This window comes from Ipomoea triloba, chromosome 6, assembly GCF_003576645.1.
Source record: "Ipomoea triloba cultivar NCNSP0323 chromosome 6, ASM357664v1".
NCBI lineage: Eukaryota > Viridiplantae > Streptophyta > Magnoliopsida > Solanales > Convolvulaceae > Ipomoea > Ipomoea triloba.
In genome coordinates this window covers 681,681-825,859 of record NC_044921.1, presented here as the reverse complement: position 1 = coordinate 825,859, position 144,179 = coordinate 681,681, and the positions used below count along the sequence as shown (strand labels likewise).

The following is a 144,179-nucleotide window of genomic DNA, read 5'->3' as shown; positions in this document are numbered from 1 at the left end:
AGCACTCGAGAGTTTCACTATTGTATCTGGGTGATTGAAGATAGTGGAAATCTTCCTTGAAGAAGGAAGAAGTGGAGTAGGAGAATTACACCATCTCCGAACCATTATAAATCTCTGCCTCTCATTTACTTTACTACACTTTACATATTTGCATGTTTTAACATACTAACCCTTTACATACTGTGTAGAGCATATCATCTGGGTTTGTGTGTTCCCACGTTTGCATGCAGCTCAAACTTTGCATACATATTCCTTGAGCTATTTTAAGAGTTTCTATCGTATTGCATGTCAAGTGTCTCTTCAGTTTTACGCAGTTTTATTTTATAGCACTTTACCGTACGATATTCCGCTGCACATTTCAAGTTGGATTTATTCACTTGAAATCTCTGTTGTTGAAGTGTTATAAAGTTTTTAATTGTTAGAAAAGTCTATTCACCCCCCTCTAGAGTTTTCACCACCCTATCGGGACCAACAAGTGGTATCAGAGCGGTTGTCTATTGAGTTAATATTTGACTGCTAGACAGATCTCATAAAACTTCAAAGATGAAGAGAGACTTAGCTCCGAACCAATTTGTAACCCCTCGCCTATTCCTATAAGACTAAGGTTCGAAAAATATGTCTTTAGGCTATGAAATTCATAAGATGATCTCCCGATGCTTCAAAGGAATTTTTATAAGGGAGTATAGTTGTTATTAAGCTGCGATCATACGTACCGGTCGCGAACCGTAAAATTTTTAAGGAACGAATTTTCAGCTCGGATTTCCTAGGAAATGGATGATTATGCATATTATGACTAAGTATGAACTTCCTGCTTAGTTAAGTTGAAATTGGACGGGCTATAAGAGTGAAAATTTATTTTGATCGTAGCATCGCTAAATTTCGCGGTGTACCGAACCTGGCCCAATTTTGAGGTTTAGTCTGAGATAAATTTTTGATTTCAAAATTATCCCTATTTAAATTATTTTCCACCGAAACTTTATCTGTTTAGACCACAACTGATAAGTTGGAAGATTTTTTATTTTTGGAACCACAAGATTTTGACAAGTGTCACTTTCTCTACCACATCTCTTCATCCATATTTTATTATTATTATTAACATTATTATTATATATATGAATGGATAATCATCCATATATTTTATTATTATTATTATTATTATTATATATATATATATATAATATCACGTATATATATATATATATGTGTGATAAGAATGTTGAAGTTTCATTCTTATCATTCCCATTTCCCATTTCGTGAGAGAGAGAGAGAGAGAGAGAGAGAGAGAGAGAGAGAGAGAGAGAGAGAGAGAGAGAGAGAGAGAGAGAGAGAGAGAGAGAGAGAGAGAGAGAGAGAGAGAGAGAGAGAGAGAGAGAGAGAGAGAGAGAGAGAGAGAGAGAGAGAGAGAGAGAGAGAGAGAGAGAGAGAGAGAGAGAGAGAGAGAGAGAGAGAGAGAGAGAGAGAGAGAGAGAGAGAGAGAGAGAGAGAGAGAGAGAGAGAGAGAGAGAGAGAGAGAGAGAGAGAGAGAGAGAGAGAGAGAGAGAGAGAGAGAGAGAGAGAGAGAGAGAGAGAGAGAGAGAGAGAGAGAGAGAGAGAGAGAGAGAGAGAGAGAGAGAGAGAGAGAGAGAGAGAGAGAGAGAGAGAGAGAGAGAGAGAGAGAGAGAGAGAGAGAGAGAGAGAGAGAGAGAGAGAGAGAGAGAGAGAGAGAGAGAGAGAGAGAGAGAGAGAGAGAGAGAGAGAGAGAGAGAGAGAGAGAGAGAGAGAGAGAGAGAGAGAGAGAGAGAGAGAGAGAGAGAGAGAGAGAGAGAGAGAGAGAGAGAGAGAGAGAGAGAGAGAGAGAGAGAGAGAGAGAGAGAGAGAGAGAGAGAGAGAGAGAGAGAGAGAGAGAGAGAGAGAGAGAGAGAGAGAGAGAGAGAGAGAGAGAGAGAGAGAGAGAGAGAGAGAGAGAGAGAGAGAGAGAGAGAGAGAGAGAGAGAGAGAGAGAGAGAGAGAGAGAGAGAGAGAGAGAGAGAGAGAGAGAGAGAGAGAGAGAGAGAGAGAGAGAGAGAGAGAGAGAGAGAGAGAGAGAGAGAGAGAGAGAGAGAGAGAGAGAGAGAGAGAGAGAGAGAGAGAGAGAGAGAGAGAAGCAAGTTTCAAGCTCCAATCGCAATTTGTTCGGTAAATTTCTATTTTAATCGGTTCAAAAGCTTTGTTTTCCTTCCTAGATCATGAATCTAAGTTAATATTTCTGTAATTATGTGTTATGTTGTTGGTGGAATCCTAGGGTTTTAAGGTGAAATTGCGGAAATCAACTCCAAGAGTCTTCTACAAGACTAGTAACCCGGTTGAAGTAAGGAATCCCTTAAGTCGGTTTAGTCACTTGAAATTAGATAATTAATTGTTTGGTTGAAATATGATGAGATCTAAGTAAAATTGTTATGTACATGTGGTATGTATAATATATATGTAATTGTATTTTACATAATATATATGTACAAAATGTTGTGTTGGTGAGTTCTCATTAATGGTATTGTTAAAGTTGTTATGAATATGGATGTTGGCAAATGGAATGTGAGATGGTGGTTCTTGGATGATTAATAGCTTATGAGTATATTAACGATGGATTTAAGGGGTACTTAAAGTTTAATGGTGATTATGGGCAATAATGAATTTTGTTAATTAATGATGGTGGATTAAGGTGATGATTAAGAGTACTTAGTGATTAATTATGGTGATTTGGTTCACGTTGAAGCCTAGTGATGAGGATAATGTTGGACTAAGGACTAAAGATTTATGTTAAGTATAGATGGGTAAGTTGTTGAAGGTGAGAAATTGTGGACTAAATATGAGTTATGGGCATCATAAATAAGTAAGGATTACAATATTGATGAGTTAAGACTAATGAGGGTAATTATGCATATGGGTTATGGTTTATTGATTTAAGGTGGAAATTAATTATGAATTATGGTTAAGGGTGGTGATTAGTGATTAAAATGGTGATTAGGAACTATTATTCTTATTAATAAATAAGGAAAGTTATGAAGATTATGAGCTTATAAGGATTATGATTAAAGATTGGATTAATGATGGAATTAAATGAGGACGATGGAATGATGGATAACGTTATTGATGATGGTAATGTCATTATGTTGTTGAGCTAAGATGTTGAATTATAGTTATGGTGGTGATATATAATGCTATAATTATGGTACATGAGTTATGAATTGGTGATTATGAATTAATAGGTTTAGATTAATGGATAATTATGGATTATGGTTAATAATGGTGTTAATGCTTTCGAGAACTTGGTAATGATGTTATAATGTTGTTGACTTGTCGTCGATGATGGATTACAAGGTTAGTAGTCACTAATGACAATAATTAATGCTTAGGAGTGATTAAGGTTAATTGTTGGATTATGAGTGACTAAGTATCAATTATAGATGTGTGATTTCCTTAAGTTATAATGGTGTTGATGATAGTGGAAGTTGTTGATGACGATAGTGACAAGGACAACTATCTATTATTAATTAATGGTGGAACCATGATTATGGATCACCGATGATGATTGGATTGTAAGATGAACTGAGATTCATGATAAGGAATAAGTATTGGGAATGGATATATGTAGTGTTAGTAGAAAATATATAAGTATCCGATGAGTGACCAGCTTGTGTTCAGTATTTTCTCAACTGTGTTTTCTTCCAAATTTTGCTCGTACTTGAGCTATGCTTGAAAAGCCCTTGGCTACTAAAAATGTTTATAAAAACTTACGTTGAAAAACGTATGCTATTTTGGTATGCAGGTTGTCAAAACCTTATTTTAAAAAGGAAAATACCATTTTTAGTGAGCGTGTACCTTACTGGAATGATGAGAAAATGATGTTAAAATGAATAAAACCTTAGTTTCAAGGAGTTACGAGGACCTTGTTGTCTTTTTACCTCGGGCTATAATTACCGAAGGTTGTCATTGAAATATGTACGGTTGTATTCGTACTTAGGCGAAGTTTATTCGCTGAGTCTCTACGTCACTCATGTATGGCTAGACTGTGGGGGTGTGCACACTTAAGCGTATTGACTCCGTCGTCTCCGGGTTGGTGTCATTTTAATGGACCTAGGCGGGGGCCACACTAGGGGCCATTCTAATGAACCATCGTCCAAGGGACCGAGAAGAGAACTTGGGTAATGACCGCAAGCCCATGTTCCAGGTTCAATCGGTCAACGACAAGGAATATTCAACATTTCCTATAAGGCCTCGTACTTTGAAATGAAACTAAGTCGAGTATTCACAAGTAATGGTTGAATCAATGACTATGATGAGATATGTGATACTAGTTCCTAGAAACTAGTCGAGTGATGTCTGAGAAATGGGATATTGTGAAGATGTCAAGTATGGTTGTGAAAATTCACGCGTGTATCGTGAAAATGATGAAATTCCTAGAAATGAGAAGGTTTGCAAATTCGTCTGAAAGACATGAAAATGATTTTGAGCGGCAGTTATGCCATTATTCTTATTTGAGAAAAGCTTTACATGATTTAACTTATATACGCTACTATACTATCTATGAATCATTTGGTTGCAAGTAGATTTTCAAATCATGGGTAAAAACTTTACGAACTTCCAAATTATTTATGTTTTCAAACCTTTGTTTACTTTTAAGTGACAACGGATTCCCTTACTTAGCCGTCGTGCTAACTACACTTCGATGTGTTTTCCTTATCAGATGCAGTGTAGCGTGGGCCCTTGTAGCCCGATGAGCTCTGAATAGGATGGAGGTACAGGTTGAGGTCTACTCTATCCTAGAATAGACACCCTGGAAGACTAATTTCCATATGTATTAAGTTTGATTTTGTATATTGATGTTGTAAGTTTAGCCTGTGCACTTAGAGTGGAGGTTGTCAAAGAGGTGATAGAATTCACTCTAGGTGTGGCGGTAGCACCCAGTTTTCTGCTGATAAGATGTAAGCTTCCGCGATGTATTATTAGGGATTTTGTAATAAATCCAAGATGTGAAAATTGGGGTGTTACACTATTATTTTCACTAGACAAATTTGACGATTGGAAAATACGTATGCAGGTCCATTTATCCGCGTTACACGATGAGATGTGGGAAGTAATAACCAGCGGTCCGATCAAAATTCTTAAACCCAATACCGCAACCGCACAGACAAGTACAACACCGCGAAACATTCCTAAACCCAAAGAGGAATGGACTCCTGAAGATAGGCAATGAAATAACTTGGACAACATCGCCAAGGATATACTATTCAAAGCTATTGACGATGCAACGTTTCCAAAGGTCCGAAAATGCAAAACCGCAAAAGATGTTTGGCAAACACTAGTCAAAATGGGCGAAGGAGACGAGCAAGAAAAAGAGAACAAACTCACAATAGCACTAAAGAAATTTGAGGATTTCAAAATGCTAAATGGAGAGAGCATAGCCGAAATGGAAGCAAGATTTATTAAAGTCTTGAGAGAAATTGCTGATCTTGGAAAGGAGATTGATCAGAAGGAAATATCACTCAAAATCCTACATGGACAACCGTCAAATTGGGACATGAAAGTCACAGCCATGCGAGACCATAGGGATCTCAAAACTCTTACAACCGACAAGCTCTTTAGTGATCTAAAAGCTTATGAATTTGAGATGAAGACAAGAAAAGAAGAAGAACGTGAAGAAAGAAATACCGCACTAGTCACCGAACAACCGTCTACATCGAGGTCAGTAGATAATAGTGAATTTTTATTTGACGAAAATTTTGCTTTGTTTGTTAGGAAATTTAAGAAGTTCATGAGGAAAAAGAACAACAAAAATTTTCCTCAAGCCAGCACACCCAGATGGACGAAAAAGGAAGCTCCAGATGCAAACTTGTGTTACAATTGTAGAAAGCCAGGACACTTTATGTAACCCCTCGGTTTTCGACAGAGTTAGGGTTCAAAATTTTTTTTTTAAGCTATGACATTTATGAGAAGATCTCTCGGTATTTCAAAAGAATTTTTTCAGACTAGTTAATAATAAGCTGCGATTTACGTACCGGTCACGAACTGAAAATTTTAAGGATTTACTTACAGTTCGAATTTTCCTAGAAAATGGATTATTAAGTACAATACGATTAAGCCTGAACTTCCTACTTAGTTCAAGAGAAATTTAAATGGACTGTAAGAGTGAAATTGTTACGGACCTTCGTACCTAAATTTCGCGGGAGACTGAAAAATTCCCGATTTTAGTGGTTAATGACGGGATTATTTTTAGAATAATTTTGGTGTTAGAATTTTCCCGAATTAAGTTATACTCCTCTGCACCTTTATCTTATTTAATCCCAAACTGGCAAAATAAATTCTACTCTTCAAGATCTACCATGGGGAGTTGACAAGTGGCACACTTATTACCACATGGTAATTAATTAATGGGTTTGTCATAAGAAGTACGGGATGATCATACTTGTGCCTTAAGCTTCAAGCTAACTTCCCATCACTCCCATTCTGTCATGAAAATGTTGTTATTATGGTGATTTTGTTTAGGATCTTTGGTGAAAGGTTTGAAGGAGAAGATCACCACCTTTCTACGATTTTAAAATGATCTACTTGGGAGGTAAGGAATCCCTTAAGTTGGTTTAGTCACTTGAAGGTGATCAAATGCTAGAAAATTATGTGACTAGGAATTTTATGTGAAAATTATGTGTTAAGTTTATGGATCTACAAGTTGGCTCAAAAGACTACATCTTGATTTTTGGTAATTTTTGTATGCATGTTCATAGTTAACTTATGCATGTATATGTTGTGTTTACGTTCATTGAGGCTTATACTTGTGAAAATAGTGGAAAAACGGGGCGTTACAACCCAGTTTTTGCTGCCCGAAGTTGGCAGAATCGGATGGACGCAGCCCTGGACGCGCGTCCACCGCGCGTCCATAGGCGCCCAGGATTTCGACGTCGCAGCTGAGAGGCCGGACGCCACCACGGACGTGCGTCCGCTGCGCATCCGCGGGTGTCCGAGACTGCGGCGTCACGGCCGAAAGGCCGGACGCAACCACGGACGCGCGTCCGCTGCGCGTCCGTGGCGCCCAGTTTTTCGGCGTCAATGCCGAACGTGCGGACGCCGCCCGGACGCACACGTCCGCCGTGCGTCCGCCACTGCGGGTAACCGCGAGCCCGCGCGACGCGGAGCCGTTTTCGACCGAACTTTTCCCCGATGTTTTTGCTCCCGAATGTTTTGATGCTTGGAAGGCCTACGGGCAACCGAGTCAATTTTTGAAAGCTCAAATATTATTTTGTACATTATGTTCATTAATTTGGGGAAAAATTGTGTTTTTAAGAAACAAGTGTGACCCTTGCCACTTGGAATTTCATGGTGAAAAGTCATTAACAACTATGTGTATTTTGGAGATATATTTGGATAAGAATGATCGTTTGAGTCATCACGTGAATATACTAATTAAACCCAAGGACAGAAAGAATGTTTTGAAAACCTTAGTTTCTGGATAATGTTGTTGAGATGTTTGACTTTACGGGAGGCCTGCGGGAGCCGTGGCCCGAAAGTTATTGAAATGTTTGACTTCTTGGGAGGCTTGCGAGCCGGGGCCCTGAAGTTAATGAGATGTTTGACTTTACGGGAGGCCTGCGGGAGCCGTGGCCCGAAAGTTATTGAAATGTTTGACTTCATGGGAGGCTTGCGAGCCGGGGCCCGGAAGTTATTGAGACGTTTGACTTTGCGGGAGGCTTATCAGCCGGGGCCCCAAAGTTATTGAGATGTTGACCTGCGGGAGGCATGAGTGCCGCGGCCCGAGGTGCTTGAAAATATTCCAAGTATGCCTTACACTTATCCAGGGGGAAACTAAGTAAAATTTTACTAACTATGAAAATCTAGTTACTCCGTAACTAGATTGAAGAATAAAATGTCACGAGTTCTGAACAGTAAAGTGTGTGTGTTGTTGAACTCACTATTTTGAGTTAAATGATGAAATTCTCGGAAATGAAAGTGTTATATGCTGATATTACTCATATACTATGCTATACTTTCTTTTGTTGATAATCTGATTGCAGGTAGATTGCAACTGATGGGTAAAGTTTACAGTTTCTGAGTATTATGTTGTTTTTGAAACCTTTGTTTACTTTCGAGTGACAATGGATTTCCTTACTTAGCCGTCGTGCTAACTACACTTCATTGTGTCTGTTATCAGATGGAATCTAGTGTGGGCTCATGCAGCCCAGCGGACTCCGATCCATTGGAGTTTGAGTTCCCCGTTCTAGATTACGATGATTACATGCAGTTTTCGTCTGATGATGACCCGTACGCCCCCGGCTACGCTCCAGATCCTCTAGTGCTGACTTGTACTCCCGATCCTGTGCCCACTTCTGTCTCACCGGCGGTACCAGTTTGGTCACCAGTCCCTGTTGAACCGTTGTGCCCTCTAGACATTATTCAGGCTAGCTATGGGTTCTACCCCATAGAGGTTTTAACCGATAGTGATCCTCTCGAGTTTGTTGTTCGCTATCCTTACCCGTGGGACCCGAGTCCCCCGGAGTATCACGACGAGTGGATGATGTATATCAATACCTACAACTTTCTGGACCACATCACCTGGTTCGAGGGTGAGTGGCATCTCGTTTGGGGCACCTACACTGGCCCGGTGTACCACTCGTTAGACTAGGTAGTGTCTAGGGTGGGGAGTTAAGTCTGATCTCTTTTTGTGTATATATATCATTTGTAGCCATGCTGGTGCTAAGATGGTTAGTGAGGTCGGGGCTAATTCAAACTCTCTTGGTGGGATGTAACTAAACTTCGGTACTTGTTAGTTGCTAGTTTAGCTACTCTTTTGTTGATGCCATGAATATATATATCAAGTTATGATGGTCATGATGATATAGTATAGTTTCCTTGTCTTTAGCCTGTGCATCTAGAATGAATCCTATCTGTATGTGATTGGGTTTAGTCTAGGTGTGGGGGTAACTACTCCGATCGTTCGGTACAGCCGAGTCGGGGTGTTACAAGTTGGTTTCAGAGCCCTGTTTCGAGTCAAATTTCATAAGTCAAACTTTTTCGAGTCAGCTCTAGTTTCGAGTTAACCAAGTTTCGAAGTCAGCTTAGGTTCGTTAAGACCAATCTAAGTTACTTTTTGTTTGGCGAGTAGAAGTTCGGAGCAGAGCTGGAATGGAGGCCGGGTGGCATAAGAAGGGGGTATTCCACTTTTACTCTACAGAATCTCACGGTTCTGAACGTTGAATAATATGATCAATATTTGTGTTTCCCTGCATGTGGTTGCTTAAGTTTTTGTGAGTGAGCTTGCTAGCGTAATGTGTTGATTATCATTATGCTGTGTTTGAAACCCTTGATTAGAGGATGTGAAAAGGGTGTATGTTAGGAAGGACTGTATAGGACTTGAGTAGGTGCTATACTAACTGCCTAACTAACTAATTCCGTAAGGACTTCTTTACCTCGAGTACTAAACTTGGAATTATCGTCCAGCAAAGATGCTGCCAAGACGAAATGTGCCTGCGGGTAACGACGATAATATCTCTGCCATAGATCGTATGGCTCAGGCAATGGAGAGAATGGTTGAGTTTATGATAGCTCAGCAAGGTCAGAATCAAAACCAGGGACAGCCACGGGTGGATTATGCTAAGGCAATAGNCTGCGGGTAACCGCGAGCCCGCGCGACGCGGAGCCGTTTTCGACCGAACTTTTCCCCGATGTTTTTGCTCCCGAATGTTTTGATGCTTGGAAGGCCTACGGGCAACCGAGTCAATTTTTGAAAGCTCAAATATTATTTTGTACATTATGTTCATTAATTTGGGGAAAAATTGTGTTTTTAAGAAACAAGTGTGACCCTTGCCACTTGGAATTTCATGGTGAAAAGTCATTAACAACTATGTGTATTTTGGAGATATATTTGGATAAGAATGATCGTTTGAGTCATCACGTGAATATACTAATTAAACCCAAGGACAGAAAGAATGTTTTGAAAACCTTAGTTTCTGGATAATGTTGTTGAGATGTTTGACTTTACGGGAGGCCTGCGGGAGCCGTGGCCCGAAAGTTATTGAAATGTTTGACTTCTTGGGAGGCTTGCGAGCCGGGGCCCTGAAGTTAATGAGATGTTTGACTTTACGGGAGGCCTGCGGGAGCCGTGGCCCAAAATTTATTGAAATGTTTGACTTCTTGGGAGGCTTGCGAGCCGGGGCCCGGAAGTTAATGAGATGTTTGACTTTACGGGAGGCCTGCGGGAGCCGTGGCCCGAAAGTTAGTAAAATTTTACTAACTATGAAAATCTAGTTACTCCGTAACTAGATTGAAGAATAAAATGTCACGAGTTCTGAACAGTAAAGTGTGTGTGTTGTTGAACTCACTATTTTGAGTTAAATGATGAAATTCTCGGAAATGAAAGTGTTATATGCTGATATTACTCATATACTATGCTATACTTTCTTTTGTTGATAATCTGATTGCAGGTAGATTGCAACTGATGGGTAAAGTTTACAGTTTCTGAGTATTATGTTGTTTTTGAAACCTTTGTTTACTTTCGAGTGACAATGGATTTCCTTACTTAGCCGTCGTGCTAACTACACTTCATTGTGTCTGTTATCAGATGGAATCTAGTGTGGGCTCATGCAGCCCAGCGGACTCCGATCCATTGGAGTTTGAGTTCCCCGTTCTAGATTACGATGATTACATGCAGTTTTCGTCTGATGATGACCCGTACGCCCCCGGCTACGCTCCAGATCCTCTAGTGCTGACTTGTACTCCCGATCCTGTGCCCACTTCTGTCTCACCGGCGGTACCAGTTTGGTCACCAGTCCCTGTTGAACCGTTGTGCCCTCTAGACATTATTCAGGCTAGCTATGGGTTCTACCCCATAGAGGTTTTAACCGATAGTGATCCTCTCGAGTTTGTTGTTCGCTATCCTTACCCGTGGGACCCGAGTCCCCCGGAGTATCACGACGAGTGGATGATGTATATCAATACCTACAACTTTCTGGACCACATCACCTGGTTCGAGGGTGAGTGGCATCTCGTTTGGGGCACCTACACTGGCCCGGTGTACCACTCGTTAGACTAGGTAGTGTCTAGGGTGGGGAGTTAAGTCTGATCTCTTTTTGTGTATATATATCATTTGTAGCCATGCTGGTGCTAAGATGGTTAGTGAGGTCGGGGCTAATTCAAACTCTCTTGGTGGGATGTAACTAAACTTCGGTACTTGTTAGTTGCTAGTTTAGCTACTCTTTTGTTGATGCCATGAATATATATATCAAGTTATGATGGTCATGATGATATAGTATAGTTTCCTTGTCTTTAGCCTGTGCATCTAGAATGAATCCTATCTGTATGTGATTGGGTTTAGTCTAGGTGTGGGGGTAACTACTCCGATCGTTCGGTACAGCCGAGTCGGGGTGTTACAAGTTGGTTTCAGAGCCCTGTTTCGAGTCAAATTTCATAAGTCAAACTTTTTCGAGTCAGCTCTAGTTTCGAGTTAACCAAGTTTCGAAGTCAGCTTAGGTTCGTTAAGACCAATCTAAGTTACTTTTTGTTTGGCGAGTAGAAGTTCGGAGCAGAGCTGGAATGGAGGCCGGGTGGCATAAGAAGGGGGTATTCCACTTTTACTCTACAGAATCTCACGGTTCTGAACGTTGAATAATATGATCAATATTTGTGTTTCCCTGCATGTGGTTGCTTAAGTTTTTGTGAGTGAGCTTGCTAGCGTAATGTGTTGATTATCATTATGCTGTGTTTGAAACCCTTGATTAGAGGATGTGAAAAGGGTGTATGTTAGGAAGGACTGTATAGGACTTGAGTAGGTGCTATACTAACTGCCTAACTAACTAATTCCGTAAGGACTTCTTTACCTCGAGTACTAAACTTGGAATTATCGTCCAGCAAAGATGCTGCCAAGACGAAATGTGCCTGCGGGTAACGACGATAATATCTCTGCCATAGATCGTATGGCTCAGGCAATGGAGAGAATGGTTGAGTTTATGATAGCTCAGCAAGGTCAGAATCAAAACCAGGGACAGCCACGGGTGGATTATGCTAAGGCAATAGCCAACCGACAGCCACCGTACTACGCAGGTGAAAAGGATCTGGTGATTTTGGAGGAGTGGATCCGAACGTTCGATAAATTGCTCAACACAGTAAATTGTCCTGCGAATCAACGAGTATCCTCTGCAGTCTATTACCTGACGAAGGCCGCAGACAACTGGTGGGCGACAGTCGGATCTGATCTCTTGCAAGACCCAGCGTTTGGTTGGGAAGAATTCAAGCTGGAAATAAGGGAACAGTTCTACACCGAGCGCATTAAAGGGATTAAATGTGAGGAGTTTCTGCGATTGAAACAAAAGGGAGCAACTATCCAGGAATATTATGACCAATACGTTGAGCTGATGCGTTTTGCCCAAGAGATCGTACCTGATGAGGCAAGTAAGGCAAGGAGGTTCGTTCGGGGATTGGACTGGAGCATAAGGGGGATGATCGCACCTTTCATGTGCTCTACCTTGAAGGAGGCGTATGATAGAGCCTCGAATCATTATCAAGTATACCTGGACCAACAGGAAGTCTACGGCCGAAGCAAGAGGAAAGCTGATGAAAAGTCTCGGAAGTTTCCGGCAGGAAACAAGAAGGCCAACCAAGGCAGCTTCAACCCAGTGCGAGGAAGAGAAGGAGTCAATCAGGGGAACCGTCCTGCTTGCCCAAGATGTGGGAGGAATCATCCAGGAGTAAACTGTCAAGGGATGAAGTTTAAATGTTACAAGTGTGGTCTCTTGGGGCATAAATCTTTTCAGTGCCGAAGTCGGGTAGACAGTCCCCAAAAGCATCTGCAGAATGAGAATCAAGGAAGAAGATTCAATGGGAATGTCGGCTGGAATTCCGCAGGAGCAGAAGACAAGAGGACCAACTCCCAGTCTGTGAATTTGGGAAGACCAGCGAACGCCACGCCTGGTTCCAACCACAAGGGAAAGCAGGTGATGGGAGAAAGCAGCGGAGAGAAACAAGGCAGGATTTACGTCGTCAATAGCGCTCAGGCTCAGGCTAGCGACGTCGTAACTGGTACTTTCCCCATAAACTCAGTACTTGGATTAGTTCTATTTGATACGGGGGCTACCAATTCATTTATATCCTCTGCGTTCGCTGATAAACTAAAGTTAAGGCCTACTGCTAAGTTAGATCTAAATGTCACAACGGCTTCGGGAGTAGTAGTATCCTGTAAGGATGGTTATGACGACGTTGCTATAGAAATAGCGGGATTTAACTGTCCCGGAAATCTCATTCGTTTTGAACTTGAAGGCATCGATGTCGTACTCGGGATGGATTGGTTGGATAGGTACAAAGCTCAGATCGTGTGTAATGAGCGGAAAATTGTCCTGCAAGGACCAAAGGAGGGAGAATATCCTACCGAGGAATTGACAAGCAACCCGAATCAAGGTTGTTGACGATGCAGAAATTAAAGAAGTACGTTCGCCAGGGATGTGAAGCGTATCTCTGCTTAGTGCAAGACGCCGAAGTAGAAGAACTCGAGATGGACCGAATTCCAATTGTACGTGATTTTCCTGACGTATTCCCTGACGATCTCACTAAGATGCCACCAGAAAGGGAAGTGGAATTCACCATCGATCTTGTACCAGGAACCTCACCTATCTCAAAAGCGCCTTATCGGATAGCACCCAAAGAGATGGAGGAGCTGAAGGCACAATTGGCAGAGTTGTTGGAAAAGGGATTCATTAGACCAAGCGTTTCGCCTTGGGGCGCACCAGTGTTGTTCGTAAAGAAGAAGGATGGGAGTCTTAGACTGTGCATTGACTATAGGGAACTCAATCGAGTCACAGTAAAGAACAAGTACCCGTTGCCCAGGATCGATGATCTATTCGATCAGTTGAAAGGGGCGGGCGTATTCTCAAAGATTGACCTACGGTCAGGGTATCACCAAGTGCGAGTAGCGAAAGAGGATGTGCCTAAAACGGCATTTCGGATGAGATACAGACACTATGAGTTCACAGTCATGCCATTCGGAGTGACTAACGCCCCAGGAACCTTTATGGACTTGATGAACCGAATTTTCCTTCCGTACCTGGATAAATTCATCGTCGCTTTCATAGATGACATTTTGGTCTACTCTAAAACCCAGGAGGAACACGAGGAACACGAGGAACATCTCAGGACAGTGTTACAGACACTGAGGGAAAAGAAACTTTTTGCAAAATTTTCAAAATGCGAATTTTGGAAAAGAGAAGTCGCATTTCTTGGTCACGTAATCACCAAGGAAGGAATAAGGGTGGACCCAGCCAAGATACGAGCTGTAATTGAATGGGAAGTGCCCAAATCAGTTACGGAAATCCGCAATTTCTTAGGTTTGGCGGGTTATTACCGAAGGTTTGTTCAGGACTTCTCAAAGATAGCAAGACCACTGACGAACTTGCTCAAAAAGACGACCAAGTATAGTTGGAACGAAGAATGCGAGCAGGCATTCCAAGAGCTTAAGAAGAGATTGACCACCGCTCTAGTGTTAACTCTACCTGTTGGAACGGAAGGTTATGAGCTGTATACTGATGCGTCTCACAAAGGACTAGGATGTGTCCTCATGCAAGATGGAAGGGTAATAGCATATGCTTCTCGACAATTAAAACCTCATGAAGCTAACTACCCGACACATGACTTGGAACTGGCAGCAGTGGTATTCGCTCTCAAAATTTGGCGGCACTATCTCTATGGAATCTCATGCAAAATTTATACAGACCACAAGAGTTTAAAGTATATCTTCACTCAGAGGGATCTCAATTTAAGACAAAGGAGATGGTTGGAGTTGATCAAAGACTATGACTTGGAAATTCAGTATCACGAGGGCAAGGCAAACAAGGTAGCTGATGCTTTGAGCCAGAAGACAAACCATGCTCTTTGGATATTACCCGAGCAGTTGTGTAAGGAGTTTCAAGGACTCAATCTGGAAGTGAAAATGTGTGGTCAAGAGGAACAAGAGAAGAAATTATATTACATGTCGGCCACTCCAACCCTATTTGAGGAAATCAAACGAGCACAAGAAGAGGACAGTTGGGTGGAGAGCATCAAGGAGAAGATGGTGGATGGAAAACATGGACCATTTGAACTACACCCGGATGGGAGTGTAAGATTCCAAGGTAGATGGATAATACCTAAAGGGTGTAAGAAGATAATGGAGCAAATAATGAAAGAAGGCCATTACACACCTTATTCAGTTCATCTTGGTGGGGATAAATTGTATAAGGACTTGAAACAAAACTTTTGGTGGTCGGGCATGAAGAATGATGTGGCTGAATTTGTGGCTAGATGTTTGAACTGTCAAAGGGTCAAGGCAGAAAGGAGCAAACCAAAGGGATTATTACAACCATTAGAGATTCCGCAGTGGAAATGGGACTCAATCTTCATGGATTTCGTGGGAGGATTGCCTAGAACTAAGGCGGGAAACGATCAAGTGTGGGTCGTTGTCGATCGACTGACCAAGACAGCAAGATTCATTCCAATGAACAAAACATGGTCAATGGAAAAGTTGGCAAGGGCTTATGTTAAACACGTGGTCAAACACCACGGGGTAGCGCGAGATATCGTTTCAGACCGAGACTCACGATTTCTATCACGTTTTTGGGAAGCGTTGCAAATGGCAATGGGCACTCAACTCAAACTGAGTACGGCTTTTCACCCTGCCACTGATGGCCAAACGGAGCGAACAATACAAACGTTGGAAGATATGCTCAGGGGTTGTGTGCTCGATTTCCAGGGTTCATGGGACGAACAGTTGGATTTGATAGAATTTTCCTATAACAACAACTACCATGCGAGCATAGGAATGGCACCTTATGAGGCATTATATGGGCGGAAATGTCGAAGTCCTCTGTGCTGGAACGACAATAGCGATGTCGTTACACTTGGACCTCAGTACTTACAAGAGACTACTGAAGCAATCAAGGTGATCCGAGAGAGGATGAAAGTCGCGCAAGATCGACAAAAGTCGTACGCCGATTTGAAGCGACAGTTCACCGAATATCAAGTTGGGGAGAAGGTGTTACTGAAAGTCTTACCCACTAAAGGAGTCAGAAGGTTTGGGAGGAAAGGAAAGTTGAGTCCTCGTTATATAGGACCTTACGAAATTTTGGAGAGGATAGGGAACTTAGCCTATCGACTGGCCCTACCGATTGAGCTTGATAAAGTACACAACGTATTCCATGTTTCTCAACTTAAACCGTATGTACCTGACGCATCCCATGTATTAGAGCCGGAGGAATTGGAGATGGATGATTCGTTGGCATACGAGGAAAGACCAATTCGAATTTTGGACTCGAAAACACGAGATACGAGGAGGAAATCAGTCAAAATGATTAAAGTCCAATGGTCGAACCACAGTCCCGAGGAAGCTACATGGGAGTTGGAAAGCATTATGATGGGACGCTATCCGGAATTATTTAACTCAGGTGCGTGGAATCGATCTAACTTCTATGTGCCTAAGCAAATTGAGTGTCAAGAACTAGGCATGCTAGAAATTCGTTTTGGGCAAAAGAAGGTGGGTAGTAATCTACTTGGAATCCATGGATGCCGAAAAGGAAGTTTCGAGGACGAAACTATTTTAAGGGGGGAAGACTGTAACCCCTCATTTTTCCGACAAAGTTAGGGTTCAAAATTTTTTTTTTAAGCTATGACATTTATGAGAAGATCTCTCAGTATTTCAAAAGAATTTTTTCAGACTAGTTAATAATAAGCTGCGATTTACGTACCGGTCACGAACCGAAAATTTTAAGGATTTACTTACAGTTCGAATTTTCCTAGAAAATGGATTATTAAGTACAATACGATTAAGCCTGAACTTCCTACTTAGTTCAAGAGAAATTTAAATGGACTGTAAGAGTGAAATTGTTACGGACCTTCGTACCTAAATTTCGCGGGAGACTGAAAAATTCCCGATTTTAGTGGTTAATGACGGGATTATTTTTAGAATAATTTTGGTGTTAGAATTTTCCCGAATTAAGTTATACTCCTCTGCACCTTTATCTTATTTAATCCCAAACTGGCAAAATAAATTCTACTCTTCAAGATCTACCATGGGGAGTTGACAAGTGGCACACTTATTACCACATGGTAATTAATTAATGGGTTTGTCATAAGAAGTACGGGATGATCATACTTGTGCCTTAAGCTTCAAGCTAACTTCCCATCACTCCCATTCTCTCTCCCATTTTCGAAATTTGAAGGAAAAAGAAGAGGAAGAAAACCTCATTCTTCTACATTGTGATCCAAGAACTCCCTAGCTTTCTCTTCAACACAAGTGCTCAATAATAGGTAAAAACTTTGGTTTTGTTCGGTTAATATGACTAGAATCCTTCCTAGAACTTAAGTTTAAACTAAGGATTCATGAAAATGTTGTTATTATGGTGATTTTGTTTAGGATCTTTGGTGAAAGGTTTGAAGGAGAAGATCACCACCTTTCTACGATTTTAAAATGATCTACTTGGGAGGTAAGGAATCCCTTAAGTTGGTTTAGTCACTTGAAGGTGATCAAATGCTAGTAAATTATGTGACTAGGAATTTTATGTGAAAATTATGTGTTAAGTTTATGGATCTACAAGTTGGCTCAAAAGACTACATCTTGATTTTTGGTAATTTTTGTATGCATGTTCATAGTTAACTTATGCATGTATATGTTGTGTTTACGTTCATTGAGGCTTATACTTGTGAAAATAGTGGAAAAACGGGGCGTTACAACCCAGTTTTTGCTGCCCGAAGTTAGCAGAATCGGATGGACGCAGCCTTGGACGCGCGTCCACCGCGCGTCCATCGGCGCCCAGGATTTCGGCGTCGCGGCTGAGAGGCCGGACGCCACCACGGACGTGCGTCCGCGGGTGTTCGAGACTGCGGCGTCACGGCCGAAAGGCCGGACGCAACCACGGACGCGCGTCCGCTGCGCGTCCGTGGCACCTAGTTTTTCGGCGTCAATGCCGAACGTGCGGACGCCGCCCGGACGCACACGTCCGCCGTGCGTCCGCCACTGCGGGTAACCGCGAGCCCGCGCGACGCGGAGCTGTTTTCGACCGAACTTTTCCCCGATGTTTTTGCTCCCGAATGTTTTGATGCTTGGAAGGCCTACGGGCAACCGAGTCAATTTTTGAAAGCTCAAATATTATTTTGTACATTATGTTCATTAATTTGGGGAAAAATTGTGTTTTTAAGAAACAAGTGTGACCCTTGCCACTTGGAATTTCATGGTGAAAAGTCATTAACAACTATGTGTATTTTGGAGATATATTTGGATAAGAATGATCGTTTGAGTCATCACGTGAATATACTAATTAAACCCAAGGACAGAAAGAATGTTTTGAAAACCTTAGTTTCTGGATAATGTTGTTGAGATGTTTGACTTTACGGGAGGCCTGCGGGAGCCGTGGCCCGAAAGTTATTGAAATGTTTGACTTCTTGGGAGGCTTGCGAGTCGGGGCCCTGAAGTTAATGAGATGTTTGACTTTACGGGAGGCCTGCGGGAGCCGTGGCCCAAAATTTATTGAAATGTTTGACTTCTTGGGAGGCTTGCGAGCCGGGGCCCGGAAGTTAATGAGATGTTTGACTTTACGGGAGGCCTGCGGGAGCCGTGGCCCGAAAGTTATTGAAATGTTTGACTTCTTGGGAGGCTTGCGAGCCGGGGCCCGGAAGTTAATGAGATGTTTGACTTTACGGGAGGCCTGCGGGAGCCGTGGCCCGAAAGTTATTGAAATGTTTGACTTCTTGGGAGGCTTGCGAGCCGGGGCCCGGAAGTTATTGAGATGTTTGACTTTGCGGGAAGCTTGTGAGCCGTGGCCCCAAAGTTATTGAGATGTTGACCTGCGGGAGGCATGAGTGCCGTGGCCCGAGGTACTTGAAAATATTCCAAGTATGCCTTACACTTATCCAGGGGGAAACTAAGTAAAATTTTACTAACTATGAAAATCTAGTTACTCTGTAACTAGATTGAAGAATAAAATGTCACGAGTTCTGAACAGTAAAGTGTGTGTGTTGTTGAACTCACTATTTTGAGTTAAATGATGAAATTCTCGAAAATGAAAGTGTTATATGCTGATATTACTCATATACTATGCTATACTTTCTTTTGTTGATAATCTGATTGCAGGTAGATTGCAACTGATGGGTAAAGTTTACAGTTTCTGAGTATTATGTTGTTTTTGAAACCTTTGTTTACTTTCGAGTGACAATGGATTTCCTTACTTAGCCGTCGTGCTAACTACACTTCATTGTGTCTGTTATCAGATGGAATCTAGTGTGGGCTCATGCAGCCCAGCGGACTCCGATCCATCGGAGTTTGAGTTCCCCGTTCTAGATTACGATGATTACATGCAGTTTTCGTCTGATGATGACCCGTACGCCCCCGGCTACGCTCCAGATCCTCTAGTGCTGACTTGTACTCCCGATCCTGTGCCCACTTCTGTCTCACCGGCGGTACCAGTTTGGTCACCAGTCCCTGTTGAACCGTTGTGCCCTCTAGACATTATTCAGGCTAGCTATGGGTTCTACCCCATAGAGGTTTTAACCGATAGTGATCCTCAACTCAAGATTTGTGCTTAATGGCACATGAAGTTGAAGAATATGAGGTAACATCTAAATCTTTTGATTCTACAAGTACTTCTTTTTCTAGAGAGTCCTTCTCTCAATTTATGAGATATTGTCAAACCGTTATGGACACTCACTCTCAACTCAAAGAGCGCAATAAATTTTTGATTCTTGAAAAAGATGAAATAAATGAAAAATTGCAAAATGCTCTGTCCGAGGTGAAAGAACTGAAGGCTAAAATTATTTACCTTCAAGAAGAGTGTAAATCAAGGGAAGTGAGAGAACACAACCTCAGGGGAGTAATAGCCACATTTACTCATTCATCCAAAATAATGGATAAAATGGTAAATATGCAGAACCCCTCAGGAGATAAAACCGGTTTAGGTTATGATCCATCGTGTTCTCAAGCCTCTCAGAAGTTGACCAATTCTACTACGACTTTAGATAATAAAGTACAAGTGGTGAAATTTGTCAAAGGTCAAGATTGCACAGTGAGACAAGGAATTGGTTATCAAAAATTTGCCAAAAATAGTACTGTTGGGCCGAAACCTTATCATAAATATATTTCGTCCAGTCAGTCAAAGAAAAGGTAAAGTTTTGCTCCCTTAAGGAAATATTCCAATGAGTTTAGTGCAAAAACAACATTTGAAAAAGGGAAGATTTTCGAATGGTGGGCCAGGGAGATTTTATCCCTCTGAGCAATATTGGTATAAAGAAATTAAACCATGGGTAAAATCAAGGTTTAATTCCTTTAAGGTCTCTTCCCAAGTGCCTAAAAATCGAGTCAGTTTTCAAAATCGGGCACCGAAAGTCTTTTCCAAAATTAGTTATGATTACAAAGTCAACAATGGTTACAAATCACCTTTACTTGGTTCAGTAAGGATAAGGTGGATTTGGGTACCAAAAATTACTAACCCCCAAGGACCCAAGCAAAACTGGGTATCTAAAAATGTTTAATTTGATTACAGGAAGTTTGGTACTTCGATAGTGGATGTTCGCATCACATGACTGTAAATAAATCTAGTCTAGTGAATTTTAAGAATATCGAAGGACCAAAAGTAGTTTTTGGAGGAAAAGATCGATACGGCCAAACCAAAGGAATCAGAATAGTTGAGCGTAACGGATTAAAAGTCGAAGACGTATCTTACGTGGAAGGTCTAAAGTTCAATCTCTTCAGTACAAGTCAATTTTGTGACAAAGGTTATTTAGTGGAATTTTTCAAAGACAAATGTCAGGTGAAAAATGAAACTACTGGAGAAGTTGTACTGCAAGGAACGAGAAAGAGGAACATGTACGTTGTTGATTGGTCTACAACAAAAGAGTCAATATGCTTAGTTGCCAACAATACAAATGCTACAAGCTGGGAATGGCACAAGAAGCTGAATTATCTGAACTTCAAGACCATCAACAAGCTCGCAGCAAACGATCTAGTCAAAGGTCTACCCAAAATAGTTTACAAGAAAGATTAGATTTGCGATGCATGCCAAAGAGGAAAGCAAATCAAATCTTCATTCAAGTCAAAGACACAAGAATCATCATCAAGACCTCTTAGTCTACTACACATGGATTTATTTGGTCCAGTAGACCCAGTAAGTATGAGTGGTAAGAAATATACACTTGTTATTGTTGATGATTTTTCCAGGTACACATGGACTATTTTTCTCAACAAGAAAAACGAAGTTGAAAGGAAGCTACCGGATTTGTTGAAACAACTTCAAATCGAAAAGGAACTCAAAATTGCAAAAATACGTACGGATAGAGGTACAGAGTTCGTAAACGGCGTGATTCAAGACTACTGCAGCATGCAAGGAATTTTACATCAATTATCAACTGCAAGAACACCACAACAAAATGGTGTTGCCGAAAGAAGAAACAGAACACTCAAGGAAGCCGCACGAGTAATGATTACGGCAACCGACTTACTGAAACGGTTTTGGGCATAAGCAATTAATACTGCTTGGTACACCCAGAATAGAAGTCTTATCAACAAGCTGCACAACAAAACACCATATGAATTATGGAAAAGGAGAAAACCTAACCTTAACCATTTTCATTCTTTTGGATGCAAATGTTTTGTTCTAAATAATGGCAAAAGCTATCTGAAAACCTTTGATGAGCGTGCAGATGAAGCTATATTTCTTGGATATTCATCTACCAGCAAAGCGTTCAGAGGATTAAAAGATCTGGAAATTAAAGGCTCCAATACAGAGCAAAATGGCGCACCATGCGCAGGAAATGCAAGAAATGAAGAAGTGGAAGTTGTAGAGCAAGTTGGAGTGAAAGTTAATGCAAGGGATGGAGTGGAACCTTTAGAGGAAGTTGTGGAGGAAGTTGGAATTAGTGGTGGGACCCAAAGTGAACCCACTAACTTTCCCTCTCTCTCTACACGTGAAAATGACTCCATAATGCCACCCACTTCACAAAACAATTTTCAACCAGATTTGAGATGGCTCAAAAATCATTCACATGATTTAATTATTGGAGATGTGCATGAAGGCGTGAAAACCAGATCAACAGCAAGAGACACAATGTTCTCGTGTTTCCTATCTCAGATTGAACCAAAGGAGATAGACGAAGCTTTAAGTGATCCTAGTTGGATTGAAGCCATGCAAGAAGAGCTGAATCAATTCCAAAGAAACGACGTATGGGAGCTTGTTCCAAGACCAGATAATCACAATGTAATTGGTACAAAATGGGTCTTTCGGAACAAAGCAAACGAAGATGACACCATTGTTAGGAATAAAGCGAGACTGGTCGCAAAAGGCTATTCGAAAGAAGAAGGAATATATTTTGATGAGACTTTTGCTCCAGTGGCAAGATTAGAAGCAATCCGCATTTTCCTAGCATATGCAGCGTACAAGAATTTTACAGTCTACCAAATGGACGTAAAAAGCGCGTTTCTTAACGGCTTACTTGAAGAGGAAGTTTATGTTGAGCAACCACCCGGATTTGAGGTAAAAGGTGATGTTGACAAAGTCTATAAACTAAAGAAGGCATTATATGGGTTAAAACAAGCACCTCGAGCTTGGTACGATACCCTGTCAATGTTCTTAATTAGTTGTGGTTTTACCAAAGGACTAGTTGACAAAACCTCATTTAGAATTCAAGAAAATAATCATATTTTATTAGTACAAATTTATGTTGATGATATTATTTTTGGAAGTACTAATAAATCTTTATGTGAGAAATTTTCTAAGCTCATGCAGAACAGGATTGAGATGAGCATGATGGGTGAATTGAACTACTTCCTTGGACTACAAGTTAAACAAATGAAGGAAGGACTTTTCATAAATCAAGCCAAGTACACCAGAGATTTGATCAGAAAATTTGGCTTAGAAGGAAAAAGCTTAGTCAAAATTCCCATGAGCACAACACAGCGATTAGATAAGGATGACGAAGGAACGGACGTTGATCCAACGATCTACCGAGGAATGATTGGATCTTTGCTATACCTCACTGCGAAGTAGACTGGATATATCTTACTCAGTGGGTGTATGCGCAAGATTTCAGTCAAAGTCGAAAAATAGTCAACTTGATGCTACGAAGAAAATCATTCGATATCTCAAAGGAACAATCAATGTTGGATTATGGTATCCAAAGGAAGGTAATTTTGAACTAACCGGATATTCAGATGCAGATTTTGCAGGTTGTAAAATTGATCGAAAAGTACCACCGGAACATGCCAGTTCTTAGGGGGAAGGTTAGTTTCATGGTTCAGTAAGAAGCAAAACTCCATTGCCACAAGTACAGCCGAAGCCGAATATATCGCAGCAGGGAGTTGTTGTTCGCAAATTTTATGGATGAAGCAACAGTTGAAGGATTACGGAATTAATTGCAAGGACGTTAGTATTTTCTGTGACAATACTAGCGCGATTGCGATTTCACAAAATCCTGTACTTCATTCACGAACGAAGCATATCGACGTACGACATCATTTTATCCGAGACCACGTCGAAAAGAAGGATTTAAGGATCGATCATATCCCTACAGAAAATCAAATTGCAGACATTCTCACAAAACCATTGTGTGAATCTCGCTTCGCAACCTTAAGGCACGAAATGGGGATGATCGAAATCAGCTATGTATTTTATTTTATGCCAAGTGTTTTTATTTTAACTGCATGTGGCGTGTTTATGTGATCCTAGCTGAAGCTATATTTTCTACTTGTTTACATGTGTGTTTTACGTGTTACATGCATAGCTTATGTGTTTTTAATTTCCACCTGCTTATGTTTTTACTGTGGTGAGTCACCCTTACACGTGTGTTTATGCATGCAGTAGAAATGATTATGTTTCACCTGCTTCTTATCTTTTTAGATAAAATTGTTTTAGTTGGATAGTTTGGTAATTTTCGTGTGTCCCTACATGTCTATACATTCTTTTATTTTGTTTTTAGCATATGATTGTTCTTATGAAATAAATGGTGTTGCATAGTTTTATTTTTGCATGGGACTGTTCACGTGAATAATCTTGAGCTATCCGAGTCAATAAAATACCCGCCTTTTGACCAAGGTTGACCTATTATAGCCGAATCAACCCCTCAAAATTCCAAAAACACCCTTATTCGAATAAGGGAGTGGATTTTTAATAGAAGGGCATTGTAGTCTTTTTACCCTTGTCTAGCATTTATAAAAGACTCTTTCTCTCTCCTTCCACCCAAACCCATATCAAAAATCAAAACCCTTCATCTTCCTCACCACTCTCACGCACCACCATAGCCAAGAGCTCCAAAATCTTCAAAATCCTACTCCAAAATTCCTACCCATTACAAATCAATTCCTAAAATGGATTCTACTCACCCCAACTCTCCTATTCAACCCCAACCCGTTGAAATAAATCAACATGTCACCAAGGTTTCGCAAGGGTACCTACTCGAAAATGGGGATTTTCTCAACAAAGCAAGAAACAAGGATTTTGCTCAAGTACTACTCACGAGAATGGAACAAAGTAATTTACTAAAGGTATGCAACTATCATTTTCAATGAGCTTTCATAGATGCATCTTTACAGTTTTTTGAGCATGCTATACTCGCGAATGGTGTGTTTTCGTCTACTGTTAATGATACTCCTGTGGAAATTGTTGCTGCTGATATTCACTACTACAGAAACAACATATAACGTCGGTTATTCATAAAACCGACGTTAAAAGTGAAATAATTTTTTAAAAACTATATAACGTCGGTTATTTATACAGAACCGACGTTGTAAATCAAAAATAAAAAAAAATAAAAATTAAAAATTACATACGACGTCGGTTATTTAAATAACCGACGTCATTTTTTTTTTTTTTTTGATTTACAATGTCGGTTCTGTATAAATAACCAACGTTATATAATTTTTTTTAATTTTGATTTACAATGTCGATTTTGTATAAATAACCGACGTTATATAGTTTTTATAAAAAAATTATGACATACGACGTCGGTTATTTAAATAACCGTAGTCGTATGTCATAATAAAAAATTAAAAACTAAAGTAAGACGTCGGTTCATGTCCAACCGACGTCATATGTTTTTTTTTTTTAATTTAAATCTATTCTCACTGTAGGTTATGGACTTAGGGTTTAATTATCTTCGTTCTTCTCTTCGCTCTGTTTTCTCCCGACCTCTTCTCTCTTCTCTCTTCTCTTTGTTTCTCACTCTTTTCTCCCGACGACGCCACCGTCCGCAACCGCCATCCGCCGCCGCTGCCGCTACCATCCTCGACCGCCCCAACCACAGCCGTTGTCGGTCCCATCCGCCCCAGCCACAACCGCTGTCAGTGCCATCCGCACCAGCCACATCCGCGACCGCCTCAACCGCTGCCGGCCACCGCCGCCCTAGCCGCTGCCAGCCACCGCCACTTACCGGTCACCGTCGCCGCCAGCCCTTCCACCTACATTGTGAGTTTTGATTTATTTTTTAGAATATTGTTTAAATTTAGTACTTGAACTCAACCCTATTTTGCTAACTTATTTCTCTTTTCCAAATTGGATAGATATTTTATCTAATATTAAATTAGAAAATTTGCAAAAAAAAAAAAAAAAGTTCAAATTCAATACCAGAAAATGTGTATGTATTGTACTGTGCCTCTAATACATAGTGTTTACTACCTTTGTATTTCAATATTCAAAAATCTCTAGACATTGGATTAGCATTTTGAGTTGATAAATAAATGGTGCTGCCAGTTTCTGGATTGCGTAGTGGAATCTTTTAAAGTGAGAATGATTATCTAGATGATGAACTATAAGTCTTTTACTTGTGTCTTATGCATTTGGACAGTTCGGGATTTGATTTAATTTCCTTTTTAGAATAAGTATGCGTGTGCTCTAGTTGTATATAATGAAAACAATCTGCTCGTTTTCTTTTATGAATTCAACACATTTTATGGCCTTTAAGTTTTCACTTTTAATATTGAACATCATCAATATTTACTGTTTATTTTACACCATCAAATAGATGTGCCATGCATTTCCAGAATTATGGAATATAGAGAAAAGGTATGTTTGCACACAACTTTTTCCTTTGTGTTACACAGCTAGATAAGTATCCATCTTATGGTTATCTGAAATCCCTGCTCATTAGGTTTGGCTCAGTCATATTTGGGGCAATTCAATCTAAGATACAGCTAAGAAGAGGAACCAAGGGCAAGTTGGTGCTTCGGATATGCACGGTTCCACTTCCTATTACAATAATTGTAATTCTTTTTATAATTAGTGAGCGAATTAGATATCAATCATATCATCAAGGAAAAAACTGAAAAAAAAGAGAAATTTGCCCTTACTGGTAGCACTTGGAGAAGTAATGCTTTTTAGTTTTGATTTTGATATCTGCAATTGTGTCTTAGTCTTGCTTTTGTTCTCTAACCCCATGTTTTGCAGACACTTACAAATGCATTGTTGCCAGTTTCATTTGCATGATTGATAATGGCATCGGTCAGTTTTGATCTGTGGTGTTTTTTTTTATGACAGTCTGATTAGATAATCTTTGATTCTCTAAGGACGCTTCAATTGATGGATTTGTCTGTGGAGACACTCAAGGTCTGATCTTTTGCCTTTTATTTTACTGGAAAGTCTACCTTGATAATGATATGTGTTTCTTTATTCGCAGTGACTTAATTAAATGACTCTTGTTTCTTGCAAAATGATCAAATATGTTATCAGTCACACTGCATTTGATCATTAGGCAATTATATCTATTCATTCCCCGATTAGTTCCATTTGTGTTGATCATTAGGCAAACAATATGGCTCTTATGGCTCTCAATTATCTTGTTCTCTTCTGCACTATCTTCCAGGTAATAATTTAGGTATCTTTTCACTTAAAAGCAAATGCATCTTTTTTTATCTAGATGTTACACATTAAATTGAAAGTTTTATGGCTTACACTGACAATCTTTTGTATATTTCTTTGTCGTATTGTGTGGATGCAGATCATTCTATATGTGGAATTATATGCAAGTATATATGCCTTAACTATGCAAGTTTTTCTCTGTATGTTTCTAGTTAGTTCATGAGACAAACCTTAAGTTTTTGATTAAATTAGTGTTAATAGTGTTATGTGTTGATAAAATTTTTTAATTAACATTCCAGATGTAGTGGGATTCTTATTCTTCCATAGACCATAGTAGGTTGATTATGTGTCCCTGTGAATGGGGATTATGCTATTTTGTAACTTTTTCCACTAGCTTTTCTTTGGGTGTTCCCCTCTTCTGTTTCAACAAAAAAAAAAATTGTAGGTTGATTATATTGTAAGAATGTACAAGAAAATGAGTATGTTATTCTTTTCAAGCGAGCAGGTTTTCACATATAAATGATTTTGTAGTGGATGAGCTGAAGCAAATTGTTACGTCAGACCTTATTTGTGTCGTACATACGAGCAGGTTTTCAAATATATATTTTTTAATTTTTTAATTACATATAACATCGGTTTTTTTACAGAAAACCGACGTGTGTTCTTAATTTTTAAAAAATAAATACATACGACGTCGGAATAACCGATGTCATATGTATATTTTTAAAAAAAATTAACAATAGACGTCGGTTTTTAACAAAAAACCGACCTGTACTGTAATTAAAAATTAAAAAAATATAATTAATACGACGTCTGTTATTAAATAACCGACGTCGTATAGTTAGTTTACAACGTCTGCTACAACAACGTCGATTAAAAACCGACGTTATAAGGTCCAAATAACCGACGTTAAAAGGGTTTTCTGTACTAGTGATTAGAAATGTTTATGATTTTCCTGAGAATGCTTTACCTGTTGATGATATTATATTTGATCTTGATGAATTTTGGAGAGTTGTGCGTGTGAATGAACTGAAGGTTGTCCCGGATTTTTTTGGATACAAAGTGGAGTTGAAATGGGAGTTTGAACTATTGTCGGATGTGATACAAAAATGTCTGTATTATTTGTTGGGAGGGATTGATAAAATGTCCTTAAAATATGCAAGGGCAATGTATGCTGTCTTTCACGGGAAAAGTGTTGATTGGAGTCGATCTATGTTCGAGAGGTTATGTCATTTTGTGAAGGTTAAAGGCCATGTAGGGTACGGCCTTTTGGTTTGTGAGATTTTAAGGAGGAAAGGTGTGAGGATTGGTGCAGTTAAGGGCTTAAATCGTGACAATTTTGTGTTGAAAAGAAATAAAAAGAGAAAGCCGAGGGAAATGGCGTGTTCGACACAAGGTGAAGGAAGTTCTCGTCCGAGGAGAGAAAATATTGTTGATCTAAATTTACCAAGCCAAGGAGGAACTAGTCTTGAGATTGTTGTTCGAGATGGTGTTGCCGAAGGTGAACAAGCTGAAAGGGATGCACCGAGAACCATTCTAAGTCAAGTTCTTGAGAGTGTTGGTTTAAATACTCCAAGTGAAGGCCTAACCCGTGGAGATGAAGAAGAAGTTGAGGAAGAACAAGAAAATTTTCACGTGCACTTTGAGGTGAATGCCGAACCAAGGGAAGATTTGCCAAACTTTGAGAATGTTGTTGAGCCACCCATGGAGGAAATTGAAGAGCTACCCATAGAGGAACCCATAGAGCAACCCGTGGAGCAACTTGAAGAGCAACATGTAGAGCATGTTGCGGAGGAAATTGGAGTTCAAGTGGTACACAAAGTGACACTTTGGAGAGTCTACGAACCGAATTGGAGCAACACTTTGAGCACATTAAAGATGGAATGGAAGACTTTAATGAGAGATTTGAGAATTCTACTAAGGCCACCAATGATAAAATTCAAGCTTTGAGTGACAAGATGAATGAAATGGAGAAGAAAATTGCAAGAATTAGTCCAGTGATGCGTGATGAAATCACGGCCCTTAAAGCCGAATGGAGTGTCAATTTTCAAAAAGACAAAGCTGCAATGGCCGAAATTATTCAAGCTCAAAAGGGTGAAGTCACTATTTTGAAGGGGATGTTCACGCATCAAATGCAACAGTTGGAAGGATTAAAGAAAACAGTTGACAATTTTTGCAAAATTCAAAATGAGGAAATTCAAAAGGTGAGGGAAGAGAATGCAACTGTGTATGGCACTTGTGATTCGCTAGTTGCACTATTGCACGACATGGCTAAGGACATCAAGGATCTCAAAAGAAAGCAAGAAGAATGTCTCTCTCTTGATCGTGAAATTTGGGTGCAACAGAAAGGGGATGCACACTATTTCCAAAGAATATTAGATGCTGCCAAAACAAGGGGAAGAAAGGTCAATCAATTTGGCCAAGTTGGTTCTAGTTTCACCGCACCAACTCAGGGGGAAGGAGTAAAATCAAGTTTTAAAATTTTTGCTAACCCCGCAGGAAATGTATTTTCTACATTTACAGCCCCAAGGCAGGCAAGCCAACCGAACGCACCTGCGATGAATGAACAAGAGCGTGAAGATCGTATGGTAGATTTATTTGCCGATCATTTTGGAGTCACACACGATGCCATCTTAGATCAAGAAGGGAGAAATCCAAGAGAGTGTGCAAGATGGTATTTGCGAAAAGTTTTTCCCGCAAATGATCTACGCGAAGCCGCGGAGTGTTACAAGATTGGTAGAGTATTCTAGAAATTCTACCACTTGGAAGACAAGGATGATTTTGGTAAGCTTAGGAAAAGAATAAACAACATGTTGGGTATTTAATTTCATTCCTAGCTTACTTTAAAACTGCAAGTTCATGATGATATTTTGAGATGTTATGACTTGATTCGAATTATTCTGTAATGGTTCGAATTGTTGATGGGTCTTATGCTAATATATGTATCTTTATTAGTTTTGTGTGTTATGGTTTTTAATTTGACTTAATATTATGTAGCATGCATGTTGGTATAAAATTAAAATTCCAAAAGATGAATTAACCCAACAATGCATATCTTTCGTACAAGTCAAAATTAATAAAGCAGTAGGTCAAAAATCTTTGAAAACTCATCGTAATGGCTAGTCGCAATAAAATTAAAAAATAAAATAAGTTGATTTCTAGACTAAGCCAAATATGATTGAGTATAGGTTTTGGCATCATCAAAAAGGGGGAAATTGTTAGAAATAAAATTGTAATAGTTTTGATGAGCCAAATTGTAATTTTAAAAATCCCCTATTTTATTTTTTAGAGTGTAGAGTTTGGACCCGGAAGACTAGTCTTGACAATAGTTTAGTTCGAATTATTGCCTATTAGAGTTCATTTTATTATGACTCTTGTAAGTCATTTGCTTCCACTATACACATGAGTGTATATGATCCAATGGACAAGGCTAAAATTATTATTGCTAGAAGACTCAAGTTTGAATCCTATTGATAACATTTTGAGCTTTGAAGAGCAAGGAATGGAGCTAGTAGTATCACGGCTCAAAGTCAAATTTTTGGAATAGTCAAAGCCGAGAAGAAATTCAAGATCCACTATCTCTACACCATACGCTATACAATGCTAAGAAGGATCAAATATATTTATTTGATAGTTATGACCAAATGAGCTGAAATGGAGAAATGGTTAAAGATTTAGAAACATACCCAAAGGTCCAGTGTTTGAATCCTATTTGCTACATTTTAATACTAAGGAAGAAGCTTTGGAGCTAGTCAAACGGCCAAGACCTTTGGAGTTAATTTTTTGTCAATGGAGGAAGTTAAAGTCAACATGGAGTAACTTTGCATGGATTATACACGCGTGAACACTACACTATTTCTACACGCGTGAAGGCTAATTTAAAGCACTATGGAGCATGCTATGGAGCAACTAAGAGTATGACTTACACTTAGTCATTTTTGCATAACTCAAATATTTTAGGTTCAGTACGTAATACCCTGAACCAGAAGAAACTTGAAGGTGGTGATTTTCTGAAGATTATTGTTCATACTCACGCAAGAGCCACCCGGTAAATATTTTGAAAGATCAACTTGCCCAAGATCACTTGGTCAATGGAGCAAGTGATGGAGGAAGTTAAAGTTAACATGGAGTAACTTTGCATGGATTATACACGCGTGAACACTAACATGGAGTAACTTTGCATGGATTATACACGCGTGAACACTACACTATTTCTACACGCGTGAAGGCTAATTTAAAGCACTATGGAACATGCTATGGAGCAACTAAGAGTGTGACTTACACTTAGTCATTTTTGCATAACTCAAATATTTTAGGTTCAGTACGTAATACCCTGAACCAGAAGAAACTTGAAGGTGGTGATTTTCTGAAGATTATTGTTCATACTCACGCAAGAGCCACTCGGTAAATATTTTGAAAGATCAACTTGCCCAAGGAATCAAATCAAGATTACAGCAAAGTCAAAAATATCAAGCTCTGAAGGATACAAAGTCTGCAATATCAAGCTGAGAATGCAACAAAGTCAAAAACTGGAGGCTACAAGTTTCAAGGATCAATCAAGCCGTAAAAGAAGACTTTCTGAGCAATTTACAGAGGTAATTTGTCAAAAGTTACCAGCGACATTAAATGTGCAGATCAAATTGGATATTTTATCAGATCAAATTGGCAAGTTATCATATCAACGGTATGGTCATTAAATAAAAGGTATGTCCATCAAGATCAGATTGAAATGACCAATCAGATCAAGTGAACGTTCAAAATTTGAATGTTCATAACGGGAAAATAATTCTTTGAATTATAAGAAACCCAAGAAGACTTGAAGAACAGCAGGAGATACACAAGTGGGAACAGGGGAATACAGAGATAAAAAGATTACAGCAGTACGAACAAAAACGTAAAAATCAACAAGTGGTGCTACTGAGCGGTGAATGAGATAAAATACAAAGTGCTGAGATATTGAGCTATACATGAGAGGAATTCAAGTCTTAGAAAAGAAATCTTTATTTCTTTGAACAAAAGTTGTATCTCTACCGAGGGTAGAAAGGAGTGTAGCTGGGTGCGTAACACTCGGGTGAACTAAGTGCAGCTTTGTGCGTAACACTTAGTTGGAACGTAGCTTTGTGCGTAGCGTTCGGGAACGTAGCTTTGTGCGTAGCGTTCGGGGAGCGTAGCTTTGTGCGTAGCGCTCGGGAGCTTAGCTTTGTGCGAAGAGCTCGTGGTTGAGTGTAGCTTTGTGCGTAGCACTCGGGAGTTTCACTATTGTATCTGGGTGATTGAAGATAGTGGAAATCTTCCTTGAAGAAGGAAGAAGTGAAGTAGGAGAATTACACCATCTCCGAACCACTATAAATCTCTGCCTCTCATTTACTTTACTGCACTTTACATATTTGCATGTTTTAACATACTAACCCTTTACATACTGTGTTGAGCATATCATCTGGGTTTGTGTGTTCCCACGTTTGCATGCGGCTCAAACTTTGCATACATATTCCTTGAGCTATTTTAAGAGTTTCTATCGTATTGTATGTCAAGTGTCTCTTCAGTTTTACGCAGTTTTATTTTATAGCACTTTACCGTACGATATTTCGCTGCACATTTCAAGTTGGATTTATTCACTTGAAATCTCTGTTGTTGAAGTGTTATAAAGTTTTTAATTGTTAGAAAAGTCTATTCACCCCCCCCCCCCTTCTAGACTTTTCACCACCCTATCGGGACCAACAATTACCTCATATTATATATCATTCAATTTTTTGGATCCTTAGGTCAATTTAAGTCATTATGGCCTATTAAGACAGCTTGTTTTGGTTTCCCATTAAATCTTGGGCATATTTTAGTCCTATATTTGACTTGGGACTTTAAAACCTTTTTTTTTTTAACAAGCTAATTTGGACCTACCTTGGGTCATTAAAGTATGGATCTTATCATTATTGATTGATATTTGAATAATAATTATAGCTCATTCTGGATTTATAACATGGTATTAAGTTTTAATTATTACTATCTACCATATTTTGTTAATGGTATTCAGTGATGGTAATAATATTAAGTTTGGATCTATTTTAGTACTAGACCATATTTCATCCATGTTATAGCTCACTTGGACCATTAAGAATTATAGGTCTAATTTGAGCATATAAGTGCTATAATTATTGTTTTGGCCAGTTTGGAGACATTAAGGATTTGAGAATTTAATTGTTATTTTGGCCATTAAAAATTATAACTATTATTTAAGTTAATTATGTTTTTTAATTTATCAATAGTTTTCAGGGCCTTAATAATAATATTAATTCTTTATTTTTAAAACAATATAGTTGGTATATTGTCTGTATAATGGTAATTTGGTTATTACCTTAAATCAAGTCTCCCTAAATATTATAATAGTCATGTTTAATTATTATGTGATATTGAGATTAGTATTTGGCATCCCTTAATTACAGTTTTGCATTTATTTCAGTTATTATTAATTGCCATTATTAGTTACTGTTATCAAGTTTAGGGGCTAATCTCATTTATTACCTTTTCATAATAATTATTGTTTCATGGTAATCTGTCATATTTGGTACAATGGTAAGATTACCCATGTCATTTTATTTTACATGACTATTAATGTTGGTAATTAAGTCCTACCAACAAATCTTTTACATACCATTGGACGCTGCATTGAGGTTACTGACACCAACAATAAAGATGGGGAGAATTATAAAGTTTTTTTTTCTTCTCGTGTGGATCGTCATCGTTGCTTGCACAATGGGAAGATGTGGTTTGCATCATTGGGGTATGTCGTTAATTATCCTTTATTATTAATTGGTAATTAGTGCTACAGTTACAGTTAACTGCTAATTTGGACTAGTCACACATTCTATCTTTAGAAATATGGAAACATTAAGAAGGTGTATTACCATAATTTGGTTGACATTATTGTTAAATGTTAATGGTAATTATAAGGTTGCCTATTACCATTAAATATTTTAATTAATGATACCATTAATATTAATATGGTATTCAGTTATGGCTCCTGAATTGTTTCCAATTAAGTTTATGTGACAATGTCCCAGTTAAGAAAATATTATGGATATTATCATTTTCTTGACATTAATATTTTTTGGACTTTAAATTTTATCAAGTTTTCAAAAATTATATCCGAAAATATTCTAAAGTTAGCGGTTATAACCATTGTTTTTCCCCATTTAGTCTCCATTTAATAATATTATTATGGTTATTTTATTGCTTTTTGGATTATTTGCAATTTCGCCATTAATGATAATAATATTATTAATTCGGTTATGGAGAATGGTTTTAAATCACTTTAGTAATTTGGAAAAACATATTTGCTAGGCAATTGACTATTGCCATTTATTTCATAATTCATTAAGTTTTGAATTATAATTTTAGTTCTTTATGCCCATATTTGGTTAAGTATGAATAATGAATATTTGGTGTAAAATTCATATTCTATAGTTGGTTCATACTCTTCAGATAGCTTTATGCATTCAATCACATTAAGTGCATAATATTAAGTTTAATTATGCAATTTGGGTTTGTGAGATTTTGTTTTACAAATCACAATATATACTTTTTTTGTTAGATATTGTTTGAATTTGTAAATTCGGTCTATTTCTCATAAATGTTGTGTGATGCATTAAAATTTTTTGTAATGGGCTTAAAGTTTTAAAAATTTCAAAGTATATATTCATTAATTTGGGTCCCTTTGGATTGGACTCATTAGAGTTTTTGAATATTAAGTATATACTTTGAAAGCTCATATTAAAATTGTATTTTGTTGCAATTTGTTTAGAATATATGAGTTTAATGCTTAATTTTATGCATATTAATTTGTCCACTGCATAATATTCTGGTTTTAAATTATGCAATTTTATTATTATGCCTTCAGTAATGCATAAATTTATGTTGGAATTATATTAGTTCCTTATTAAGTTGGACTTATGCATAAATTTTAGTTGTAGTAGTGCTTGAATTTAAGCACATTTAGTCTGCTAATTTTAGTTCACTTTTTAAAAACTTTATTCATATGTGAATTATTGAATTTCATATTATACCATACAGTTTTGTTTATACCCCAAACAGTTATATGAATCTGGGAGGCATACTAGTTTTATGGCCATGACTTAAGAACATCTTGGCCACTAGTCTTTTTAAACTGATATTATCTAAAGAATTGGTCTTTAGTGAGGTTTTGTTTTACCAATTTTTCTGGGGTGTATACATTTGAAATTTCCCATTGTGATTTGGTATAATCTGTCAAAATTTTAAGTATTCCTTGCAATGTGATTTGATTTCGGTTCATTAAAGAATAGACACATCATCTTTAATTTACTGAAGTCTCTTAAAGTTTCAATCTTGATTAAATTAAAGAATAACCACGGCTTATTCAATTTCCAAAGATTATTAAGTTGTGATATTATAATTTTAATTTGGTTGGGGAGTAGCCACAACATCCTTAATCAGATTAAATTATATATATCTTTATCTTGATCACATAAAGATTATGCAAGGAGTTGATAAATGTCTAGTGATCTTATAATTTTATTTTGGTTGGGGAGTAGCCACAGCATCCTTAATCAGTTAAAATTATATATTAAGCAGTTTATATTGATCACATAAAGTTTTAGACATATAAGTTGTGATTAATTGTATGTAATGTGATGAAATTTAGCCCACAGGCAATTTCGTTATATTTGTATAAATTAATCAGGATGAAATACTGGACTACGATCATAATTTAGCCCACAGACAATTATGTATCGGAACGTAGTTAGTAGTTTTATCAGTGATGATAGAAGTAAATCAATTTATTTGCCTTATGTTATTTGTAAATAATTTTCAATTCTATCATGAAGTTTAATTTTATGATGTAAACTTTGAATCATATTTCTTGAATTGCCCACTAGGGTTAAGGAAAAGAATTTGATTTCTTTAAGTTTTTTTTATCATAATTGTTGTAATGAATCTTATTGAATTAAAACTTTAGCCCACAGGCAAGTTTTATGTCACTTGATTCTTCAACTTATTTGATAAATTATTTCATCATAAATAAAATTTTCAGTTGGATCTAATTGAGTAAGACTTTAGCTCACATGCAAGTCTTATGTCACTAGTTTCTTCTGACTATTTGATAATTGGGATAAACTATTATCATAAAGGGTTTCTTAATTGGATTTAATAGAATTAAAACTTCAGCCCACAGGCAAGTTTTATGTCAATAAATCTCTTAACCCAGATAATAATTTTATCACAATTTCTTAGAATTTATAAATTTAATTCAATTATAAATTCTAAGTTTCATGGTTTGCATTGGCAACACATGTATTCAGTTACTTCCCAAAATTTAGCCACTTTTATTAATTATTCCACGAAAGCTTACTAAGTTCTTTGGACTAACTATAGTAAGTTACGTGATATGATATACTTATTTTGGATTCCAAGAATAAAATGTATCTTTTAAGCCAAATTCAAAATTGGTTTTGGAAGGTGTATTTTATTGTTTTTTTTTTTGTTTGGTATGTCCAACTATGGTGGGAAATTATATCTTCATTATTTATTTGGACTTCTATTGGAACCAAATATTGATTATTCAGTATGCCTAACTAATGGTGGGGAATTGTATCCTCATTTATAGTTGGTCAAATCAATTATTAGTGTGTATATCATTAACTTTGCTAAAGAACAGTGGGAGTGATCATTTAGAAAAGATCATTAAGATGCTCCACTAAAGATTATGGATTTAATTATTTTCTTCATACATCCCAATGCAAATTGGATTGTATGTCAAACAATAAGTCCAAAAGATTTCACAAGTATTAATCTTGAATTTGTTCATATAAATTCATAAGTTCAAATTATTGGACATTTGGTTGTGCAACATATTTATGAAAATGTTGTAACAATATTAATGAATTTATTAGAACAAAATCATCTAACTTGTGGTACACTGTTATTCTTTAGCATTTAATAGAGTCTTTAGTTTCTTCAAAATTGATCCTGGGCTATTTTGGTATGTAAGGCTCAAAAACAATTTTGTGAGACATAAAAGTAAGACTCATAAATGCTCAATTAATTTAAAGTGGATATCGTGATTATTTGGGAAGTTATGGTGTATGTTAAGATTCCAAATTTATGGACTTAGAGGTTTTTGTTTGTTCTCTAAGTTATTGGAATGATTCTATGACTTAACTATCTTTTAGCTATTTTAATGAGTGGGAGTGACAGACGTGTCAACTCTGAGCTTTTAGCTGTTAGAGGTAGTGTTCAAGTTCAGAAGTCACAGAATACAGTTAGCATTATGCTAACATAAATAGATCTCTACTTAAGGCATGCTTTTAAAGATTTTAGAGATCATACAGTGTACTCTTTTGTACAAATATTTTGGATGGTTTCTCTCTCTAGTTGTGCACATAATATATTTTGAGAAACATCCCTTAAGTTATACCGAGAATAAACATTGGGTTTGTTCATGAGGGGCCTAAGTTGGAGAATTAAAATGCATGTGACCATAATGGATATTATTCTGTAAAATAGAGGACTTATCACTATGATTCGTGTGTTTTGTTCTTCGATGAGGGTTGTGCTAGTACTTGCACCAAGTGGGAGAATGTAAGATTTTCCCTAATAATATATATATATTATATATTATATATTAGGGCCTTAATTAAGTGGTGCAAGTTGACTAGGCTTATTAAGTGATTTGGTTGTACTAAATAACTAGTAATAGTTATTCAACCAGACTCTGTGCCTATATAAACCTGTATTGATGGGATACAGGATAAGCATTGTATAGCACATACAGTTCCGGTACTCATACTACTCAGTAGACTTCTCAGTAGACACCAGTACACCATCTAGGGTTCTGAGTCAAGTATGAGACAAATATGGCTGACGGTCTACCGTTCAAGAGGCATTACATCAACTGTGGCTGGAGATCAACATTGATTCCGATTCCGCTATTACGAGGTCAGGTTTCTCGTATAGTATTCTGTTTGATTAGATTATTTATATCTAACAATAAGATTATGGTGTAGGAAGCTATGGATTTGCCTTGTTGTGTATATGATTGGGATCTTAGTTGTACTATGAACTCTTGATCTTATAAGCATCTGTTGATATTTGGCAATGGTAGTTTTTTCTCCTACATGTTTCATGTGTTGTGAGACGTGCGTCGTAGATTCTCATGTGAAAGTATTAAACAAAATATTAATATTTTTTTTATTTGTAGAAGGTTCATGAGTAGTACCTCTTGTTCTAGTTTCATAACTTGTTTACTTGATAGTAACAACAATGACTCTGCAAATAGTCCGAATACTAATGTCACAATGTGTCCAATTTTATCAACAATTTCCATATCCATTTTGCACCTGTTTTTGAAATTCATATTTTTGGAATTAGTATGAATGAGTGTAGTGCTTGATTTTGTGTGTGTGCGTGTGTTTTTTTTGTATATTTTTTTTTGAATTGATACTAACCTTGGAGTACCCACGGCAGCCTTTCACCACAATACATGCAGTTAAATAGTTTGTCACTTTGTGCACAAACCTTTTTTTAAACAGTAACTACATCTTATATACCAAGTGTTTTTCTTGTCAAGGTTGATGCTGATTTTGCCTTTAATCCAACCAGGTTAAGTTTAGAAAATGTAACGAATTGTAAATTTATATTAGTTCTCATATATTTAAAGAATGCGCAATAAGCATTTTACATACAAGATCAATGAATGCTGCAACGGTGACTATTTTTGAAATTTCTTCATTTTCTGGATTTGCAAGATTGATTGCAGCATTGTTGTAGTCGCGACATCTTTTCAATGCGTTTAGTGTGTCACGATGTTCTATTGCCATATATGGACATTTTTAATAATGAGTTTTAAATGTAGCTACATAAGATAATAATCTAATTACCATTTACATATTATTATAAGCATAAAAGCATAGCAGCCCTTTAAGTGTTATGCTCGAGGTACTTTTGTTCAACCATTATTGTTGAATGAGTTCTTGTAGATGGAGAAGTTCCTAGTTTACTTAAGGAATAAGATTAGATAAGGTAGTAAAACTTTATACATTTTAAATTCTTAATAAAAAAAATATGATTTACCTTTAAAGTAAACAATTGTGATGTAGTCAAGAAATATTATGGAGTAGTTTCCCGCTTCAATTTCTTGGGTTATTTGAATACCCTCTTTGTCAATAAATCCTCCCCAAGTAGTTAATATGATTGGATTCAAACTGTCTTTTGTTTTTTTTATGATATTAATAAAATACTTGGTAAATAAATATATAACATTATTTTGTATTATAACTTTGATATTTAATTACAAGATAGTGTAAAAAGAAAACAATGGACGATGTAGTGAATATAATTAATTAATTAATTTGATGGTAATCTTTACATTTCAGAAAATAAAGAAAATATAGCTAATGAAATTATATCTCATTTTTAATTTTTTGATAATGAATAAAAATTTTTTGAATAAAGGCATTGTAGACATCTAATTCTAAATTAAGAAATTCATATGTATTATTTTTTGTTGTACCTACTAATTTATTTAATTTAATAAGAGTAATAAACACTACACCAAAAGGTTATTTAGCGGCGGTTAATTTGTTATTTATAGAGGCGGTTCAAAACCACCACTAAATTGTTTAGAGGCGGTTCTCCAACCGTGTCTAAATAGTGTGTCGCGAAGGATTTAGAGGCGGTTTTAGACAAGTGTGGGAATTGTTGATCAGCATTGCATTTAGCAGCGGTTTTGAAATCGCCGCTAAATATAAGGTAGTTTACTTTGCTTTTAGCGGCTTTATTCCTTTAAATTTTAGTGGCGGTTATTAAGTGTCGCTAAATATATTTTTTAAACTTTAGTGGCGGTTAATAAGCGTCGCTAAATATTTTTCTTTATTTATAATTAAATTATTATATTTTTATAATTATCATTTAATTATATTTATTCAAAAATCTTTTTATTAAAATGCGTATTGCAATTACAAATAAAGTAATAAACTATATGTAAACATTTAATTGGAAAGAAAATCAGTTGTAACATTCAATAGTATTCAATAATATATTAATATTTGAGCATAGTATTCAAAAGCAACAACAAGTGACAGATCTTTGAAGTGCATCATCCAACTCCTCTGTACACTTCTTCTCAAGTTTCAACTCCATCTCTACCTTCTTTGCTCGTTGGCAGATGGACTCAAGATCGATTCTCAATTCATCAGTTAGAGAAATCCATTCACTCTCCATCTTGGTCCATCTCTACCTTTCTGCCTCAAATTCTTTCTCATTAAAACCTTTTGCATATGCGCCACTCTTTCCCAATTGAATTGATTGCAACAACAAAGAGGACCTCGCTCTTCCTTCTTTAAACATTCTCTTCTCTCAGTAGAAATATCTTCTTCTTTTTCTCCCTTGGCTCAACTAGGATGGACCCAATCATAAAGAGACTTCATCATGACCATTATATTTCCTTTCTACGGGAGAATCTCTACCCTCTAATCCATTGTTAATGACATGGATGACCGACTTCTTAGAGTCAACTTGCGGTCGGTTATTGTCTAAATCCTACTCCTATAGCTGGATATTTCTTCATGATTTCTTCTGTAACTGTACTGGTGATAAAGCTCACTGATGGGTGAGGAGAAGTTAAATACTCTAAAAGAGAAGGCGACCGACATGGGGTGACTTAAGACAACAAAATCAGACCTAATGGAGACCAACCGTGAGTAGGAATCGGTCGGCTGATGTGACACCCCGAAATTTATTCACCTTTTTTGTTACAAAATGATTTTTAGCCAAAAATGTTTCTAACTATTCATTTTTCAGAAAATTTCAACTCGGCGCAGTCCGAAAGATTTATTCGGTAAACATACTTCCCGAACTCCGTTTTACCTGAAATTTTTATTTTAGAACCCCAACCTATAGTACTTGATATCCTTAAAAAGTTTTGGTCATTTGGATATTTGAGTAAACACAGAAAATTCCATTTTTACCCTTGGCAGTGTGCTATCCAGAATTTTTCTCTCTGGACTAGTTTTGGAAAAAAATTCGAAAATCATACTTATACTACTCCGATCATTATGAAATTTTATATGTAGGTTCTAGACTTGCTTAACTACATATTTGAAGAAAATTGTATCAAAATACCTTACCAAATACTCCCAATAATATTTTTAATCCGAATCCAGTGTTCTGCCAATTTCTTTCTGCCAGCACATGTATTCTTCAATTTGATACCAATTATTTGACTGATATCATCTATGTTTTAATTTTATTTTGTCTCTTCTAGAACCTAGGCAGCCACCCTATTGTCCCTAAATTATTTTCTACCGTAACTTTATCTGATTTATCCCCTAACTGGCAAGGGAAGTCTTATTCTTCAAGATTTACCATAGCATTGTGACAAGTGTCATTCCTTCTAGCCACATGCTAATATTAAAATGATTTTTGGAGATGATCTAAATGGAAACTTGATCTCCAAATTTCTTCTTTCTTCCCTTATAAGAAACAATGAAACTTTTTCTCCAAGCTTCCTCATCCTAATCTTATAAGGGAAAATATATAAGCTTGATCATTTTATTTTTCCCCATTGTGACCGAAATATTGGAGAGGAAAGAGAGAGAGAGAGAAAACTTCATCTTCTTCCTTGAATTCAAGAGCTTCCATAGCCAATTTCTTCATCAAGATCATCATCTATTCGGTAAAATTCTATTTTTATTCGGTTAAAAGCCTTGTTTTCTTCCCTAGAACCTAACTATAGGTTAAGATTTCCTAAAATTATTATTATGATGATATGTTTTGCCTAGGAATTTTTGGTGAAAGATTTGAGTAGAGGATCAAAATCCTTCTTGCAAAAAGTACTACAACCAAGAGGTAAGAAGTCCCTTAAGTTGGTTTTGTCACTTAAGATTTAATAATTGATAGTTGAAATAGGAATTTATGAGCTTTGTGTTGTGTTAGTAGAATATATAAGGGTATAACTAGGTGGATGGATTTCAAGTATGAGACGTGAAGTATATCCAAAAATGTTTATAAAAACTTACGTTGAAGAACGTATGCTATTTTGGTACAAAGGTTGTCAAAACCTTATTTTTGAAGGAAAATACTACTTTTAGTGAGTGTGTACTTTACGTGAGAAAGATGAGAAATATGTCCAAAAAGAAATGATTTAAGTAAAAGAAAACTGAAGGAAGGAAAATGTTTTCAAAACCTTAGTTTCTAAAGTAAAGTTGAGGAGGACCTTGATTGACCCACGGGTGGCTTTAAGTGCCCTTGCCCAGTGGTCGTTATGATATATTGTATGATTAGTTCATACTGCAGGGCGAAGTCTATTCGTCGTTATGATATATTGTATGATTAGTTCATACTACAGGGCGAAGTCTATTCGCCGAGTACTGTATAACTCATAGGATGAGGTATTCTTATGGGGGTGTGCACACTTAAAGTATAGTTACTCTAGAAGTCCGGGGAGGTGTCGTTTTAACGGACCTGGCTAGGCCAGCTAGGAATCATTTTAACGAACCTTACGTCCAGGGGATCAGCGTTAGACCGGGTGATGACCACTGACCCCGAGTTCGATGATCCAAGTGGTCAGAGAGGGAGTTATGAGAATACTCCAAAGGCCTCACGCTTGCTAATATGAAACTAAGGAAGTTTTAAAGATGAAAAAAGGGTTACTATGTAACGACCTTGAGAAAGAAATGATTTTGTCTTAAGAGACATGTTGATTTTGGTTCACTAATCACTTTTTGTGCAAGTCCTCGTTGTTAATTTATTTACAGGAGAAATCTCATCAAATGAGTAAAAGTTACAAAACTCTCTTATACGTGTTTTGAAAACCTTTGTTGAATTTTGGGTGACCATGGATTCTCTTACTTAGCCGTCGTGCTAACTACACTTCAATGTGTTTTTAACAGATGTTGTCTAGTGTGGGCTCTTGTAGCCCGATGAGCGCTGAGAGCTCATCTGAGTTGTGTTTCCAGTGTTGGACTATGATGACTATGTGCAGTTCCTGCTTGACGATGACCCCTACGTTCCCGGTTACGCTCCTACTCTCCCTGCTCCTCCTGCTCCGCCCTCTCCGAAGTATACTGTCTAGAACAACTCCTTTTTTTTTTGTGTAAATATCTTTTGTAGCCTTAGTATGGCTAACAAGTTGCGAACAACTTAAACTTTCATGTTTTTGGACCCAATGGGTCGATCCTTGTATATATAGTAGTAGCTAACCTAGCTACCTTCCTTTCTTCTCGCTGCAATATATACGTAAACCTTTTGTCAAGTAGAAAGTGTGTGAAACAGTTTTCCTTCTTTAGCCTGTGCATCTAGAGTGGACTCTTTCTGGATTTGATTGGGTTCAGTCTAGGTGTGGCGGTAACCACTCCGGATGTACGGTATAGCCGAGCCGGGGTGTTACAGCTGAGCAGGTTGATCGACACTCATGGGTAAATGAGTGGAAGAGATTACATGAAGAGGAGAAAGGGGAGGAGGAAGGAGTTGGTCTGGAAGTAGAGATGGTTGATCGATTGGCGGTCGATCGGCACTCATGGGTGAATGAGTGAAAGAGATTACATGAAGAGAAGAAAAAGGAAGAGGAAGGAGTTGGTCTGGAAGTAGAGAGGGTCGATCGATTGGAGGGCGAGCGGCACTAAAGGGTGAATGTGATACCCCGCATTTCTCTAATATTATTTATATTTAAAATAAGGGTTTATTTCCTTATTACTAATTATTTATAGTAAAATGATTCTAAATATAAATATTTTACTATGCGCTTTACACAAACTATTTTTATAAATTATTATTTTAGAACCCAAATACTTTAAGCCCATAATATATGATTTTTAATATATGTATATGTACCCAATAGAGTATCCTATTGAGCCCAAATGATTTTATTATTGGAACCTATAAAATATTTTAAAAGTCCAAATCAAGATTTACATGTATCTTATTGACCCAATTGCTATATTGGCGAGCTGTCGTAGGCTCCCAAATTAAAACCTTAAAAACGTAGTAGTGAGAGTAAGGATCGTTCCCACGAGGAGTAACTAGTTTGATTTATGAGTTCAAATTAAAGAGGGGGGTTTGGTATGAAATTAACATTCAAAATAAGTAAATAAATAAATATATAAATAAGAATAGAAAAGATGATAATCAAGCCAAAGTTTACGAAAGAAATCAATTGAACTTTTAATACTTGGTCTAAGAAAACATTCACCACTGGATTTTAGTAACTGATCATAGATTCAAGGTTAATTCATAACAATTGAACATTCGTTGTGTGATTAATTCCCGATTTTCCATAGTCATAGGTAATCAAACACAAGCGGTATCAACTACCCCTAACTATCAAATAACACAAGACAAGCACTTATATTTAATTTGATAGCAGCATTAAAATGAGAAAATCAACGAAACTGAATAACATAAACACATGCGGTTATGTTTAATTCATATTAATATTCCTCCTAGGACTAAATTAATACTAACGCCATATTAATAAATCCCAGTTGCTACACAGATTAGAAAACCAATTGAACGAATCGTTAACTAATCTAGCAATAAACTGTTCAAGTAATTAAACTAGTAGGCCTCCTAGCAATTAACTGGAACAATCATGTAAAATAAAACACAGGGAAATATCAATTACTCAAATGAAGATGAATTCAATATAAAGAATTAATTCAATCTCACAGTACAAATTGATCCAGGGTTCATGTAATCGTGACCAAGTTTAGAGAATTAGCCTCGCAGGGCCATGAACCAGAAAATATTACAGAAAAAATAAAACTTGCAAACTGGAGAAACTATCAAATTGTGCACAGCTAGTCTGATTCCTCAACAACAAAAGCTCACTGCTATTTATACACTTCTAATCCCAACAAAAATCTCTTAAATTGAGGAAAATAATTAATCTGAAAATTAATTTGAACCTCTCAAAAATAGACCCAAATGGTAAAAATAATCCTTGCGATCAGTTTCCCCTGTTGACCGACGAAATCCTCTCCAAAATTCCGATGAATCGCAACTGCCGTTGATGCTTCGCTTTTTTCGTACGTGAGCTACGCAGGAACAGACTTACAAATCAAAATATTTGAATTCATTCATTTTCTTTTGTTTAGTTATTTAGGTTATTTTATATTTTGGGCTAATTTTATTAAACAAATAAATAAATGGGCTATGATGTTATGGGCTTATTAACCAACACTAACTAAAATATAACTCTTATTTGGGCCAATAATTAAAACTAACATCTAAACCTTACTAATGCCCAATAATTATTATAAAATCTTTATTCTAACTAATCAACTATTGAATTCTAAAAATCTATATCCATACTATATATAAAAATAATATCCTCTTCTAAAATTTTCCCGCCCAAACGTAGGGGCATTTTAGTAATATGATAATTAATTAATTAATTAATTAATTAATTAATAATAATAATAATAATATAACTTCCATGCATATTTCTGCCTTAATTGCACCTAATAGACAGAAAATGAAAAAGGAAACCTAATTGATTGAAAATAAAATTAACCTCCAAATAAAACAATGAACACGTACATTTTTTATGTATTCATCAAATGAGATTAATGTTTTTTTTTGTAATTTACAAATTTTAAATATTTATTAGTTAAGTCAACAATAATTTTATTGAGATAAATCCATATCTATATCTATATATCTATCTATATAAATAAATAAATAAATAAATATATATATATATATATATATATATTATAATAATAATTTGTAAAAATTATTCCAAAATTCCTATCTCAAAATTTATTCTCCTCCTATTAAATTTATTTTCTTAAATTTAGTGACACAATTACCTAATCTTCCCTTAATTAATTTGGCTAATTAGGGGGCTAAATTGTGTAGGGCCCTCCCTCTCTCTCTTTATGGCTATAAATACAAGGAGAAACCCAGTCAGCCACCACCACTAATTTTCATCTCTCTTAAGTTATGTTGTTTTTTGTTTATATAAAAGCATCAATATTTACATAGGAAGAACCACCATTCTCCATAGATGTGTGATATATTTGTTGTAGCACTTTTGCTCTTCTCCTCATCTCCTTTATCTCTGCATTCTCCAAATTCATGAATCTCTTCAACAGCCCACCGATTTCTCCATTCCCCACCAAACCTCAAAAGCCCACCGAGTTCTCCATTCCCCACCAAACCTCCATCCCCTCTCTGCACCTTCGCATGCATGGATTGAGAAGGGGTTTTGTCTATGGCACTGAAGTAGGGAATTGCAGGGCTGATTGTGTGGATGGGAAGAGAATTTAAGCTTTGCTTTATAATGTCAATGGTGTGAGCTTCAAGCTCATAAAGTGAAGTGATTAAAAGGTATTGTGCTTTGGCACCATTGATAGGTTACAATTTTTTGGATCACAGGATCCCAAGGTCTTCCAAGAATTGTTCAAGAGTTTACCGTTGTCATTTCTTTTTTTTTTTTTTGATGAAAACAACCAATATCATTAAAACAAACAAAAGTCACACAACAGTCGAAAGAAACCGAGGAATAGAATCAAGGTACTCCACCCGACTCGCCTCAGTATTACACAAAGCATGAGAAGCCACTGTATGGGCTACCATATTACGGCTACGCTTAGCAAAAACAAAACTAACATTTGGTAAAGAAGACAAAAGAGAACAAATATCATGAATAATAAAACCATAAGGGGATAAATCCACACCCGACTGCACCGCCGTAGTAACCACCTGAGCATCAGTTTCGAGGACAACCTAGCACCCATAGCTTCCGCCTCTTTCACCGAGTAAAGCCCCTCCCTTCTTTCCATAATCACGGCATGCACATACCCTCTCTCATCACGACAAACCCACCCAAACCCCATTCGGCGATTGCGGTAATCCATTGCAACATCGATATTAAGCTTGTAATATCCATTTCGCGGGGGCTGCCAGGCTGCCGCATCAGAGTCAGCATCGTGAGAAATACTCCCAGTGCCATGCAACATAGCATTTGCAGATTGCCAACTATCATAGAAAGCCTGCGCATAAGCCACCACTGCTCCAGGAGCTAAACAAGAATTTTTCCAGCACAGTTGATTCCTAGCTTCCCATATGGACCAACACACCATAATCGCTTGCTCCAACGTGGAGGACGTAAGCTCGATCCACATCTCCTCAACCCAAGCATGAACAGATTCAAGATAAGCTAACCGCCATGTCGTATTTAAAAGCCTCCAACAACTTCGGGCAAAAGAGCAGTTTGCAAACACATGGATATCACTCTCATTCGCCAGACCGCAAAGCAAACAAACCTGATCACAATTTACTTGTTTCATACATAAAAGATCCTTCGTAGGCAGACGCAAAGAACAAAGAGACCAAAAGAAGCATTTAAACTTTGGAGGAATATTTAACTTCCACACCCCCGACCACCCCACAACTCCCGCACGCCCCTCACGCTCCATGGCTATCCTATAAGCACTCTTGACCGTATAGATCCCCTTCCCCTCACCACCCCAGTACATAGAATCATCAAAGTCAGCAAGGGAAGTTGGAACACTCATAATGCATTCAACATCCCTCTGACAAAAAATATCCCTTAAAAGGTCATAATCCCAATTCTTAGTATTTTGGCAGAAGAGGTTATTAACGCAAGGTCCATGCAAGTAATCAGGCTCAGGAGTAATAATATAAGGATTTGTTTTATCGGTCAACCATGGATCCCCCCAAACTCTCACCCTACTACCATTCCCAACTTTCCATCTCATCCCCGCTCTAAAAATCTCTTGAGATTCCCGAATACTCGACCAAACAAACGAAGGATTCGACCCTACCCCCGCTTCAAGGAAAGAAGCATTCGGAAAGTATCTAGCCTTAAAAACCTTAGAAACGAGAGCATCAGGATGCATTAGAAACTTCCACCCCATCTTCCCTAGCATGGCCAAATTCATCTCTCTAACCGCCCAAAAACCCATACCACCATGAGCCTTAGGTCTACACAGCTCCCCCCACGTACTCCACCTAATCCCTCGTCCCCCTCGCCCTTCACACCCCCACCAATAAGAGTTCATAATTTTTTCAATCTCATCCCCCAGTCCCTTTGGTAATAAGAACACCTACATTGCATAGTTCGGGATACTTTGAAGCACAGTTTTCAACAAAACCTCCCTCCCAGCCCTTGATAAAAACTTATTACCCCAATTAGAAATCCTTGCTCGCACCCTATCACGGATAAAGCCAAGAATCTCCCTCTTCCTACGCCCCACATACCCTGGTAACCCCAAGTATTTTTCCCGACCCTGCTGTTCATGAACCCCTAGAACCTCACAAACAGCCTCCTTATCCTCCACATGCACATTTCGGCCAAACACGATAGAAGTTTTATCAAAATTAACCCTTTGACCACTTGCCTCACCATACTCCCTCAAGACCTCCCTCAACACCCCCGCCTCAAAATTGTTTGCCCTAAAGAAAAACAGGCAGTCATCTGCAAAGAACAAATGAGACACAGCAGGTGCAGTCCTAGCAACTTTAACCCTAGTCAAACACCCCTCTCTCTCCTGAGCATGTAACATGGCACTAAGGCTTTCAGCAACAATAATAAATAAACACGGAGAAAGAGGATCCCCTTGACGCAACCCCCGCCCCGGGACAATAGGCCCCTACTCCTTCCCTTCCACCAAAACTTTATACTTGACCGTGGACACACACTCCCCCATCAACTCCACCCAACGCTCACTAAAACCCAAACGTAACATGACTTTCCCCAAAAAACTCCACTCCATTCTATCATAGGCCTTACTCATGTCAACCTTTAGAGCCCCGAACCCACCCCTATCACCCCTATGTCGTTTCAACGAATGGGTAGACTCAAAGGCAATTAAAATATTATCAACAATAGACCGGCCCGGAATAAACGCACTTTGCGCACTAGAAATTAAGGAATTCAACAAACCCCTCATCCTATTCGCTAGGACTTTAGCAAGAATACGGTAAAGGACATTACAAAGAGAGATGGGCCGAAACTCAGAAATTAAAGACGGGGATTTTACTTTCGGGATAAGCACGATATGGGTTTCATTGATACAAGCAGGTAAATGACTAGTAGTAAGAAAGTTTCGGCATAAAGATACTACCTCCTCACCAACGACCGCCCAATGAGTTTGGAAAAATGCAGGAGATAGGCCATCAGGTCCCGGAGACTTATCCGGATGCATGGAAAACACAGCCGCCCGGACTTCCTCCGACTCCACCGGCAGAAGCAAAGAATCATTTTGTTCTGATGTGAGGCGCGACTCCAGGTTCACCAGAACAGGCGCTGCATCACCTTCATTTGACGCAAAGAGGTTGCGAAAATAGCGAGTCATGATACCTCCCATCTCCACTTCATCCGACACCAAAAGCCCACCTGGCTCTCGTAACACACGTATTCTGTTCCTCCTCCTTCGTTTATTCACGCACATATGAAAATAATGGGAATTTTGATCGCTCTTCGTGTATCAACTTTGCTTAGCACGCTGTTTCCACATGTCACTTTGGTTTTGCAGCAAAGACAGATATTTATGCTGGGCTTCGCCAAAACCCCGTACCCCCACCTCATCCCGTCTCCCCCTCAACCTCCCCAAACTCTCTTCACACTACTGAAGCTCCTCTCTTGTAGCACGGTTAACTCCCGACCCCCACTCCCAAACCCGACGAGCGCACTCCGCCACCCTTACACCAATATCTCGATCACCAAAAGCCCGCCAAGCCTTTTCCACAACCCGTCGACAATCCGGATGTCGACCCCAAATATTTTCATACCGAGGGCGCCGTTTCACTCTCACTTCGCCACTGCCATTAACGACCAGCAACAACGGAAGATGATCACTGCACCCACCCTCAATAGACCTACCCTTTGCCCGCGGGAAAATATCCCGCCACTCACCCGAAACTAAAATCCTATCCAATTTTTCTTGAACCCAATGTTGAGAACCCCTCCCCCTTTCCCATGTAAATTGGTGCCCTCCAAACTCCATATTCATTAGACCACTCTCATGCACAGCCTCCCGAAAACCCCGTAAGAGCCAAGGTGGATGTGGAACCCGCCCATGCTTCTCATAATTCCATAAAAGATCATTAAAGTCCCCCATAATAGCCCAGGGTAAATTATTGAGCATAGAAAGATACCTGAGAAGGTCCCATGATTCCCGACGACGCCGTCGATCGGGATGGCCATAATAACCAGTGAACCGCCAGTCTGGTGCAATGCCGTCACCACTCACTTTCGAATTAATATAATGATTCGAGTAACCTACCACCTCGACACTCACTCCCCCATTCCATAACAGTGCTAACCCCCCACACCTACCAATTGCGTCTACAGCAAAACAGTTATCATATCGAAGACGCACTCGCAGTCCCTCCATACGCGTACTAGAACTCATTGTCTCAGAAAGAAACAAAATATCAGGCTTAACTCTATTAACCAAGCCCAATAAAGATTGAACTGCCAATGGGTTCCCCAACCCCCAGCAGTTCTAACTTAAACAACTCATTGGGCCCGGTGGGCCTGGCAACCAGAGCCCACCTCAGCATTAGAATACAGCTTCTCAATGACCATAAGAGAGATATCAGACAGAAGAGTACTCACACCCCCCTCAACAGTCGTCAACCTCTTACATTTTTGTTTAGTAATAATCACACCGTCATCCTCCTCAACAGCATTAACTACAACGTGACTCACCCTCCCCTCCACTCCCAACCCTCCCTCATTATTACCCTTCCCAGATTTAATATTCCCAGCCCAACCGCCACCTCCCTCACTAATAATAGAATTTATGGCATTTACACCCCCTAATGGAGACATTATTGCCCCAACATTTGTAACGGTCCCAACTGGTGTAACAGTTTCTCTTCCCCCTCGACCAACCACCGAAGCTTCCTCCGCCGCCGCTGGGTCTAGAACAAGCCAACGGTTTACCGGGGCCACTGTACCCCTCCTACCACCCGCACGTAACCAAGAACCAAAAGGCTTCTTAGCCCCTAAAATTAGCTTCCCCGGTTGTTTAGAGCAAAACCGATCACCATGACCGATAATGCCGCAATAAAAACAGAAAGACGGAAGCCTCTCATACCGGAGATCTGCTCAAAACCACTCCCCATCTGGTTTCTTCAACTTCAATTTTGGCTTCAAAGGCTTCGCAAGAGGAATAACCACACGGACTCGCATAAAAGACTTCGGATTACCGTCAAAATTACGAGGGTCAGTACAATAAAACTTACCAACCGCATTTGCCACAAGAACAGCAACCCTTTCAGACATGAAACCACTTGGCAGGTTATGAACTTGCATCCAGAAAGCAGCTTCGTCTAAACTAACCGCCATAGGATCATTCCCTGGAGACAAGCGACGTAACACCATAAGGTTCTGGTCATACGTCCAAGGTCCATCCTCTACAACCCTAGAAACATCACTCTCTTGACAAAAAGTAAATAAAAACCTCTGGCTCCCAAGTTCCCGAACATGGACTCCACGTTCAGGTCGCCAAGCCGTTGCCATAACATCTCTGAAAACAACAAACTTGATCGGTCGATCAGTAACTACTCGACCAACCGCCGCATAACGGAAATCCAGAACAGGCTGTACGATATCCTCCGGTTCTACCACGACTTCCACCGCATCGTCCATAATCGTGAGACCATCATAGGCATCTGCTAACGTACTCGATTCACCCTTCTCCATCAGAAGAAACAGATAGAGAAAAACAAGGAGCAAAAGCACAGACGGAAAGACAGAAAAAAAAAAGGAAGTCGTCGACAAAGGCTAGAAAAACCCTAGAAACTCTCTACCAAAACGAGAGAGAGGAAAACCTTGTACACAAAGAAGTCAAGTTTGACCCTATCTAATAATGTAGATATTTAGTCATGTGAGTTTACCGTTGTCATTTCTTAAGTATGCTTTAAATAGGCTTAAGTAGTTAATAGTTGATTGATTTAGTGATAGATAGATGATAGCTAATTGTGTTAATTATTTTTATCCGTTGATATAAATTGGTATGCATAAGAGGAGGTATTTGGTAAATTTAAATAAAAATTTAATAAATGCAAGTACTATAATAATCAACAACTAAGAATAAATTAGATTTTTAAAATGTTTTTGATTGATTTAGTGATATATTTATTTGGTAATCTACAAATAATTCACAGATTATTACGTCCATACAATTATGCAAATTATTCCAATTCACATATTATTACACATATAAAATTATGCTAATGGTTGCTTTTGAATAAAATATTATAATTATGTGTAAGTATGTAATGCAGAATTCCAATGAATATACGCTATATTTAACTAGGGAATTAGGTAAGAGACAATTACTCCTGATAATATTCCTAATAGATATAATGTAAAAATATGAACGCACCAAAAAAGTACACTAATCATTTAATAACGCAGTTCGGAGAACACTCCTAATCTGCGGGGCCACGCCCAAAATTTTCCACTAGATCAACCCGCTGGTTTTTACAAGTACAAGGTTCAACCGATTTACAAAACTAGGCCTACCACCTATTTTAACGCCAACCTTATACAATAACTCAGTAAGAAAATTTTAAATACAATTTGAGCTAATCTATCAATTACACAAATTGTATGCTAACCTGGATTTTGACACAAGGTGTACTAGTACTGCGCGGAGCTGCTTCTCCAAATTTAGTACTCGTTTCTAGTCCCGAACATTTGAAGTTTCTTTTGTGTAGTCAATGACTCTTGAATTGTTACTCCCTGAAACTTCAATTTGATCTCATTACAAGACTCCCCTTTTATAGCGTTTGTAGAGCCTTGTTTTTAGGAAGTCCATCCCATGTTCAGACACTTTGCATGAATATGGGAGAGAGAAATAATCTGGTTCACACAAAGTTTTTAAGAATAATTCTTTGATTGCCACTTGCCAGACTCCTCACACAGTCTTCATCTGCTCCACACATTCACATACGCATGTATTGCATTTTCCCATTTCATTGCATTTTGTGCCACATACACATCCTTGCATTTATATTTCTTCTTCTTTTCTTTTGTGCCAAACACGTATGCATGCATGTTAAATACATCAAAAACTTATTTCTTCCTTTCATGGATCAATATATGACAAGTACATAAAATCAATAATTTTTGTACCAACAATCTCCCCCTTTGGCATATGTTGATCAAACAAACTCCAAATATCATGACTCCCCCTTACTTTGTACTCCCCCTTTGTACTCCCCCTTTGTATACTCCCCCTGACTTGCTTGCTTTGAACTACCCTTTCGTATACTCCCCCTTTGATAAACAAGTGCCAAAGGCATCTCAAGCATAGTAGTAGTGAAATAATAAAGTTGGAATGCAATCAAGAGCAATATATAAGCAATAAGTAGATAGAAGGGAGTGTAACATTGTTCTCAAGGGCTTGTAGTAGGTTATCACCGATAGGATAGATTATCTAGGAAGCATATGTGTAGATATGGATTGCAGAAAAGAGGCCGCGAAAAGGATATCACATTAGACAGCTTTCACACCGGACTCTTCTTAGGTTCTTTTTGAACCATATTAAGTACGGGTAGCCCTCTTCTAAGTGAAACGTACACTAGATAGCTTTCACACCGTACTCTTCTCAGGTTCTTTTTGAACCATATTAAGTACGGGTAGCCCTCTTCTAGGTACATCCCAAAAAAAACATGATACATCGGTAAGACAACAACGATCAATAATATGGAATTTGTTTGCGCATATAGTAAGAAAGCAACCTCAATCTCAATCAAAAAGCGCAATGTATTTCTGTTTCGGAGCACGCAGAATAATGTAGGATTTTAAGGCTTGAATTTGGTGATGGATAAATCAAGTTATGTGAATGGGGAAAAAGTTTCCGACACAGGTTCTATCCACCAACTACAGATATACTACTTCATGAAAAATAACAACATTATTAAAATCACTAAGACCAAAACTGAGAGAAGTTACCCATGGACTATTCATCAAAGAGAAGGGGAAGCCAGTGAGTCATCATTAGAGGACGAAGCCGAAGAGGACGCAACCTCAGAAGGAACATCGACATTCTCCGCGTCTTCACGACGAAGCCTTTTCAGAATATTATCAATCTTTACACGACGGCAGGCCAGCCGCTTTTGCTCGTCATGGATGGCAACCAACTCTTCTTCAAGAATGTGGATAGTATCGACTATGGCACCATCAGATGAGGACCGAGTCTGGTGGTGGGAATCCTCAGGAGCACCAAGGTTATCAACATGAGTTCCATGTAGTAGGCGAGGATCTACCTTAATAGGTAAAGATTGAGCCTCATAATCCTCGGTATCATGCTTCTTAAATCCCTGTGAAACAAGAATTCCATAAATAAGGTTAGGTAAAATCAGCTCCTTCCTGTTGTTTGCACCATTCCGAGCGTCCAGTATCTGCTGAAAGAGCAATTTGCCGAGATTAATCACGACACCCTGGTCAATTTTGTAGAGAAGCACGGCCATGGATCTCTTGACATAGGAATGATGTTTGGTTGGCATCCAATTTGTACATGCAATCTTGTGCAGCAGTGCGAAGGACGCAGTGAGGTCTACTACCTTAATAGTATCCTTTGCAACCCATCGAGTTTTAGCCCCACCTGTTAGCTTGGCAGTAATCTGGTCCATATCCTCAACAAATTCATCATCATAATCACCAAAAGTAATGATTGATACTATCTGGACCAAAATCAAACAATCGACCCCGAATATAAACATGGTTGTGACAGACCAATTCCGGAGCCAGATTAGCATAAAATTCATACACGATGGGTTTAACAAACTGGTCAATAGTAACCACAGAAGTAAACAATTGGCAAGACTTCAATTTTCCAATAAGACCCGTTTTTGCAGTAAAATCACTAATGACAATCTTCTTCTGGCATATAAAACTTTTGAAAGACAACGAACGATGGAAGGAGGATAATGCAGCACAGTAAAATAAATGAGAGAAGGCATTATCTGAGAGAGTTTGTAAAGGCTGGAGGGGAGAGTACTCTGATGATTCACTCGTAGAGATATGTTGAGTAGAAGGAGGATGTAACAGTCCTTTGCCAGCATACTGCGATAAGCGAACGATTGGCTCCGGCGGCGGTTGATTTTGGCTGCGGTTATTTTCGGCCGAAGAAGTCTCCATAAGACCTTGGCAAACTGTCGCAGTTGTACGTAGGGCGGACGGTTTTAGCTGTGGTTGGCCGATAACGGAGGACGAGGATGGTGGGTGATCGCCGGCGGAAGAGGGATGCGACGACGATGATCGGTCATTGGCGGCGGCAGGGCAGTGCGGCGACATAGCTTCGAACTGCAGGCGCCGAGCAACACTGGCCGGCAGCGAAGGTGGCCGAGCGGCAGCGGTGGCGGCAGCTAGTTTGGACCGCGTCCGGTGAGCGACGGCAACGGTCGACGGCGAGCGTTTCGGCGGCATGGCGCGGGTGCGATGTAGAGAAGAAAAGGGAAAAAAACGGTGAATCTGTCGCAATTCGTGTAGGTCTGAGACAGAAAAAAAACAGAACAATAAAGGAAATAAAGGAAGAAAAAAATAAGGAATTTGAATTCAAAAAGGAAACTAGCTAGAGATATATGCAAACACCAACTAACAAAAGAAATTCCAAAAAATATATATATATACATATATGTTATATTGTAAAGAAAGTATGAACCGAATAGAAATACAAATCATGTAAAAACATAACAAAAATTAAATAACGAAAATAAGTGATAAAAAAAACATAAATATATAAACAAAATATAGAAATAAAATATATTAAACGTATATAGATATATCAAAAGTACGAATTATCGCAACGCACACAATCCAAGTTTGTGCTGTAATTCCTCAAATTTATTTCCGTCCAACGCCTTAGTAAAAATGTCTGCAATTTGATCCCCTGTTGGCACAAAGTCTAAACAAACAATATTATCTTCCACAAGGTCACGAATGAAATGATGTCGAATATCTATGTGTTTCGTTCTGGAATGAAGAACTGGATTTTTTGTTATGCTTATTGCACTAGAATTATCACAGTATAGAGTGATTACCTGTTGTGCAATTCCATAATCAGCAAGCATTTGTTTCATCCATATTAATTGAGCACAACTGCTTCCTGCAGCGATGTATTCAGCCTCGGCAGTGGACAACGAAATAGAATTCTGTTTCTTGCTTAGCCAAGATACAAGATTTGATCCTAGAAAGAAATAGCCTCCAGACGTGCTCTTTCTGTCATCGATGTTACCTGCCCAGTCAGCATCAGTAAAACCAACTAGTTGGGTGCTGGATTCGCTTGAATACCAAATCCCCAGCTCCAAGGTACCTTTTACATATTTTATGATTCTTTTGACTGCGATTAGATGCGACTCCTTTGGATTCGCCTGATATCTTGCACATGCACCAACGCTAAAACTTATGTCAGGTCTATTAGCTGTCAAATACAGTAAACTGCCAATCATGCTTCTATATGCACTTGGATCAACAGACTTTCCATCGTCATCTCGATGAAGTTTTATATGAGTAGGAAAAGGACTGCAAACACGTTTGCTGGTGTCTAGTCCGAATCTCTTTACAAGATTGTGAGCATATTTAGTTTGAGAAACAAATATACCACTATCTGTTTGTCTAATTTGGAGGCCTAGAAAATATGATAAATCACCCACCATGCTCATCTCAAATTCTCCTTTCATCATATCGACAAAATTGTCAGTATATATATCTGACGTGGAACCAAACACTATGTCATCTACATAGATTTGAGCAATAATTAAATCGGAACCGTACCTTTTGATGAATAGTGTTTTGTCAACACTTCCTCTTGAGTAGCCCTTGTTGACTAGGTATTCCGTTAACCTTTCATACCAGGCTCTTGGAGCTTGCTTTAGCCCATAGAGAGCTTTTTTAAATTTATAGACATGATCTGGATGTTTTGGATCCTCAAAGCCCTTTGGTTGAGCGACATATACATCTTCTTTTAGGTATCCATTCAAAAATGCTGTCTTGGCATCCATCTGTTTCAGTTTAATTTGCATTGAGCACGCAATTGCATCCATCTGTTTCAGTTTAATTTGCATTGAGCACGCAATTGAGATTAGAAGTCTAATTGACTCCAATCTTGCAACAGGAGCGAAAATTAGAAGTCTAATTGACTCCAATCTTGCAACAGGAGCGAAAGTTTCCCCGAAGTTTGACTCCAATCTTGCAACAGGAGCGAAAGTTTCCCCGAAGTCAATTCCTTATCTTGCAACAGGAGCGAAAGTTTCCCCGAAGTCAATTCCTTCCATTTGACTGTAACCTTGAGCAACTAGTCTTGCTTTGTTCCTTATCACAATCCCGTTTTCATCCGACTTATTCCGTTTGTTCCTTATCACAATCCCGTTTTCATCCGACTTATTCCGGAAAATCCATTTTGTACCCCCGTTTTCATCCGACTTATTCCGGAAAATCCATTTTGTACCAACGTTTTCATCCGACTTATTCCGGAAAATCCATTTTGTACCAATGACATTTACATTCTCAGGTTTGGGCACTAGATCCCATACTTGATTTCTTTCGAACTCAGGTTTGGGCACTAGATCCCATACTTGATTTCTTTCGAACTGCAGTAGCTCGTCCTGCATAGCATTGATCCAGAACTCATCTTTTAGTGCCTCATTAACATTTTTTGGTTCAATCATAGATATGTAGCAGGAGTATCCCAGCATTTCACGATAACTTTTCTTCTTTTTATCTCTGGTCTTGATTCCAGCGCTCATATCTCCGATGATTTTATCTCTGGTCTTGATTCCAGCGCTCATATCTCCGATGATATTTTCAATAGGATGATTTCTCTGAGTTCTAGTTGCGATGATATTTTCAATAGGATGATTTCTCTGAGTTCTAGTTGAGGAAGCTTTAGTAACTTCGGTCTTTCTCTGAGTTCTAGTTGAGGAAGCTTTAGTAACTTCGGTCTGAGTTTGACAGTTCTTTTCTTGTTCGTGTGGGCTCGATGTATGCACAGGCTCATAATCTTCTGTCTGCTGTTGTTTCAGTAGTGCATCTTCAACTGTGACATTTGTTGATTCCATCACTACATTTGTTCTTTTGTTGAAAACACGATATGCTTTGCTGTTTAATGAGTATCCAAGAAATATGCCTTTATCACTCTTGGCTTCAAATTTTCCTCTCGGTTCCTTATCATTCAAGATGTAACAGATACTTCCAAAGATATGAAGATATTTTAAGTTCGGAGTTCTACCTTTCCAGATCTCATATGACGTTTTCTTGTTCGGAGTTCTACCTTTCCAGATCTCATATGACGTTTTCTTGGTACCTGTTCTAATAAAAACTCTGTTAGTAATATGACACGCTGTATTCATGGCTTCTGCCCAAAATCGTTGTGATAAGTTTTTCGCAACCAGCATAACTCTAGCCATTTCTTGTAGAGTCCTATTTTTCCTTTCTACAACTCCATTTTGTTGCGGAGTTGTCCTATTTTTCCTTTCTACAACTCCATTTTGTTGCGGAGTTTTAGGAGCCGAGAACTCATGCAAAATGCCTGTTGTATCACAAAAGTTACTGAAAGCCTCATGCAAAATGCCTGTTGTATCACAAAAGTTACTGAAAGCAGAGTTTTCAAATTCACGACCATGATCACTTTTTATCCGGACAATTTTATGTATTAAACTATTTTTTTCATTTTGTAAACGCAAGCACAGTTTTGTGAAACTATTTTTTTCATTTTGTAAACGCAAGCACAGTTTTGTGAAAGCTTTTTTTTCATTTTGTAAACGCAAGCACAGTTTTGTGAAAGCTCCAAAAGTATCTGATTTTTCTCTTAGAAAGTCAATCCATGTGAACCAAGTATCTGATTTTTCTCTTAGAAAGTCAATCCATGTGAACCTAGAAAAATCATCTACACAAACAAATACGTACCTCTTTCACCTAGAAAAATCATCTACACAAACAAATACGTACCTCTTTCCTCCGAGACTTTCTACTTGAGTTGGTCCAATCAAATCCATATGAAGGAGTTCAAGAGCATGAGTTGTAGGAATGTCTGCTAATCTTTTGTGAGACACCCTTATTTGTGCACAAACATTCGTAGTTCCCTTGATATTCAGGTGTGGTATCCCTCTCACAGCTTCATAATGTACCAATTTGTGCATGTCTTGATAGTTTAAATGCCCAAGCTTGTAGTGCCAAATTTCAGTTTCATTTGTTAAAGAGCTATTGCACACAAGTACAGATTTTATCATATAACAGTTGTTTGTGGTTCTGACCCCTTTCATGACATAGGTAGTAGAATTATAAACTTTGCAATTTTCTTTAGTAAATCAGGTAGTAGAATTATAAACTTTGCAATTTTCTTTAGTAAATCTAACTATAGAATTATAAACTTTGCAATTTTCTTTAGTAAATCTAACTAGCATATTATAAACTTTGCAATTTTCTTTAGTAAATCTAACTAGCATATTCTGATCACACAGTTGACCTTTAGTAAATCTAACTAGCATATTCTGATCACACAGTTGACTTTTAGTAAATCTAACTAGCATATTCTGATCACACAGTTGACTAATACTAATCAGATTTGCTTTTAGCCCTTCTACTAAGTAAACATCATTGAGTTTCAGCATACCTTTTGCATTTAGGGTTCCTCGGCCGATGATTTTACCTCTTTCACCATCTCCAAATGTGACATGCCCAGCACAATCCTCAACTATATTGCTCAAAAATTCTTCATTACCTGTCATATGTCGGGAGCAACCGCTATCAAAGTACCATGACGTTGACATATTTGCTGTCATTGCGATCTTTGTTGTCATGCAGATTTGTTTTGGTCTCCACACCTGTCGTGGTTTGATTTGTCTGCAGCTTCTCCAACCATGGCCTTTCATGGTGCATCTGAAACATCTTTTGTTAAGAAATCCGTTTATGTACCTTATGCCTTCTGTGTTCCTCCTGGACTTCATTTCGGGCACCCATGCGGTTTTATGATTTCTCCTGGACTTCATTTCGGGCACCCATGCGGTTTTATGATTTCCCTTGGACTTCATTTCGGGCACCCATGCGGTTTTATGATTTCCCTGCCTGCTTGTGAATCCTAGACCTGCTTTGTTATGGTTGTCCTGCCTGCTTGTGAATCCTAGACCTGCTTTGTTATGGTTGTTCCCTTGGGACTGAAGAATTTCATTTAGACTATTGGTCCCTGTGTTCAACATTCTGACACGTTTTTTGAAACTTTCCAATTCCTTTTGCAGATATAGTTCATTTGAAACTTTCGCATCTAAATCAGTCTTAAGTTTTTCTACTGATGTTTTTAGTGCTGAATTTTCTTTTTGCAGGTATTGTTCATTTGAAACCTTCGTATCTAAATCAATCTTAAGTTCTTCTACAGAGGTCTTTAGGGCTGAATTTTCCAATTCTAGAGACTCAACATTCTTAATTAACTTAAGGTTCAGCTTACTTACCTTATACCAGTTTTTGTACAGCTCTTCATAAGCTTCTACAAGGTCAACATCCTCATCGTCGGTCTGTATCTCCTCAGCTACCTCTTGTGTGATAGGCTGCACCTGATTTGAGTCTCTCGTTACTTCACTATCGTCTACAAAATCTGGAATTTTGAAGAACTTCTCGTAGTTTGCACGCTCTTCAACGTCATCAGGGTGGTATATATTTCCATGGAATGCAACAAAATTTCCTGTCTGTGGTTCTGCTGGTTCACCATTGTCAGAATCGTCAGAATCACTCTAGGTAAGTGTGTACGATTTCTTACCTTTGTTGTTTCCACAATCTGCTGCAATATGTCCATAACCACCACATTCATAACACTTAACGCCCTTGGACTTGAAATCTTGATTTTGACCTCTTGGTTTTTGAGTATTTCCAGTTCCAGCTCCTTTGTTATTCGGTTTCAGCTTTCCTCGTCCTTTAGCTTTTCTTAGCATTTTTCCAAACTTCTTAGACAACATGACCATGACATCGTTCATTTCTGTATCGGAGTCAACTCTTGCAGGTACCATAGCGTCAAATGCAACCCCTTTGTTGTCCTTGTTCAGGTACCTATCTTCCTCCTCCATTTCCAATTCAAAAGTCTGCAAATTTCCCATTAAAGCATCTAACGTTAGAGTTTTTAGATTTGTTGATTGCTTTATAGCAACAGCTTGCATCTTGAACCTCGGGGTAGGGATCTCAAAACTTTTCGAACCACTTTTTCTTCCTCAAATGGTTCACCCAAGTTTTGTGCGTTGTTTACCAGGTTTTTTACCCTAGCACTGAACTCAGATACTGTTTCAATTTCTTCCATCCTCAGATTTTCATACTTGGTCACAGCAATTGTAACTTTGAGACTTTGACGGGTCCTGTACCTTCGTAATGATTGTGATACCCCGGTTATTTTTAATATTTTGATAAAAATACTATTATTTTTAGAATAAGTTATTTTTATTATATGATCTAGAATTATATTAGCCAATTATCAAATTATATTTATTTGATCCAAAATTATTTTGAGAGTATTGTACAAATATTATTTTAGAGATATTATATAATAGCGTCCTAATTCTAATTATATTTTCCCTCTACTAATATAGTATCTTATCTGAGATAACCCTAATTTCATATATTTTTCTTCTCCTGTGTCGCCATTCCCTCTCTCTCCCAAACAAATAAAACCCTAGTATTCTCCCTATTCATCATCAATTAGTCTCAAACTAACAGACAAGGATCATCAAGAATTTCTAGAGTTTTGGCTCTAGAGTAAGTATCACCAAATTATTACTTTTTCTTAATAAAAGTACTATTATTTATTCCTACGTGTTTATTTTGAATTGTATATGAATATATTTTGTGTGGTATATAGATTATGGTGAGTTTATGATAATTAGAAGGAAGGATTGAATTCATTGTAGCCACTGTTTGAGAAAATTCTGACTGGCACAGTTTGAAAATAAAATTCGTGAAAAATACTTTTGAACTCCGATTGGGCTGAAATTTTTTGTAAAGAACCTAGACTTATGATATTTGATTTATATAAAATTATTTTGTTAGATATATGCTTCATTATTTCTAGAAAAATTTCGTAAAGTTGTGGCAGTGTGCTGTCAGTTAAATTTCTGTGCAGCACAGTGTTGGGAAATATTTCGGAAAAAATACTTCTAGACCTTGGATTGGCCTGCAAATTTTTGTGTATAATCTAGACTTTCTATACTTCTTATCTGGAAAATTTTGTGTTAAAATATGCCACCGATTTTTCTCAGAAAATTCTACAATCCATGGCATGATTTCTGAAATTTCTTTCAGTTTTTGTTTCTTGTGTCTTGTTGATTATTTGAGTCATTGAGAAGTTGTTTACTTGAATTTATATGCATATGTGTTGGTTACAGAGGTTGGAATATTATGTTGATGGGAGGAATATGAATAATTTGGGAAAACGCATATATTTGTATATGAAATTCAAGTGAACGTTATTAGTAGTCTATGTTTTAGTTGGCTACAAAGCTTGTGATTGAATTTTGAAAATCTACCATCTTGGAGTGACATATGAGAAATATTGTTATCTTTATTTTTATAAAGATAGAGGATAAAAGGTTTGGTTGGGTTGTGATGCCCTTAATGAATTATAAGATGTGCAGTATCCTGTTATGAGATTCTGGATACTTGGGTTAAGACCCAGTTGGTTGTATAATGAGCAGTAGAAACGTATCCTATCTCCATATGACTTTTGGTTTTGTTACTTTGAGGAGTGGTTAGCGGAGTCTACCACTAGGGTATTTACCCTGTTGAGTAGTAGTCATTAGAAACGTATCATGACTACTAGGACTAGTTACTACCCATTGGACTTGGAAACCCATTGGGGGTGTGCACACTTAAGGTATTAGTTCTGTTCCACTTAAATGGGATTTTTGTGTAGTGTTCAGTAGAGAGATTACTGTTCACTAGGGCTTATTAATTAAGACCCTACCCATTATTTGAGAGTGAATGGGATTTTGCGTAGTGTTCAGTAGAGAGATTACTGTTCACTAGGGCTTGATGAAACAAGACCCTGCCCATTGTATTGAGATTGTTGTTCCTCCTTGTATACGTACATGTATATATTAACAAATAATTTTGAAAGATATACTACTTTTGAAATGTTCCTAAAATTTTTATTGTGAGAAATACTGATTTGGAAATTATGAATTATGAGTATTTTTGAGTAATTTTGGGTTTTGGAAGTCTTGAGTATTTTTGGAGAACTGTGAGTACTTAGAATATTGTGAGTGTTGCTTATTTGCATCTATATGTTCCAATAGTTTTAATGTAAACATTTATACATATTATTATCTACAAGTTGTGCTCCTATGTGTTATGTGTGAATAGTTATTTTAGGAGGTGAATTAAATCTTACTTAGCTTTGCGCTAACTTTGGATACTCTTTGAGTATTTTTCTGGGTGTATCTGCATGAACGTGGACGATGAGAGCGAATCACCTAGAGAATTTGTCATTTAGTTAGATTAGTTAGCTAGTTGGTTTGTTAATTGTATTTGTACTAGTACGTACCTTGAATTATTTTAATTTGGTTGTTTTTTGCCTTAGCGTTTAGGTATAAGAGAAATACCTGAGCGTGGCAGTAACACCCATTTCCTTTTGGTTAGATGTTTGAGCTTCCGCAATATTATTAATTATTAATGATTTTATTAGAGGTATTGTAAGAATTTTGGATATGGAAATGGGGGTGTTACAATGATTCATAAGTGCATCCCAAGCAACTTTTGCAATATCTGTGGCTGAGATCAATACAAATTGATTTGGTCCAAGTGCACTGTGAATAGCATTCATGGCCCTATTGTTTGCTGACGATTGTTTCCTTTCGTTTACAGTCCATTGGCTGACGGGTTTTTTCTTTTCTTCATTCTCGACTGTTATCATGGGTGGAGTCCAAGCATTTTCAATGGCATCCCAACATTCTTCGTCCAAAGATTTTATAAATGCTTTCATGCTAGCCTTCCAGTAGGCATAATTACTAACTCCCTTTAACAGTGGAGGTCTCGTAATGGATGCACCTTCTTCCATCCTGCAAAACAACTCTCGAGGATCCCTAGGATCTCGCTAGCAAATTAAGCGACACACGCTCTGATACCAATTGTAAGTATGTAATGCAGAATTCCAAGGAATATACGCTATATTTAACTAGGGAATTAGGTAAGAGACAATTACTCCTGATAATATTCCTAATAGATATAATGTAAAAATATGAACGCACCAAAAAAGTACACTAATCATTTAATAACGCAGTTCGGAGAACACTCCTAATCTGCGCAGCCACGCCCAAAATTTTCCACTAGATCAACCCGCTGGTTTTTACAAGTACAAGGTTCAACCGATTTACAAAACTAGGCCTACCACCTATTTTAACGCCAACCTTATACAATAACTCAGTAAGAAAATTTTAAATACAATTTAAGCTAATCTATCAATTACACAAATTGTATGCCAACCTGGATTTTGACACAAGGTGTACTAGTACTGCGCGGAGCTGCTTCTCCAAATTTAGTACTCGTTTCTAGTCCCGAACATTTGAAGTTTCTTTTGTGTAGTCAATGACTCTTGAATTGTTACTCCCTGAAACTTCAATTTGATCTCATTACAAGACTCCCCTTTTATAGCGTTTGTAGAGCCTTGTTTTTAGGAAGTTCATCCCATGTTCAGACACTTTGCATGAATATGGGAGAGAGAAATAATCTGGTTCACACAAAGTTTTTAAGAATAATTCTTTGATTGCCACTTACCAGACTCCTCACACACTCTTCATCTGCTCCACACATTCACATACGCATGCATTGCATTTTCCCATTTCATTGCATTTTGTGCCACATACACATCCTTGCATTTGTATTTCTTCTTCTTTTCTTTTGTGCCAAACACGTATGCATGCATGTTAAATACATCAAAAACTTATTTCTTCCTTTCATGGATCAATATATGACAAGTACATAAAATCAATAATTTTTGTACCAACATTATGGTAATTAAGAAATTAATTCACACATTATACTTTTATTAAACTGTTTTTTATACTTTCCGTTATATAGATTTTATCTAATCAATTAAGAAATTAATGGTACACATATTACAGAATAATTAGAGAAAATTAAACAAAAACATATTCGGACATAATTATAGAAAATTAAATATACACATATTATGTCTATAATTAAATGAAATTAAACATACACATATTTGGACATAATTAAGGAAAATTAAATATACACATATTAGGTCTATGATTAAATGAAATTAAACACACACATATTATTCATAATTACAAACATGTATTTAAATTTTCAAAAAAAAAAAAACAAATCTGTATTTAACACTTTAATCTTACTATGGTAATTAAACATAGAGATTCTTTCATTTGATTATTGTATAACTTTTTTTACTTAAAATAATATCAATCTTACTATGGTAATTGAGACTTTTCCTAATATAATTTTTAATTAATCAATTTCAACATGCACGAATATATAAATCTTATAATTTCAAATAAATGTATGTTTTCAAATATTAGAATTGATTATAATTTTATCACTAATTTTATTATTTAAATATACATAAGATTGCCATTCAAATCACAAGGAAGACAATTTCAATTATCGCTTTCATATGCAATGTCTATTAATAAAATTCAAGGGCAAAGTAGCAAATATGATCTCATGTTAAATTGTTATTGAGTAAACCAGTTTTTGTCGATACTGAATTGTATATTGTTGCATCTAGAGTTAACCATCCCAAAGGTCTCAAAATTTGTATTTGCGGTAACTCTAGAAGAAATTTTACTTCAACTAATAATATAATTTACCAAGAAGTTTTTAATAATTTGTAATTTTAAATAATTTGTATTTAAATTTTAATTAAAAAGTTTTCTTTTAACTAATTACCCATCTTAAATATCAATTCATATTTTAATTGCAAGTATCTATATTCATAACTTTTTCATAGTAAATCAACATAATTATTAAATAACGAAACTATACAAATGAATAAATCTAATATCTTCTTTTCATATATGAAAATAATCTAAATATTTCAANTTACAGTCCATTGGCTGACGGGTTTTTTCTTTTCTTCATTCTCGACTGTTATCATGGGTGGAGTCCAAGCATTTTCAATGGCATCCCAACATTCTTCGTCCAAAGATTTTATAAATGCTTTCATGCTAGCCTTCCAGTAGGCATAATTACTAACTCCCTTTAACAGTGGAGGTCTCGTAATGGATGCACCTTCTTCCATCCTGCAAAACAACTCTCGAGGATCCCTAGGATCTCGCTAGCAAATTAAGCGACACACGCTCTGATACCAATTGTAAGTATGTAATGCAGAATTCCAAGGAATATACGCTATATTTAACTAGGGAATTAGGTAAGAGACAATTACTCCTGATAATATTCCTAATAGATATAATGTAAAAATATGAACGCACCAAAAAAGTACACTAATCATTTAATAACGCAGTTCGGAGAACACTCCTAATCTGCGCAGCCACGCCCAAAATTTTCCACTAGATCAACCCGCTGGTTTTTACAAGTACAAGGTTCAACCGATTTACAAAACTAGGCCTACCACCTATTTTAACGCCAACCTTATACAATAACTCAGTAAGAAAATTTTAAATACAATTTAAGCTAATCTATCAATTACACAAATTGTATGCCAACCTGGATTTTGACACAAGGTGTACTAGTACTGCGCGGAGCTGCTTCTCCAAATTTAGTACTCGTTTCTAGTCCCGAACATTTGAAGTTTCTTTTGTGTAGTCAATGACTCTTGAATTGTTACTCCCTGAAACTTCAATTTGATCTCATTACAAGACTCCCCTTTTATAGCGTTTGTAGAGCCTTGTTTTTAGGAAGTTCATCCCATGTTCAGACACTTTGCATGAATATGGGAGAGAGAAATAATCTGGTTCACACAAAGTTTTTAAGAATAATTCTTTGATTGCCACTTACCAGACTCCTCACACACTCTTCATCTGCTCCACACATTCACATACGCATGCATTGCATTTTCCCATTTCATTGCATTTTGTGCCACATACACATCCTTGCATTTGTATTTCTTCTTCTTTTCTTTTGTGCCAAACACGTATGCATGCATGTTAAATACATCAAAAACTTATTTCTTCCTTTCATGGATCAATATATGACAAGTACATAAAATCAATAATTTTTGTACCAACATTATGGTAATTAAGAAATTAATGGTACACATATTACAGAATAATTAGAGAAAATTAAACAAAAACATATTCGGACATAATTATAGAAAATTAAATATACACATATTATGTCTATAATTAAATGAAATTAAACATACACATATTTGGACATAATTAAGGAAAATTAAATATACACATATTAGGTCTATGATTAAATGAAATTAAACACACACATATTATTCATAATTACAAACATGTATTTAAATTTTCAAAAAAAAAAAAACAAATCTGTATTTAACACTTTAATCTTACTATGGTAATTAAACATAGAGATTCTTTCATTTGATTATTGTATAACTTTTTTTACTTAAAATAATATCAATCTTACTATGGTAATTGAGACTTTTCCTAATATAATTTTTAATTAATCAATTTCAACATGCACGAATATATAAATCTTATAATTTCAAATAAATGTATGTTTTCAAATATTAGAATTGATTATAATTTTATCACTAATTTTATTATTTAAATATACATAAGATTGCCATTCAAATCACAAGGAAGACAATTTCAATTATCGCTTTCATATGCAATGTCTATTAATAAAATTCAAGGGCAAAGTAGCAAATATGATCTCATGTTAAATTGTTATTGAGTAAACCAGTTTTTGTCGATACTGAATTGTATATTGTTGCATCTAGAGTTAACCATCCCAAAGGTCTCAAAATTTGTATTTGCGGTAACTCTAGAAGAAATTTTACTTCAACTAATAATATAATTTACCAAGAAGTTTTTAATAATTTGTAATTTTAAATAATTTGTATTTAAATTTTAATTAAAAAGTTTTCTTTTAACTAATTACCCATCTTAAATATCAATTCATATTTTAATTGCAAGTATCTATATTCATAACTTTTTCATAGTAAATCAACATAATTATTAAATAACGAAACTATACAAATGAATAAATCTAATATCTTCTTTTCATATATGAAAATAATCTAAATATTTCAANAAATTTAGTACTCGTTTCTAGTCCCGAACATTTGAAGTTTCTTTTGTGTAGTCAATGACTCTTGAATTGTTACTCCCTGAAACTTCAATTTGATCTCATTACAAGACTCCCCTTTTATAGCGTTTGTAGAGCCTTGTTTTTAGGAAGTTCATCCCATGTTCAGACACTTTGCATGAATATGGGAGAGAGAAATAATCTGGTTCACACAAAGTTTTTAAGAATAATTCTTTGATTGCCACTTACCAGACTCCTCACACACTCTTCATCTGCTCCACACATTCACATACGCATGCATTGCATTTTCCCATTTCATTGCATTTTGTGCCACATACACATCCTTGCATTTGTATTTCTTCTTCTTTTCTTTTGTGCCAAACACGTATGCATGCATGTTAAATACATCAAAAACTTATTTCTTCCTTTCATGGATCAATATATGACAAGTACATAAAATCAATAATTTTTGTACCAACATTATGGTAATTAAGAAATTAATTCACACATTATACTTTTATTAAACTGTTTTTTATACTTTCCGTTATATAGATTTTATCTAATCAATTAAGAAATTAATGGTACACATATTACAGAATAATTAGAGAAAATTAAACAAAAACATATTCGGACATAATTATAGAAAATTAAATATACACATATTATGTCTATAATTAAATGAAATTAAACATACACATATTTGGACATAATTAAGGAAAATTAAATATACACATATTAGGTCTATGATTAAATGAAATTAAACACACACATATTATTCATAATTACAAACATGTATTTAAATTTTCAAAAAAAAAAAAACAAATCTGTATTTAACACTTTAATCTTACTATGGTAATTAAACATAGAGATTCTTTCATTTGATTATTGTATAACTTTTTTTACTTAAAATAATATCAATCTTACTATGGTAATTGAGACTTTTCCTAATATAATTTTTAATTAATCAATTTCAACATGCACGAATATATAAATCTTATAATTTCAAATAAATGTATGTTTTCAAATATTAGAATTGATTATAATTTTATCACTAATTTTATTATTTAAATATACATAAGATTGCCATTCAAATCACAAGGAAGACAATTTCAATTATCGCTTTCATATGCAATGTCTATTAATAAAATTCAAGGGCAAAGTAGCAAATATGATCTCATGTTAAATTGTTATTGAGTAAACCAGTTTTTGTCGATACTGAATTGTATATTGTTGCATCTAGAGTTAACCATCCCAAAGGTCTCAAAATTTGTATTTGCGGTAACTCTAGAAGAAATTTTACTTCAACTAATAATATAATTTACCAAGAAGTTTTTAATAATTTGTAATTTTAAATAATTTGTATTTAAATTTTAATTAAAAAGTTTTCTTTTAACTAATTACCCATCTTAAATATCAATTCATATTTTAATTGCAAGTATCTATATTCATAACTTTTTCATAGTAAATCAACATAATTATTAAATAACGAAACTATACAAATGAATAAATCTAATATCTTCTTTTCATATATGAAAATAAAAATGAATAAATCTAATATCTTCTTTTCATATATGAAAATAATCTAAATATTTCAAATTGTTAGTTTTTCATATATGAAAATAATCTAAATATTTCAAATTGTTAGTCCGTGCATCGTGAAAATAATCTAAATATTTCAAATTGTTAGTCCGTGCATCGCACGGGTATCATTAAATCGTAACAAATATTTTCAATCATACTATATTATATATATATGCTATCAAAAAATACACGAATTACGAATTCTGGCTGAGATACAAAAATTACAAATGTCAATCATATTATATTATATATATGCTAATATATTACGAATGTCAATCATAATAATAATAATAATAATAATAATAATAATAATAATAATATAACTCCTATGCATATTTGTGCCTTAATTGACACCTAATTGATAGAAAATGAAAAAGGAAACGAAAATCACTAATTGACTATAAATAAAAAAAGATCCCTAATTGATTGAAAATGAAAAAGAAAACAGAAATTAATCATTAATACTAGAAAATGAAAATTGAAAAAGGAAATGAGAATTACTAATTGCCTGCAAATAAAAAAATGATCCCTACGCCATGCCTATAAAATGATAGGATCGAACTTGAGTTTGTCTTCCCCCTGTGCACTACTCAAGAGATTCAAGAATTGGATCCTCTCTCTAAGGTTTTTCCAAGAATGGTGGTTGTCGTCATTCCCGGTCTTGATCGTCGTCGCCATTAACATTTCCATTGATTTGTATCCTCTATCGGTTTTCTTCCTATTTTCTAAGTTTCCCACATGTATGCATATGTTTATTAGCACGTCTTCCGTGTGCAGGAACATGTATGCATATGTTTAAAGATGAGTCCTTTTTTGTTTTTAAGTCCTTTTTATGTGATTTATTTTTGTATATACGTGATGATCTAGCATTGAATCAATTACTCGGACTTTGATGAAATGGTAGAGAAATGACTTAGCATTCAAGTTATTGTTTTTAATATTCAAAGAAAAACGAAAACAAAAACAAACCAACAAAAAACAAAAAATATAAACATATGAATCGATTGAATTGAAGTTTGAGGAATTGCAGGAATTAGAAATGCGAAACAAGAACTTTTGCATCCTTTTCCCCTGAAAATTGAAGTACACGCCCACACTTCAGCCCAAACAATTTTAAAAAAATATTTAGCAAACAATAGAAAAGGAATATAAAAAACGATCCATAATACAATGATTAATATTACTCCGTAATAATATTAGCAGTAAAAATGAAAAATGAAAAAGGAAAAAAAAATTAACTTATGAGAAAAAATAGAAAACATAACGAAATTAAATTACCAGGAAACGGATTAATAATAATAAGGTTACTAATAAAAAGGAAAATCCTAACAAAATTTTCATTCCGTGTTTTGCCGTCCAACCACTTCTGTCCAAACAATAGAAAATGAAAATTTATTGAGGAAACAATAGAAAAGGAAATAAAAAAGGGTCCATAATTTACTGATTAATACTAATAATATTAACAATAAAAAAAGAAAAAATGGAAAAGAAAACATAATTAACCTACCATGAAACGGAATTATATATATATATATATATATATATATATATATATATATATATATATATATATATTTCTATTCAAATGTGGCCGCGCCTTCCCGTGCGGACGTGCGGTTTACACCACTCAATGTTAAGAAATCCACCACAGTGAAAATGCATTTCTTAATATGAAATGCACCACTCAATGTTATTTATGTGGTGCATTTCATAATATTGAGTGGTGCATTTCTTATAAATATCTAAATATATAATAAAAATAAATTGCGCTATATAATATTCGATGTCATCGCACGGATGTTGGACAATAGATTCCAAACACATTTTAGAATCAAAGATGGAACAACAGAGTCAAAACCCATGAAACAACACTGGAACATAATCAGGAAAATACACTAACGGAACGGACTGGCGAAATGCCACGGTCCGCCACTCTGATCCGCACGAAGCCGCGGAGGGGATCAACAGATCGCACCTCACCGTTGCACCATACCGCCTTGTTCATGAGGAAGAGATTGGCGGGACATATTATACCACCACTCACTTCCGTAAGAACAACTCCCACCCAGATTACACAGAATCATAACAGAATACACGATACTCACTTCCAGAATACAAAATATGCTCAGATTACTCAGATCACGCATCACAGAGGTCAAATAATACATGGAATCCATAACAACAATTGCTCATACTCATCACAATGAAAGGATAATGAACACAAGTCCAATAATCCACAAGATAGGTTCACAGATCATCAACAAAGGCTAATACACCAAGAAATTCACAAGATTCCAAACACCAAAGTAATATTTATAGATTCATGAGTGAAAATAGGTTTAGTGAGACATGGAAGATTACCTCTTGAAGCTCTATCAATCCAATAGCAATCACCAACTCTAAGCTCTACTCATAAGCTAGGTCCACAATTATGAACCTAAGAATTGATCCAATTCTAATACCATCACTATAAGCTATCACAACAATAATAATATTGAGATTCCTATTTGGCTCACCAAAGTCCTTACCCGAAGTCCATAACAATAACTAATTGGACCAAGATTAATGTTAGGCATTAATAAGGGTTACTATGACCTAAGCTATAATTAAACATAACAATATGATCATTGATTAATAATGACCCAATAATCCAATCAATAGGTAGTAACCCCTTCACTTAATATAACCCTCATAATTGATGGCACATAATGAACTAATCATTTTGCAATCAGTATAACAATATAATACGGAGTACTTACTAACTAGGCTTGGGCACAAGGATTAATCACCATGATTAATTATTAACCATAACCCATTAATTAATTAATTAATTAAACTAACTAAACTATAAACAATAATAATACATAACAGATTAATGCTAAGCCTACCTTGAATTACTGCTCTGCTCGGCCAAATGCTACGCTGAAGGGAAGATGTCACCGCCGACAACCACCACTGGAAGAAATCCGAGCTTGATGAGAAGGGAGCAGGGCCGGTCCTGAGCACGGGCGGGATGGGCGACCGTCCAGGGTCCCATGATAGAAGGGGCCCATCTATATATATATGTGTATGTATACATATATTTATTATAGTGTTATAATTAGTGTTATAATTATATTAAAAAAAATTAGTGTTATAATTATATTAAAAAATAAAAATTAGTGTTATAATTATATTAAAAAATAAAAAATTAGTGTTATAATTATATTAGAAAACAAAAAATTAAGAATAGATTGGACTGCATAAGCTGAGAATCGAAATTTAATTAAATAATTTAGAAATAGAATCGACACGGGGAGTCGAGGACACCTAATTATCTTTTATCTATTAGAATCGACACCCTAATCGGCTAATCCATTCGTATGCTTCAATAAAAAAAATTTCCAATTCCATTAATCAACGATTGTTCATTTGTTTGCCAGTAATTGGGCCCCATTGTCCGTTGTAACTTGTAAGTTTTCTTCTATTTGTAATTTGTTCTGTCTTAAGGGATTTAGTGCTATAAATCTATAAAAATCCTCTAATGAGTAATGTTTATTTGGATAATGAATTTTGTGATTTCTGTAATTCTAGGATATATATATATATATATATATATATATATATATATATATATATATATATATATATATATATCCATTATATTTATAGGGATAGATAGTGAAAGAAGAAATGAACAAAAAATCGTAGTTGTGGAACTGTTGACACTGACTGAGGGGAACTTTTTAAAAATATTAAGGTGCTTTTGTTCTTTTCTTATACACAGTTTTTAAAATTGTTACCTAAAAAGCATTTATGTGATGGTGAAAAAAGAAGAAGAAAAAAAAAAGAACAAGTAGAGCAGCTAATAGAATCACAAAGAGGAGCTATAAATAAATATTTTCAAAAAATCAGAATCATTTAATGAAAATTTGAAAAATGACCAAGGCCATGTTAATGACAATTTTGTGTATTGAGAAGGATATGCTAGAGAATGTTAATCTTGATGCAATTATCGATGACTTTGCATAGCATGTAGAATTTTTTTGTCATTATTACTTTTGTATTTAAAATATGTTGAACATTTTCTATAGTATTTCATGTTATTTGATATTATTATTTTTTAGTATTATTATATTAAAATTTTAATTTTTTAAGGGGCCATTTTTTTAATTTCCCCCAGGACCTCTACAATGTTTGCACGATCCTGGAAGGGAGGAGGGAAGACGGAGTTCATTCCCGCCGCTGCTACGCATCGTCGACGTCGCACCGCCGCCGCCGCCAAGGTTTGGTCGTCGTTTAGCTTTTGCGGAACGGTGAAAGGTGAATCGCTAATCCATGCCGCCGCCTTGCTCTGTCGTGCGTCACCGGGAAACAGGGGAGGATGAGACACGGCCGGAAACTTCATTGCCGCTACTGCCCGTTCTTCGTCGCCGCTGATGGAGCCGGAGACCACCGCCGCACTCTGCTTCGCCCAATGGAGCCTACCTGCTGCCCGTCGACGAACGAGAAAGGAGGATCGCTAGAGAGCTGCTTCCACATGCTGCGAGGGAGAGGAATGCGTTGGAGAGGACCCAGCTGCGTCGTTGTTGTCCGGTCATCACCACTGCTCCCACCGCCAACCGAACCCACCGTCGCGAACTGCTTGGAAGAAACAAACCGCCGGAGGACTGGAGAGCCATCTACGTTGCTGCCTTTGGACGAGGGAGACGAGGAGCCGCTTGCCGTAGTCCTCCATTGTTGCCGCCGTGGTGCACTACCATGATCACCGCTGGTGGATGGTCGAGAGAGACGGAAGATAAAACAGAGGCGTAGAGGGGATTTGTTGGCTGCTACCCAAACAATCATATACTACACATAGTAGGTTTAGACTTCTATTTTGAGCTAGGTCAATTAGGGGAGTTGGGTCAAGACTAGATATAATAAGCTTATAATTGACCTTAGGATACTTTATTGGGTCCATAGCGCTATAGAAATCATATGATATGAAATATTCCCTCTGTCCTATTTTACCTGACTTATTTACTGTTCAGTGGTCAAATCAATTTTTCCTTCTTTGCTTATTTTCTTTAGTAATTTGTTATTATTTTTAAATTAATTTTTTGTGTTTAATAGTACTTTTAATGTAGTTTCTAAATATATAAATTTTATATATTAATGCTAAACTTAATAATATGAAAATTTGGATTAAAAATTACTTCAGTCAAGCCTCGTTAAACGAATCAGACAACCATTTTGGGACGGAGGTAATATATATATCTATAGATATATTGGGCTAAGGTAATTTGGTAGCTCAATAATGATAGCTTATATATGAAAACATATCATCCCTAAGCCCATTAGGGAATAATTATATTTAAAAATCATTTTAATATTTACTTAATAAGAAAACAACCCTTATTATATTTAAAAGAATAGTAGAGAAATGCGGGGTATCACAATAATATTATTAATAATAATAGGATTTGATTAATACGAATGGTTGGTTTGTGTGTAAATTTATTTTGAAATTATATTTGGTGGAATTATTTTAAGATATGTATATTAGTGGTTGATTTTAAGTACAATTGTGATTATGTGATCTTTTAGAAATGTCATTTTTGAATAGCTGTGAATTAAGGGTTAAACAAATGTTACCCTACAAATTATTATTTCATTAGCAAAATTTTTCAAGTAAAAATGTCTTTTTTTTAAACCATAGAAGTTATGTTGTCATTGTGAAAGCTTGGTATATGATAAATTGAATTATTGATTTTGTGGAGTATTCAGTTGAATATTGGATACTAGGGCTATGCCCTATTGAGGAGTGGTTAAGATGATCCTACCACTAGGGTTCATACCTTGTTTGAGGAGTATTCGATAGGAAAAATCCACGGATACTAGGGCAATTGTTGTCATGTTGAGTTGAGGAGTGGTTAGGTTATGCCTATCACTAGGGTCTACGTACCCTGTTTTGTGGAGTATTCGGTAGGAAACTAGTGCTAGTAACTTCCCGGTGACGCTTGGAATCCTCACTCGGGGGTGTGCACACTTAAGGTTAGAGTCCTGATTCCATTAGCATGAGAATTTTGCGGAGTGTTCAGCGTGGAGCTGTTCACTAGGGCCTAAGAATAAAGGACACTATCCCATTGTATATGTTTTAAAATATACAATCAAGTTTTCAGAGGCAATGCAATCAAGTTTTTGGTAAAGTATTTTATTTACTCAAATATATTTTAAGGGCAGGCAATCCCTTACTTAGCAAAGTTTTTGCTAACCCCTTTATTTTGTTGTTGTTGTTGTTGTTGCTTGTTTGAGTAGTAGGAAGTGAATGAAGGTTTGGCCTGGATGAGAGCGTTAGCATGATTTGAAGAAGTTTGTGTAATGGTTATTTTAAGTCTTTCGGATTTAGATAAATTTGATTAAGGGACAATGTAATTCCCTAAGGATTGTAAGTTTTAAAATTGTAACTTTGGATTGTTTTATGGTTTAGCCTTAGCACTTAGGTCCGTTAGTTGCCTAAGTGTGGCGGTAATACCCTCAATAAGATTTTGTAAAGATTCCGTGTTCTAAGTTTTGTTTTAAGAGTTACTTAATCGTTTAGTGAACATGAAAAAAAAAAGAGGTTGTTTTTGGGGTGTTACAGTGAGAATGTCGTTCTACTGAGGATTGGGGCTATCCATACTTGTATGATATGTAAAATTATATGCACTAATGTTTTGGAATTCACTAGAATCCAAGCAAACTAAGATTAAGGAATGGAAATAAAACTAATGTTTTTGGGTGTTTAATATAAAGGAATGCAAATTAAATATGGATTAACTGTATGATAAAAGAATGGGTCTAAATTAGGGGTATTGCTTTCTTGATGCACTAACAATCTTAGAATTAGAAGAAAACAATTCACCAAGGGAATTATTGCAATGCACATAAGAATTCAAGTCTAAGCTACGGTAGTAATCAATAAACAAGAATTAGAGTAGCATTGCCCCACTTTCGTGATGTATCAATCCTAACCCTTGAAACACAAAAGCATTATAAGCCCTAAATTACCCCTATTTTCATAGAAGAAAATTAAAATTGGGTTTGATATTGGTTAGGCTTGAGTCTTTCATCCAACTTTCGTTGAGATAAAAGCCTCTCCAAAACAAGCTAACAATTGCTGCACATCAATTATCAACAAGAAGAATTTATAATCCAATTCAAACATAAAACCCTAGGGGAGCAATTTATCCCCTTTATGCAATAATCACAACCCTAGCATCAAGAATAGCAATAGGACCCTAATCCAAACCCAAAAGCTAACTACTCACGCATCATAATGGTAAACAAAGCAAGCTAAAGGAAATCATCATCAACATTGCAAGAAAACTAAGAGGAAAGCTAAATAAGGAATAAAGACTCTTTACTATAGAAGAAGAAATCTTGGTAGAAAACCAATCCAATCCGCAATCCAAGCTTAAAATCAAAGAAAACTATGTAAAACTATGCTAATCTATCCTAAGGAAATCTAAAGAGAAGAGGAAAAATAAGCTAAACAAAACTAGGGTTCGGAATCCCCATAAATTGCATAAAAACACTTATTAAATAGGAGACAGCGTAGACCTCACGGCCTTCCTCACGACCGTGAGGTGGTCACGGGTTGTGCTGCTACTTTAATGTCCTTACGGCCACTCACACGGTCGTGTGGGTGGTCGTGTGGCTTCTTCTAACTTTGATTCTTGCTCGGTTCGTGCTCCGCTGCTCCTATCTTCCTTGGGTGGGTTCCTTAGCTTCCAAAATTGATCAAATAAGCTCCAAAATGCTTCCTTTGCTACTCGTTGTGCACAATTACACCTTAGAACACAAAACACACAAACGAGTCATAGATTCCCACTCAAGTTATAGATATTTTGCAGAAGTTGGAAGAATACTACCTAGACACCCCTGAGTTGGAGGGTTGGTGGGAAATGCATGCAAATGGGGCATCGAGTCAAAAGCATTGTGGATGAGGAGTCATGCTGTCTACCCTAGAAGGCTTCGGACTATATTACACTTTGGAGTATCAATTTAAAGCATCAAACAGCTCACCAAAAAAAAAAAAGCATCAAACAATGTCGTGGAATATGAGGCAGTCCTGGGAAGGTTGCGATTAGCCAAAGCCCTGGGAGTTATTAAGTTGCGCATTCGAACCGACTTACGTCTTGTGGTCGGATAGGTGAAGGAGTCCTACGAAACTAAAGGGGAAAAGTTGAAGCAGTATAAAGAGTTGACCGAGGAACTCCTAAGGGAGTTTGAGGCATATGAAATTGGCCACGTTTCCAGAGCTAAGAATTCAGAAGCAGACGTCTTGTCCAAGGTGAAGCTAGGAAGAGTTCCAGATTATTTGATCTGTATTTACGAGAAGGAAATCATCAAGCGGCCAAGCATAGAAAGTCAGGTCATCGGCAAGGAAGTTGTGAAACTAATCGGTCATCGGGCTCGAGCTAAGAAAGGGAGCGAGATCAAAAGGTAATCAGCTCGGGGGCTGAGTGGTTGGAAGACCTTCATAGGTATAAAGAGGCAGCCAAGATCAAGAGGTGGGCACCTTCTTACGTAATGAAAAACAGACTACTATACAAACGGTCTTTCGGGGACCTCTCCTCTTGTGTTTATTCCCTGACAAGGCTGGAAAGGTTATGGAAGAAGCACATCAAGAGGTCTGCTCAGCTTACCAAGGTGCCCATACTCTGGCCAGAAATTTGGTGATACAAGGATATTACTGGCTGATTATGGTCAGCAACTGCATAAGGAAAGTGGTAAAGTGCACTGTCTGCCAAGCCTTTGCCAGAAAGGAAACGAGGCCGACTTCCTTCTATACACCCGTCACGACTGCTATTCCATTTGCCAGATGGGGAATCGACCTATTGGGGCCTCTGCCCTTAGCGCTGAGGTGACACGATCAATTACTTCACCAAGTGGGTGGAAGCTGAACCACTCGTCACCATTACCGACGAGGTGATACGATCGATTACTTCACCAAGTGCCGGTGATTCTTGTGGAAAAATATAATCTGCCATTTCGGCATACCTGAGCACCTTGTAAATGATAAAAGGGCGATAATTTGATTGCCGATGTTTGTTGAATTTTTCCAGCAGTTTCAGATCCGTCATACTAAGGTTTCTGTGTCCTATCCCCAAGAAAACGGGAAAGTTGAGAACATCAACCGTACCATCACAGGTGGGATTCGGAAAAAGTTAAGTGATCTAGGAGGGAAGTTGGGTGAATGAGATAGAGAGAGTCTTATGGGCCTATCGTACGATTTTATGATTAAGCTATGTGCTCAAGTATGATATTTCCATGAGAAATGGTATCTTGATTAAGCTATGTGTCTAAGCTTAATATTCTTATTTGAAATGAAGCTATGAAATGAACAATGTGAATGAGCATGATATTCCCACTTGAAATGGAATTATGAAGTGAATTATGTGATCAGAGTATGATGTTCCTAGTTGATAGGAAATAATGAGATAAGCTATTTGCATAAGCATGAAATCCTTATTTATTGAGGGAATGGAATTATGAAATGATTTATGGTACTCCTATTCGAAAGTAGGACTATGAGTTGAAGTATGAGAAAGAATGGTGAATGATGGGCATTCTATCTTTATTAGCAAAATATCATATTAGAATCATTTATGAAGTTATTGTTTGTGCATTCGTTTGCAACCTCATGCAAATATTTATGTTTTCCAAACCAACCTATATTTTATATGAATGATACTTATCTATTTTGAAAGCTCATATAAATAAGTAAATGTATTCTTTCACATTCTTGCATATTAACTCTTTTTAATCTATATCTATACCCTATTTCTGATATACATGCATATATAAAGTTATATATGATACTTATTCACTATTTTGGATCTTATTATGAAGAAAGGTTTGTAAAGATTATACCACCACTATTTTATAAAGGGACTAAGAAAACTATATATTTTTGAAGGATCCGATTGGACTGCAATCCTTTCGGAAGAGATGATGAGATGAAATTCGGTAGAAAAATCTTGGATTGTGTAGAGAAGTGGCTTGGTAGAAAAATCATGGGCTTACTTTAGGGCTTGAGTTATTACTCGTTGGCTTTGGAATCCCAGTTAGGGAGTGTGTACACTTAAGGTAGCAGTCCTGATTTCACATGTGATAGATGAGAAATTATGAGAAAAAGGTAGGGACTTCGGGACATAGTCCCTGTAGGGGTCACACACATGATGATGGCACCGCCCTCCCTTCATGTATGATTATGATGATGATTATGATGATAATGGCTATGATGAAAAGATTCCTCCAGTATTATTATAAAAATGATTGTTTTCTGATGATTCCAAAAAGGAAGTTTTGAGAAAGTTTATCTATACTTTGACTACAAGCCGCATTTTACTCTTGATATATATTATGTTGGAAATGCTATCTCAATATAAGAATACCGTTTACTCACCTTGGTGATATAAATGATTTCATTTTGACTTACTAGTCTTTTCATGTCATCAAACTCCTTTTTACTCAAAGCATTATGATATGAACACACAATTTCCTTACCTTGCTGGTATAAATGAATTCTTCATGATGTTGTAGTTATTCATGTCACTTAAACTCTTTTCACTAGATCATTGAAACCTTTTCTAATTACATTCATAAGCATGTGAGTATGAACTATGTGACTTATATTGTAATCGAATATGTTATGTATGTAACATCTTTAATGAACATGTCATTTAGTGTCATTTATCCATGAACCTATATGTCATTTAGTATTGTATGTTCATGATTCTATATGATGTTTAGTATTGTATATCCATGAATCTATATGTTACAAGTTGATGCCTAAGGTGATTATGTGTATCAAATCTCATATTTTTTCAATATATATATATATATATATATATATATATATATATATATATATATATATATATATATATATATATAAACTATTTTACAATGTGGAGTGGGTTATACTTTAGCAAATTATGCTAATCGGAGGACTTAGATGGAGTAGGCTTTATTTTGAGTCTAGCTCTGGTAGCTCTATTAGTGTTGTTATGTTTTGTAGTAGCTCTATTAGTGTTGCTATGTTTTGTAGAGCATGTTTGACTCTAAAGTTTAGTATTCCGTTTAGACTTTCCTTATGAATCCATGACTCTTATGTTATCTTTTGAGGATTATGGATGTTTAAGATTGATTACTTAGCCACAGCTATCAGTATGGATAGTTACGGTGGTATGTAAAATTGGGGGTGTTACAATTTCGTGGTCATTTTAAACTCCGAGGACCACAGCAAGTAAAACCCAAATACTCGGAGAAACATGGGAGGTATTAACGCATAATTCATTCTTCTAAAATTCTTATGGTTCTCATCGATCCCACCAAAAACTTATATTTGTAGTATATATTTTCCTCTTCTCTCTCCCCTCGCCTCACTCCTCCCCCGAAGTTAAAAAANGAAAGGTTTGTAAAGATTATACCACCACTATTTTATAAAGGGACTAAGAAAACTATATATTTTTGAAGGATCCGATTGGACTGCAATCCTTTCGGAAGAGATGATGAGATGAAATTCGGTAGAAAAATCTTGGATTGTGTAGAGAAGTGGCTTGGTAGAAAAATCATGGGCTTACTTTAGGGCTTGAGTTATTACTCGTTGGCTTTGGAATCCCAGTTAGGGAGTGTGTACACTTAAGGTAGCAGTCCTGATTTCACATGTGATAGATGAGAAATTATGAGAAAAAGGTAGGGACTTCGGGACATAGTCCCTGTAGGGGTCACACACATGATGATGGCACCGCCCTCCCTTCATGTATGATTATGATGATGATTATGATGATAATGGCTATGATGAAAAGATTCCTCCAGTATTATTATAAAAATGATTGTTTTCTGATGATTCCAAAAAGGAAGTTTTGAGAAAGTTTATCTATACTTTGACTACAAGCCGCATTTTACTCTTGATATATATTATGTTGGAAATGCTATCTCAATATAAGAATACCGTTTACTCACCTTGGTGATATAAATGATTTCATTTTGACTTACTAGTCTTTTCATGTCATCAAACTCCTTTTTACTCAAAGCATTATGATATGAACACACAATTTCCTTACCTTGCTGGTATAAATGAATTCTTCATGATGTTGTAGTTATTCATGTCACTTAAACTCTTTTCACTAGATCATTGAAACCTTTTCTAATTACATTCATAAGCATGTGAGTATGAACTATGTGACTTATATTGTAATCGAATATGTTATGTATGTAACATCTTTAATGAACATGTCATTTAGTGTCATTTATCCATGAACCTATATGTCATTTAGTATTGTATGTTCATGATTCTATATGATGTTTAGTATTGTATATCCATGAATCTATATGTTACAAGTTGATGCCTAAGGTGATTATGTGTATCAAATCTCATATTTTTTCTATATATATATATATATATATATATATATATATATATATATATATATATATATATATATATATATATAAACTATTTTACAATGTGGAGTGGGTTATACTTTAGCAAATTATGCTAATCGGAGGACTTAGATGGAGTAGGCTTTATTTTGAGTCTAGCTCTGGTAGCTCTATTAGTGTTGTTATGTTTTGTAGTAGCTCTATTAGTGTTGCTATGTTTTGTAGAGCATGTTTGACTCTAAAGTTTAGTATTCCGTTTAGACTTTCCTTATGAATCCATGACTCTTATGTTATCTTTTGAGGATTATGGATGTTTAAGATTGATTACTTAGCCACAGCTATCAGTATGGATAGTTACGGTGGTATGTAAAATTGGGGGTGTTACAATTTCGTGGTCATTTTAAACTCCGAGGACCACAGCAAGTAAAACCCAAATACTCGGAGAAACATGGGAGGTATTAACGCATAATTCATTCTTCTAAAATTCTTATGGTTCTCATCGATCCCACCAAAAACTTATATTTGTAGTATATATTTTCCTCTTCTCTCTCCCCTCGCCTCACTCCTCCCCCGAAGTTAAAAAAAAAAAAAAAAAAAAAAAAAAAGACTAATATGGGCTTGCTCTAATTTCAGTCACCAGCAAACAGATCTCTGAAAATTCTCTTTTTCAATAAAACTCCAACTCTACCACGAAAACGTCTTGCACCAGTCAATTTGAAGTATGATAGGTAAGATCTAGGTTACATCAAAGTACACTACCCTCAATAAACCAAAATTTTTACAATAATATAAGAATACAAAGGATGCTAAAAGTAAATACTTGTCTGTAAGAAACTATGGGTTCAAAAGAGAAACACTAACATTTATAGAAGAATTAGTTATGATAATTTCTTTGGAATTATCTTCTGATGTTGGGTGGTTTGGGCACTCAAACTTGAGCCTCACTTGTAAAGGTCGAGTAACAATGAGGCCTTCCAAATCTCTTTTTGATGCCAACAGATATGAAACAAGCAAATCTTTGCTTACCCTTCTTGTGGGGTCCAAACTATCCGCTATCTTGGCAGCCTTCTGCTCCCGACTATCCATGCCGGTATCTGCAGTCTTCCTCAGTTTCAAATACAGTGCGGCGGAAATAATGACCTAAAAGGAAACATTATTAGATAATTGTATGGATGGTGCAATCTTATGCATATTGTTTGTTTACGAAGTGGTTTCAATTGAAGCATGTGATCCATATAAAAGCCTAAGCTGATAGTTGAATTGCGCATTTATGTTTATATATTATATATGCTCCACACATGACCACCATAGTATCATGACCTTTGGCATGGGGTTAGGTCTGATACCAATTTGAAGCATGTGCTCCATCTCAACTAAAAACCTAAACTGATAGCTAGATTGCACTTTATGTTTATATATTATTATATATGCTCAGCAATTTCAATCATCTTCCAATCGAAAATGGAGGATATGTGCATTCTGTATGTAGGACCACTACCTCACTTGTACCAGGACTGGTGTTGATGCTGCAATCAATGAGAACTTTCCCTTCCGGCACAACTTCTGAAGGACTTGAGCTAAGCACTTCTACGTTTGATTCAGTTGAGCTGTGTACTTCTTTGTTTGATTCTAATTCCGATTCCCAGAAGGTACGGTGGTCAAGTTCATCGTACCATTGTTGGGCAGCGCATACCTGCATATGACCAGCAATCGTTATCTACATAAACCTAACAAAAACCTCAATAAGAGAGGTATATTGAATTAATGCATGAAAATGATAATACAGAGATTATCTGAGAATATGAAACTTTTTTCCTTTTAGGAAAAAAAATAAAAAATAAAAAAGGTTTCATAATTCTCAGATAATCTCTTCAGAAGTAGAATATGAGACCTTTTCAGAAGTAGAAATTCTCTCTGCTTCAGATACTACTGTTGCTGCTCCTCTAGCTTGGAGCCATATGCAACTTTCGATCAAGGGCTCTACCAGCTCAAATGACTTGGGTATTTCGATACTCAATTTTATGTCAACTTTACCTAAATATACAACCGAAGTATAAGCCTAAAACTGATATATCAAAGTGGAAATTATGGAGAAAGCATGATATCAAGAAGCACTTTAATGTTACAGTAGAAAAAAAATGTGGGAGGTAATAATATAAAAAAGAGTAAAATCATTGGAAGTAAGAACCTGGCAGCAAGTTAAAAAGTTCAGCATGATCAACATGAAGCCCTGATAGCGCATCTTTACTGGAACATACAAATTTTTTAATTAAAAAAGAAATGCAATAGAATAATAAATAAGATAATCATACAGAAAAAATAAATAAATAAAAATAATGGAGAAAGGAAACAACTATCCATGTGCTAAACTTACGTAGCACATACTCACTCCAGAGGAAATGAGAACCAATAAGGAAGGCCAAGGATGCTAAAATTTGAGAACTGGAAGGTTGATAAAGTCGCAGATTTGAAATTGAACTTTAATACCTCCTGACCAACTGCAAAGGCAATCTTATCAAGCAATCAATCTATTATATGCAAATAACAAACTCATATTCACTTAGAATCCTTTTTTCTACCTGTATTACAAATGATTAGATCATCTTGAAAAGTGGCAATGGAAGATATGAGACCAGCATATGGAATTCCCTCCAATGAGCAATCAGTATGCATTAGCTGCTTCAACAAATCATTTGGTATTTGTTTAAGAATATTTGACTTCTCCAGTATAAGATGCCCACAGATCTCCGATATATTCGAGAATCCTTCAGTGTATAGAAAGTAGTTGATGATATAGTAACAAGCAACAAGTAATGAAGTGCCTTGGCAGTGGCTTCCATACCTTCCACAATTTCTTGGAGAGCCCCTGAGGCCAAATCCAGGATCCATAAGGTCTGCAAGCTGCAAATAAGTTAATAAATGATAGTTAGCAAAATGATCCCAGTTGTATAAGCTATAATGTCACTCAACAACCTAGATGGTCACTCATCCTTTCTTGAGTCAAAAATGGTAAAGATCTCGTGTTTATACTGTTTTTTTTTTCAGGCACTCAACACAATCAAAACAATTCCTTCTCACAACTTGAATTGATTTCAGAAAGAGAATGTAATGAAAAAGTAATTAGCAAGGTTAGATTGAAAGACCCACACACAAAGTGTTAAACAGGTGAAATAGTCCCACAAAATTACTGATATAGTGTTTTGTTTAAGTTCTAGGGAAGCTAATGGGAGTGAAGCTCTGAGACCATGGTAAAGATGCTAGGTCTTACTGGCGATTAAGAACAAAGAGATCATTTTGACATTTTGAAATATGCCAAGGGAATAGCAATGTTTTTGGAGGAAATTCATCAGATTTAGCCTCTATATCCTTCCTGCTCCAAAGCTTGCCAAAAATCCAGCTCCATAAACGGTTGGAATCCTTATTTGAGTTCATTGCTGGATGAAGTGTATCTAGAATTCTCCTCCCCATATCAGCTCTCCTGATGGCATGGTTCTTTCACACCAAGAGCAGAGTTTAGCATAAATAAATACTGAATACTAGTATGAGAACTGAAGCCAAAAGAAAATTGAACAAGGGGCAAAACAGGAAGGAAAAAGGAAAGGAGATATAAATATGTGTATTCATGAGAACAAAAACATAACTGCACCCTTGCAGTAAAAGATTTACTAGACATAAATAAGGGCAGTTAAGAACAGGAGATTACATGCCAAATACTGCGCTAGAACTCTTTTTTTGATAGAAAATAAAAATTCTGTAGAGCTTTCATGCATGTACCTCTGAGTCTGCAATGTACAAGCAATTGTCAGCAGCATGATAAAAGGAAGCTGCAGGACGCATTAACTTCGCATTTTCAAAGTCTCCATCTTCAAAACCAGGAGAGGAACCAATCTGAATTAAAAAACAATATTTCTATTAGCCTATTTCTCTTATTCAGTTATGATAATTTTGTAACATTTATTGATTAATAATAATATAGTTTAACAAGTCTGCAAGTGAAATGCATACAGAGTCTAGAATTTCTCCATTAGCATCAAATACAATGATCCGATGGTGATTACTGTCAGAAACAAAAACGCGATTTCCTTTCTCATCAACTGAAATACAACCTACAAGGAGAGCAATACAAAAGATTTTTTCTTTTCCTTTTGTTTAAGTAAAAGACAATATTAACACAGATTACGCCAAGCCTAAATAGATAATAAATTATTTGTAGTTTATGTTGTAGTTGTCAATGTTTTAGCCATCAGATCCCTATGATTCTTCATGCCATTGGGGAAACGAAATTACAGGGGCCCAGAGAAATCTATACCTGGAAAATAAAGAAATAAATTTCGCAAGGGAAAGCAGAGATATGGCTCCTTGAATACTTCAAGTGGTTTTTCCCAAGGACTATTCATATTATGCATGAAATTAGCAGTCTTCCTATCCTGAACTTTCAAATCCTTGATGACTGTTGATGTGGAGAAAAAAAAAAAAAAAAAAGATAGAGAAAAGAGAGCTTATCAATACAATCATATAGATGGAAAGGATCACTGGAATTCATTGAAATACAATACTAAACAAGGCAAAGTGGGGCAGTGGTGCTTTCTAGGGTTGTGGATACTCTCACAGGAATACATCAGTAATCCAAAGAAGTTTCTATGAGTCCTATTTTATTACTATTAGATAGTTTAGTAAGTTAGAGATTATTAGAAAGTTATTTAGTTTATTAGTTCAGTTTTACTCATACAATGAGTTTCAGAATCTTTGTATTTTTAGTCATTGAATTAGTTTTGGAATCCATTGCCCTATCAAAGGGAAAACTAGTTATAATAACACCAAGCCAAAATTTAACCCCCTCTTGGAAATCAGGGGGTTTTGGATATCAAGCAAACCAAACTTTATTTTTCAGCAACTGTTCTTTTCATCTTGTGACGTGAACCCATAACATTGGCTCTGTTGCCAGCATCACTGGCGATCACTCTTCACATACCTCCAGGGATTTTTATCACAAAATTCAGTTGCTGCAGCCTGGGTAATCTAAGCAGCCTCCTAGTCCTCTTCCATAACCTACTACTCTTGTTACAGCTATTTAATGTCAATATTACTTCTAGAAATAATATTTTATAATCTCTTTATCATACTACTACTGAAAAGATCGTTGGATAATAAAATCTGACCGCTGTCAATATTTCAGGTTTCTCACTGGAAGAGATACAAAAAGATCCATAAATTAATGTATAAATTACCAGAATTGGTAGATTGGCTCTTCTTCTGAGCTGTACTAATATTTTATATCTGAATGGGTCTACATTTTTCTGTTGTAGCTTATCAGTTTATGTACTTAAACTGTCAGTTTCTTTCTATCAAACCACCAAATTCAGATTTCATCAACCTAAACAAAAAATTCCTCAGACCAACGAACTTAATTTTTGGTTCGGCTTTTGGATTTGCCAAAATTTTCAGGCAACTAAAATATTTATTAATTAGTTTTAAACTGATGTCTACCCTACTTGTGTATAATTTCAGTAAAATACCATAGCATCTTGTTTGATGGACCAACTAGATGAAAATATTGAAAACAAAGATGGGATATCAGTAACTTGTTTGAAGATATAGCATGGTAAAAATAAACAATAGGTTAGCATACCATTGTCAAGAATCATGGAATCCACTTCCTTCCGTTGGTAGATTATAGGACTCATAAGGCCCCTGAAAATGGAAGTTAAAAAGGACGTCAAATACTTGTCCAAATTAAGCAGAGGAAAGATTCAAGACAATCTTAAAAAGAACAACTAATATTGACTCACAATATTATAGAAGTATGGTCTTTTAACGCAAAATTATATCCAAAATCCCTCTTTTGAAAAATCACATGTTGATTATGTGTTTGTAATTTTTGGCTCAAAGTGATGATATGCAACAAACCTTAGGAAAATTCTTGTTAGACAACAAAATAGGAAAGGTTATGTATTCCTTCATCACTCTTCGGAGAAAATGTGTGTGATCATCTTTAGAGAGAAGGGGAGATGTGCTATACTGATATCCCATTACTGGAAGGAAAGGATACCTGCAATTTCAAAAGGCTCAAACCAATTGAGAATATTATTAAAGAAGTCAATACAAAGTCAAGGGCATATTACCTCTGCTGAAGTAATTTGACTTTATCAAGCATGATAAAAAGGTCATGTTGTGACAAAGAGGAACCTTGAAAGAATTCAGCTACAATAACCAAAGTAATGCCTTCTTTCTTAAAGAAATTCTTTTTCAACGCAATTCCGTTTAGCCAACAATGAGAAGGGCCTGTACATTTGAGTAGAAGTGTAAAAAAAGAAAGTTGGAGGTGGAAGATGGGATGATCTGGCTTGTATACTCTATTGATTGTCAAATTCAGAATAGATAAACTTGTTCAAGATTCAGTAACCATGAAAGCAATGAGTATCAACTATTTCAAAAAGTGGCAATGTCATCAAGGTACTGAAAGATTCTCAGATACATCATGCACAGTTATCACATGAGGGGTCTTGATCATAACGATGGCTCTCATAACTCAGTCCACAATGATGCAGCCTGATTAATGGCAATATGAATACATAGCACAACTTGTGGAAGGGCCTATATAATTGCTGAAAAGAGATATCTAATGATGCAACTTTTTAAAATGTAGGCTTAATACATTATTGATGGGAATTGTGTTCAGAGAATTTATTTCACCTTCATGCTTGTTAATAGTAGATTGGATGAAGGACAATAAATCATGCTGTGGAAGAGACTATTGTTTTGATTTTGATATAGTTGAATACCTGAAAGAGAGACAAGTTAGAAATGCAACAGCATCAAAAACAAAAGATGACTAAGATGCAATGTATTCTATCTACATATAGGAATTACGTCTATATACTTTGAAAACTGCAAGCAATTGTTGTGTGAGAGATGTGTAAAGATAAACCAATCAGAAGAATTGGATCATAGAATTGAATATCTTAGACAAATAAAGGAATCTCTGATGCAACTTTAGGAGAGAAAAGGTACTAGTTAGTACACATATATAGCATTATAGCCATGAGAGGGATGGGTCCCTGTAAGCCAAAAATTTCTCATTTCTTCTCCAATTCAAACTGAAACACACTATTGATTCCTGGACATTACTATTTTTTTCCACTAATTGAACACAACGCATATAGAATCAAAATTAATGGTCATGGCATCACAAAACAATAAGGAGAAAATAAAATTCTAGAAGCAGTAAGAACGATAAAACTTTACCTACGATAATCACAGCTTTTGTAATCATATTTTCCAATGCTTCCAATGGATTTCTGAAGTGATGAGCTCAAACACAATGGAACTAAACTTCCAGCTCCTCCAAGAAGCTGATAACTTTTCCCTGATATGAATGAACAGTTCCATTGGAAAAATAAATTTTTAAAAAAAAATGTTGATTTATTAAAGATTGGAAATAATGTTCATCAAAATTTAGCATCAGTGTTTACCTGCATGATTTAGAGGGAAGAGCCTATGAATTTCTTTCAAGCAATGAAGTCTTAGAGCCACTGGTATTCCCATTTAATTAATATGGGTTTAACACCCTTGCTGTATTAAGAGAAAAGAAAGATTAATATGATGCCTCAGAAAGACGATACACCTATCAGCATCTTTGGGTTACACAAGAATGTCAATTGAAGAAACAAGTTGGCATAACAAAAATCCAGCAGTTGCACCATGTTTCAGATATGAGTTCCAAAATTGAGCAACCATAAAGGGCTATGCATGATAAAAACAGTTTCAAAGCGCAAATCATACACATCTTTTGCCAGAAAAGTACCATAAAAATCCACAAAATTATCTAAATGAAATTAAAACAGGCCAAATTTAAAATTTTTAAAACAGATCAGAGCACATTGAAATAAAATCTACACTTCAAATAATGTGTCCTCAAAAAGCATTTTTTATATTTAAAATACAAAAAGTACAAAAATACATGTTTAATTGTACTGATAATTAAAGCAAAACTGTTTGGAAAACCCGTTTGGTTGACGAAGGCCTCGGCCACAAATTATTGGCTTCTATTTTGCTTGCTTTTCTGTGTTTTTGTCCTGATAATTAAGTTTTCTTTTTTGTATTTTAAACACACAAAACCCTCCCTGAAATCCATTTTTCTGTTAAATCGATTTCTAACCAGACAAACACCATAAACATCTACACACTCATCACCAAAAGGCCACAAATAACTATTCATAGGAGAAACTAGACTATAGAACAAGACCTTGCATTTCTCAAAAAAAAAAAAAAAAAAAAGTACAAAAAGAAAGTGTGGCATATTACAGACATAAATAAAAGTCAACCATGCACAGCATTAGACCTAACAACTGCTATGGTTCAAATTTACAGTTGCAACTACTTCTAATAAGATTTATCTACAAGTTTTTGACACATTTTCTCACAGGCATTTCATCAAACACTTCAATGGGTATTCCAAATCTCTATAAAGAGATCCAGAAACCAGAGTGTTCTAGCAACCCGTAGATTTCATGGGCCCTGAGAGACAAATCAATATCTATACATATTAGCAGCACTGCTTAAACAATTCTGATTCTGACCAAGAATATAGTTAGAAAGTAACTTGCACGTTTTTTTTTGAAAACTAACTTGCACGTTTTTGTGAGGCAATTGCTCCGGTTGTTGCAGAAAGAATTAGGTGCGCACAGAGAAGCCGGCGTTGCGCAGTGAAGTCACGTACAGAGAATCTGACAGTACAGAGAAAATGAAAGAGGTTTATTTGCACTTAAGTACTGGAGGCGAGGATGAAACTCATGAGAGTGGAGAACTTTTTTTTTTTTTTTTTTTTTAGTATTATTGACTCATTACAAAAAACATAAACAAAAAACAAACCCCCCTTGTTCGAATAAATATATGAGATGACTGCATCATATATTCGTCTTTGTTCTTCAGTTAGTTGGATTTTTAATCGTTCACTCTCTTCGCACAAAGCAGCCCCATCATATGCTAACTCTTCCCTCAAAACCGGTTTTCCACAGCAACAGTACTTGCTTCATTAATGACAGGCATGTTTGGAAAGTCCCTCAAAGTTTTGTTGTACACTAATAAAAGCTTTGACAACTCTACAAACTCCTTATTCTCTTCGTCATTTAAAAACAAATCTGAAACAACAAATAAACGAACATTTAATTACTTTGAAAAAAGCATTAATTACATAAAAAATGAAATCTATAAAAATATAATTTTGAATTTTTAATACCTGATTGATTAAATAATCTTCTACGATTGTGTTCAGCATCATCAGCTAGATGTAGTCATACTTTGTTCCACACTGATTCTGGAGAAACCATTGTATTTGACATTAATAGAGTAACAAACAACTTTCTTAAAGAATAGGCACTTGACCACTGGCTAGCTTCTTCAATTGCATCAATGTATTCATTATCATCTTCTAATAAGCCCCGTGCATAACATGCCTCCTTAAAAGTCTGGTATTCAACTCCATTGTATGTCCTTATTTCATTATAACTTGTAGGACCTTTGACTATGTTCAGTAAAAACCTTAGGTAATACAACTCACCACTACCAGGTGGTACATAAAATATCCTACCAACTGAAAAACCCCTTTGTCTTGGTTGCCATTGACGAATATTTTTCTTCCACACAAATCTATTTGGCATCTCAAGATAGGTTAAAAGCTTTGCTTCGGGGTATTTTTTGTTGGTCTCAAACCATTCAGTGAACATGCTTTGGCCCAAAGTTGGATTTGTCAATACTGATTCCACGTCTTCGTCATCTTGGAAAAAAACAGTATGGCTATCTGGCAAGTGGAAACTAAGTCTCTCAACTGCGGGGGATCTAGACTGTATTTCAAAACTCAACAAACGCCAAGTAGCTTATGATGCTGAAACGTACCTACAGTCATAGTACGTGTTGATCTCATCGACAACTTCCACTCCATCAGCATATGTTGCACTTTGATAAAACCCAACAGTTACTCGATCATTACCTTTGTTAACATCTACTATACTAATAAGAGCCAAAGAGAGTTAGGCCTAAAATGGGTTGAAAAAATGGCGGTCAAATTATTTAATCAAATGGATGGTTCAGATGAATTATTTAATCAAATAGCTAGTTAAGATAATTAAGATTAATATTATTAATAGAGATTACCTAATTTAACCTTACTTTTATGATTATCTGTTAAGTTTTCCGTTAAATATTCTCTTCTCCGTTAACTTTTAACTTACCCATTAATTTCTATAAGAAAGGTCTTAGGTTCAAACCTCATCTCAATCAAATTTGACATAATTAAGTTTCTCACTCTATTTTACTCTTATTAAATTAAATAAATTAGTAGCTACAACAAAAAATAATACATATGTATTTTCTTAAATTAAAAATAAGAGAAATAATTTCATTAGTTATATTGTCTTTATTTTCTCTCATGCAAAGATTCTTTACATTCAAATTTATCAATTGATATTCATTACATTGTCCATTATCTTATTTTTACAATATATTGTAATTAGATATCAAAGTTATAGTACAAAATAATGTTATATATTTATTTACCAAGTATTTTATTAATACTATGAAACAAAATTTTAAAATAATTTGAAGCTAATTATATTAACTACCTGGGGATTGGTTGACAAAGAGAGTACTCAAATAATAACCCAACAAATTGAAGCGGAATCACTCTATTTTACTCTTATTGAATTAAATAAATTAGTAGTTACACCAAAAAATGATATATATGTATTTCTTTAATACCATGAAAAAAATAAAAAAGAATAGTTTGAAACCAATCATATTAACTACTTGGGAGATTTGTTAACAATGAAAGTACTCAAATAACCTATTACTCAGCAAATTGAAGCGAGAAACTACCTTTTAATATCTTTGGAATACATAATATTTTAAATTTTTATTAATTTATTTAATCTTTTTTCTTAAACTAGAGATTTTTTTTATCCACAATCACTCATTCAACAATAATGGTTAAACCAAATGAACCCCAAGAAGAACACCTAAAGGAAAGTTCATAGCTCCTATATTATAATCTCATTGCATGACGTTGTCATCTATGCTACCAACAATAATTGAATTGCAAATAACACACTACCAACAAAAAGGAAGAGAACAAATAGTAAAGATGAAAACAATGACAATGTTACTCAAAAGAGAATTAAGAACAGTTAGAAAAATTCAAATTAAAAGTACTATTTATTTAGACTATCATTTTTAGACCATATATTTAGACTATCGATTTTACAAGGTTGCAAACATTTATTTTAGTAATAATTATAATGAATTTTCTATATTATCTTGGATTCATATACTTTGAGTTAGATATTTAAATAAAAAAATTTGACATTCAATTACCCATGTATAAACTTCTCCTATATAATCTTGTATTGATATACTTTCAAATATTTATTTAAATATAAACATTGGGCATTAACCCATTCGCGCAATGCGCGTATAAAACTAGTACTTGAATAAGTATTTTATAGATCTTGATTGGTTGCACCGCTCCACATTCATATGTGCTTTGTATCTCAACAACAAATATCTATTATGTGGAACCACATAGCGATTATCCAACTCAATGCCATTTCTTTTAACTGTTTTGCCGTCATCACGTCTTCTATATAAGGGGTATCCATCTTGATCAAAAGACGACGAATCAACAAACTTCTTTGGAAAGTGTTTAGAGCATTTCCCATTAACCATGCAAGATGAAGCTTTCCTAGCAATACCGCAAGGACCATGTATCATAAAGTCCTCAACTGCTTGATGGTATTCAGGATCATTTTCTTTATTAGGTATTTCAGTTGAGATTAAGGAGTCCATTTCCTCAGGAGATGAAACGATAGCGGTTGACCCTAGAAAAATGACTATATGAGCATGCGGTAGTCCCCGTTTTTGAAATTCAATTGTGTATATCACTGTATTAGTACCAAAAATTGTATTAGGAAAAAAAATGTAATTATGTATGAAATGAAGTAAAAACTAATCTTTTAGATACTAACATGCTTTGATTGGTCGAAATAATTTTCCACTCTTGAACTCTTTAATTAATGCATCTAGCTTCATCTTGAAAACTCTGGCAACAATATCAGGTATATCTTCAGCTCGCAAGCCTCTAATTCCCATGTAATGTTGAATTTCCGGCCACTTGGGGTTACATGTGAATGTAATGAATAAGTTGGGATAACCTATCCAGCGACATATAGTCATAGTATCTTGATAGTTTTGAATCATATATCTTGCACCGCCTGTGAAACTGGATGGCAAAATTATTCCTTTTTCCACTAGTACAAAAAAGGTCATAGCCTATGCTACTAACGCTAAAAGGTAAGGCTTTCCGCGGCACCCGTTACGGGTGCCGCAGAAAGCATTTAATTTTCTTTTTTTTTTTAAATAAATACTTTCCGCGACACCTGTAGTGGAGTAGGTGCCGCGGAAAGTAATAAAATAATAATAAATAAAGGCTTTCCGCGGCACCTGCTCTGCTACAGGTGCCGTAGAAAGCATTTTATTTTTTATTTTAAATACTTTACGCGGCACCTGCACGAGCAGGTGCCGCGTAAACCTTTTTTTTTTTAATTTTAATTTAAATTACAAATAATCTAATTTTTTGTATTTAAAACCTGCTCAGAATTTTCCAAATCATCCAACTCAAAATCAAAATTTATAAACCTATATCTCTTTATTCACAATTATATTTTCAAACTAACACATACATGACTAATTTCAAATTAATAACCAACACAAATAACAATTTTCAAACAAACACAAATATTTAATTTTAAACCAACACATACTATTTAAAACCAACACAAACATCACCATCCACCAACACATGCAAACATCACCACAATTCACAATATCCTTCACAATTATAAAAAAAAAAAAACATGCATCACAATATAACAATAGAGATAATCATGTTTATAAAACGAAATAAAATCTAAACGCACTCTTCTAGAAAATATTTTGCCCACAACTCTCGAACTTCTTCTATTTCATTCATAGAGTATGTGGTATCTTCCAATGCCTACAAAACAAATTAATTAGGGTTATTAGTCAACATATTAATTTATAAATTATAGTTTAACTATACACACACACACACACACACACACACACACACATATATATATATATATATATATATATATATATATATAGCTCTATTTAAATTTCTTACCGTATCTATGCGTCGGCGGCTGCAATGGCGAGCGAGTGGCGGCGGAGGACGACCAGCAATGGTGGACAACGCAGCAATGGGCGAGTGGCAGAGCGGAGGCGTTCGTCGTCGTTCGTTCATTCATGGCGACGGCGGCCAATGGAGGATGGTGGCGACGGCGGAGCTGAAGGCGACGTTCGTCATTCGTCGTCGGGAATGGTTTTGGTTTAACAACGGAGGCGGCAATGGCGACGGCGAATCTAGTTTTGGGTTGGTTCGTCGTCGTTCATCTTTGGGTTTAAGTTTCGTGCCTTGTTTTGTCTCGGTTCGAACCCGTGCCCTATTTTTTGGTCGACTTTACGTGGCACCTCTACGGATATTAATTTACTTTACGCGGCACCTACTCCCTACGGGTGCCGCGTAAAGTCTCCTAATAATTTTTTATTTTCATTTTTTTTTGAGAATCCACTACACCTGTTTAAATAGGTGTAGTGTAAAGTGATGCTTATATGATCAATTTTGTACTAGTGTTCGTTGAGTTGCAGGGTCTATATCTCCTCTAAATAATGCATCAGAAAAACCTTTGTATACTTCACAACGCAACGCCTTTTGATTGTTACGTATGAATAAAAGACGACCGGATTCCACCATTGTATATCCATCAACCAAGAACTGTTGAAACAACCTTTTAGCATGCAATAAGGTAGACAATGTACTTCTCCTTTCATGTATTTGAAATGCAAAATACTCCCGAGTAGTTATATGTTGTCTGCTACCACCTGCTTGAGTAATCGTCGTATTGAATTGGATATCATCCCGATAACCATCTTCTCCATAGGGAAACAAAATAGGATACTGCAATGGTAAGTATGTCGGGTTTAGCTCATTAATTCTCTTCAATTTCCCTGATTTACACTCAACCAAAATATCTCGCACCCCCATGTTAGGTTCAAGGTCACTTAATTAGGGCCGCAACCTCCGATACTGTTGGCAAATTATATGTCCTGGCATCAGTTGTTCTTTTTGCTATTAGTCGCATTTTGATTTCTGTTGTAGTATCATTTTGAAGCTCATTCCTAGCCATTCTAAAAGACTTTACCAAGACATTGTGCTCATCTAACGCTTCCTTAATACATCCGCTGAGAAAGTTCCATTCACACTTTTTTTTTGGAAAGAAAAAAAAAATCAAAATGTGATTTACAATTGGGGTAAAAGTGAAACAAAGTTAGAAAAATATACCTTATTGAATTGACATGATTCGTAATTTCATTGTTCGTGTCATGGATGTACAATTGCGCAAACTTTGGTGGGGCACTAGTATTTGGTTGCAAGCTTCCTATTAAGTGAAAGTTTTGTCCATTTATCCGGAAAACCGGGGGTTCACCACCTTGACTTACTGTTCTATCAACTCTTTCGCCCATTGACGTAAAACAAAACATACTGTTATACGACCTTATGTTGTCCAAGAAGTGATTTCTTTTCTGTCCTTGTGTAAAAAAAAAAAAAAGATCATATATTTTCTGGGGTGGCTTTCTAAAACTTGGTAATTGAATCTTACCATTGGTACAACACAACGAATATTTTGGAATAGCGCTAGACTTTGATTTATCTAAACGTTCTTCGAACCAAAATAATGCACCACAATGCACACATGAGTCCAACAGATCACCAAAATCGGCATAATTAACTACAAAATACAAAATTGTCTCTAAGTTTATAACATTTCCGTTCTGAAATATATATGCTATTAAAAATTAAAACACATTAAATTTACCCTTTACAAAACACTAACCAATTGATTCCGATCCGTAATAGTGGTATCTTCTTCTGTGCATGCTTCATTGAAGTCATTGCTTAAGTTGCGGCATTCCATGGTAGAAGTAATCACAATATGTGTTAAGGTCGTAACTGTAGTTTCGTTGGACCTATCTATACAATCTTGAACACCTAAAAAAAAGCAATGTATAAACAATAAAATTACAAACAATAAAAATTAAATTACAAAAAAAGCAAGTGGATATTCAATATGAATTAATTGAACGTGCACTATAACAACCTAGAAGAATTTTATTTTTCCTTGCGTTCATTACCTAATATTGTTTGTTTATTATTAAAAAAAATTAACATTCTTAAAAACCCAAAATTTCGGAATACAAACCATAACTTATAATTGAAAATTAAACATTTAACCGTTTAATAAGTAGTCTATATTTACAAATTTATGTTTATTTGTCATTTCAAAACAACTAAAATTTCAAATTAAGTCAAGTATTTACATGTTGCACAAACATAAGTTACATAACCTAATAGTAATTGAACTAATCATTTGTTTTGCATTTGGGTTAAAAACGAAAAATATAGAATAAATTAGACAATAATAATTGAATCACTTCAAAAAAAAAAAAAAACGCAAGTGGGTATTGAATATGAATGAACTGAACGTGTAGTATATGAAGGTAGAAAAAATTAATTTGTCCTTGTGTTTGTTAGCTTATATTGTTTCTTTATTAGAAAATAAAAATTTACATTGTTATTAACCCAAAATTTATGAAAACAAACAATAACTTATAATTGAAACTAATAAAAAAATCATTCAATAAATAGTCTATACTTGCGAATTTATTTTCATTTTCCATACTGAAAACAACAACAATTTAAAAATAATTAAAGGATTTACATTTTCCAAAACTAATAAAGTACATAACCTAATAGTAATTGAAGTATTCATTTGTTTTGCATTTTTCTTTTATATTTCAAAATATAGGTAAAAGTAAACCATAATGAAATGAAAAATACATGTTGTGTCGTTCGTAGTAGGGGTAATGGTGATATCATTTAAAGGTGTCCATTGATTACTTTTATACAAATTCCTGAAACAGTTGGTTTCTAAAATAAAATATTACTATAAGAAATCACTTTATACAGTTCGTATGAAATGATTATAACAATAGGTATATAATAAAATACTCACCATTAGTTAATATGCTTAACAGATTAGAAAGGGATGATTGAAAAACTCCAAATATTTGGTTTTCCGGAGAACCATTATGTGGTCGGTTTATGATATTCGTCGATTGTGTACAACTCTCATTTTCTACAAAATACAAAAAAAAAAAAAACAATTGTAAAGATAGAAATAAATGATTAAAACCGAAATCAATTTGAGTATTTAAAAAGTATTTAAAGATTCATGAACCACATTTAACAAAAAAAAAAAAAAATAGTTTGAACCACATTTAACAAAAACAATCATTTCATAAATTATTAAATTGATTAGTTAATATTATATATTATCTACATCATTTATAATTACCTAAACCAAGTTATTATATATATATATATATATATATATATATATATATATATATATAGTGCATACGCGTGTGCGTGTGAGCAAATCTCCAGCGGTTCATTTCCAGAACCTTCGTTGGTCATTTCTTCGTGCTCATTGACTGCTTAACAAAATACTATAGATTCCTCATTCGTTGGATCGATTTGTTCACAAAGTTGAGGAAACTACTTTATTTCTACTGCTCAGAGTTTTTTCGGATGGAAAGTATAAGACGCTTAAGAAATCGGCTACCAACATTGGGGTAATCTGAATCCTTTATGGATTTGAAGTTCAGTATAAATGAGGTACGATTCTAAGTGAAATCTACTGTATTCTTTTTGTTATTTAGCTATTATGAACAGTTTATGTAACATTTGTAAGCTTATTGTTAGTAAAGAACATATCTAGGGTTTAAGAATTGTCAAATAGTATGTTCCAGCGTTGAATTCTTGTAGTTTCGGTGTAGATTGTTTAATGTACATGCCTAAAATGATGTTTGTGTTCCAGTGCAAGAGCAGTTCCTAAGGTTGTTCCCTCTCCCCGCCGTAAACCTAAGCATTTAACCACAAATGGGTGATTGAAAGTTGTAGGCATTTAATGATTCTTTGATTTTTATACATATGTAGGTTGATAGATTTTCAAGAGTCTGAAAAAAAGATACGTATTCCCAAAATGAAGGACTATAATCTTTCGCGGATTTTTGGTATTTTTTATCCTATTTCAAACAAAACACACTATAACCTGTAATTTCTAACCTCTTTTATGTAATATGCAGGAAAAATGAAGAAAAACAATCAATTCATATGGAAGATAAGTACAAAAAATCTATAAAATTAGCATTTACAGTGTGACTATATAATGTTGTATGAACAAAACACATTATCCATTTAGTATTAGAAATTCAGTTTGAAGCTACATACCTTTATCTTCTGGAGAAGATTTTCTTTTACATCCTAAAACTGTTGATCTTGTCGATTTCTTCATCACTGGATCTTACAATGTAGAGAGTAGAGAAAGGTGAAAATTGTACCGTTGAATTCTCCTACCTTTTATACATTGTAAATGGAGTTGAAGGGATTACTTTTACAACATAGCTGTTAATAAACAATCATGATATGTCTTTACTTATTCCTAGGAAACCCAAAAGTTTTTCTAAGGTATTTAATACCAATGGTTTTTCAGCAGTTGCAAATATACCAATGTAAAAATAGGATTTATTACTTAATCATGCTAAAAACACTTGTAACACTAAAGTGATTCCTCATTATTGTCTGCTGTTTAGTACAACTTTTTTAGTTGATGAAGAGATTGAAATTAATGATATTTTCTTTTTTACAACACTGATTCACTGAATTGATGATAGATGATTCTTTTAAGTTAATAGATCACTGAACTGTTTTTAGAATATTCTTTTAGTAAAATGTAATAGTTTTTTAACATTAACTTCTTATTATCATTCACTAACAATACTATATTAGGTGGTATAGACAAAGTATATTAGTTCATAGCAGTACTGTGTTTAGTCAGTTTACCTTAGTTCATAGCAGAATATTAGTTAGATAAGATAGGAACTGTTACATGAGTATAGACAAACAATATTTAATCATTATGAAATAAGTTTATAATGCACTGTGTCTTCACTTCCTTCTGCTACAGTTCATTAACTGCATTATGCTAAGTCTTCTTTCGAGCTGCTAAGTGCTCTCTTGAGCAGTAAAACATTGAGTCTTGCACTGCTGACAATGTAGCAATAGGATTTCTTATTTAATCATGCTAAAAACACTTGTAATACTAAAGTGATTCCTCATTATTGTATGCTATTTAGTACATGTTTTTTAGTTGATGAAAATATAGCAATTCATTTTTTGTTTGTGTAAAACAGTGATTAACTCAACTCAGTGTTGATTATTCTTTGAAGTTAATCGATCACTGAACTGTTGATAGATCATTCTTTTACTCAAATGTTTCAGTTTTTAACATTAACTTTAAATTAAAATTCACAAACAATACTATATTAGGTGGTATAGAGAAACAATATTACTTCATTTTAGTACTCTGTTGTGTGAGTTTAGCTGAATTTTAATTGGACAATGTTTGTGCAGATTCATTGATTGGCCCTATTTACTTGAAAAATTACAAAGCAACTGGAATTGGCAGCTTAATCTCAAAAGGTGTTGCAAAAGTACAAAGGAGATGGACTTTCAAGATCTGTATGAGTAGGTAACAACTATGTATATTGATTTCATTGGTAAAAAGAAAGTATTGTATTGATTACATAAGGTAGAAACTGTTAGATAAGTATAAGGTTATTAGTACAGACATTTGATCATTATGAAATAAGTTTATGATGCACTGTCTATGTCTTCACTTCCTTTTGCTACACTTCATTAAATGCCTTCTGCTAAGTGTTCTTTCCAGCACTAAAGCATTGAGTCCTGCACTGCTACATCTTTTCTCATTTCACATCATGCACATATAAAGTACCTACAAAACTTTTGATTTGACAAAAAAAAAAAACTTAGCAGTAAAGATCATTGTGTGAACAGTATAGTGCTGGAATCTGAGCACAATTTAGAAACCAACTTAGCAGTAAAGTCTTAGCAGTTAAAAAAACATCAAAAGACATCATTTCAGTAGGACCAAAAACATCAATTCATAAACCAACTTAGCAGTTAAAATAAACAATTACAAATCATCTCAGTAGGACCAAAAGAAATTAGTTTTGCAATAGGAACAAAAGACATGCAGGAACTATCTCAGTAGGACCAAAAGACATTGTCTGAAGAGGACCAATAGTAACCAGTGTCACATTTACAATCAAGAATCACAGAACAAACAACCATTCATGTTTCCTTATCATCAAGTTCCTTCTCCTCCTTGACCACCACATGTTTTTTCCTCTTTGAAGTTTGAGTGCTGGAAAATTGATCAAGTAAACTTCTCTTAACAGCCTCATTCTCAGTTACATGAACTGATCGTTCCTTCATAGCATTCACATTTGGACTCGTTGCTTCTTCCTCTAAAAAAAATCCCTGAATAGATAGGAGTACATTAGTTTTGTAGAAGAACCTGAAAAAGTAATACTTGTAGACATAGTGAGTATAATATAGGTTACTTACCTCATCTGAATCTGATCCATTGTCAGTAAGTTGTAACTTAGAGGATAGACAATCATCATTATCGTCAAGGAGACTAGGACAGTAAGTATTGAACAACTCAGGGAAGTGTTTCACTTGCATTACAGGAATAGCATGACTTAGGTTGTCCAATTGATCTTTTTTTTACATTGATCTTAAAGAAAAAACCTCGGCCCACCATAGTCTTAAGCTCTTTAGGGATCTTGATCATTACCTAAGATTTGAAAAGAAATTAGAGTATAGTAGGTTAAAAAAGAGTTGTAGAAAAGATATTACTCAATGATTTATTAAAATTAAACAAACCTTTGGCTGCATTTCTATCACTTCATCTGCTTTTACACTAACCAAATCAAGTGCTTCACGATCCCATAGTAGAAAAGGTGTTGTACCCTTAACATAAACAACTCTAACCTTGATTTTATACTTGTAAATGCATTCATCATATCTGCTGTTACACTTGCTACACTCAAACATTCCTTTATTTAGTTCCACATTCTTATTACATCCTTGTGCTTTGCAGGACTCATAAAACCAATCATTAACATCGGACTCTATACCAATGATCTGTGCAGGTACCCAGAATTCCCCTACCTGTGCAAAAGGAAAAAAAGGTAAGAAGTTATTCTAATAAGATATAATTAAATTACAGTCAAGAAAGAACTTGTATGTACCTCTCTTTTTTGAAAGATGTCAGATATGGTAATGATACGCATTTTTGAACTACTTAAATCCCCACCACTTGAATTACCATGACTATAAGCTGAATTAGAGGTAATGCTCTTTATAGGTGTTTGCTGCAGAATTAGGCTAAAAGGAAAAATATATATATATATCAATAATGTGTGTACTGTAATCCAAAATGTTAAACAATAAAGAAAATAATTGAGTATGGAAACAAACCTTTCTCTAAACTCCAAAAACTCAGTACTGTCTCCATTAAACAGAAGTTGGGTAGCATCATAAGAACTTGTTATTTTCACTTCAGCAACTACATCATAATATTTTAACTTTCATTGCAGGAAATTGGAACTTAAAATGGTACACAGTATGAGGTAAGGATATCATAACCTATCTTATATTACAACAAATATAATTCTACTAGTGTGATCATAAACAAAAGTGAATCTTATTTTGCATTGCAGGAAATTGGAACTTAGAATGGTGCTATACAGTATTAAACAAACAAAAATTCAACTAATATGCTGTACTTCAGCAACTGATATACAGTATGAGATAATGATTTAATTTCCTATCTTATATTACAACAAATGTAATTCTACCAGTGTGATCATAAATAAAATTCATACTTATTTTGCATTGCAGTTATGGACAGGGTCTGACTAACAATATGAGTTTAGTGCACATAATGACCAGAACTGGTAAGCAAACAGTTTGTTTAAGGATTTAAGGTATGTATTTGTATGCACATTTACTTGCTCTACAAAAGTTTAAGGATTAGTTCACTTACAGTTTTCAGAAATCTTCACCCTTCCCATCTGAATTAGCACAATGACTGGCTCTACAAAATCCTTTCTGAAATGAAGCATTACTTTCTCAACATGCTGATCCCATACAGTGTATTTAAGTTGATGGCCACTTAGACAAAATAAGTAGAAGGTTAGAAACAAAAGGGCAGCATATCTATGTATATAAACAACTTTTTTAGGGCTTACTTTAAATCCTCAATATGGAAATCTATGAGCCTAGAATGTCTACTAGATACCAACTTATCCAAAGTGGAGTATATTTCCACTACCCTACCAATCACATCTACAAAAAAAAAAAAAAAAAAAAAAAAAAAAAAAAAAAAAAAACAGTGAGCAGTCCATTGTTAGTCATTAGTAGTGTTGAACTATGTAAGAAAACAAAGAAATAAATGGAACATACCAACCAACACAGTAGGATCACTGTCTTCAAAGAAGTAAAGGACTGTAAACGATACATATGTGTAGGGAAATCCAATCCTTTGTAGTCTTTTACCAATGTCTCATTGAATAACTTCAACATGTGAGGACCACTGCATGTCTTATAGCTATAGTAATGTTGAACGACCAGGAAGTTTTTTATACAATACACATTGCCTTCAATAAATTTATTCTGAATAGACACATTCTTGCCAGGAATACGCAGATGAACATATGACCCCTATAAATAAGAGGTAATTAATTTCTACTGCTGTATATTGTATTATGAATGAAGCAATCAAGTTTACAATTACTAATATTACCTCATGGTCATGGAAAACAACACACTCTCTTGATTTGATCTCTTCACTGCCTCTGCTTTGCAAAACATCGTAGATACGCACAGCTCTCAACTTCATTGCAGCAGACGTTTGTTCTTCTTAATCTCTCTTACAACAATGTACATGGGAGCCATGGCCTACAACTTGAGAATGTAGTTCTGAACTTTTTGGTATTCGATCTGCAAATGTGTAAATGAAAGTATGAAGTTGTAACATGTATTTATATTGGTAGAAATAGGTTTAAATCGATTCAAATAAGAATGGTAATCGAAGAGTCACGACGATTACCAATAACTATTGCAACCGTTAGTTGGAAACCCAAAAGGTTTAATCATTAATGAAAGACAAAATATCCGGCCTAAAAAAGACCGTCTCATTTTAATGCAATCGGATTTCTCAAAATTTGGCCAAAACGACATCGTCACATCGTTTCTATTGGGTGGAAAACTGAATTTTTTTTTATTCACAGAAAGTTGTTGCTTTTATATATATATATATATATATATATATATATATATATATATATATATATATATATATGTAGTATCTGTTCATAACTACTTTCTCAACCTACTGAAGCACAACGAGTCAATAGTCGCCTCCACTCCCCTGTAGGAGTGTAAACCGGGCTACTAGACCACGTGAAAGTGGAGAACTTTGTAGCAAATACTTTTATTTATCATTAGAATTTAGTATGACCCATTTTCTCAATTAATATAACTTTTCAAACCTATAGTACTGGCAAATTATTATGTGGAACATAGTCACGCACTCACACAGTGTACATTATTTGTATACTGAATGTACATTATTTAATAGTATATAAAATAACGTGCTCTCATTACTCAAACAATGTATTATATATATATATATACAAATAATGTACTTTTTATTTATGATCCACACACACAATAATGATCCTATGATACTTCACTACTTCATCCCTCTCATTTAATGCGTCTAGTTTATTTGGATTTGACTAGATTTATTTTTAATTCAATTTTTCATATTAAGTTTAATATTAATATACAAAATTTATATATTTAAAAATTACATTAAAATAAATGTTAAACATTAAAAAAAAGAAGAACAAATTTGATAATAAGTAAGAAATATTAAATAAAATAAGCAAGAAAGAAATAGTTGGTTTGACTAATAAATAGCAAGGTTGCAAAAATCGCGCCTAGGCGCTAGGCGGTGCCCGACCGCGTCGAGGAAGGCCGGAATCGGCCTCCTCCGCGGCTGGCCGCTAGGCGGCCTAGGCGCCGCCTAGACCTCCGAGCCGACCGCCTAATGCAATCCTCTTTTTTTTTTTTTTTTTTTTTTTTTTTTTTTTTTTTTTTTTTGCAGTCGCAGACGGAAAACCAGAGTCCCAGACCGAAGTTGAAAGACTTGAAAGCAATTTTCGTGTCACCGTTGGCCGTTTCATATCGAAGCTTCAGTCACCGTTCTCCTACAATCGTAGAGCAGAGTCTCAGATCGAAGCTCCAGTCACCGTTCTCCTACAGTCGCAGAGCAGAGTCTCAGATCGAAGCTCCAGTCACCGTTCTCCTACAGTCGCAGAGCAGAGTCTCAGATCGAAGCTCCAGTCGCCGTTCTCCAGTCGCAGACTAGAGTCTTAGATTGAAGCTTCAGTCGTCGTTCTCCTATAGCCGCAGACAAGAGTCTCAGATCTAAGCTTAGCTTCCATCGCCGTTCTCCTCGAGACACTGATGGGTGTCGAAACCAACAAATAATAAATACTTACTCTTATAAATTGTAATAGTGATGAGTAAGGTCGTATCCACAGAGATTGGTTAGACTTATCTTTAGCAATAGATTTAATAAATAATGAAATGAGAATCGAAACTTAAATAGCAATAATAAAATGGAAAATAGAAAATAATATCAAACAGCAAATAATTATCAAGTGAATGTCAATAGCAAAAGGTATCCAACCCAAGGCATAATATCAGTTTAATTCTAACAAGACAGATATTGATATGCAAGCCAAACTAACTTTACTCTTTACTAGATTGGTTATGGTTATTAACAAGCTCTAACAACCTGTCTTTCCTTACTTCGTCGGTAATTAAAACAAGCTCTTTAATTACTTCCCTAGCTAATAAACAACCCTAAACAAGCTCTTAGGATTTAATTTACTACCAGCATTATCGAATTAGAAAGACTACCAATCCTAGCCAACAAACTCATAAGCTCGGTTCATTTAAGCTAGACTATATATCTCCATAACACAAAACGAAAATCAGTTATAATCAAATTGTGCTATTTGCTACTAACATCAAAACACTTAAACAATTACGGATTCAAGGTTCTGACTAGCAATTTAATAACTTGACAATTGAACAATGGGCCCTATTGCAACAATTAACCAAGCATTAAATCATATATACGAATATAACAGAAGATATATAGATAATAAAGTGCAAAGAATAATTTAGGCTAAATAAAGCTTACTGGTCTTGTAGAATCAAACTTCAATTATTCTCGAATTGGAAAAATATGAACTCAGCAGTACATTGTAGGACTGTTTACAAAATTAAAAAAATATATATAAATATATGTGTTTTATAAGCAACAAAGAAATTGAAATTGAATTCAAGAGAATGGATTAAAAATGGGATGCCCTACAAAGCAATGCTGCTACCCTATTTATACATAAGAATTGGCGCAATTTGCGCCAATTTGCAAGAAAGGGAGCAAAGGTCGGCAGCATGCAAGAAGTGAGGTCCGTCGCTCGCCGCAATCCTCGCAGGCCTTCGACCGATTCCGTCGCTGCTGTTGGAAGCTTTCACATGTTGCAATCCTTGGTAAGCTAATTATTATTATACGTACTTAGAATTCATAAACCTAAAATAATAATAAATGATAAAATAAGATTGGCGGCTGCTGGATTCATAATAAAACAAAAGAATTTAGTTAGGTTAAATCAAATAATTTAATATAAAGAAAAAGGATTAGTCAAAAATATTTATTAAGCATAATTATTAACATAATTATTATATTAGTGTAAAATCATAAAATAAAGTTTAAAATAAATATAATGTAAAATAAATAAAACTAATTTATTATAAAAATTAATGTAAATTAAATATAAAAATAGTGCTTATCAGACACCGATCTCCTAAACTCGCCGTGTTTTTGTTGGCCGTATAACAATGTGTCTCTGTATCTAATACTCTATAATTATATATTGCTTCCTGAGTTGCTGTACTTCATAGTTCATACATATATATTATATATTTAAAAAAAAAATCAATCGGGCGCCTAGGGGGCTCCTAGCGATTTTTTCAACCTTGATAAATTGTAAACATGACACATAAAATGTGATAGATGTCGAGTAGTAAGTTGTGACTTGTGAAAAACAGGCCGGCTTTGTGTTTAACTCTCAAGTGTTCTTTATACTAAGGATTTTACCGCAATCACCCTTGGAGTTTAAGGAGACGAGTGGACGTAGGCTGAATTTTGACCGAACCACTTCAAATTAAAAATCTTTCTCTCTCTTCACTTTACAAGCTTTTATATTTCGTTCATAATTCAACCAAACTTAAAAATTTTCAAGACTAAAATTGTGCTTAATCTGTAGAAAAAGGTTCACATTTTCTGCTGCCAAAATAATTTACTATTGATTGTTCTAAATTAAGTTCATCTTAAACTTAGGGTGTGTTTGGTAACCTGTAAAATGACTTCCGGAAAATATTTTCCGAGTTTTCGGTGTTTGATTAGTATAATTGTGAGTGTAAAAAGAGGGTGTAAATGTCGTTCCGCTGAGGATTGGGGCTATGACACGTATTTGTGTGATTTATTAAAATTCTAGGCACTAAAGTATTGGAATTCACTAGAATCCAAGCAAACTAAGATTAATGAATGGAAATAAAATAATGCAAATTAAATAAGGGATAAACTATATGATAAAAGAGTGGGATCAGATTAGGGGTATTGCAATCATGATGCTCTAACAATCTCAAAATTAGGGAAAAGCAATTAACCAAGGGATTTATTGGCAATGCACTCAAGAATTCAAGTTAGCTACTTTCGTAATCCATAACAAGAATTAGGCTAAGATTGCCCCACTTCGTGATGCATCAATCATAACCTTAAACACAAAAGCATTATAAGCCCCCAAATTACCCCTATTTTCATAGTAGGAAAAATTGGGTTGAAATTGGTTAGGCTGAGTCTTTCATCCAACTTTCGTTGTGATGAAATCCTCTCTAAAACAAATCAATAAAAGCTGCGCATCAATTATCAATAAGAGGAAAATATAATCCAACTCAAACATAAACCTTAGGTAAACAATTATTTCCCTTTATGCAATAATCACAAATCTAGCATCAAGAATAGCAATAGGACCCTAATCCAAACCCAAAAGCTAACTACTCATGCATCATAAAAATAAATAAAACAAAACAATAATAAATAACCATAAACATAGCAAGAAATCTGAGAAGAAAGTAAATAAAGGAATAAGAGAACTTTTCTGATGAAGAACAAATCCAACTTCAACCCGAGATTCCAAGCTTGAAATTAAATAATCTAATATAAAACTAATCTAAACTATGCTAGGGAAGAAAAGGGGAAAAATAAACTAAAAACTAACTAGGGTTGGGAACTCTCTAAATTGTAGAGAATATGTAGAATATATAGGAGATAGATGGGCCTTGGGCCCATGAGACAACTTCCAATTCTTTTCCAATTTTTATTCTTGTTTCCTATTCTTCCTTGGTAATTTCCTTTTCTTCCAAAACTTGTCCAAAATGTTCCAAAATTCTTCCTTTGCTGCTCCTTGTGGATAATTCAACCCTTGTAACAATATAACACACAAACAATTTTCAATTTCACTGGGATAAAGAAAATAAGCATCAAAACAACTAAAATAAGGGGTGAATTATTGTACAAAATAGTAGATATCAGTGTTTGGCCACGCCCGGAAAATGTGGTCAACGGAAAATGTTTTCCGTTAACCAAGGAAAAATCAGTTCATTTTTCTGGAAAATGACTTACGGAATTTTTTTCCGTAAGTCATTTTCCGAAATCACCAAAATGATCGTTCCGAATGTTCTCGACCAAAAACTAACCCATATCCTATATCACCCATGACTGAAAATGGACCAAGAGGTGGGAAACCGTCGAAAACCAACGGAAACCTGTTGTTTTACGTTTTTAAAATTTTTTTTTAAATTTTGAGTTTTTAATTCTATTTTTTAATAAATAATATTATAATTTTTTATATTTTAAATAAAATAATTACAATGTTTAATTATACAATTCTACCCATTTTTCAGAAAATGAACCAAACACACAAAGATAGTTTTCCAGAATACATCCAAACACTGGAAATGAAACTATTTTTCGGAAAATGACTCATTTTTCAGAAAACATTTTCCAGAAGTCATTTTCCTGCTTTCCAAATGGACCCTTAGAATTTCTTCAAACGATAAAATTTTTTAAAATTTACACAAGTCTATTCACCCCTTTCCCTTCATTCTAGACATGTCATTCTAGACATGTGATTCAACCTTTCGACCAACCTAATACATTTACTGAAAGCATGCGAGGGGCCATGATGTTCATAGTTAAAACATATGCATGGTCGGATAAAGTGGTATTCTAAAATACTTAACAAGATTCATCAATTTGCTGACGAATTAAAACATGTTAACACTAGATACTTACATGTTCTTGTGTTAATAAATTATATTGAAAATTATCAAACCAAATATTAGTCATTTACTCCACCATAACAACCAACTTAGGTAACAATAATTTTAAAGGTGTAGCAATTATAGTATAAATTATCACTTAATAATTATCACTTAATATTAGCCAAGCACCTTGTAGTCCAGTGACATCAAATCCTTCCCTTTATACGGGAGGTGGTGGGTTCGAGCCTTAGTGGAGGTAATATTGAGGTTGAGAAAGTAGTTATGAACAGATACTGCATTGTACTAGAGTCAGTAGTATTCAAAAAAAAATAAAAAAATTTCACTCAACCTATTAGCCTACATGTGCATAGTTTTCCAAATTAAAATTTGACACCAACTCAATTATTTACTCAAGTTGTGCTCCTCCTAGCTAGATATTTCTTTAATGTCTAATTTAATTATATGAATTCTAATGGACTAGCTTTATTGACAATCATATGTCGAGAACATCCACTATCAAAGTACCAAAACTCCTGCAACAAAATTATGTACATTTTTGTATTTGTTCATAGCTACTTTCTCAACCTACTGAAGCACAAAGAGTCAAGAGTTGCCTCTACTGAGGCTCGAACCCACTACCATCCGGCTCGAACCCACTACCATCATCCATGTGGAAGTGTTAACCGGGACATTGGATGCCACTTAGACCACAAGGTCATTGGCTAATCCACTTTGATCCCATTAATCTCACTTTGATCACATTAATCCCACTTTGATGCCATGGGTGAGATTCCAACCATGCATCTTCACTTGTGCTACCATTTCTTCGATCAACAAACCTTTTACTTAATTTTAATTCTCCTTGGTGGGTTTCAAACTAAGGGTGTGTTTGAAAAGCAGGAAAATGATTTCTGGAAAATGAGTCATTTTTCGGAAAACAATTTCATTTTCTGTGTTTGGTTGCATCCTGGAAAACTATCTTTGTGTGTTTGGTTCATTTTTCGAAAAATGAGTAGAATTGTACACTGTTGCAAAAATCCCCGCCTAGGCCGCCTAAGGCACCGCCTAGGCGCTAGGCACCCCTAGACCGAGGCGAATTGCTCCCTAGGCGTCCGCCTAAGTGGCTAGCCACCTAGGCCTCCGCCTAGCGCCTAACTTATCCGATTCGGCCGCAACTCGGCCGACTAGGCCGAATTCGACCTAGTTAACTCGAACGAGTCGGCCTTGTTAATTTTTATTATATTTTTATATATTTAAATTTATTTATTTCTATAAATAAGAAAAGTAAGATATATATATATATATATATATATATATATATACTATCCATACACATGTATTATTTTTTTTTTATTTATAGGTCGCCGCCTAGGCAACGCCTAGACCGCTTAGGCGCTAGCCGGCTAGTCTACCACCCGACTAGCGCCTAGTGCCTACTGCAACCATGGAATTGTATAATTATATAGTTTTATTATTGTATTTAAAATGTACAAAAATATAATAAATAGTATATTTATTATAAAAAGAAGGAAAAAAAAAACACCAACAGTTGTCATAGAACAGTGTTGGTCATAGAACATGTATTCATCATTCATCATACTCATTACTCATATATTCAAACAGAATTCTACCGCCCTCCCCCCTTCTTGAAATTAATGGGATTGAGTAGCAGGGAGATAAGATAAAATACAGTGCATATAATAGGTCGTCCCTCGCACGGCGAAAGTGATTTTCCATTTCCGAAAAATGACTTCCGGACTTTTTGTCCATATTTTCTGGACATTGCCAAACACTGAAAGCTCGAAAAATGATTTCTGAAAATCATTTTCCGGGTTACCAAACACACCCTAAGAGTCTCTTCTTCAAGCTTGTGCAATCATCTCTTCTACCATTGATGGTTGACTTTGACTTTGACTTTGAACACCTCTTCTACAAGCTTAGCTACTCTTTAAAAAAATACCCATTTTTATTCCTTTGTTAGAATAAATCTGATTTCTTCCCCTTGGTCTAAAATATCTTGAACCAAATCTATACTATATATAAAAGCATTATCCTCCTCTAGAATTTTCCCGTCCAAACGTAGGGGTATTATAGTAATATGGTAATTATTATAATAATATTAATATTAATAATATTAATTATTATTATTATAGAATAATATTAATGATAGAATAATATTAATTATAATTGGTTGGTTATAATAGGTTATTAGTAATTATGGTAATTATTATGATAGAATATAATAATATTAATGAGATAAGAATGTGGTTATTTACATAAATGTATTCCTATTCTGGTTGAGATACAAAAATTATGAATGTCAATCATATTATATTATATACGTATATATAAATATAGTATTATCCTATTATACATATATGTAATGTAATTATGAAATTAACAGTTACATACGTTCATATGGAAATAGTTATTATATAAATAAATATCTTACAATACTACACATTTCTTTACCTAATTTAATCACAATCCTATTATATCCACTTCATTAGTAATCATTATGCACTCATTTCCATAACATCTTAATCCGAATATATATTCTCCCATCTTCTTCCATTGTTGCAAAAATTAAAAATTCTCCATCATTCCCCATAGTTTTTTCTCTTTTCTCGCCAAAAGGAAGAAACGAACTAGCAAACAAGGATTATCAACTATGAGTGTTTCGAGTGTGCGCAGTGAATTTTGATTTCTAGGGTAAGTATTCATGTTTACCAAAATACTTTTACCCCAAAAGTAATCATTTTCGTAAGTGTTTATGTGCACCATCTTTCTAAAATCTATCCCTCAAAAATAATTTCTATTGTACTTGTGAATAATTGTTATTTGACTCATGACTTATGTAATATTTGTATGTGTATTGTATGTTTGGATTATTGGTACAAATATTGTATATTGTGTGTTTGATTTAGGCAGAAGAGACAAAATATCCAGTCCAGGACAAAGATCACTTGTGATCATCTGAAAGATATGAAAGGATTTTTGTTCGAAATCAATAGGCTGCTGCTGGATGTTCTTCCCAAGATTGTAATTTTGAAGTATATTAGTTGTGTAATATGCTGTCATAGAGACATCACCTCACCCAGAATTTTTAATGGGCTAGACAACATGTTTTTACTGGTTGACTCTGCGATATCTTCCTTCACATTCAACATGTTTCATAAAGGTAAAAAAACTTTTTTTTTTTGCCTTCATATATCTAAACAAAAAAACATATGTTTAAGATAACAATGGATTCCTATAACTGAGTTGCTAGAGAACAAGTACATTAGCCCAATTTATAAAAATCCTAAATAATGATATATAAAATCTTCAAAAGTTACAATACCGCATGCGTAGATCTACACATCAGCTATTAATTTGAGCAATTGTTGCTCAAACTCGCAATGATAACATCAAAAAATATAAATGATCCAAAACATATCTTCAATTGCACTATATAATATTTGATGTTCTAATTCAAATAATTATATATCGATCCAAATATTTTTAATTTTTAATATATTATTATAACAAATCCATTCCGTGCATTGCACGGGCGAAAATACTAGTAACTTTAAAAAATAATTTCCTTCTTAGATACTACCAAAATAAAATTGAGGATTCTTATATTTTTCAAATTATCTTTTTAGCTAATCAAAATCTTATACAATTATTCATAATATTTTCAATGATTAATTGCTTATAGTTTGAGGTCTTTTTCTTTAAGAAAATCTTGAAAAGCTCGGTAGAGACTACATATTCGACATTTGTGCTATATTGACCGAGATAACAGAGAATTTTTTATTTTAAAAAGAAAGTAAGCACTAATTATTGAACGTCGCATTCAAACTTACAACTCAGAATGAGTCCAGAAATCTTTTATGTCTGTTCTGTTGTTAGCGCAATCTAACTGTCGAAATTCCCACCACTAAACTCACTCAAATCCTCTCTCTCTCTCCCTTCGCCACCTCCCACCAAGCAAAACGGAGGACCACCGCTTCGCTACTCCCAATGGCTATCTCCGCCGCCACGGCCACCGCACATCTCTCCGCATCGTTGACTCACTCTCTCCCTCTCCCTCTCCCTCTCCGTCACCACTCATTCCTTAGCTTCCCAAGCCCAACTCACACTCATCCCGTCACTAGTTTCTCTCTCAAACTCCGACCTTTCCGATCATCTACCCGTTCTTCTTTTCACATTTTCTCTTTTGCCCATCATGGCGGCGGCAGTAACTTTGGGGCCGGCGGCGGCGGTGGTGGTGGAGGGGGAGGAGGAGGAAAGGGAGGAGGGGAAGGTCACCACGGCGACGGAAATGCAGGGGAGAAAAACAAAGCAGAGGCGATTTTGGTGTTATCTGAAACTGGAAGATCACTGGATAGTTTGCCTAAAGACATGGCAGCGGCGATTGAAGCGGGAAAGATTCCGGGAATGATAGTTCACCGGTATTTCGAGCTGGAAAAATCATTGATTCTCCGGTGGCTTCTCCGCTTTGGAGGGTTCAGGGAGCGGTTGCTGGGAGATGACCTTTTCTTGGCTAAACTTGGCATGGAGTGTGGTGTTGGTATCTTCACTAAGGTGCAGTGGTTCAGTACAGTGTTGATTAGGCTGGGATAGATTCACATGCATTCTTAGTTAATTGATTTTTCATCTCATCAATATATATATATATACTTTCTATTTTGAGTATCTTATTTATTGGAGTGGTAATGAAGTGTTTGGTAGGATGGAATTGTATTTCCATTCCTACCAAACTTCATGGAACTATAATTTCATGGTTTTCTTCAACTATGAAATTGCAATTTCATGATAGAGGATTGTAATTCTGGTAAATTACTATTTTACCCTTCTTATTATTATATTATTATATAAGGTCATTTTAGTTTTTATTCGCTTATTCTCTTCCAATTTCCTATCATCACCAAACAATATAATTTACACTTTATAATCTGCTCATAGATACAATTCCTTTTCTCTTAATTTCATACTTTCAACCAAACGCCCCGTAAAGAGTAAGTCCAGCACCTTAGTTCTTCAACATATATGAATAAAGTTGTGCATTCGCTACTAATTATATTTTTTGGCATAATAATAAGCACTTGATCCTAACATTTATGACGATGATGATGATGTAGATGGCTGCAGAGTTGCAGAAGCGAGGAGAGAAATTCTCAAAGGAGCTGGATTTTGTTTGCGCTGATGTGGTATATATATATATATATATGCTTTTTAAATTTCCTTGTCTCCTCTTAATTTGTAAATTACTAAAATGTGGTGTAAATTTGTTGATTGGTGGATGATATATATATGGTAAATGCATGGCTGTTTTAGATAATGGCCTTGGTTGCAGATTTCATGCTGGTGTGGCTCCCAGCCCCTACTGTTTCTCTCCGACCACCTCTTGCTATCACTGCAGCAGGAGGACCTCTCACCACTTTCTTTTACAACTGCCCCGACAATGCGTTTCAGATTGCCTTGGCTGGCACTTCCTACACCTTTTTACAACGACTTGGTGCCTTGCTGGTATATTTTTTTTATTCATACTTCAACTATTTTCTTAATGGAAAAATACACTAGTTAGCTTTTTAGTCTCTCAATTATGTACCGTAATTACCCATAATGTTGGGCGGAGGTTAGTGATGGCCAAGTCCAGTAATAGGTGACTAGAATTGTTGGGTAGAGATCAGTAAAGGGTCAAGAGTTGCGTTAGTTGTGCCTTAGCTATGAGTTATAACTTTTAACATAATAGTAAATGCTTGGTCTAATAAGTGGTATCAAAGTTACGGGTTAGAGTCCCACCAAAGGTAAAAATTGTGCAAAATGGCAAGTATTGAGAAGGAGAATTGCTAGGCGGAGGCCAGTGACAAATTATCCCATGGACCAAGGTCTACCTTGCATTGTGGACTATAGGCCAAAAATAACATTCAGATTTTGTACCTGCAATTAACACATTCTGTACCGTTTCTATGTGTAAACAAATTGAAGGCATATCACATGGTAATTACAGATACATAAACTGTTAAATATAAGTACAAAATATATTAACTGCAGACGCATAAGATGTTAAGTTTTTAACAACATCTCTGCCGTTAACATATTTTGTACTTGCAGTAAAAAAAATATGTGTATGTAGTAATCATGTTATATTTGTAATTACCATATTATGTGCCTTCAATTTGTTTACAGGTACAAAAATAAAACAAAATATGTTAATCGCATACACATAATTTGTAGATCAAGAGTTCATAATACAATATGAACTCCATGGTATAACAATTGGAGGCGGGTACCACTTAATCCTAACACGTTAGTTAGTGCGTGATTTGAGTTCAACTTTTCGTGCAGAGAAATGGGGCAAAACTATTTGCAATCGGCACTGGTGCATCCGTGGTAAGTATACACACATACATACATACATACATACATACAGAACACATGCATGGATCTCATCTTGAGCCCAGCCCCGCAGGAATGACATATATATTCCTTGTTGGTGCAGACTGGTACAGTTATAACAAATTCATTGATCAGATTGCGAAAGGCCATTGATAAATCATTTGCTCGTGAAGCTGAGGACATTCCAATTTTAGCCACGGGAGCTGCATATGGTGTTTATATGTCTCTTTCCAGCAACCTTAGGTACAATAAACTCGTCCCCCTTTTTTATTTTAGTTTTTTAGTTGAAATGAAACACCTACATCATCCATCCTTTAATTCCTCGACCAGGTACCAAACACTTGCTGGGATAATCGAACAACGGTTGTTGGAGCCGTTGCTACACAACCAGAAGATCCTGCTTAGTGCACTGTGCTTCGCTTTCCGAACAGGAAACACCTTTCTTGGATCACTCATGTATGAGCATAGTTCCTTCGATCTGTTCTCTATTTGGTTTGGTTATACTATATCAATAATTCTCATACTATAAGACTACTCTAACAATAGTGTATGAATTTATAGGTGGGTAGATTTTGCACGTTGGATAGGAGTGCAGAGATCAAGAGCATAACAGGGCGCAGATGAATCCCTCCTGCCCTGCAATTTGAATTCTTGAATGAGGCTACCATTCTTGTTAAGTGTATTATTATTGTTGCCATTCACTATTCTTCAAAATGGAAGATGAGTACCAACTATAATCAAAATTTTCTCCACATTTTAGGGTTGTAATTCCTATGATCAATTATTATTATTATTTTCAACTAGTATTATACCCGTGCGTTGCACGGATGAGATTAAACCGAATATTTAAGAAAAGGTAACTACTTTATTTAAAGCAATAGAATATTTGAGATTACAAATTATTAAAAACTTCATGGTACACAACATTTGTAGTATAATTACTACTCTCAGTACCTTCGTTTGCTATCAAAATTCGTAGACCTTTAGGGTTGCTAATCCTTGAAGCAGCGACGTAGAGTTGACCATGAACAAAGACCGGTTTCCTTAATAGTAAGCCTACATGTGTCAAGGTTTGCCCTTGACTTTTGTTGATAGTCATTGCGTATGATAGCATCAAAGGAAATTGTCTTCTTTGGAATTTAAATGGTAATCTTGTATCAGTTGGGGTAATTGACATCCTTGGTATCAAGACAATTTGGCCTGCATTATTCATTGACATCCTTGGTATCAAGACAATTTGGCCTGCATTATTCCCTGTAACAATCTGTATCAAGACAATTTGGCCTGCATTATTCCCTGTAACAATCTTTGCCTCCACAACATGATCAGATAATCTGGTGATGATAAGTCTTGTACCATTACAGAGACCCATCGAGTGATCTATGTTTCTCAATAACATAACCGGAGATCCCACCTTTAAAGTTAAAGCATGGTTAGGTATGCCGGACGCTTTTAAGCCATTTAGGAATTCTGGAGTGTGCATATCCACTAGGATACCATTGTTTGAATTAGATTTACACACAGTATCGCAGCTGAGATATGTCTTACTCTCTGCAACATGCAAATCAGTCATATATTCATTGATTGCATTGACAACGTCTAGTATGGGAGCCAAAATTGCCCGATTTGATATGTATTGTTGCTAACAACCTCCTTCCTTGAACAATGGAAATATACTATCAACAATTGTGGCTATGTCATTACCATTAGATGGTAACAACATTTCATCAGGGATGTGTACGTTTGAATAACCATCATTAGGTCCTCCCATTGTGCCATCTCCGATAGCAGCTAGCCACGATGCAAATTGTTGAATGTTGCTGAGATCAACTCTTGATTCTTTGTTTGAAAGTCTTAGATTCTTTGTTAACCTCAGCACTTGACATGAATCCCAAAGGTACGAAGAGTTGACACAATGTCTTGTCTTGAACCTTTAGGGATCACTGGCAATATTTGTCTGAAATCACCACCAAGTACTATAGTTTTGCCTCCAAACGTTCGGCTGGCAGCGTTCTAATCAGTGAACCGAAGTAGATCACGCAATGTCCTATCCAGTGCCTCGAAGCAATGCTTGTGCATCATCGGTGCTTCATCCCATATTATAAGTTTGCACTGGATAATGAGTTCTGCCAAGTTACTCCCTTGAGTGATGTTGCAAGTTGAATCCTCTGTGACTGCAATTGGTATTGCAAATCTTGAATGTGCAGTTCGTCCTCTAGGCAATAATAAAGATGCAATTCCATTGGATGCTACGTTGATGACAATATCACCTCTAGATCGGATTTTTACAGATAACGCTCTCCAGACAAATGTTTTACCAGTACCACCGTAACCGTAGACAAAGTACAACCCCCCATTTTGCTGATCTACGTCATTTAATACAGTTTCGTACACAACTTTTTGCTCATCCGTCAATTGCCTTTCCATTGTTTGACTATCCTTTAATAATGCGTCACGGTCGTAATCAAGCTCATCCCACAACAGACGATTATCACAACGCATAGCATGATCGTAGTTTGGAATTGGCATATGAGGGTAATCATTCAAGGTCTTGTTGTACAACTGTAACAAACGCTCTATTTCAATCAGTGCCAAATTCTTCTTTTCGTCATCCGACAAACACAAATCTAAAATTTGTAAAGGACAATGTTAAAGATATTATGCTTAAATATTAAAGTATTGAATATTATATATAACGAATTCTAATTTACCTTCTTGTTGCAACACTTTGCGTTTGTTAAATTGTACATCTTCTGCTAGGTGATGCCACACTACATTCCACACATTTTTCGGGCAGTTCACCAAGTTCGATGTAAGTAGTATGACAAACAATTTCCTCATTGACTGGGTAGTAGACCACTGGCTTGCTTCATTAATTGCGTCAATGTATTCTTTATCATCGTCTAACAACCCTCTTGCGTAACATGCCTCTCGAAAAGTGGGGTATATGACACCCTTATATGACTTGATGTCTTCAAAATTAGTCGGCCCTCGAACTGCATTTAGGAGACATCTCAAGTAATATATTTCACCACTTCCTGGAGGTACGTAAAAAATTCTTCCAATTGAGAACCCCCTCTGCCTTGGATGCCACTCTCTGATATCTTTCTTCCAAACAAACTTTGTTGGCATGTCAATGTATGACAACTCCTTCGCAGAACCAAATTTCTTGTTAGCCTCAAACCAAGCAGTGAACATACTTTGATTCACCGTTGGTCGATTCAGGACATTATCTATACGGTCATCATCCTCGAAAATAACAGATTGGCATTCAGGTAGATGGAAACTTAATCTTTCAACTGTGGGGTGCCTAAATTGGACATCATAGCTTAGAAGACGCCAAGTGGCCTCACAAGCAGAGACGTATCTACAATCGTAATACATTGTTATTTCATCGACAACGTCATTTTGTTGCTCATCATTCGTGCTTCTGTAGAATTCTGCAGTGACCCTATCGTTGCCTTTATTCACGTACTTAAAAAGATATTTGATTGCCCTAGATTGATTGCACCATTCCACATTGATGTGTGACTTATACTTGAGAAGCAAGTATCTATTATGTGGTACCACATATCTACTATCCAACTGCACACCATTCTTCTCTACAATTCTAGAACTTTCTCTTCGCTTGTATATCGGATACCCATCATCATCCCAAGTTGATACATTAACAAATTTCTTCGGGAAGTGCTTTGAACACTTCTTGTTGACCATGCATGGAGATTTTGGCCTATGTAATCCACATGGTCCATGAATCATAAATTCTTCAACAGCTTTGTAGTAATCCATGTCAACCTCTTTGTCAGGTATTTAAGCTGAGATGAATTTGTCCATTGGGCAGTAAATGGTGTTGACAATCTTTCCATGAAGATTATAATGTGAGCATGGGGTAAGCCCCGCTTCTGGAATTCAATGGTATATACGACTGACACGGGAACAATTTAGTAAATGTTAGATTGCAAAAATTTCCACATATGATAAATTCTTCACATTGATTTACAAAAACTAAAGATTAAAGACGACATACCTGCAGTAACAGTACCAAAAAGTGTTCCCGACCGTATTTCTTTGACTAAGCAATCCGACTTCATCTTAAACACCCTGCATACAATGTCTGGTCTGTCTTCAGCGTTGAGGTTGCATTTTTTCATGTATCTTTGAATCTCCGGCCACTTTGGATTGCATGTAAATGTGATAAATAAATTTGGATAACCCTTATGTCGACAAACGGCCATAGCATCTTGATAATTTTGGATCATATATATAGCACCACAAGTGAAACTGGATGGCAATATTATTCGTTTACCTTGTTTGCTAGTATCAACTTATCCTCTGGTCAACGCATCTGAAAGGCCTTTGTATGCTTCACATCTCAATGCCTTTTGATTATTTCTAATATATAGAAGCCTGCTAGATTCAACCATGGTGTAGGCATCTACCAGAAATTGTTGGAAAATTCTCCGTGCATATAGCATTGTAGACAAATCGTTAAACCTCTCATGTATCCTGTAAGCGAAGAACTCACGCTGCGAGACACGAACTCGACCACCACTTTGCTTTTTTCGAACTCCATTGAATTGGATATCCTCTCTATAGCCGTCTTCACCATACGGGAAAAGAATCGGATATTGCAAAGGCAGATAAGCAGGGTTAAGCTCGTTTATCCTCTTTAGGCCACCTGAATTAGTCTCAACCAAAATATCCCGTGAACCCAAAGTTGGATCAATGTCACCCACGATAAGAACAACCACCTCTGATACCGTTGGTAGGTTGTATGTCCTTGCATCACCATTTCGCTTACCAATTAACCTCATTTTGAAATCTACTCCTAGATTTGAGTCAATATGATCCTTGGCACAGCAGAATGATTTCACCAACACATTGTGATCATCCAGATCTTGCTTAATATCTTCCACTATTTCCAAATGCACTGCTGTATTCTTTTCACCCATGCTAATACAAAATAATGACAGCAAAAGTTTGTGTTAGCTTTATTATTTATGAAGTTCAATTAAATATAATGATTAAGTAAAAAGTAAAATAGGAGGGCCATTACCAATGTTTATGGATTTGTCCACCTTTGCTCCTAATGAGGTAAAAGCAAACATGTTATTGTACCTCCTAATATATCTTAAAAATTCTTTTTGTTTTTCTCCATGAGTAAAAAATAAGTCGAACAGCCTCTTAGGCGGTCGCATCATCTTAGGGAGTAGAATTTTCCCATGGCCACAGCAACCAGAATACTTTGGTGTCCCGTAACGTGCACCTTTATTCATTCTCTCTTCAAACCAAAAGATTGCATTGCAATTTTGACAAATGTTGCTCGGGTCACCAATATCGTGGTAAATCACTAATAAGAAGAAAACCATATATGATTATGAATTACATAAATTTAAAAAGACATATAATTTTATGAACTCAGTATCCATTTTAATTAAAGATTAATACTAATTTTATTACCATAGTCTTGACGCACATTATCATCCTTGACTGTATCAACATTAACAAACAATTCTTGTAAATTGCGAACAACTGCTTGAGCTTCACATGTCATTTTTTTATAACTTTGAATAGTGCAATTCGTCTCCAAGTCACTATTGGGCAAAGAAATACCTGCACCCCAAAAATTGTTTTTACAAAAGTAACTGTCATTGTTTGTTGTCAAACTGGCATACCTACTCTATGTATTTAATGCGTGTTCTTCCTAAATTCGCAAATGAAGGTTTTGTAAGCGAAAAAGTAATTAATTTCACATTTCCATACCGTTATTGTAGAACGCTGTATTTCTCTCCGCTGGTCCCTGCACAGTCGCAAAGTCTGCTTCCAAATTGCGACTAAAATCAACCGCCATATTGGACCTCGTGCATTGACTACCTCGATGTTTCGTTGTGCCCAAAACTTATTACAACAATAAAATAAATGTCAACAAAATTAGAACTTAGGTTTAGATGATTATTTTAGTTTAAAAAATCCAACATTCTATTTAATTATACATATTAAAAAAGGTAATGTTAATCAGAATAAGTACCTGAGTTGCAATGTACAATTGCATCATTTCTATCCATATTTTCGACAACTGTTAATACGACACATTTATATTAGGCAATAAAATTTAATATACTAAAAAATACAATACTAAATATTTTGAAAGTATATGAACATCAAACCACAGCAAAAGTTTATTAATATTAAAATAATCCTATAAGATGGAATTTAAAAGCACTAACCTGTACTCAAATTACTTAATGATTCGTCAACGGGTGTAGTAAATGTTGCTTTAATAGGCATTGACTTTTGTAAATCTTTGTAGCACTTTACAGGTTTCTTGTTCAATTTTGTTGTACATTGTGCTTTAGAGGGCCGAACTAATAAGATAATTTGAAAAATCATTACATTTCTAATATAAAATACAATAAATGTTAATGGAAAATAAATATGGTTTATGTGACTAACCATTAGTCACATCATTTAATGTTACTCTAACTTGTGTACGTTGTACTGAACTTGTAGCCGCTGAGGAAAAGCAATTCCACGCATGAGACATACAAAATTAGTAATTTGTGATAAATTACCCCATCTCAAATTGTAATTAAAAAAAAAGCATTATACTCATTAATATAGAAATTAGGTAAAGGAATTATTTTAAAAAAATTGGCAATTATTTAATTCGTTCTATACCTTGATTGGATATAAAACTTTGAGACGACTTCTTGTTGCAACTAATACTCGATTTAATTAGTTGACCACCTGTAAATATGAATTATTTAAACAAATAAATAAGAGTCCTTATGTTTATGCATATACTTTCACAGAATACTTACTATGAGTTATAATGCTCAATGGTGAATTGATTGAATTTTCAAAAACACCAAAAACATAAGAATCACTCAATTGCGACCCATTTCCATGTTTGGGAGTATGATTATTACTCAACTCTAGATATGACGCGTTTTCTTTATCTGAAAAGCACACAAAAAATTACAATTAAAAAAAAAGTAGTAACAGTGAATTGCCTTAATCATAATGATGTATTAAATGAATTCAAGTTTTTAGTTATACAATGCTTAAAAAATTAAGATTACAAATTATTAAGTACTTATTTGCAAACGACATTAATAATTGAATTAGAAGCGCTATCTAACTGATTACAAATATCAGATTCAGGAATTTAAATTAAAAAATGAAATATATATTAATATATATAGAGATAAATATAGAAATATATATATATATATATATATATATATATATATATATATATATATATATCTAATAGCTGTGTTGAGATATTATTTAGCATAAAACTATAACAAAACAAAAAAAAAACAAACAAAAAAAAAAAACAGCAGGGAACTCACCTGCTAAGTACACGTATTCTCTTTGCAATAGAGATACGTGTACTACGTAGATGCAAGTGAGATAGCGAAAAGGAAAGCAAAATGTTCCCTTCATCCAGATTACCTCAGTTGTGTACTCCAATCTCTTAGTGTTTTTCATTCTATCTAACGCCATCTCTATAACCCGTATCTCTTTCTCGCTATCTCACTCTCGATGTTCATCCTAAGATACACAACTACTGCTCAGACAATTACAACCCATCGTTGTTGGATATCGAAGTTTCAACTGGATCATTTGGTAAGTCTTTGTTAAATCCTATAGTGGCTTTAATCTGGATTACTGTATAGCATTTGAGCGTTGATTTAGGTAGAAATTGAAAATCAATAGCCTACTCATTCTGAATTAATTTTAGGAACTCTTCCAAAACCTCGTAAAATGTTCGATCCAGGGTTTTTTGCTTCAAGACTATGATGCATGTGTTGGTTCTGTAGATTAATTGAATCGACCGCATATGTTTTGTTTATGTGTATTTATAATTTTTGTATGCATTCTCTATTTATCAATTAGGAACTATCAATTCATTAGGTTTACCTAGCAGATTGGATACATATTTTCATAGAATCTGCTATATTACCATGTTTTTGGAGACAAAAAAGATGAATTTAACGGTACTCTGTTATAACCGATGTTTTAACGCAAAGCACTGTCCAGAGAATGTAAGTATTCTAGAGTACTCAGTGCGTACCTGCTATTATAGGATGAGGGTGTTTCCTTTTACTGCCGATGAGAGATGACTTGGTAAGTTGCTTCATTGTTTGCATTCATTAATGGTAGTTGTGTGTGTATAATTTGCTTTCAAGGTTTAGGGTTTTTATATTGTTGTTTGATAATCATTTCAGAATAATAATGATAGTTTTGGTAGCCTTTATGTAAGCACTGGTATCTATTAGCATGTTGGAATACTAACAATCTTTAAAGTAATTAATGTTTCTAGCATTATACTAAAATGCTTTTCAACCTTCTGGTATATGCTAAATCCGCAAATGTATATCATCTGCAATTTTTCAGTCAGTAGTACGTTTAGTTAAATAAAATGTTGTAGTTGTTTTTTTTGGTATACGATTATTATATCAGTTTTCTTGTTTTGACTAAAATGATAAATGTAGGTTTCGCAAATGATGAAATGATATTCTGATGCCTAATGATACAATTTTGGATGCTATGTTGTCTGTTTTAATGACTTCGAGTAATGTAGTTCGGATTGGTATTATTGGCACTGATTTGAGTACTAACTCAAATCTAAGTACTTTGTGGAGTACTTTAGTTGTAATTTATCCAAGGAAGAGTACGAAATACTGGGTTTGCTGCTTGAGTAATAATCCAACATGGAGTATTAGTGCTTACAAAATCCCCTGGTCATCATATGATGCTAAGTCGGGCCTAGGTAAGTTGAGTTGTGCTTACATTACTTTAGTTCATTACTGGGTTTGATGCCCCATTAGATCTGTAATATACATTATTATATATTTTAATAAACTTCAGAAGAACAAAATTGAAGCAAGCATGGCAAGAAGGCTTGGAAAGATACAAAAATGAATTCAAGTCTACACTTGACTTACTTAGCTAAGATAAGTGACTCATTTTACCTAAATCTTGTACTTATTGTACAATTGTGTAGAAATGTTGTACTTATATGGTATACGATTATTAAAGAAGTTTTCCTGTTTTGACTAAAATGATAAATGTAGGTTTGGCAAATGATGAAATGATATTCTGATGCCTAATGATACAGTTTTGGATGCTATGTTGTCTGTTTTAATTACTTCAAGTAATGTAGTTCTTCTTGGTATTATATGTAGTACTTTATTATTATTCATTAAAAGGCCTCCATGTTGGCACTACTGGCACAGATTTGAGTAGTGTCTTCAGCACTAATTGAAATGTGAGTACTTTATGGAGTAGTTTACTTGAAGAAGGTGTGGCAAGCAGGTGTGGAAAGAGACAAAAATGATTTCAAAGATAAGTCAATCATTTCACTTAAAGAAACATGTGATCAGCTGAAACTACAATTGTATATACACATACTTGTCTGTGAACATCACTTTAAGAATTTGAATATGAAGATTACCATGTCGTTGTTTTTCTGTTTAAATATTCTGGTTGTTACTAACCTAAGATAAGTATCTCAAACTAAATTTGCTACTACTAATGTTTTAAAATGATCCAAAAAGTTTTTATGTTTAAATATTCTGATTGTTACTGACCTAAGATAAGTATCTCAAACTACATTTGCTAATACTTAAGTAAAATGACTATCTCAAACTACATTTGCTACAAAGTCTTAAGTTAAGTAAAATGATCCAAAAATCATCTTATGGTATAATTGTGTAATTATTTGTTGTCTGATAGAAATTGGACTTGACTGTAACATGTGTATCATTAAAATGTGTGATAGTTTTATACAGTATTGATTGTGAACAAAGTACTAAACTAACTAAACATACTCATATGTATATTTAGGGCTACACCACATTACATGTAGTATGACTTTGCCTACTATCAAAAGCCATTTAGTATGACTATCCGTACTATCAATGACTCTGGCCTTTTGTTGAGATCTAGGTATGCAATCTTCCATCAGCTCCATAGTGATTTTGCTCTGTCCTCTTGCTTGCTAGATCCCTGCACACAAAACAACATAATACTATGCATATAATATCTCTATGTCCTAGTAAATGAATATCCCAGTATACCCAAGAGATAAGAAGTCAAGCTAACTAATGTCTTGTGCCCAAAAGTACAGGGCAATATTGTCCTTGAATACACTACCCATCAGCAAAAAAAAGGACCAAATTTAGTACAACATTACAGTGATATGTGTACTGCAAAGTATCAAAACATGCTGCAATTCAGTAGTTTTTTACAGTTTGTCATAAATTGTCTCTCAAAATGTCTTGGCCTACACTCAATCTATTTTCTCTAACTTGACTTTGCTCTCTTTCTGCTTCTTGCCACTCTATGTTGATGAGAATTGATCTAGCAAGCATCTCTTGACAGGTCCCTCAGTTGCATCACCAACAGCTACAGGAGGCAAAATTGCTATGGGACTTTCCGCTTCATCACTTAAAAAACCCTACAATGCAAATTCAATGTAAGTATCTCTAATCTATTTGTAATGTGTTTAGATTTATTAAGTTTTAGAACTGAATCATTACGTCATACCTCCAAAAAATCATCATCACCCAGACTTATAGGCATGTCAGAGTTGCATTCATTATCTTGCAATTTCAGAAGTTGACTGCAATGTTCTTTCAGAACCTGTGGGTCATTGTTTATCCTGAGCACAGGAAATGGAGTGTTACGGTGGGATGTGTGATCTTTCTTTGCTGTAATCTGAAACAGCAAAGTCTTGCCTACCAAATATGTGATCTGCTGTAATGGCTCATTGGTCTGTAAAAACAGTAAGGAATTAGTTCAAATAAATAGTACATATTTAAAGAATAACAAAACATAACTTGCCTTATTACTCCTTTCATATAGCTCTGCTGCTGGAATTCCTATCAACTCCAGGCACTCCCTATCCCATAGTAAAAATGAAGCATTACCCTTCATGTCCACAACACGCAGTGTAATCTTATACCTTAAAATCCCATCTTCCCAAATCTTAAGACACTTGAAACACTTATTGACTCCTTCAGAAATTTTAAGTTTTTTGTTGCATCCAGGCTTCCTACAGGAGCTATAAAACCAATCAGTGGGATTAACAATACCCGAAATCCTTGCAGCAACCCAGAAATCTCCATACTGCATTGACACATAACAGAGTTAATCCATAGATGTGAAAACAACTAAAAACAATTTAGAATTATTTATTACCTTATCATTGTCATAGATCTCATTTATGGTGATTAGTTCTATAGACTTACTGCTGAATTCATCCATAGTGTTTGTAAAACTAAAACTTGATAGGGAAGCTATACTTCTCATCGGTGTTTGATATCCTATGTCTCTAAGACTGTAATGAAAATATAGTAGTAATGATGATTCCACAGAAATGATTGAGTACGTATAAAGAAATAACATAATGCAGTACTTATCTCTAATATATACACATACCTGTCCCTGAAGTTGATAAATTCAGGATAGATTAAATAGGACTTGAGTTACATCATAAGATGAGCAGATTTTGACCTCACCATCTGAAAGAAAACATATAAAAAAATTAATTGAGTATTTCATTTCTGTAAAATGCTTATGTGCCGAATTGTAAATTATGATTTGACTAACCTCTGAGCCCTCTTTTTATCATACAGAATTGTATCAAAACTATCACAGGATCCTTAGAAGGAGCTTCATATAAATGCTCAATCTTGGAAACGTGTTCGTCCCAAAATGTGTAGGTTAACTTTTTACCACTGTTTGTTTACACACACATTACAAAGGCTTTTAAATTACACCAAGATGAACACATAACTATTTGTTTGTACATAATAAGTTTTATACTTACTGGGCATCCTCTAGCACAAAGTCTATGAGCCTAGCATTATGTCCACCAATATTTTTTTCTTGAGGTCCATAAACTTCAACAACCCGACCAATGATATCTATTCAATATTTCAAAAAATTTGAAATAAGTTAACGGAAAAAAACATAAACCTAGTAGCCTGCCATGAAGAATACAAATAGATGAATTAAAAAGAATATTGTTAGGATAGAAATCTTACCAATGAGCTCTTTCTCATTTAATTCTGAATTACCTTTCAAACTATCGAAAGACCTTAGTCTGTACATGTACCAAGGAAAATTCTCTGACCTCAATTCTTTGAAAATAGTTTTATGATTGAATTGCAGCATATATTCGTGCATGCTAGTCTTGTAGGTATGCCAGTTTGAAACAACGTAAAAGTTCTTGACACCATACACTTTGCCTTCTACAAAACTGTGGATAAACTTTGGAACAATCTTTGCTGGTATACTTGCATGAATGACAGTGCCCTATCAATTAGTCATGTTATTAGCATTTGCAATAGAGAATGTATCAAAGAACATTTCTGCAGTACATACGTATGACTAATATGCCTAATTCTATTCTATGCAGATTAAGAGGCAAAAATAGACATGCAGATTAAGAGGCAAAAACACATACCTCTAGGTCGTGTAAGACCAATTCTTGACTCTTTATGTCAGAAGAACCTTTCTTTTCCTTGACCAGGTAGGTATGAATAACTCTAACCTTCATTGCACTTCGGTTCTTGAAGGTAGACAATTCGCTAGCCAGAGAGTACATCCCCATATTCGATTGAAGTGAAATGCGAATGGATCTCAGGAATGGATGTTGAGATTGGTTTAGAACGATAATGAAGTTGTAATATATAATGTGATCCCAAATCCCAAATATAAGTTTGAAACTGGCAGACTTCTACACATACAATAATTGTTTTTTCATTCCCGGTGCTATACAAATGGACTCTCCTTGTTTGCCGAATCGTTTAAATGATTCGATTTCCCAAAGAACTCTACATGATGGCGTCGTTACCTTTTTAAAAACACTTTTAAAACAAACGATTAACGTTGTTGCCTTTCAGACTCCGAGCGCCAAATCATTAACTGCGCTAAGTTGCCTAATTCGAGCGCCCTTTTTTTTTTTGGAACAAAACGTCACCATTTTCGCGTGGGTGGGAATTGTGGCCTAAGTGCATTTACTGCTCTTCTTATGGCTATTTTATATTAGAGATTTCAATCTATTATTTTTTTTTGAAAAAGGAAGTTCATCATTAATTTAAATCAGAACAAAGTACATCGATAAGAAAGGACGGAGGGAAGACCTCCCTTCTTTACGATCGGTTATGAATACAGCTTCCCTAGCAAGTAAGTGACAACTCTATTCATGGACAGTTTAGCAAATACAAAGCTAACATGACGGAAATCATTAGCTAAAACTCTAATATCTTCCATTATAAGATCAAAGGAAGTGCACTAGTCTACACTTCTAGTGTCTTCAATAACTAGCAGTGCGTCTGATTCAATCAGAGCTTCTTCAACCCCTAAACTCTTGAGCCATTTAAGTGCCTCATAGACTCCAACTACTTTAGCCATCTTAGCATAATGAAAACCTTTCAAATTCTTTTCCAAAGTCGTGACAAAGTGCCCCTAGAGTCACGTAAGATAAACTCTAATTTCGTGGTTCTAGAATGACTATCGTTAGCTGTATCAATATTTAGCTTCAAACAACCGAGAGGGGGTCTTTTCCACCTAGCAGTGGGCGCGGGACTGGTAGGAGTTGCCTCTTTGCAGTGGAAAGATTTCCACACTTCCAAGTAAGCAGCATCTTCTTCAAGGATTTTTGTTCCCTGTGTTGCACAGTTGTTCCATAATTTATTGTTCCTTACATTCCAAATCTTCCAGTTAGAAGAAAGTACAACTTGTCACCATTCATAACTTCCATGTTCCTGCCAATCCATTGCCCAGTTGAGTAGCCCCATCTAAGACAGTTTTGTTAAATTTGTTCCAACAGGCCATAACCACTTCACAGTGGATGAAAATGTGATGGATTGTTTCAATAGCTTTCCTGCACAGATTGCACTCTTGGGGTAGTCCACTTTCCGAGCATAGAGATTCACAGTAGTAGGTAAAATATTACTACAAGCTTGCCAAATGATTTGAGGGAAACTCCCCAACTAGAGCTTTATAACAGCTGCGTACTGAGTAGATACATCTTTCCTCCCTGCTCCAAATAAGTCTGTCTGCATGATCCTTAATGGGTATAGGCTGGAATGCTAAGAATATGTGCCATGTCTTCTTCATTAAAGATGTCTCTCAAAATGTCATCATCCCAACTAGTTTTTTTCATATCCGTAAGAGAAGAAACCTTCATTTCCCTAAGTTCAATCGACATAGCAGTTTTGATGGAGGGGGACTCCGCATATCAGGCAGCTAGGGGTCTTCCCAAATAGTTATGCAGCACTCATTCCCAACCCTCCATTTACAATTTCTTTGATAACCCCTTGTGACTCCATAATACTACACCACACAAAAGAGGGGTTACTACCCAATTTGGCTTCAAAGAAAGGGAAATTCTTAAAATATTTAGCTTTGAATACTTTAGAAACCAAATGATGGGGGATAGGCTAAGGCTCGGTATTAGAAGCTCGGTGTAAACAAAAAGGATGACTGATGAAGAAGGAAAGAGGAGCGGAGAGGCCGAGCTTGAAGGACTTGGAGGAAGGCACGATGGTACGGTGCAGGCCAGTAGATGATAAGTCGGACGGTCGAGCGTTTGTTATAGAGGTGACAAGGCAGCTGAAGATCTTAGACTCAAAGTGATTGAGCAGTGCTGTTGAAACGATTAATTACCATAGAAGAAAGGACGAGCTAAAGAGGATGAAGGAGAGAAGTCGGTCTGGACCGACCTAGGAGCCGTGGCCGAGATAAAGAAGGCGGTGCAAGAAAGGCGGTTATGAGAGTTTCCTAAAAGAGTTAGGCAGCGGGAAGCGGGAGATATGGAAGGAAGATTAAAGTAGATTAGCAAAGTGTCTAAATGTAATAAGGAAAGAATTCTTAACTTAAATAGGGTAGTTAGGGATGCAAAGGGAGAAATCTCTCCTAGCTTGTATAAATAGGGGTTCAAGGCCTTGAAAGAGGTATAAGCGATTCACTGTACTCATAAGTAATTTTTTGCAATTTATAATACAAAGAGGGCTGAGAAGCCACTCTAATTTCTGATCAAGTGTTAGTCGATTTTCCGGTGGTGTTGGCTTGCCATTCGACCATCCGTGGTTGATAAAATCAACATTGGCGCCGTTTGTGGGGATCGATCAAAAGGTTGTGTGGTTCTAACTAATTGAGGAGGTTGAAAATATGAAGCAATGGTGACCACTAAGAGTCGTCAAGGTCAAGGTAAGACGCAACCTCAGGTGCAAGTGAATGGTACAGTGGGACAAACCGTTTCTCAGGGAAGGGACCTGCGAGAGCAGTGATAAGTGTTTATTTGTCTATATTTTTTCCCATTTCACTAAGTCATTTTGCTTATTGATCATTCCAAATTTAATGAGAGTATGACTAAATTGTGTTGTTTTGCAAGGATTTTGGTTTTGGAAGCAAAGATGAATATTTTCATGCATTTTGAAGGGAACTAGAGTCAAAATGAACATTTTGGATGCATTTGGAGTCAATGAGAGCCAATGAGAAGCTATGGAGATGGGTGCAACACTTTCAAGGGAGCCTAAGAGTTGTATTTTCAATGGTATTGGTCATTTGGGTAAACTAAAACAAAAGAGAAGCAAAAGGTCAAGGTGTTGAAATTTCTGCACGTCGACGTCTTAGTAATTGGACGATATCTCAGCCTATAAATGTCCACATTAAGTGATCTTTGAACCATTGGAAAGAAGATGTCAAGAGCTACAACTTTGCTAGAAATAAAAATTTCGTAACTCTGAACGGAAAATAGTGAAAAATAGACTAGAAGTCAAAGCAGCTACACAGAGTTCAAAAATGCAATTTCTGGAGAGGAGGCATCCGGCCGGGTGGTAGGCCAGAGGTTTTAGGCCGAATTATAGTGCAAAAAGCAGTTTCTGGAGAGGAGGCATCTGACCAGATGGTAGGCCGGATGGCACCTGCTCTGCTCACTATTTAAGCTCGTTTTGAACATTTTTAACTCGATTTTGACCCATGGTTGAACCCTAGACACTCCCATTCACTTCCTTTCATATTTTTAGGTTAGATTAGGCTTAGATCTATGTTTTTAAACACTTTTAGAGCTTGTAATCTTAGATTTGAAGCTTGGGTTTCAAGATTCCACCACCCATTTCAATAGAGAAGCTTTCTTTCCCTTATCTCTTTTCTTTCGCAAGATTTATGTTTATTACTTGTGTTTTTGTGTTCTTTATGCTATTTAATCACGAGTAGTTAGTTTATGGGCTTGAGTTAGGGTTGTATTATCTATTTTGATGCTTAAGCTGTGATTATTGTGAAAGGGGGAAGAACCCCAACCTAGGGTTCATGTGTTTGAGTTGGGGTCTTTAATCTATCTTGCAATAGTTGATGCGTAGCAATTGTTGTTTGTGTTTGGAAAGTCTTTCATCTCAATGGGAATTGGATGGAAGACTTGAGCCTTCCCACTCTTGAACCCAATTTCCCTTCTATGGAAATAGGGGTAGATTGGAGCTTAAATAGCTTTTGTTCTTCAAGAACTTGGGTTGATACACCACGGGAGTGGAGCAATCCTTGTTCTAATCCTTGTCTTAACTAGGATTTATTTGTGCTTGCCTCAAGACCCTAGATAAAATGTTCTTCCCCCAAACTTAAGTGTTTGCTTAGCTTCTTGTTGATTTCCTTGTGCTAGTGCCTAGTTTTGTGATTGCATATTGCGTGCCATAATCCCCAATCCTCAGCGGAACGACATTTCACACCCATACACTCACCATCACTCATTTTTGCTACACACCAAGCAGCTATCCCGACCCCGTACTGGTGATTTGCGAGAGCAGCTTAGTCGCCAGAATTCTCATGCTCAAGATGAGCAAGTGGAGTGGAAGGCCCTATTGTTGAGGGGGTCCGAGCTGGGGAAGTGCATCAGCCTCCTCCACTAGTCGCACCTGAGCAACCTAGAATTCTTGGGGCGCTTACCTGAATAGCAGATCTGTACAAGCGACAGTTGCATATCCGTGAAATGCGTGTGGCCCATGTGGCTCAGCAAGTAAGGTCTGTTTGGCCGGTAGAACCAAAAAGGTCAGCCGCTTCGCGACGGTCTCCAATTCAAGCGGGGTCAAGGGGTCTGCGTCGATCCGCTTTCGATAGGTTGGCAAATCAAGACGTGTCGGGCGATGGAAATCTGAATGCACATGAAGTGCCAAGGGAAGTCGCACCCAATGAGCCTAGAAATAGGCGCGAGCGAAGGTATGATGATGTTTAAAGATAGATCGAGGAACAATCAGCTCATGGGAGTAGTGGAGAGTCCCTGGCTGGACGAGGGCGAAGGCCGAATGAGGTCGTCGCGCTAGCTAGGCAGATTCAGGATTTGCAAGGCCAAGTGAACGGAAAGACGGATAATGGTTGGGCTTTCCTAAGGGCCTACCCATTCTCTCAGGAGATTATGGCCTACCGGACCCCAGCGAAGTTCAAGTTACCTGAGAATTTAACATATGGAGGGATAGGCGATCCCAATAAGCATCTAATCAGTTTCCAAGCTCGGGTGCAAATCCATGGAGCCAAAAGTCCTTTGATGTGCAAGGTGTTCCTAACTACGTTAATCGGCACGGCACAAAGGTGGTGCATGAAGTTACCTGAGCACTCAGTGAGCAGTTTTGAGCAGTTGGCCAAACTTTTCATAACCAATTATGCCACCAATCTGTGTCCTAAGAAAAATTTCATGTATTTGTCTGGAATCAAGCAGGATCCTAACAAGCCCTCTCGGTCGTTCTTGGCTATATGGCAAAAGGAGGTTCAAGCGGTCGAGGACCTGGATGATAACACGATGGTGATCATGTTAATAAAAAACTTGAGGTTGGGGAAGCTGTATACCAACCTCCATACTGATTCACCGACCTCATATGCTCAAGCTATCCAAAGAGCCAATCGGCATGTTAACGCTAAGGACGCAATCAAGCATAAAAGAATCCAAGAAGGAGGATAATCTCGACCTAAACGGCCTCGTGCAAAGGAACCGCGTCCGTGAAAGTTTGATAAGAGTCGGCTAGGCTGCCAAGAGACTAGTCGAAACCTTGAAAGATCGGCTGTCCCACCGTTTTGCCAACAGCCGGTCGCGGTGCAAGAAGTTCAAGCTCAACCTCCGCCACCCGAGGTATGACCGACATATATGCCCCAAGCCGCTGGCTAGAGCTCAAGAGCTGGAAGGTATTCTCGATTGCATCGGTCGACCACTCATTCAACTGAGGAATGTGCTTTCTTTAAGAAGGAAATGGAGGCTATCATCCAAAGGAGTGCGCCGACTCCTCCTAATCAATGGCGTCAAGGTCTGCCATGGCAACGCGGGAACCCGCACCAGTCTGGGGAGGCTAATCGTGATAAAGGAAAGCAACCCGCCTCAGGGCAAGAGGAAAATAAGTGGAAGTATAAAAATTTCATTCATATGATCGTTTGATGTCCCGAGGGAGGTGACTCGACCTGATCAAGGAAAGCTTGGGCTCGACAGTTGTACGTCGGAGCTATCTATGGACGGGAAGCTAGCGTGGAGAAGATATGTCGTGAACCCATTACTTTTACAGATAAAAACCTACCATTGGGGGCTGGACCTCACTAGGATGCCTTGGTCATAACTATGGACATAGTCGTCCGTTGTAACGGGTATTGGTGGATACGGGCAACAGCGTCAATGTGCTATATCTGGACACTTTCAATAAGTTGGGGTTAGATAGAGATGTTCTTAGGCTGGTCATGACTCCCTTGGCGAGGTTCACGGGCAACTCAATAGAGGCCGAGGGCTCTATAAAGTTATTGGTCAAGCTGGCTACTTACCCAAATGTCAGAACCGATGAGATGGAATTTGTGGCCGTCCGGTTGGAATGTTCTCATAGCGCAATCCTAGGGAGGCCGGGACTAGAAGATTTGGGAACCTTGATATCTTTGCAACATTTCTCCGTGAAGTTCTGGACACCCACTAGAGTCGGGGTTGTGCGGAGTGATTAGAGAGTAGCTCGTGATTGTTACTTGCAATCCTGTCGCAAGATAGGAAGGTCGGACCTGCGGATTCATACCATCACCAAAAAGGAGGACATGGGGGAACTTACTTTGGAGCGACCTGAGCCGGCGGTTGAGTTAGAAGAGGTGGAAATTGATCCAACCAACCCTGAAAGACGAGCGGGGATCGGGAAAGACCTCCCAGAGGTTGTCAAAGACTCGATTACGCAAGTGTTAAGGGAATACAAGAAAACCTTCGCATGGGGACCTGAAGATATGTCGGGGTTAGACCGATCAATAATCACTCATCGATTAGTAGTAGATCCGACTTACCGACCTATAGTTCAGAAGAAAAGACATCTCTCGACGGATCGCCGGGAGTTTGTGAAGAAGGAAATTGACGCATTGCTAGCCGCAGGGCACATCCGAGAAGTTATGTATCCTAAATGGTTGGCCAATGTGGTATTGGTCCTTAAGCCGCTTGTGTGGAGGATGTGTGTGGATTACACCGACCTAAACAAAGCTTGCCCTAAGGATCCATTTTCGCTTCCGAGGAACGATCAGATGGTGGATGAGACCACCGGATGTGCCTGATACCTTTGATTCTTGACCCCTTTTTACCCCATACTTTAACCAATTTTCGACAACAAAGTGCTTTAATTTGAGTGGAATTTATGACTTGTTTGTGTGGTTTGATGTTTCTAGATAAAGTGGGTCACAACGAGTCAAAAGGAGGCTTTTTGGAGCATAATGGAACAAGTTTGGAAGCCAAGATGTCACTCAAGGAGGATCGGAGCAGCGGGACGCGAAGCGGGAAAGAAATGCTGGAAAATGACCTCACACGACCTCACACACGGCCGTGTGCAAGGCCGTTTGCCCCCGCCGCCCATTTTGCTCAGCAGCAACACCACACGGCCGTGTACATGGCCATGTGGGAGGCCGATTTTCTGCATTTTGTGCCTAAGTTCGAACCCTAGTTAGCTTAGAACTACTTTTCCTCATTTCCATAACATTTATTAGCCTAGATTAGCTTAGATCTATACTTTGCAACACTTGGGAGCATTTATTTCAAGGATTTGGAGTAGATTACAACAACTCTTCTTCACCATTTAATAGTAAAACTCTAATTTCCTCTTCTTCACCTCTTATTGTACTCTTATTACACTTTTATGATTTCTTTGCTTGATATTGCTATGTTTACCTTAAATATGAGTGAGTCCTCTTTTTTATGGGTTAGATTTGGTGTTTATTGCTTCTATTGATAATAGCTATGTAATTATTGCATAAAGGGGATGAACACCCATTTAGGGTTCTTGAGTTTGAGTTGGATTATAATTCTCTTTCAACGATTATTGCGCAGTGATTGTTGTTTGTCTTTGGAAAGTCTTTCATCACAATGGGAATTGGATGGAAGACTTAAGCCTTCCCAATCTCAAACCCAATTTCCCTTCTATGGAAATATGGGTAGATTACGGCTTACAAAGCTTTTGTTCTTAAAGAATTTGGGTTGATACACCAGGGAAATGGGGCAACCCTTGTTCTAATCCTTGTGGAAACTTGGATTCTTTAGTGTTTGCCTCAAGAACCTAGGGTTAATGTTCTTCCCCCCAATCTTAGTGTCAAATGCATCAATAGAGCAATACACCTAATTTAACTCATCTTTCCCAATTAAATTATCTCCTAGCTTTTAATCTTGTTTTCCCTTTTATCCAAAATACCAAAAACACTCTAGTTTTAACTCCAAATCAATCTTGATTTACTTGGATCATTATGGATACCAAGACCTTAGTGCCTAGAGTTTAGGTAACGGCTTTCTACGTGCTATAAACCCCAATCCTGAGTGAAACGACAATATCACACCCATTTTCACTATCACCACTAAACATACATTAGTGCCTCACTGAGTTTCATGGACGCCTTTAGGGGTTATCACCAAATTTTCATGCATACGGCTGATGAAGAAAAAACTGCCTTTGTGACTTCAGATGGGGTATACTGTTACAGAGTCATGCCCTTTGGCCTCAAGAATTTGGTGTGACCTATACTATAATGGTGTCTGAGTTATTCAATGACTTGTTGGGCAAGTCTATGGCTGCTTATGTTGATGACATGCTAGTGAAAAGCCTCAAAGAGGATAGTCATGCGGACGACCTTGTTGCTAGCTTCTGGGTTATGGAGGAACACAATCTGAGATTAAACGCCAAGAAGTGTGCTTTTGCAGTACAACGAGGGAAGTTCTTGGGTTACATGGTAACTCGGCGAGGGATTGAGTCAAACCCTGGAAAAGTTAGGGTCGTCCTTGATTTGCAGCCACCTAAGACTATCAAAGAGTTGCAGCGGAAAACTTGGAAGTTGATGTTCTGTCTAAAGTGAAGTTGGGCGGAATACAAGACTACTTGGTGAGCATTTTTCGGAAAGAAATAGTAGAACGACTAAGTATAGAAGCTCGGGACGAAGCTGTGGAGAAAGTGAATGTGATAAGTCAATAAGGAGAAGGAGAAGAGGAAGAAGAAATTGCTCCAAATGCCCAGCTGATGGTCGACTTTATCATGTACAAAGAAAAGGTCGAGTTGCCTGATGACCCGGTAGAGGTAGTTAGAATCAAGAGAATGGCACCGTCTTACGTCATGCATGATGGAAGGTTGTACAAATGGTCTTTCGGGGGACCCCTTCTGTTATGTCTATTCCTGGTTGATGCCGAGAAAGTGATGGAAGAAGCGCACTCAGGAATTTGCTCGGCACATCAAGGGGCTCATACCCTAGCACGAAAATTAGTATTTCAAGGATACTATTGCTGATCATGGTTAGAGATTGCATCCAAAAGGTGGCGAAGTGCCCCATCTGTCAAGCCTTCGCTCGAAAAGAGACGAGACCAACTTCCTTTTATACGCCAGTCACCACTGCCATTCCCTTCACCAGGTGGGGGGTAGATTTGTTTGGTCCATTACCAGTTGCGCCGGAGCGACACAAGTTCGGCATAATAGCCGTTGATTATTTCATCAAGTGGGTGGAGGCCGAGCCATTAGTCACCATAACCGATTATCAGTGGCGAAAAAGATCTGAGCTATTAGGCTTGCGTAAAATTTAAGGCGAGAAGGTCCGAGTCGATACTTAGGCACTTTTGCGAGTAGCAAGTTGTGGGTTATGGTTTACGATGAAGTTGAAGTCAAAAGTAACCAAAGTAAAGATCCAAAGATCCAAAGTCAAAAGTTGTGGGTTATGGTTTAGTTCGGCATGCCGATCGTTTATACTTAGCAGAAAAGAAAAACAAAGTATGTAAAAACAAAAAGCAATCAAGGCAGGAAAGGAAAAATGGTTGTTCATTTAAAGCAAAAGGCCCTAGCTTCTATTATAGGGCGAGCAAAAGATAGAGCGGAGATAGCCATAATAATTGAGCCTCAAACTAAGGGACTTCCATCGCGTCACCCTCCATTGGTCAAGTGGGCGGATCGCAATCAAAACTCCTAGAGCGTCGGCGATTCAGTTGAAGAGCAGTTGATGGGTCTTCCTCCTCTGTAGCAACCGTATCCCCTTGGCCGTCCTCAACAAGAGTTGGAACCGGGTCACGATGCATCCCAGCCACAGAATCCAAGTTGGCGGACGAGTTCAGATAAGCCTTATCCATCGAAATCTCATCGCAATTTGTATCCATCGAGGTATTTACATTTATATCCTCGACCCACTAGTCATCATCGGGGGTAGTTGGGTCGGGAAGACACTAACTAATCGGGGAGAAGGTCGCATTGCGGGCCTTGAGCAGCTCGTAGATCTCCTTTTGAGCATCCTGGAATCCCAAGCCATAATCTGCCTCTCCAAGGTCGAGCAAGAACTACTTCCCTATTGGACCGACCAGCCACTTATCTACCACAGTCCGGGCGTGCATGTCAGCATGGGTCATGGCTTCTTCATGGAATGCTTTCGACTCTCTAAACTCCTTCAACGCATCCTCCCGGGCCGACTTCAGCTCCTTAGCTAGCTTTTTAGAGCTCTCCGGCTCTTTAGTGAGGCTGGCCTTCAGCTTAGCCATCTCGGCCTTCAGGTTCTCGACCTCTTTGGAGTGGGTCGCTATGGCAGGCTTGAGAAGCTTGTAATCCTTAGTTAAGGTCTTGATAGCGCCATGAAGCCCAGCGTGGAACAATTGTGCCTGAAAAAATGACAAGTATAAAGGACTTGGATATGAAGAATAAAAACGGAAAAGGGATTACCTGGAAGCTGTGGTAAGCGGCCGACTGAAGGAGATAGATCAGACTGGCCCCCTCCAAAGGCTGCAAGTTAGAGGTAGTGATCATCTATTCCAGTCGGCGGAAGATGAAGGTCTTCGCCGCGGAAACCCCCTCCTCGGGGTTAGCATCCAGGACGCGTTTTGCCCTCTTGGGGGCAGTCGGGGCAGACAAGTCAGAAGCCCGCTTGGAGCTGACGTTCGCAAGCGTGGTTGGTGGGCCAAGGCAAGTGCAGTGGCTGTGGGGTTCGCCCCAACAGTTACGCCGACCGAGGGAAGATGCGCAGCAAGGTTCGGGTCTAAAGCGGCCGAGTCAGTGACCTTACCCTTGCCCTTCTAGGCAGTAGAAGCTTTGCCCTTGTGGCGAGCTCGGAGGGTGACGAGGCGATTGTCCATGTGGGCGGTTGAGGCTTCGAAGTCTGAAGTGGAAGAGATCTCGACTACATTTTCCAACTCCTCGTCGTTGTAGGCAAGCTCGGCCTCATCTTTAGAGTCGGCACGAGGTTGGAGGGTTCTTCAACGAATGAGCACGTCGGTATCGGCACCGTCAGTTGAAAGAAAACACTAGAGGTTAAAAAGAAAAGAATAATATACGAGTATAAGAAGAAAGCAGGAATAACAACTACGGTAGCTGCCCCCATAGGCAGCAAGCCGGCCCGAACAAGAGCCCTTACATCGGACCACATATCGCCGCCACGGTCGTCTCTAAGTCCGGGTTAATTATATCAGGTTTCCCATCCAAATGATAGAAGGACGGGTACTAGAGGAGAGGAAAAGAGAAGGCATCTCGAGGGTTGGAAGGTTTGACAAAGAAGAAGCTCTTCTTCCACTTTTTGTGGGAGTTCTTGAGGCCGGCTATAACTCGGCAACCCTTTCTTTGAGAAACTTGGACGAATCCCGTAGGGGGTTTCTCGGCCTTCATGACTTGGAAAAGTTGGTTAAAGAGAGGTATGGTGGGGGCGATATGGAGTTTGTGGGTGGAAGTCATAAAGCACATAAGGAGTCGATGGGAGTTGAGGACAAGTTGTCCAGGCAGTATGCGGAAGTGGTGAAAGAAAGTGTTTAAAAAGGAATGGAGAGGAATCTGAAACCCGTACAGGACTGACTTATAATGAATACCGAGGTAACCCCCTTGGGGGGATTACGGATGTCACGATCACCGGCCACCAAAACAACGGCCTTGGGCCCTAGTAGGTCCCGCATGTAATCGAGCATCTCAGGTATGGTGGTAGAAGTGAACTGGACAGGGAAATTTAGGTCCACGACCTGGGGCACGAACAAGGTTGGCCCATAGGGATACGTCGGCTGCGACCATGGCCGGGTGAAAAGGTATTTCCTCTGGGGTATTGGGCGGATGTTCAGCTGGGGCTCTGTCTGAAGCCACCGGCCGGGAAGTAGAAGCGGGAGGGTTTTCAGTAACCCCAACGCAAGGGCGAGAAAAAGAAGAAGCCATTAGAAAGTGAAGAAAAGAAAGGAAAAGAAAAAGGGCTTTCTGGAGGGTTTTGCGAAACTGACGGATGAAAGAAACACAATGTGGGAGGGGAAGCAAGTGGCGGACGTCAAAATGGCGGAGAAGGGAAAGACGGCTGAGGACGACGAGAAATGCCTTGATTGTAGAAGAAAGGGGGTGAAAGGATGAAATGGCGAAGGAGAAAAGTATTTATAGGGAAGGAAGAGGAAGGAGATGGAGACGTGTGGTTGCGATCAGATGGTCGGGCGAGGGATGTGATGGTTGATTGACGGTTAGCTGACGTAAGGGTGTGAAGGCATTTAATGCTTGTACGGCAGTTCAGAAAGGTAATGATAAAAGCGGGAATCACGAAGAAAATTGAGGAGTGGAAAAGGCGGAGATGGAAAGTTTTGCGCAGACTGACCAGGTGGGCAAAGCCCGACTTACAGAGACAGACTCCGCAAGTTAATAGGCAAGACCTTGGAGGTCGGATTGAGCATCCCTTGAAAAGGGGAGGGGGGGTCGTTTGAAGCTCGGTTAGGTCCCAAAACCAAAGGTCTGAGGCACTAGAAGGATGTGTAGTTGCAAGAGTCGGACCTCGGTGCACGAGGTATGTCCCAAAAGGTTAAAGTTTAAGAGATCGAAATAGGATCTGTGGGAGAAGGAAAGGTCAGCCTCAATCCCGTCGACTAAGGTCTGAGGGACTGGCCCGTTCTTGAGTTCGAAAGGGTAGAAGGTCTTGGGTAGTTCTCTAAGGATCAAGAGAGTGACTCTGGTATGAGTCGGCTTGATTATTATAAGCATGCAGAAAATGAAAGGCGAGCACGAGCAAAAGATAGGCGTTCATTCATAAACCCGAAGGCTGATCATTTACATTCAAAAGGGGCCAGTAAAGCACCCTTTCAACAAAAACCAACCAAAAAAGTGGGACTATTCTAGGTTAAGTCCCTAACCTACTTAGTCGGAGGAAGAACAACTTCAGAGGAGACGATCGGAGTTGCAAGAGTTGGGGCAGAGGCAAAGTCACGATACCTCTCAAAAGAAGGCAATGCCTGGAAGAGCACCGTCGGGTGTGCCGCGATCCATCATGGCCTGCATTTCGTTGAGGAATTACAGATAATTGGGGTCTGTAATGGGTTCGTCCAATAGTGATGACTCGTTGAGAGCTGGTTCTTCTTCCTCAAGCGCTAAGTCGTTGGGTGCGAGAACCTCACCACCTTCTTCCGCCTTCGGCGGGATATCGACAGGCTAGGAAGGATCATCGCTGGGAAGAAGGTCGCGAAACCTTAGACGCTCCTTCCATTCGGCCATGGGCACCTTGGCGGCACGGCGGGCCCTTTCAGCAAGACGAGGAGAGGATCGCCGGTGAGCTGAAGCTTTGCGTTTGGGTCCTATGGCCTTCAAAGGCAAGTTTGGAACGTGGGTAAATGAACAAATATGGGATGGGCGATGCTATTTATAAGAGAAGTATTGCCTTGAAAAAGACAACCGGCAGCTGCACTCGAGTGAATGTAGTTAAGGTAATGTGACAATTTCAGAAGCTTGTTGTCCGAGAGGATATAAGGATCAAAGGTAGTAAATGCACCGGACCTGACCAATGATGGGACAGGGAGAGGATAGAGTTAAGAGGTGGAGACTCGGGATAGAACGAGCGATGGCAACGAGGGAATAAAGCTCGAGACCCAGTTATAGGTACTTTTTCGAGTCATGCTTTGCATAACTCGGGAAAGTGAGGGACTTGGGGGGGGGGGGTAAAAAACTTTCTCTAAGTAAGGCAAAGCGGAAGTATTAGGGTATGAAGAGGATGGGTCGATGGTAGAGGTCGAGCTACCGGTACTTTTCCGAGTCATGCTTCGCATAACTCGGCAAAGTGAAGGATTGGAGAGCAAAATTTTCTCTAAGGATGAAGAAGCAAACACATTTCCCCAAGCTGTGCTTTGCGCGGCTAGGGAAAATGGTGGACTAGATGATGGTGGGATAGGCTAAGGCTCGGTACTAGAAGCTCAGTGTAAACAAAAAAGGACGACTAATGAAGAAGGAAAAAGAAGCGGAGAGGCCGAGCTTGAAGGACTCGGAGGAAGGCATGGTGGTACGGCGCAAGCCGATCGATGATAAGTCGGTTGGTCGAGGGTTTGTTATAGAGGTGACAAGGCAGCTAAAGATCTTAGACTCAAAGTGATTGAGCAGTGCTATTGAAATGATTAATTACCATGGAAGAAAGGACGAGATAAAGGAGATGAAGGAGAGGAGTCGGTCCGGACCGACCTAAGAGCCGTGGCCGAGATAAAGAAGGCAGTGCGAGAAAGGCAATTATGAGAGTTTCTTAAAAGAGTCAGGCAGCGGGAAGCGGGAGATATGGAAGGAAGATTAAAGTAGATTAGGAAAGTGTCTAAATGTAATAAGGAAAGAATTCTTAACTTAAATAGGGTAGTTAGGGTGGCCAAAGGGAGAAATCTCTCCTAGCTTATATAAATAGGGGTTCAAGGCCTTGAAAGTTCACTATACTCACAAGCAATTTTCCGCAATTTATAATGCAAAGAGGGTTGAGAAGTCACTCTAATTTCCGATCAAGTGTTAGTCGATGTTTCGGTGGTGTTGGTCTGCCGTTCGACCATCCGTGGTTGATAAAACTAACACCAAAGATTTCGAGAATCGGACGAATCTCCATGCTTGTTTGCAAAAGCAAAGCCACGTTGAAATCTCTTATGCTTCTAAAACCCATATCTCCTGAACTTTTAGGTCTACACAGATCCTGCCATCTCTTCCATCTAATCCCTTTAACATTCTCAGCTTAGCCCTTCCACCAGAAAAAATTAAGAGATACTTCGATTCTGTTGCACAGTTCTTTCGGAAGGAGAAATATGCTCATAGCGTAAGCAAGGATAGCTTGTAGATCATTCTCGATCAATACTTCTTTGCCCGCTCTCGAAAGGAACTTATTATTCTAAACTCTGAATTCTACCTAGAATCTTCCCTTTTATGAATCCTAGAATCTCTTACTTCCTCCTGCCAATAAGAGAGAGAAGATCGATATAAGAACCCCTATGATTTCCTTCTTAGATGCACATGGTTTCACTAACCACTTCCCTGGTTAAAAGGTTTACATTTTTGCTCAATTGGAGACTGAATTTTTTATAGTTTATGGACTGACCTGAAGCCAAAGAGAACTCATCAAGGGTAGCTCTTAGAACATTAGCTTCATAAGAATTTGTCTTGCAAAATAGAAGATAGTCATTCGCAAATAAAATATGTGATATTGCAGGGGCTCTTTTAGCGATGACAATACCATGGATTTAACCTATTTGCACATCCTTCTCAATTAATGCATTGAGCCCTTCCATCATAAGGATAAAAAGATATGCGAAGAGAGTGTCTTGCTGCCTAAATTAAGCTTCTAGAGAGAATGATTGTACCAATATCAATGCTATCATTGAGAATAGAAAACCTCACCGAGCCCAAGAAAGTGGATGTGCGGGCGTCCTGGGTTGCGTACGGGGGGACCATGCTGCCTAAAATAATCACTTGGCATATGATAGGGTCTGGAGCCGACTAGTCACCCCTCGCAATGAGGCCGACTGACAAGGCTTTTTCAAGCCTTTATCATTTTTACTAGTTTTCTTTGAATCCTTCCAGGTTAGGGCATATGA

At 36.6% G+C, this 144,179-nt stretch overlaps 8 protein-coding genes and 2 long non-coding RNA genes across 12 annotated transcripts; 2 read left to right on the top strand and 8 right to left on the bottom strand.

The window, feature by feature from the left end:
- Positions 1–25,105: 25,105 nt before the first annotated feature.
- LOC116022964 lies at positions 25,106–27,055 on the top strand. 3 transcript variants are annotated; one of them, XR_004099322.1, is made up of 4 exons: positions 25,106–25,400; positions 25,957–25,997; positions 26,083–26,793; positions 26,929–27,055. It is a non-coding gene; the product is annotated as an uncharacterized LOC116022964 (long non-coding RNA). The 3 variants fall into 3 exon arrangements; XR_004099321.1 differs by having other exon boundaries at positions 25,957–26,793; XR_004099320.1 differs by lacking the exon at positions 25,106–25,400 and having other exon boundaries at positions 25,528–26,793.
- A 19,240-nt stretch (positions 27,056–46,295) lies between these two features.
- Positions 46,296–47,701, bottom strand: LOC116022425. The gene is made up of 2 exons (XM_031263153.1): positions 46,524–47,701; positions 46,296–46,425 (listed from the first exon to the last, which is right to left on the bottom strand). The coding sequence occupies exons 1-2, from the start codon at positions 47,699–47,701 to the stop codon at positions 46,296–46,298; spliced, it is 1,308 nt and encodes a 435-aa protein (XP_031119013.1).
- A 34,915-nt stretch (positions 47,702–82,616) lies between these two features.
- On the bottom strand, positions 82,617–94,107 carry LOC116022424. Its single transcript, XM_031263152.1, has 19 exons — positions 93,984–94,107; positions 93,538–93,899; positions 91,266–91,808; positions 88,660–88,717; positions 88,089–88,248; positions 87,874–88,015; positions 87,602–87,657; positions 86,939–87,033; positions 86,276–86,416; positions 85,972–86,072; positions 85,741–85,854; positions 85,235–85,458; positions 84,809–84,867; positions 84,546–84,731; positions 84,356–84,464; positions 84,155–84,213; positions 83,858–84,000; positions 83,465–83,659; positions 82,617–83,106 (listed from the first exon to the last, which is right to left on the bottom strand). The coding sequence occupies exons 1-19, from the start codon at positions 94,105–94,107 to the stop codon at positions 82,801–82,803; spliced, it is 3,177 nt and encodes a 1,058-aa protein (XP_031119012.1). The 3' UTR covers positions 82,617–82,800.
- Positions 94,108–95,656: 1,549 nt separating this feature from the next.
- Positions 95,657–96,085, bottom strand: LOC116022423. The gene has a single exon (XM_031263150.1). The coding sequence runs from the start codon at positions 96,083–96,085 to the stop codon at positions 95,657–95,659; it is 429 nt and encodes a 142-aa protein (XP_031119010.1).
- Positions 96,086–105,258: 9,173 nt separating this feature from the next.
- On the bottom strand, positions 105,259–106,436 carry LOC116021650. Its single transcript, XR_004099035.1, has 2 exons — positions 106,314–106,436; positions 105,259–105,565 (listed from the first exon to the last, which is right to left on the bottom strand). It is a non-coding gene; the product is annotated as an uncharacterized LOC116021650 (long non-coding RNA).
- A 6,966-nt stretch (positions 106,437–113,402) lies between these two features.
- Positions 113,403–116,734, top strand: LOC116021750 (protein RETICULATA-RELATED 4, chloroplastic-like). Its single transcript, XM_031262221.1, has 7 exons — positions 113,403–114,073; positions 114,631–114,699; positions 114,827–115,018; positions 115,841–115,885; positions 115,995–116,134; positions 116,222–116,347; positions 116,453–116,734. Exons 1-7 carry the CDS (start codon positions 113,510–113,512, stop codon positions 116,499–116,501), a joined length of 1,185 nt encoding a protein of 394 aa, XP_031118081.1. The 5' UTR covers positions 113,403–113,509; the 3' UTR covers positions 116,502–116,734.
- LOC116022422 (ATP-dependent DNA helicase PIF1-like) lies at positions 116,593–117,662 on the bottom strand. Its single transcript, XM_031263149.1, has 3 exons — positions 117,542–117,662; positions 116,846–117,442; positions 116,593–116,597 (listed from the first exon to the last, which is right to left on the bottom strand). The coding sequence occupies exons 1-3, from the start codon at positions 117,660–117,662 to the stop codon at positions 116,593–116,595; spliced, it is 723 nt and encodes a 240-aa protein (XP_031119009.1).
- A 242-nt stretch (positions 117,663–117,904) lies between these two features.
- Positions 117,905–119,680, bottom strand: LOC116022421. The gene is made up of 2 exons (XM_031263148.1): positions 118,603–119,680; positions 117,905–118,518 (listed from the first exon to the last, which is right to left on the bottom strand). Exons 1-2 carry the CDS (start codon positions 119,678–119,680, stop codon positions 117,905–117,907), a joined length of 1,692 nt encoding a protein of 563 aa, XP_031119008.1.
- A 536-nt stretch (positions 119,681–120,216) lies between these two features.
- Positions 120,217–120,843, bottom strand: LOC116022418. The gene has a single exon (XM_031263146.1). The coding sequence runs from the start codon at positions 120,841–120,843 to the stop codon at positions 120,217–120,219; it is 627 nt and encodes a 208-aa protein (XP_031119006.1).
- A 5,402-nt stretch (positions 120,844–126,245) lies between these two features.
- On the bottom strand, positions 126,246–128,522 carry LOC116022417. Its single transcript, XM_031263145.1, has 10 exons — positions 128,376–128,522; positions 127,954–128,224; positions 127,737–127,833; positions 127,563–127,644; positions 127,397–127,428; positions 127,346–127,351; positions 127,106–127,244; positions 126,749–127,033; positions 126,452–126,679; positions 126,246–126,362 (listed from the first exon to the last, which is right to left on the bottom strand). The coding sequence occupies exons 1-10, from the start codon at positions 128,520–128,522 to the stop codon at positions 126,246–126,248; spliced, it is 1,404 nt and encodes a 467-aa protein (XP_031119005.1).
- Positions 128,523–144,179: the final 15,657 nt, after the last annotated feature.

Excerpts from the sequence above, each read along its gene's own strand:
- LOC116022418 (XM_031263146.1), bottom strand. The coding sequence starts at position 120,843 with ATGGGTGAAAAGAATACAGCAGTGCATTTGGAAATAGTGGAAGATATT.
- LOC116022417 (XM_031263145.1), bottom strand. The coding sequence starts at position 128,522 with ATGGGGATGTACTCTCTGGCTAGCGAATTGTCTACCTTCAAGAACCGA. Across the intron at positions 128,225-128,375 it reads TGGTCTTACACGACCTAGAG|GGCACTGTCATTCATGCAAG; the intron begins GTATGTGTTTTT and ends ACTAATTGATAG. Across the intron at positions 126,363-126,451 it reads GTGATGATGATTTTTTGGAG|GGTTTTTTAAGTGATGAAGC; the intron begins GTATGACGTAAT and ends TTTGCATTGTAG.
- LOC116022425 (XM_031263153.1), bottom strand. The coding sequence starts at position 47,701 with ATGGGGTGGAAGTTTCTAATGCATCCTGATGCTCTCGTTTCTAAGGTT. Across the intron at positions 46,426-46,523 it reads TCCTCGAAACTGATGCTCAG|TTTTGTTTTTGCTAAGCGTA; the intron begins GTGGTTACTACG and ends ACCAAATGTTAG.
- LOC116022421 (XM_031263148.1), bottom strand. The coding sequence starts at position 119,680 with ATGGATTACTACAAAGCTGTTGAAGAATTTATGATTCATGGACCATGT. Across the intron at positions 118,519-118,602 it reads CAAAGTGTTGCAACAAGAAG|ATTTGTGTTTGTCGGATGAC; the intron begins GTAAATTAGAAT and ends TACAAATTTTAG.
- LOC116022424 (XM_031263152.1), bottom strand. The coding sequence starts at position 94,107 with ATGGGAATTAGAGGCTTGCGAGCTGAAGATATACCTGATATTGTTGCC. Across the intron at positions 88,249-88,659 it reads TACTATTAACAAGCATGAAG|GCCCTTCTCATTGTTGGCTA; the intron begins GTGAAATAAATT and ends TCAAATGTACAG. Across the intron at positions 83,107-83,464 it reads CCAGTCCTGGTACAAGTGAG|GTCATTATTTCCGCCGCACT; the intron begins GTAGTGGTCCTA and ends GTTTCCTTTTAG.
- LOC116022423 (XM_031263150.1), bottom strand. The coding sequence starts at position 96,085 with ATGGGGGTGCGAGATATTTTGGTTGAGTGTAAATCAGGGAAATTGAAG.
- LOC116022422 (XM_031263149.1), bottom strand. The coding sequence starts at position 117,662 with ATGGGAGGACCTAATGATGGTTATTCAAACGTACACATCCCTGATGAA. Across the intron at positions 117,443-117,541 it reads TCCATTGTTCAAGGAAGGAG|AGAGTAAGACATATCTCAGC; the intron begins GTTGTTAGCAAC and ends TGCATGTTGCAG.
- LOC116021750 (XM_031262221.1), top strand. The coding sequence starts at position 113,510 with ATGGCTATCTCCGCCGCCACGGCCACCGCACATCTCTCCGCATCGTTG. Across the intron at positions 115,886-115,994 it reads TCGGCACTGGTGCATCCGTG|ACTGGTACAGTTATAACAAA; the intron begins GTAAGTATACAC and ends TTGTTGGTGCAG. Across the intron at positions 116,135-116,221 it reads TCTCTTTCCAGCAACCTTAG|GTACCAAACACTTGCTGGGA; the intron begins GTACAATAAACT and ends TTCCTCGACCAG.